The sequence below is a fragment of the Hemibagrus wyckioides genome, linkage group LG07 (genome assembly GCF_019097595.1).
Source record: "Hemibagrus wyckioides isolate EC202008001 linkage group LG07, SWU_Hwy_1.0, whole genome shotgun sequence".
Lineage (NCBI taxonomy): Eukaryota > Metazoa > Chordata > Actinopteri > Siluriformes > Bagridae > Hemibagrus > Hemibagrus wyckioides.
The window spans coordinates 30025924-30170102 of NC_080716.1; the positions used below are offsets into that span (position 1 = coordinate 30025924).

Below are 144179 nucleotides of genomic sequence, written 5' to 3' on the forward strand. Positions count from 1 at the left end.
AGCAAAACCCAAACTGACTGTGGGAGTGAATCCTCAGAGCTCCGTCTACACTGGAGACACCGTCACTCTGAGCTGTGAGCTGCAGCAGGGGACTGGATGGGAGTTTCACTGGTACAAAAATAATCAGTTACAGAATCTGAACAGTGAACAAGAGAACACACTTAAAGTGACAGTGGATAATGCAGGAGAAACAGAGTACCGGTGTCGGGCAAACAGGATAAACAACAACTACTACTACTTCACAGAGTTCAGTGATCCTGTCAAGATTACAGTGAGAGGTATGTCATGACTTTTTCCTCTCCTTTGATTACGTTTGTTAGAGGTGTTATAATATTGCTTAATTATATTGTAATACTTGTAAATATTGCTTTATAATATATAGATATTTCCTGCTATTGTTATGTTCACAATAATCGTAAAACACATATATTTCAAAGTATTTATCTTTTGTGGCTGGTGACATCCACTGCAACATTTTAAAAACATTTTATTTAATAAACAAAAACAAACAAACAACAAATATATTGATGATGAAAAATAGGTTGTTGATGATATGACTGTTTAAAGCTGCTATAATGTAAATGAGAACAAGAACTGCTTTGGCAGACATTCCTCAACAATAACCAAGGTTAAGTTGTGATCACATAACCCAGTGATCAAATTATAACTCTTGATTATCCTTTCAGGTTTGTTTGTGAATATTAGGTCTATCTGTGTCCTAGAGGTTTTAGCAATTCTTGTGGGTCCTTTAATTATCTGATTTAAAAAATGCTTCTCTACAATAATTTTCAGTTTTTTCCTCTTTAGTTTATCCTCCCAGTTAAAATTAAAATCACCCATAAGGATTATTTCTTTGTTATGGATACATTCCTTTAAAATATCTGCAAGTTGTTTATAAAATATATAATTTGCAGCGGGAGGTCTATACACACCTATGATATTAAATGACATTTGAGGAGATAAAATTATTTTTAGCTCTACGAGCTCCAAGTCATTGACGGAGTTAAACACAAGACGTTCACAATTATTATCACTTGTATTACACTTGTATCAGCCTCCAGCACCATAATGTGACAAGAACAGGAACTAACTTGTTTTGCAGGCATTTCACAACAGTAACTGTTAATATAAATGGTTGAAAATTACACTGTGTCATTCAATAAATAATTAAACTGTAATCATTGGCACATGCTGTTAAAAATAATCGGGAAACAGTAAGTCTATAACTGTGTTAGACAGAGTGTTTTATTACTTAAACTATGTTAAAAGAAGAAAAAAATACACAATATACAGTACATCAAAAACCAGAAGTGAATGTGTGAGACATGTAAGAAAATATTTTCACAAATTGTTATAAAGTGTTAAGGATTAAATACAACTCTACTGTAATGAAAAAAACCTGCCCTATGCTGTAATTATAATTAGAAACTTTTCATTTCAGCTGGAAACTCTTGGAAATTTGTACAGTTTTTTTGATAGATGTTTATTTTCTGTCCAAATAATTTTTCATTTCATACCAACAGGAAAACCCAAACTGACTGTGAGAGTGAATCCTCAGAGCTCCGTCTACACTGGAGACACCGTCACTCTGAGCTGTGAGCTGCAGGAGGGGACTGGATGGGAGTTTCACTGGTACAAAAATAATCAGTTACAGAATCTGAACAGTGAACAAGAGAACACACTTAAAGTGACAGTCGATAATGCAGGAGAAACAGAGTACCGGTGTCGGGCAAACAGGATAAACAACAACTACTACTACTTCACAGAGTTCAGTGATCCTGTCAAGATTACAGTGAGAGGTATGTCATGATTTTTTCCTCTACTCTGATTACATTGTAATCATAATAATAATTTTTAAATTCAGCTGGAAACTCCTGGAAATTTGTACAAATTATTTTGATAGATGTTTATTTTCTGTACAAATAATTTTTCATTTCGGATCAACAGCAAAACCCAAACTGACTGTGAGAGTGAATCCTCAGAGCTCCGTCTACACTGGAGACACCGTCACTCTGAGCTGTGAGCTGCAGCAGGAGACTGGATGGGAGTTTCTCTGGTACAGAAATAATCAGCTGTTACAGAATCTTAGCAGAAAACAAGCAAACACACTTAAAGTGACAGTCGATAATGCAGGAGAAACAGAGTACCGGTGTCGGGCAAACAGGATAAACAACAACTACTACAACTTCACAGAGTTCAGTGATCCTGTCAAGATTACAGTGAGAGGTATGTTCAGATTTGATTACATTGTAATCATAATTATAATTTTTAATTTCAGCTGGAAACTCCTGGAAATTTGCACAAATTATTTTGATAGGTGTTTATTTTTTGTACAAATAATTGTTCATTTGGGATCAACAGCAAAACCCAAACCGACTGTGAGAGTGAATCCTCAGAGCTCCGTCTACACTGGAGACACCGTCACTCTGAGCTGTGAGCTGCAGCAGGAGACTGGATGGGAGTTTCACTGGTACAAAAATAATCAGCTGTTACAGAATCTGAGCAGTGAACAAGAGAACACACTTAAAGTGACAGTGGATAATGCAGGAGAAACAGAGTACCGGTGTCGGGCAAACAGGAGAAACAACAACTACTACTACTTCACAGAGTTCAGTGATCCTGTCAAGATTACAGTGAGAGGTATGTCATGACTTTTTTCTCTCCTTTGTTTACATGTTTGTTAGAGGTGTTATAATATTGCTTAATTATATTGTAATAATTGTAAATATTGCATTATAATATATAGTTATTTCCTGTTTTTGTTATGTTCACATTAATTGTAAAACACATATATTTCAAAGTATTTATCTTTTGTGGCTGGTGACATCCACTGCAACATTTTAAAAACATTTTATTTAATAAACAAAAACAAACAAACAACAAATATATTTATGCATTAAAGGAGTGAGAAAAATAGGTTGTTGATGATATGACTGTTTATAGCTGCTATAATGTAAGTGAGAACAAGAACTGCTTTTGCAGACATTCCTCAACAATAAATGTAACAATAAATGGATTGAAAGTACAGTAACTCAGCATAATTAGTATTTGCAATTATTACTGAGTTCTTAGTTAGTCTTTGGTAGTGATACAGGGCTGTGTAAAATTGTAAAATGTTTCTGTAAGATATCATGACTGCTGACAGATGATAGTTACACTGACTGTATCAGGTGAGTGTGTGAGGATTTCTGGAGACACATGAAAATTAGAGTCAGTTAGACATTAATGAAAAGCTTTATATTGTGAATTAAATAATTCTAGAAAATAAATAGTTTGTATTTCCTGTGTAACAGAGAGACCACCGGCAGTACTGAGTGTATCTCCACAGAGCTGGCTGACTGAAGGAGACTCAGTGACTCTAAGCTGTGAGGTTACAGACTCCTCTACAGACTGGACATTCAGCTGGTACACAGTTGTTCCCTACAGAGACGGCTTAACTGGAATAAATAATAATGGTGGCTATAGCGTGTATGTGGAGCTCCTCTCAGACAGCAGCAGAGGATCTGGAGGCAAATACACTCTCAGTCCTGCTGCTCTTAATCACACAGGAGTTTATATGTGCAGAGGAGAGAGAGGAGAACCAGCCCTTCACTCACAGTACAGCAATCCACAGCCACTATGGATCACTGGTGAGGAAAATTAACTGTTGTGTTGAAGTGTAGAATAAAAAAATGCAAACGTAAGATCAGATTAATGCAGTTTTTAGATCCTAATATGTATACAGCAGTGAAAGAGTCCAAAGAGCTGGTGGAGGATTATTGTCATGATTTTCCTTGTGTTCTCCTGTATGTTGTGATGTCTCCACCCCTTGCTATTGGGTCATTTTTCTGGGTAACATACAGGACTCAGGAGATGATTGAGGATCTTTGTGCAGGAGGATTCTACGTTCTATGTTTTTCAGAGTGAAAAGAAAATGTCTTCCAAACAGATACAAAAGATTTTTTTTAGTGTTTTTTTTTCTTAATTTACATGACTCTTTTCTGTGTTTAAGGTGAATCTCCTCCAGTCTCTCTGATTATCAATCCCAGTAGAACTCAACACTTTACTAATGACTCTCTCTCACTGAGCTGTGAGGACCAGAGTAACTCTACTGGATGGACAGTGAGACGATACACACACAGTGAGAGAGTGTTAGATTGTTCACACTGGGGATCAGTTACAGGATCTACATGTAACATCAGCTTCCTCTCCACATCCTACACTGGAGTTTACTGGTGTGAGTCTGAATCTGGAGAAAACAGTAATCCTGTCCACATCACAGTGCATGGTGAGTCTTCATGTAGTGTGTTTAATGTTTCATTACAGATTATTTAGAATTCCAAGTGGGAAGAATTGTTCAATCTGACAAAGACAGTAGTTTTTCCCCTTTAATACATTTCCTACGATTTCTATAATTCTGAGTAAGGATATGTGTTTCTTTCCAGACTGAATACAAATTCACAGTTACCAATAAATAATCAATAAGAGATGTGACTGAACATTATGAATAGCTCTGATTATGTTGATTACTGTTGTGTTTTAATCAGGCTCATATATATAAACATACAAACAGTTCAGCATGAACAAAACATTATAATAATTATTATTTATTCTGCTTCTGGTCCATCAGGTGTAGAAGCTCCATTCTCAGTGCTCATGCTGATCTGTAGTGTGGTGACGGTCTCTCCGTATCTGCTGGTGACCATCATTCTGCTGCTCATATGTTACAGAGCTCGAGGTAAGAACTCTTTCAGTACGTCTCTACACTTCACATAACGAGCATCATGACTTTAATTATTGTGAGAAAAACATCTTCACCTGAGGAAAAGTAGAAAGCTTTTGTCTCACTCTTCTTATTTTAAAAGCAAAAATCTACACTTCAAATACAATTCAAATTACAATCACCCTTTGTAATAAACTAACAAAACTGCCAGTGAACACGTCAACCACCACATGTGTTTCTGCTGACGCCTGCTGATGTCTTAAACTGTGTTTAGGACAATATTAAATGCAGTTTGGTTTCTTTTCTGCCATAATCACCTGGAATAAACTTTGAAATGAAAGAAATGACTTTTTAAATTTCTTTAACAGCTCACACTGATGAAGACAGAATTGAGAATGCAGTCATAGAGGAGTGAACAAAGTTCATCTATAAAAAAGAGGATATATTTACTGGAAAAATAATTTCAGAATTTCTTCTCCTTTATGGTTTTGTGTGGATTTTAAAATAATACTGATTTCTAATTTTAATATCCTGCTATTATTTTCTCAGCATCTTATAGACACCCTCACTGTTCTGAATGGATTTGTTTAGCTAAAGCCTGTAAACCTCCTCATGAGGTGAAAGTGATCATGTGTGTAGTGTTCAATAAGCCCTACATCCAGCTTTGTATGCAATATAAAAACAAGTTTATTGACTGTTATCTAAAATATGGTGCTGAACTAATATTGTGTTTTGAGTTTTCTCAGTACTGCTGTTTTATTTTATTTCTCTATCTGGTTAAATAACGAGTAGACGTAAAATCCCAGTTAGATTTTGATGTTAGATTTGTGTGACTTTTCAGCTGTGTGAACTTTAATTGTAGTTGTTTGAGGAGATTTATGGATGAAATGTTTGATCAATTAAATAAATACATCATTATCAGTTCACTGCTGCTATATTGTTGTCTTTTCATTGTCTCATAATGTTTCTTGTCTCCTGCTGTAACACTGGAATTTCCCACATAGGATTAATAAAGTTTTATCTTAAAGGCAGATAACTCGATCCTGCAGTATTATTCAGTGTCAGTAGAGGATCTCAGTGCAGTAAAGGTCAGGAGTAAATGAGGAATCAAACAGAAGTGTTATTACTCTTTCTGCATGTCTACACACTGGTACACTGATGTACAGGACTAACACAACACTGAAAACCAATCAGGAAATCAACATTACAGCCAATCAAAAGCTACTTATGAAGTGAAGTACATGGTTTCAGTGTAAAACTCTGCTAGACAACATCATCATAAGTGCATTTCTTCCCAGTCCTGGCAGAGGGAGTAAGACAGTCAGGGTTAGAGGTTTGTAAATCAAGCTTAGACCTAAATCAGTGTTGTATATGAGCACTAACACGGTCTACAGAATTGGGGTGAATTGTTGCTAGGTGTCTGCAGTGTAGAACATCACACACTTCTTCTAATGAAAAACTGTAACATGAAAATAATTCTTGTATATTTTACTGTATTAATTAACATTAAATCCTGTTTGTTACTCTGAGACCATGCTACACCGACAGCAGCCAGCAGAGGGCAGCAGTGGTGCACACAGTGATAGCAGGAGAACAAATTACAGACTTCTCCAGGATGATGAACCTGGATTTCCTGAACCTGTCCAGCAGTATACTTAAGACCAGACTTTGACACAGCCCTTTGCTACACCTTTGTAGAGGAGTGACAGATATGTTATGTTGGTGAAGACTCTCTGTACAAGAATGATGACTCAGCTGTAATAAAATATCAGAGTAAGGATGTTTATTTACAGTGTCTGTGATGTACAAATAGTCCAAAAGTGAACCACAATATCTTAATATATAATAAAAAAGAGAATAATATACACCTTCCAAACAGAGAAACTACAAGCAGTACAAGCAGGAACAAGCCTGTAACTAGTACTTCCGGACATCTTTCAAAATAAAAGTTCTGCAGTTCTGGGGTTTCACTCTGTAATTGAGTCCACAATGAAACAGTATGTAGTAGTTACAGTATCATTTGTGTACGAGATTTTATAATTCATTTCTCATGGAAAAGAAAAAAACATCTGGCTGTTAGACATCATTAGTGTGTGTTATGAAGGAAAATGTGATATTCAGAGAGAAAACTATTTGTGGGCTCAACTAAAGCTCCTCATGTTTTGTTCCCTATATCAGCTTACATTTAAAACTATTCTACAACAAATCACATGATAGATATCAGGTCTAATAAAATATTACAGGGATTTAAGGAAACTCTCACATGTAGTGATGTTTCATCCATGATCCAATCATTCTCCTTCACTTCCATGTACTGATTCATATTATTTTATTCTCTTAAGTCTCGACTGTGTAAAACACATGACTGCTTCAGCAGATTGTTCCTGCTTTTTAAAGACTGCATTATTGTGCAGGATGTGAAGGAGCAAATCATTGGTTGGATGTATTGAAGAATCCACCCCTTCCTAGTCAGGATTAAAACCATACAGCAGTTACCACTAGAGGGAGTCAAAGACATTTTAGTTTCACTTTTCAATCACTGACCACCACATACTGAGTTACTGTAGCCTTCCTGTCAGCTCCAAGCAGTCTGACCATTCTCCTCTGACCTCTCTCACCAACAAGGCTTACTTTTTGTTTGTGTAATCTATATAGACTGGTGTGTGTGTGTGTGTGTATATATGTCTGCATGAGTGTATTTTCATTTCATTTTTCATTTCATTTCATTTCGTATGCATTGTGCTGCTGCTACATGAATAAGCAAGTATATAAAAATAAATAACCTAGACAGTGAAAAAATTAATGTACATTTAGATATTTCGCTTATTTACAAGTGTCTTCATAAGTGTATTAACATGAAATTATACATAAATATAATACAAGAAGAATATAGAGTATGAATGTGTTCAGTTATGTGAAATATACTTGCTGTAAGTTTTTATTTGATCGTCCAATAGGAAGTTTCTTCTGTTATGATGGATCTGTTATGAGCCAATCAGAAAAGATTTGTGTAGTGAAGAGACTGGTGTGAGAATAATGTGCTCCAGAACTGTGTAGAATGTTGAAAAGTGCTGAAATGAGTTAAAATAAGGATTTCTTTGAGAATATTTCCATGTATCCAGTTACTAAACCATAAGTAAAGACTTTAGACTCGTTGTTACGAGCGGACGTCATTAACTGGGACTCCAGGTCACTGGTGTTTAGTCAAGTAGCTTTTATTGTCATTTGAAGCACATACAGCTGGTACAGTACACAGTAACATGAAACAACGTTCCTCCAGGACCATGGTGCTACATAAAACACACAACTACAGGAGACAACACAGAACTAAGTTCACTACACAGACCTACACAGTACTACATAAAGTGCATGTGTGTAAACAGTGCAAGACAGTACAGTACAGTACAATAACTGACCAGGGACAGTGCAGCACTGACCACTACACAGTTTTGTAATGAATAAAGTGCAATAGTAAAATGCTGTGGATGTAAACACAATACACAGTTAACAGAAAAACAGATCATTGTGTTTTATTGTTGTTGCAGCAGTCTACAAATAGAATTACAGTATCTCACAAAAGTGAGTACACCCCTCACATTTTTGTAAATATTTTATTATATCTTTTCATGTGACAACACTGAAGAAATGACCCTCTGCTACAATGTAAAGTAGTGAGTGTACAGCCTGTATAACAGTGTAAATTTGCTGTCCCCTCAAAATAACTCAACACACAGCCATTAATGTCTAAACCGTTGGCAACAAAAGTGACTACACCCCTAAGTGGAAATGTCCAAATTGGGCCCAAAGTGTCAATATTTTGTGTGGCCACCATTATTTTCCAGCACTGCCTTAACCCTCTTGGGCATGGAGTTCACCAGAGCTTCACAGGTTGCCACTGGAGTCCTCTTCCACACCTCCATGATAACATCACAGAGCTGGTGGATGTTAGAGACCTTGTGCTCCCCCACCTTCCGTTTGAGGATGCCCCACAGATGCTCAATAGGGTTTAGGTCTGGAGACATACTTGGCCAGTCCATCACCTTTACCCTCAGCTTCTTTAGCAAGGCAGTGGTCATCTTGGAGGTGTGTTTGGGGTCGTTATCATGTTGGACTACTGCCCTGCGGCCCAGTCTCTGAAGGGAGGGGATCATGCTCTGCTTCAGTATGTCACAGTACATGTTGGCATTCATGATTCCCTCAATGAACTGTAGCTCCTCAGTGCCGGCAGCACTCATGCAGGCCCAGACCATGACACTCCCACCACCATGCTTGACTGTAGGCCAGACACACTTGTCTTTGTACTCCTCACCTGGTTGCTGCCACACACGCTTGACACCATCTGAACAAAATACTTTTATCTTGGTCTCATCGGACCACAGGACATGGTTCCAGTAATCCATGTCCTTAGTCTACTTATCTTCAGCAAACTGTAGGCTTTCTTGTGCATCATCTTTAGTAGAGGCTTCCTTCTGGGATGACAGCCATGCAGACCAATTTGATGCAGTGTGTGGCGTATGGTCTGAGCACTGACAGGCTGACCCCCCACCCCTTCAACCTCCGCAGCAATGCTGGCAGCACTCATACGTCTATTTCCCAAAGACAACCTCTGGATATGACACTGAACACATGCACTCAACTTCTTTGGTGGACCATGGCGAGGCCTGTTCTGAGTGGAACCTGTCCTGTAAAACCGCTGTATGGTCTTGCCCACCATGCTGCAGCTCAGTTTCAGGGTCTTGGCAATCTTCTTATAGCCTAGGCCATCTTTATGTAGAGCAACAATTCTTCCAGTGACCAGTATGAGAGGGTGTGAGAGTGATAACACCAAATTTAACACACCTGCTCCCCATTCACACCTGAGACCTTGTAACACTAACAAGTCACATGACACCGGGGAGGGTAAATGGCTAATTGGGCCCAATTTGGACATTTCCACTTAGGGGTGTAGTCACTTTAGTTGCCAACAGTTTAGACATTAATGGCTGTGTGTTGAGTTACACTATATTGCCAAAAGTATTCGCTCACCCATCCAAATAATCAGAATCAGGTGTTCCAATCACTTCCATGGCCACAGGTGTATAAAATCAAGCACCTAGGCATGCAGACTGTTTTTACAAACATTTGTGAAAGAATGGGTCGCTCTCAGGAGCTCAGTGAATTCCAGCGTGGAACTGTGATAGGATGCCACCTGTGCAACAAATCCAGTCGTGAAATTTCCTCGCTCCTAAATATTCCACAGTCAACTGTCAGCTGTATTATAAGAACGTGGAAGTGTTTGGGAACGACAGCAACTCAGCCATGAAGTGGTAGGCCACGTAAACTGACGGAGCGGGGTCAGCGGATGCTGAGGCGCATAGTGCGAAGAGGTCGCCAACTTTCTGCAGAGTCAATTGCTACAGACCTCCAAACTTCATGTGGCCTTCAGATTAGCTCAAGAACAGTGCGCAGAGAGCTTCATGGAATGGGTTTCCATGGCCGAGCAGCTGCATCCAAGCCATACATCACCAAGTGCAATGCAAAGCGTCGGATGCAGTGGTGTAAAGCACGCCGCCACTGGACTCTAGAGCAGTGGAGACGCGTTCTCTGGAGTGACGAATCGCGCTTCTCCATCTGGCAATCTGATGGACGAGTCTGGGTTTGGCGGTTGCCAGGAGAACGGTACTTGTCTGACTGCATTGTGCCAAGTGTAAAGTTTGGTGGAGGGGGGATTATGGTGTGGGGTTGTTTTTCAGGAGCTGGGCTTGGCCCCTTAGTTCCAGTGAAAGGAACTCTGAATGCTTCAGCATACCAAGACATTTTGGACAATTCCATGCTCCCAACTTTGTGGGAACAGTTTGGAGCTGGCCCCTTCCTCTTCCAACAAGACTGTGAACCAGTGACCAAAGCAAGGTCCATAAAGACATGGATGACAGAGTCTGGTGTGGATGAACTTGACTGGCCTGCACAGAGTCCTGACCTCAACCCCATAGAACACCTTTGGGATGAATTAGAGCAGAGACTGAGAGGCAGGCCTTCTCGTCCAACATCAGTGTGTGACCTCACAAATGCGCTTCTGGAAGAACGGTCAAAAATTCCCATAAACACACTCCTAAACCTTGTGGACAGCCTTCCCAGAAGAGTTGAAGCTGTTATAGCTGCAAAGGGTGGACCGACATCATATTGAACCCTATGGATTAGGAATGGGATGTCACTTAAGTTCATATGCGAGTCAAGGCAGGTGAGCGAATACTTTTGGCAATATAGTGTATATTGAGGGGACAGTAAATTTACACTGTTATACAGGCTGTACACTCACTACTTTACATTGGAGCAGAGTGTCATTTCTTCAGTGTTGTCACATGAAAAGATATAATAAAATATTTACAAAAATGTGAGGGGTGTAGTCACTTTTGTGAGATACTGTATTTGCAAAAATTGTAGAGGGAGTGTAATGATGTACAGTTCAGCAAGTGTGTGTGTGTGTGAAAACTGAAAATTAACTCGCACTACAGTCGATAACAATTAATAAATAAACACCAATCCCTCTCTCTCTCACTGCTGCATGATTAAGGAGATCTGAAGCATGTTGTTTGATCGTCTCCTCGGCTGTGTCTTTGCTCCATTTCATTACTGCAGCTGCAAGAGAGGAAAAAGAAACAATTATATATAGACCATTTCATAAATGTAAACAATAACAAACACAATAATGGCACATTCACCTATTTCAAACGTAATTATTTTCTGTGTTCAGAAATGTCTCTGAAGGTGAGGTGAAGTTTGTTGCCATGTTGCTGTGAACTCTATGGGGCTATTAGCGATCTGCAGAATGCTGACCCCGACGGTCTGTTTATTATCGCTGGACAAGTCTCAAATCAGTATTCTCTAAATTCTATGGACATGTGGACTTAACACGCTGGATCTTGTTTACACAAACATTCCTGGCACGTCCCATGTGGAGCCCCGCCCCCACCTCGGCTACTCAGACCACATCTCTGTTATGTTACTTCCAGCATACAGACCGCTGGTCAGACGCTCTAAACCGGTTCTGAAACAGTAGAAAACCTGGTCAGCAGGAGACACCTCTGCTCTTCAGGACTGTTTTGAGTACACTGACTGGAATATGTTCAGGGAGGCTGCAACAAATGGAGACTCTATCAACTTGGAGGAGAACACGGGATCAGTGACCGGCTACATCGACAAGTGTATTGATGACATGACCGTCTCCAAGACCATCACCACACACTCCAACCAGAAGCCATGGATGACCGCAAAGGTGCTGCTGAAGTCTACAGGCTCAGCCTTCAGATCAGGGGACAAGACGGCCTTAAAAATTGCAAGGGCCAAACTGTCCCGAGTCACAAAAGAGACAAAGAGCACATGTCCAGAGAATCCATGACCACTATAAGGACAGTGGAGATACCCAGCACATGTGGCAGGACATACAGGTGATCACCAACTACAAGACAACATCACCTGTCTGTGACTCCTCAACACCCACAACTGAACTGTACTGAACACACACACACACACACACAACTGTGTAACAAGTGGTTCTCCTGTTACTGGTTTATTTGAAGACTTTTCCTCAAATCCGCCGTGAAAACTAAACACAGTAACAACAAAACACAACAAACACATTATCTTGACACACAATGAAAGCGTGAGGAACAGAAGCAATGGCAGTTTACAGACAGAAAATACAGACAAATAAACAAATACCTCGTTGGCTGCATGCTGTGAGAAAGGGAAATAGTCTTTAAATATTCTTTATGATAATTTAAGTTCTTTTTATGACTAGAATAAACTTTTATCAGAGCATCCATAATGTCCGTGCTTACCGCTAACTTTCTTCACTAAAAACCCTCCCGCTAAATCAGCATCTGCACGAGACCGGGAACCGAGGCTTCAAAATAAAAGTCCCGCAACATACAACAAAAAAAACAATCTATAAAGGTACAAATAACAAACACAACTTAACTTCAATTACAAAATTGATTTTTATAAAAATGTAAACAAAATACATAAACTGAATAAACAATATTAAAGACAGCAGATGCACATCTATCCAACAGCTAGCTTTGTCCCATCATGGTAACTAGCTACCGTTAGCTAAACGCTGGTTTCAGTCAGAGTTAGCGTTAGGAGCTAACCGGGCATTACTTTAGAAAACTGCCATAGCAGAAGAAAATATTCCCAACTGTAACGGTGCCGTTAGCTCGTTTCTGCTTGATTTAACATGACCGTCATGTAGGACGGCTAACGTGCTAGCTAGCTAACGTGCTAGCTAGCTAACCTGGCACCAACATTTCTAGCTAGCTAACATTAGCCCTAATGCTAGCTCGACGTGTTAGTTGCCTAGCGCTTAGTTATTTAGACAAAGCTTGTTCAGTCTCTTCTGCTAACGTTACAGTTGTGAGGATTTTCTTCTGCTGTGGCAGTTTTCAAAAGTAATGCCGGTGTTGTGTCCAACTCTGTTTGGGGATCTGTTTCCCCCTAGCCCCGCCCCCGGACATACTTTCTTCCAGAAGTCTACAATATAAAGCTAACACTAAGTACATTTATAATCGGAACTTAGTTGATCTTACCTTAAGTGTCTTCAACTATCTGGATGAGTTGTGACTTTTGTCTTGCTGTAACACGGTCCTGACAAGAGCAGAACATCACATGGACTACAAGCAGGAGACTCGAGCATGGAGGCTGTCTGATCTGAACTGCGCATGCGCGAGCATTTTTGGTCAGCTAGGTACAGCAACCCCTCTTGGACAAACTCGTTGACCTGCAGAAAAACGTTTTTTCCCTAGTTATGAGCACATTTGCTTAAGCGAAACAGCGATTTTTAGTTCAGTTTATGAAAGTTTCAAAAATAATTGCCAAAGCATCAAATTTGTCCAAAAAGATTAGAGAATTTGAACATTCATTGAACGTTCAGATATCAAATTCCTGCACCTGTCTTACACATCCCCAGACATCCAAAACTCCTATCCAGATGTTTGAATATTGAACTGCATATCTACATAGAAGTCATAGTGGGTCATAATGGGTCATAGTCAGACATTGTGGTCGCACACTCTCTCTCTCTGTGTCTCTACTAGATCACAGGAAGTGGTAAAGTGGTAAGGCTTTAACACACACCTCTGCTCTGTCAGTCAGTCAGTCATTATAGGGACAGGATGGAGCTCAGTCCACTCTCTGTGATGCTCTGTGAGTAAATGTTCTCTTTGTGTCTTCATTAGAGTGAGTGGTGGGGTATAAAGTTGTTCATCTGCAGTCTGAATGTCCTGAGTGATGATCTTATTGTGTGATTAGGACATTGTGTGTACTTCAGCATGACTGCTCAGGGGGATCAGTGTCTCCGTATCTGTTATGAGAAGGGTTTAGTTTCATGTGTAACTACTCTCAGTAACTATGATAGTTCAACAGGTAAGAGTACAGGCAGAGCGAGTTTAAAACACAGGGTTTAAATCATCTAATGAGAGTAAATTGTTGGAATCTGTACCTGATGATCATCTTCTGTTGTTTCCTGTATACAGAAACATGATTTGTGTTAAAAACAATATTAAATGTAACATGATTTTAACAAAACTATTATCTAGATTTTCTGAGAAAATACCTCATAACCTATATTTCCAGTTTAGTTATTATTGTAGGAAAAATGTTCACTTTAATACACACTAATAACAAATGAATACACTGCATTTATAAAATAATCACAAATCATTATGTACTAATTTTCACTCATTATTATTTCATGTTATACAAATAAGAGCATTTTTTTGTGCAGAAACAAACACTTCTCATTAGTCCTGTACACACAGAGCAGTGACCGTGTTAGAGGCCTAAGGACAGAGAGCATGTCACGGATGTGGTTTATTTTCTATTTTCATTTAGTGATGCAAGTTGAGCTGCAAAAAAGAGGAGGAGGTTTGAAGATGGATGTGTGAAACAAACAGCTAACTTTTAACTGTTGATAACAGATAAATTTAACTCAGCTGATATTATTGAACTCTTTTTAATTTAAAAGTTGTCCAAACTGAAGACAATCATTTGAAGCTATTCAGATTGATAAGATTTCAGAATATACCCTCACTGGCCACTTTATCAGGAACACTATACCATCACTATTACTGGGTATATTATATATGGACAAAATAACATCACTAAATGTATAATTATTCTTAGAACTTTCATAATTTTTGATATTCATGATCTTCAGAAGGTTTTTTTCTGGTCAGAAGATTCAGTTGTCATCTATGCTAAGAATATTGTCCATAAGAGGCATAATTAATTGTTATGAATTTACAAGTGGGGATGCTGGTGCAGCAGGTTGTTATCTCTAGTAAACATCGTGACAAGAATATATTGGGGTGCTTAGGCTTGCTCAAGACCACTATTGATATTGATTACATTAGAAGAACCTAAAAACAAAGGAACTCTGCTGTGGTCAACTCACAGAATCATTAACACATCTTGAGGAAACGCCGTTTATACACTTTAACACGTTATGGTTGCAGTGAATCTGAAGCTTATCCTGGAGACACCCAAAAACTTCCTGGACATCCACATTCAGGAAGAAAATGTGAAACTTCAGACAAGGAAAATACACCAAATTATTGTCTAGTTTTATTTACTTATTGTGTCAAATCTGTCAAAAACTTATGCAGAAATAAACACTTCTCATTAGCCTTGTACACTGACACACACAGGGCAGTGACTCTTTTAGAGGCGTGAGAACAGAGACAAGTTGGCAGTTGTGGTTTATCTTCTTCTTTTTTTAATTCAGTGCTGTGTGTTCAGCAGTGAAGAAGGGGAGGAGGTGTGAAGTTGAAAATATTTGCCACATGCATCATGCAGTAAAAATCAAGATGCGTTAGACCAGATCTCCCGTTTTCAAATGGTCAGCTTCCTTTTCTTGTCTGACAGGAGTGATCTTCTGCTGTTCTGGTCTGTTTTGACATATTCCAAGAAAAAATTGGCAAAAATACATGAGGTAAATCTAAAATTTTGAAATAGCAGAAGAAAAGTAATAAGGTATAGTGAAGTGTGGCCCAGAAGATTAATTCATAAGAATGTAACTGAATTTTTTTGTAGCATGTTCATTGTACAGGCTGTGCTTACTGATGTCACATGTCAGTTTTTCTGCATATCTCTTTTCCACACCCACAAAACTCCCATCCAGACCTCTGAATATTGAGCTGCATGTCTGAGTGTGGTCATAGTCAGACGTCCAGATACTGAACCTGATTTGGATGTTGTTCAGATATATGGATATGGTCCTGGACCTCCTGGACCGACTCAATATAGACATGATCTACACATTTACATAATTTGTCCTGTTTTCTGGAATGGAGGCCTGATCTCACAGCATACAGGACAGGATACCACATCACACCTTCAGAGGCCTTGTAGAGTTCATGCCTTGTCCGTCACAGCTGTTTTGGCGGAAAAAGGGGGACATGATATGGCTGATTAGTGTACATGTATCTATCCTCTCTCTCTCTATCTATCTCTCTCTCTCTCTCTCTCCATGAGCAAACAGGAAGTGGTAAGGCTTTATCCCACACCACTGCTCTGTCAGTCACTCAATAATACAGCAAAATCACTCAAATACACACTAATACCTAACTAATGCTAAATCTAATCACTAAATAATTATCACTAACATTTTGTTATGGGAATTTCAGCAGAGTGCTCCTATTTTGCTTGGTCATCTAGTTATCAAACTCTTCTCATTAGTCCTGTACACACACAGAGCAGGGACCGTGTTCAAGGCCTGAGAACAGACAGCAGGTAACAGATGTGGTTTATTTTCTATTTTTATTTAGTGATGCAATTTCAGCTGTGAAGAAGAGGAGGAGCTGTGAAGATGAAGGCTTGAAAGCAATAACTAACTTTTAACTAACTTTTGATAATGTGGGTAAATTTAAATCCACGGACATCATTCACAGACTTTCAACTCGTTTAAAGTCAAAAGCAGTCAGATGAAGACAAAAGAACTATTCAAAGTGAGAAGGTGTCACTAAATGCCCTCACTGGCCACTTTATTAGGAAACTATTTACTCCTGTGCAGGACTCCATATGTACGGAGAGAAGATTCCTGTCAGAGAAATCAAGCCCCTGGTGTCTCTGTCCAGTTTTCCTGGAGCAGGTAACACCTGGCTGAGACCGCTGATTGAGCTCGATACTGAATATTACACAGGAAGCTACTACTTTGATGGTACACTTTATAATAGAGACTTCAAGGGCGAGTATTTAGTTTTCCTTCCTAATTTCAATTTAAGGGCTTCATTCCAGAGAGATGTTGCTTCTCTTCTCTATCATGCTTAATGTTGCAATGAAGATTATTTAAAGTTTCACTTTCTTGACCTTCTGATTAATGTTACACGAAAAAAAAAGTTTTTTTTGACCAAGTGGAAACTGATATCTATAATGTGTATGACATTTTCTTAAAATTTTATTTGATAAACTTTGCTTAGTCTCCAGAAAAATAAATAAATTAATTAATTAAAACAAATAGAGGGAAAAAAAGGCTGTCAGAAGCAGTGGACCAATGGACACATTTATCCTGCCTCTAATCTGAATAAAACTCTACTTGATTTCTGGATATTTGGAATCGCAAACTTGGAGAGAAGAGCTCAGAAATCGGAAGCCTGAATAACGAGAAAATTACGAGCAAAAATAGCAGAATGAACAAGTGAGTAAAGGAAATTAAAGTAAAGTAAAGAAAGTAAGCAAGGAAAATAAAATTTACTATTTTGTGTTCTTTCCTTTGTTTAGTTTATTATATTTGTCAGGAACAGGTGGACAGTGAATCTCAGAAGCCTGCTTCTTCGTGTGTATTTTGTGTCATGCCTTTCCTATTGTTCTCCTTCCTGTTGTATCACCTGTTCCCCATTTAACTTAATGTCTAGCCCTATAAATAGGGACCCTTGCGTTCTTGTCCTTGTCTGTAATTGTTCATCTGCTCTGTGGCTTTGTCCTGCATCTGGTTATGGCATGTTCTTGTTTTTGATGTCAGTAATGTCATGTGTAGTGTTAGGTTAGTCTGCCCCATGTCTTGTGTTTTTGTTAATAAAGCAGTACTTCATTAAATCCCGCACCTGGGTCTTTCTCCATGGCATGTCAGTGCATGCCACCACCATGGAGGTCTGGGTTCACGCCCTGCACAGAAGAGTAGGTTCCATATCTTTTGTAGCAATAGCATCTCTGTGCAAAAAACAATGTGTAATGGCTTTTATCTGCTGGACCACTCTGGAGTGCTTGCCCATCATCACTGCAACTCTGTCTGTACAGACGGCAATGCAGTTAGCCCAGTTTATTTCATTCAGTGTCATCAAACAATCCATCAATCCGAAAATATCCTTTGCCATTGCAGTAGTGCGTAGCTCCTTACAAAACAAAAAGTCCTCATGTACTTCCTTTTCTATTCATAGCGAGCATATGCAAGCAGCTGTGACATTTTTCACACGTCCGTTGACTCATCTATCTGTATAGTGAAGTCATTGCTGTAAAGCCGTGCTGCACACTGTTCTTTGATGTCTTTGGACATGCAGGAGATGTGTTTTTATTTCAGTCTGTGCGCTAGCCAGTTGTTTTGCTTTTTGTTTAAATAATGACCTGTTTTTGTCTTTGTATTGCACGTGATTTACATGCAAATGTCTGATCAATTTAGATGGTCTCATACACTCATTTGATAACACTTTAGAGCAGACAACGCATTGTGGCTGAGGTAAATCCTTGCTTTTCAAAAAACAGCACAAACCCATAGTTAAGGTAACTGTTGTCGTATTGATGTCACTTTTTATCTGAGTAGGAGTCTGTTTATGGACTGACAGTTGAACTATAAATTTGTTCATTATGTTTGCTGTGGTGAAATGCCTGACTGAGCGCTCTGTGCATGTTAACTACATTTTCAGGTTTCAGTCAGAAAATTAAATTAATTATTAATTTCTTATTTTTAAAAAATAGTTTTAGCGTGTTATTTTTTTAATTTAATGTATTAATAATAAAATTAATTACATGTAGGAATATATTTAAATTAATTAGTATTTTTTTCATGGCCCACCTGGAAGATCACTGAGGCCCTCTAGTGGGCCATGGCTCCCCAGTTGAGAACCCCTGGTTCAATTGGGACATTAGAATTGATTATCTTATATACAATTTGAGAGTTAATTCAGGTGGACAGGACTGTACCAACAGAGGATAGAAATAGGCCACTTCTAAATGAGACAATGGACCAGAATTTCTTACTCTAAAACAAGTGTACAGACCTTTAATAAAATTAAACATTTTGCCTGGGCAATGAACAATAAAAACCAAAAAAAAACGTAAAGAAATAAATCCCTGCCTCTTTTAAATTCTATGAAGCAGAGCATCAACTTCATCAAAATAAAACAGATGTGTACAGATTGTTCTCAGTGTATTGGAGCAGACTAAAATGTGATGAGAGGAATATAAACAGTTCTGTTTAAAACTACTACAATGTATTTAAGCAGTGTTGTATAAAGTACCCAAAAGCCATACTTGAGTAAAAGTACAGGTATTTTGTTAGAAAATGACTCAAGTAAAAGTTAAAGTCAACCATTATAATTCTACTTGAGTAAAAGTCTTAAAGTATCTTAAATAAACTGTACGTAACCATCAAAAGTAGTATTTTCATGAATGTATTTAAGTATGGAAAGTAAAAGTAGAAGTAAATGAATAAAAAAGCAAGAGTCTAATAATTTGGAGAATTATTAATTTTATTCTGTATTGCTTTCTTTCTTAAACTTCTCAATAGGTGCACCACCAAAAAAAAAATAAGACTTGCATGAAAGAAAGAAGAGGCCTTTAGAACTGTATTATAATGAAGTTTACAGTATCAGTGTTTCCATACATGTGCACTTGTAACTAAGGCCATGTTTTTATTATTACTAAGGCATATTATTATTTCATGTAAAAAATAAGTCTCTAAATTGTCCATAGTGTGTGATTACATGAGTGAATGAGTGTGTGTGTGCCCTGCGATGGGTTGGCACTCCAGCCAGGGTGTATCCTGCCTTGATGCCCGGTGATGCCTGAGATACCACAGGCTCCCCATGACCTGAGGATAGATCGGATAAGCGATTAAATTTAACTTTAAATTTAAGTTAAATTTAACTCCACTGACATCACTGAAATCTTTTAAAGCCACACTGAAAATCACCATTTAAAGTCAGAGACACAGCAGAGTCAGAGTCATTACTCCATCTTCAGGAAACACTTTATGCTATTTAGGGTTAATGAATCTGGAGCCTTTCCTGGGGACACCCAGAAGCACATCCAGGACATTAACATGTGAAGCATCTCAGTGCCATAAGTTCATGTTAATACACACCAACACCAATCTATTGTCTAATTTCATTTACTTATTTGGGTGAAATCTATCAAAGAAGTTTGCAGAAATAAAGACTTCTCATTAGCCTTGACACACACAGGGCAATGACAGTTTAATAGGCCAGAGGAAAGACTCAGGTTAGCAGTTGCTTCTTTTTTTAACTCAGTGTTGTGTGTTCAGTGGTGATAAAGGGGACAAGGTGTGAAGATGGTTGTGTTAAAGCAATAACTGACTTTACAAGATGAAAATATTTGCATGTTGCATGCATTTAAGTTGTTGATGTGATGCTGATATCTGAGCCTACCACCTGCACCATGCAGTAAAAATTAAGATGCATTAGACCCGATGTCCAGTTTTCAGATTGTCAGTTTGGGTGAGGCTGTGTCCAGTTCAAGAGTATCTGTTTGAGATATGCTGCATTCAGGAGGCTGGGTGAAGTGCAAAGAGTGTTCTTTTATTCAGGGTACTGGGTAAAGGGCAGTGGAGGGATAGTTGGTGTATGGAGGAGCAGAGGTACTAGCATGCGTTAGTGAAGCTGGAGGTTTCAGAAGGACAAAACTGAACTTAACTTACTGCCCTGAACATGCCCCATGATACTCTACCTAAAGCTCCATGAGGATGAGGAGCTCTTGCTGTCACCTGACTGGCTGCCTGTTTGGCTCTCTTCTGCCGCCCAGCCCTGAAGCCTCACTAACTCCTGCTTTCCTCAGTGAGGTTGTTGAAATTGCTCCGTTCACTCAGCACCCATGGGGTAGTTGAGAGAGAGCGTTTTTCTGCTGCTTGTGGGCAGCAGTGTGGGCACCACCATCACAATATAGTAAGGTTTTAATAAAACCATGTGAACATTAACTAGAAATTCAGAGAAAATGTCATATAACCTACATTTCCATTTTTGTTACTATTATGGTCTGTTATGGTATGTTGTGGTGCAAATTCAGCTGTGAAGAAACAGAGGAGGTGTGAAGATGGACGTGTGAAAGCAATCAATAACTTTTAACTTTTTAGCTGTTGATAATATAGGTAAATTTAATACCACTGACATAGACATTGAGGATAAAATACACTATATGAATTATTATTCACCCATTCAGTTTACTGGTTACTCGAGGACCATGTGTAGGATCATGTGTAAATTCAGTGGAGGCTTGAGGTGTCTCTCAGACAGCAAAAAGGATGTAGGGAAGGAGGAGGTCCCAGTTCCTCCCTTCTTGTCTACGACCCACTTGAGCAACTGTTTTAGTGTCTGGTTGAAGTGCTCCACCAAGCTGTCCATCTGGCGGTTGTAGACACATGTGGTCAGATTTTTATCCACCATTAGTCTAGAGACAAAAGGCATACCTTGGTCTGTGAGGATGTCCTTGGGGATGCATACTCGACTAAAGAGCATGAAGAGTTCCTTGGCAATGTTGCGGGAGTTGGCTTTCTGATGTAAGACCGCATTTCATGTCTAAAATGCATTTTAAATGAAACAAGTTAATAGTCTGAGGTAGCTTCCAATATTTTCTATATTTTTTCTGAAAGTTAGAATGAGATCAAGAGTGTGACCTTCATTATGAGTGGGTCCAATTACATTCTGATTAACATCTACTGAATCTAATATGGACACAACTGCTGTTCTCAGAGGGTCTTCTAATTTATCAAAATAAATATTATACTTTCCCACAATTAATTCTTTGTCTAAAGAAACAATTAGGTTTGAAATGAAATCTGAAAATTCAGGGAGGAATTCAGAATATGGCCCTGGAGGTCTGTAAATAACAATTAGTGGAATCAACTCATAGACTGAGTAGACTTAATGTCCAGATAAGGTATAATTTATTAGAATGAATTTATATTTGGGGAATGCTGGAGCAGCAGGTTGTGTTATGTTTAGAAAAAATGTAACAAGAATATATCAGGGTGCTCACATTTTCTTAGGACCACTAGTGATATTCCTCACATGAAAAGAACCTAAAAACATAGGAGCTGTGCTGCGATCGACTCACAGAATCATTAATCCATCTTCAGGAAATATTTCATGCTGGTTATGGTTGCAGTGAATCTGAAGCTTATCCTAGAGACACCCTGAAGATCATACAGGACATCAACATTCAGGAATAGAGTGCGAAATTTCAAACAGAGAAAATCCTGTATAAAAGTTCCACGTTTTGTGCATTCTGAGATGTGTTTCAGCCTAAAGCAGGCTGTTTGAGATATGCTGCATTTTACTATGGGTTGTAACATACAGCATATTTATGCTTTTACGCTGTATGTCCACAGTCCACAGAAACCCCCAATCCAGTAGTTCACAGACCTCTTATTATGACTGAATTCCTGTATGTGTAGTACAATAAAGCACACTCAATGAAACAGAATTTTAGCAAAATCATGCAACACTGATGAAATAAGTTGTAATTTCCAAACCAATAACCCCTCTTCCAAAACTGGATTAGTCCACTGTCCATGATTTGTGTGATGAACCTAGTTGAATTGGCAAAAATATCTAAACAAAATCATAAATTATATGATAACAGAAGAAAAGAAGAGATAAATCAGGAGAAGTGAAGTGCAGCAGAGGAGATTAATTCATAACTACATTCGTGAAATATTTAGCCCCATGTTCATTGCACAGGCCGTGCTTACTTATACCATATGTCAATTTTCTGCATATCTCCTCTCCATATCCACAAAGTTCCTTTCCAGACATTTTAATATTGAACTGCATATCTATGAGCATAGTCAAACGTCCAGATACTGAACCATGATATACAAGTTGTCTCATGTTTTCTGGGATGGAGGCTGGATCCTCTGCAAATGTCTAGATGCCAGACACCACAGCATACCTCCAGAGGCCTTGTGGAGTTCATGCCTCGACAGCTATTTTGGTGGCACAAGGGGGACATACACAGTATTAGACAGGTTATTTAATGTTATGGCTGATTAGAGTACATGTATCTATCCCCTCTCTCTCTCTCTCTCTCTCTCTCTATGAGCAAACAGGAAGCGGTAAGGCTTTTACCCTAACCACTGCTCTGTTAATCAGTCAGTCATTAACACAGAAAATTCATTCTAATATGCACTAATACCAAACTAATGCAGAGCACTAATCTTTATTTAGTATCACCAAGTAACTGTCACAAAAATTTTGAAGATTGCCACACATGGCAATTACAGCAGAATGCTCCTATTTTGCTTGGGCATGTAGTTGTCTTTTGTGTATAAGATAAGATAAGATAAGATAAGATAAGATAAGATAAGATAAGATAAGATAAGATAAGATAAGATAAGATAAGATAAGATAAGATAAGATAAAAATTAATTAAATAATCTAAATATAAAACTGTATTCAGAAGTACAAAATGTATTCCATAAGAGAAATTGTTTGTGTGGAAACAAGTTCTTCTATTTAGTCCTGTACACAGAACAGTGACAGTATTTTTATTTATTTATTATTTAGAAAATATTTTAATTTAAATATTTTAAATGTTATTTAAAATGTATTTTTTACAGATGGTAGTTTAGATTTCCTGAATAAGATTTAATCTTATATGTGTTCTGTGTGTCTAAATTCTGCTGTTTTCATTAATAGACTGAATGTTTATGTTAATTTATGTCTGTTTCTGTTTCCTTTTTAGTGCTGATTTCACTTATACCAGTGGCTCAGGCTGAAGGTGATTAAATATATAGTTTATCCTTTATATTGTCTGCAGATTTGATTTATTTTGGGGCTGAGAAGGTTGTGCACAATTTGGTAATTTGAATAAATAGTTTTACACTCGAACAAATAGTTTATGCTTTATGCTATATATGAATGACTTAACACTCAAATAGTTTTATACTGCTTAAATGTCTTAACATATTAAATATAAAAGAGCACAAGTTTATTGACAGCAGCACAAGAGAGCAACTGACATAACTAGTACTAAATAAAATGCTCCATGATGCCCCTGGTTTCTTAATATTAAGCAGGTTACAGATATCAGTATCAACAAGTAACAAAAACATGTACTCATACTCACTCTAAACATGATATTAGTAGTGTAGACTTGGGAATGACTTTATGTAAGGTTTATTAACAACAGAATGTTTTATAGGGAGTCCTAAAGCTGTGGTGTCCATAAACCCTGATACACATGTGTTCACTGGAGAGAGTGTTACTCTCAGATGTAACATCCAGGGAGGAGGAGACACTCAGTGGACTTACAGATGGGAAAAAAAAAATAACGGTTTTACAGGAGAAAGACAGAAATTATACAAAGACAACACAATGCAAGAGTTCATAATCTGGTCTGTTAAAGACTCTGACAGTGGTACCTACACCTGCAGAGGACATGGGAGAGACTCTCAGAGTTCAGAGATCAGTGATGCTGTTACACTGACTGTATCAGGTGAGTCTGTGGGTGTTTTTGAGCTGTCAGTAACTGAGTCCCTGTTTCTTTAATGTTGATTTTCACTTCCCTGTCCAGTAGACACCAATTTCTTTCAAAAGAATCATCATGATGTCTTTTTCAGTAACATCTGGGTATTATATAAGTTTTTTTTTTTTTCTTAAATAAATCTTGTACTTTCACTCTTGAAAATGCTCAGTTATCATGTGGTGTCGCTCTTTGAGCATCTTTCTCTGTGGGCAGCTTCTTTAATAGACTCCTTTAAAACTTTAGCTTCTGATTAGTCCCTTTAATAGCCGATTATTATTATTATTATTATTATTATTAGTAGTAGTAGTAGTAGTAGTAGTAGTTTTTATTCAGCTGAAAAAAAAAATCAATTTTGTTGTTAATAAGTGTGCTCTGTAAATAAAGGATGATTTATATTTGGTTATTATATTATATATTAGTTAAAATGAATATTTGGTTCTAGAATTGAATTGACATCTATATAAATCACATTTTGTCTTCACTAAAACCCCAGACTTTTACTACTTTGATGGTTAGACTGACAAATGATGATTAATGTTTCTCAGCTAGATGATTATGTTCAGCTGCAGAATGCCTGTAGATTTTTGAAAAAAGTCCTCTGTCATTTACTGTAAGAAGTCATGTTTTTGCTCATTTTTAGGAATATGCAGATACATATATAGATAGTAATGAGGATTTATGCAGGATCCATAAATTAACAAATACAGCAAATACAGTTTTTTAACACTTCAATCCAATCATGAATTTTATTAAATTGAATTCCAGCCATGTAAGAAAACATACAACTGTAACATCTTGTATCAAATGTTAAAAATAAACATTTTAGACAAAAAGCATTTCAAATAAAGTCAAGAAGCTTTTATTGTATTTTGAACTATATAATTGACACAGTACATAGTAAAATGAAACAATGTTTCTCCAGGACCCTGGTGCTGTTTCCAAGATGGCGCCGGTGAGGTCGGCTGTCATCACGACTGCTCCGACCCCTTTTTCTGTGTTTTTGTTTTTTAAGTTAACTTTCAGTACAGTAGGACTGGCAAATTCTACACAATAGAGTGCATTAGATATGATAAAGATACCCTTATTTCTACTGGTATACAATGTACTCACAATTCCACGTTTTTAACCCCGAATCCAAGCTGGCCGAGTGAGATCCTGAGGGAGAACAAAGGACGAGACCTGAAGCGGCAGCCCCGGGGGAAACGAGCTGGCATCAGGAACAGGCTGAGAGCCCGTGCACACCGCACACCTCTGCCTAGCATCCTGCTCGCCAACATCCAGTCGCTGGAGAACAAGCTCGATGACCTCAGGGCCAGGGTAAAGTTCCAGAGAGACATTCAGGACTGCAATCTCCTCTGCTTCACCGAGACATGGCTGAACCCAGCGGTACCGGACCATGCCATCCAGCTGGGCCGAGTTCTTCTCGGTTCACCACATGGACAGAACACTGGAATCCGGGAAGTCAAGGGTAGGCGGTGTGTGTTTAATGGTGAACAGTAGCTGGTGCAACAGCGCAAGCATTGTTCCTCTCACACGATCCTGCACACCCAACCTGGAACTATTGACCATCAAATGTCGTCCTTTTTATCTTCCTCTGGAGTTTCCATCAGTCATAGTCAGCGCCGTTTATATTCCACCTCTGGCGGACACGGACACTGCTTTATGCGAGCTGCATGAAGCTCTCACTCAGCACCTGACACAACACCGGGACGCTGTGCTTATTGTGGCAGGGGACTTTATCAGTGCCAACCTCAAACGTGCAGCGCCAAACTTTTATCAGCACATCAGCTGCCCCACCAGGAGTGAAAGGACACTGGACCACTGTTACACAACAGTCAGAGACGGCTACAAGGCACAATCTCACCAACCGTTTGGGAAATCCGACCACGCCACCATCTTCCTCATGCCAAAATATAAACAAAGGCTCAAACAGGAAGTTCCGGCTCACAGGGAGGTCGCCTGCTGGATGGACCAATCGGTGGCCGCTCTACATGATGCAGACTGGGACACATTCCAGTGCAGCTCTGATGACATGAATGTGTTTACGGAAGTGGTTGTGGGATTCATCAGGAAACTAGCAGATGATACTGTGCAGAAAACCACCATCAGAACGTTTCCCAATCAGCAGCCGTGGGTGGATAAGACCATCCACGATGCTCTGAGATCTCGCACCGCTGCCTACAATGCGGAACTTGTGTCGGGTGACATGGACTCATACAGGGCTGCGTCATACAACGTGTGGAAAGCAGTGAATGAGGCAAAGCAACGCTGTGGGAGGAAACTAAAATCACAGCTCCAACAGAGTGACTCTAGGATCCTGTGGCAGGGATTAAGGACAATAACAGACTATAAAGCACCAACATCCGGTATGATGAATGCAGAAGAGTCTCTGGCAGATGAGCTGAACACCTTCTACGCTCGCTTTGAGGCTGCAGCTAACGATGCTAATGCTACAGCTAATGCTAATAGCTGCAGACAGGAAGAGGATGCCAACACCGGAAGTGTGTTCATCATCTCCGAGCATGACGTGAGGAGACCCTTCAGGAGAGTGAACACCAGGAAAGCAGCAGGACCAGACGGAATCTCAGGTCAAGTCCCCAGAGCCTGCACTGACCAGCTAGCACCAGTGTTCACAGACAAATTCAACCTCTCCTTAACTCAGTCGGCAAGCCCCATGTGCTTCAAAGAGTCCATCATTGTTCCTGTCCCGAAGAAGCCCCATCCTGTTTCCCTCTATGACTACCACCCTGTAGCCATGACCTCAGTAGTGATGAAGTGCTTTGAGCGGCTGGTCAGAGACTTCATCATCACTTCACTACCAGATACCCTGGATCCACTACAGTTCGCCTACCGTCTGAACCGCTCAACCGATGATGCCATCTCCCACCTCCTTCACACATCACTCACTCACCTGGACCCTAGAAAGGGGAATTATGTTAGACTGCTGTTTGTCGGATCCCCAATTTCCTAACTGGCAGACCACAGTCAGTAAGGATGGGCATACATGTCTTAGCCTCACTCACCCTCAGCACTGGAGCCCCTCAGGGTTGTGTTCTGCTGTACTCTTTGTATACGTATGACTGCATGGCCACTACCAACTCCACCTACATCATCAAGTTTGCTGACGACACCATTGTGGTCGGTTTGATCTCTGACAACAATGAGATGGCCTACCTGGAGGAGATAGATGGCCTACTCTGGAGAACTGGTGCCAGAGGAACAACCTCGACCTTAATGTCAGCAAGACTAAGGAGCTGATAGTCATGGTCCTTTCACATCAACACTGTGGTGAAGAAGGCCCGGCAGCATCTCTTCCACCTCAGACGCTTGAGAGATTTTAGACTGCCTGCTAAGGTGCTTAGGAACTTTTACTCCTGCACCACAGAGAGCATCCAGATGGGAAACATCACCACCTGGTTCGGGAACAGCACCATGCAGGACAGATGAGGTCTCTCAACCAGAACTCCACACAGGACTCAACTGATTGGACTTGCAATGCTTCCTACACACATTTTGGAACACACCAAACTGTACCGTACATTTGCACATTACAGGATTGTGACACACAATACATAAAACATAAACATATATGGCAAATATATAGGACGTTCTGGTCCCGTTTATACACAAAGAGGACTTGTGCACATCTGCACTTTAAGATGGACCATACCACTGCTCTCATCATCTCATCACCTTATTTCACTAAATGACCATCCAGTACTGCTGCTGTCTGCACCTTGCACATTATCACACACATTCACTTTATATAGTTCTGTATAATACAGTTATTTACATTTTACATTTTTATATAGTTCTGTATAATACAGTTGTTTACATTTTACATTTTTATATAGTTCTGTATAATACAGTGTAATACAGTTTACATTTTACATATCTTACATTTCTTATATATATTCTATATTTTATATACATATTCTGTATACACAGATACCCTACCTTACTTTATTTATATTTATATTTTTATTTTATTTATATTATATTCTAGTTTTATTTACCTACTGTGAATTGTAGTTTTCTATATTTTATAATTGTAGTTTTTTTATATTTTATATTACGTATTTTATATTTTACATTTTTAGTGCTTATTCCTTTTCCTTTTCAAAGGTCAAAGCAAATAGTCATGTAACCATTTCACTGCATATCATAATGTGTACAGTTATGTATGTGACAAATGTGACAGATAAAATTTGAATTTGAATTTTGAATTTGAACATAAAACAACATAACATATATTTACAAAACAAAACAATAACACTACACTAAAGACAGAGTAGATGTAGTTGTCCTAGCTATAGTACATAAAGTGCAACGTGTGAAACCTGGTGCAAACAGTGCAAGACAAACAACACAAAACAGGATAAAAATGTGTAAAATAGAAGAAGAACTGTAAACAAGTGTGTTCTTATAAGCATATATGCTTGTAAACATATACGTATAGCAGCGGTTGGTGACATTTTGAAATGTGCAAAAATAGCAACAGCAGCAACTAAATAGTGTTTTGTCAATGTTCAGAGACAGGTTGTTGGTTTTACACCAGGCTGTTAGTTGTTGCACCTCCTCTCTGTATGCTGACTTTTCATTTTTGCTGATGAGACCCACTACGGCTATGTCATCAGTATAGTTGATGATGTGGTTGGAGCTGTGCATTGCTGCACAGTCTTGAGTAAGCAGAGTGAACAGAGCAGAGTGAGCAGAGTGAAGGGGCCCCACTGCTCAGTGTGGTGGTGCTGGAGATGCTGTTCCCAATCTCGACTGACTGAGGTCTCCCAGTCAGAAAGTCCAGGATCAAGTTACAGAGGGAAGTGTTCAGGCCCAGCAGGCTCAGCTTCCCAATTAGGTGCTGAGGGATGATTGTACTGAATGCTGAACTAAAATCTATGAACATCATTTGTACGTATGTGTTCTTATTGTCCAGGTAGGTAAGGGGCAGATGGAGGGTTGTGGTGATAGTATTGTCCGTGGAGCAGTTCGGGCTATATGCAAACTGCATGGGGTCCAGTGAGGGTAGTAGCTAGGTCTTAATGTGCCTCATGATGAGCCTCTCAAAGCATTTCATTCTTCTTCTTCAGCACGGGGATGATGATTGTTGTCCTGAGGCACATAGGCACTCTACCAGAAATGTTGTCTGGTCTTGCAGACTTCCATGGTTTAATTCTGCACAGAGTTCTCCCATCATCCGTGGATAGGCGGAGCACCTGGTCATTGGGAGGAGGGATGGTCTTCCTCATGGCTACATTGTTGTGTACCTCAAACCCAGCATAGAAGTCATTCAGCGCTCCTGGGAGGGAGGCGTCACTGTCATGTAGTTCGTCATCGCCTGCGTGCCCTGCCACATGTGCCTGGAAGTGGCCATGGATTCTCTGGGTGTGTGCGCACTTCAACTCTCTGATGGCTTGGGGCAGTTTGGCCCAGGCTGTTTTTAATGCCATCTTTTCCCCTGCTCTGAAGGCGGAGTCTCTAGAGTTCAGTAGCGCACACACCTTTGTGGTCATTTACAGCTTCTGGTTAGAGCGTGTGGTGATGGTCTTGGAGCTGGTCATATCATTACTGCACTTGCCAATGTAGCTGGTCACTGATGCCATGTACTCCTTCAAGTTGATAGACTCACCATTGGTTGCAGCCTCCCCGAACATATGCTAGTCAGAGCACTCAAAACAGTCCGGAAGAGCAGAGGTGTCTCCTGCTGGCCAGGTTTTCACCTGTTTCAGAACTGGTTTAGAGCATCCGATGAGCGATGTGTATGCTGGAATTAACATTACAGAGATGTGGTCTAAGTAGCTGAGGTGGGGCGGGGCTCTGCACAAAGAGCGCCAGGGATTTTAAACAAAAAAAAGATCCAAGGCATACAACAAGGAATAGCAAACCACCTGCTAGCATCCCCTCTGGTGGTCTGGCAGTGAATTGTCCCAGTAGTTCCTTACACATCTGTTGTAAAGTGAAAAGCAGCTCTGACTCCTTCATCATTTTATACCAACAGCAAAACCCAAACTGACTGTGAGAGTGAATCCTCAGAGCTCCGTCTACACTGGAGACACCGTCACTCTGAGCTGTGAGCTGCAGCAGGAGACTGGATGGAAGTTTCAATGGTACAAAAATAACACACAGTTGGAGAATCTAAACAGTGAATACAGGAAAACACTTAAAGTGACCGTTGATAATGTAGGAGAAACAGAGTACAAGTGTTGGGCAAACAGGAGAAATTACCACAACAGCTATGACACAGAGCTCAGTGATCCTGTCAAGATTACAGTGAGAGGTATGTCATGACTTTTTGTCTTTTCATCATAGTTTTGTTTAGAAAAAATATTACTTAATTATTGTAATTCCTTGCTATTCCAGTTTGTTTACAATAATCTTGAAAAACATATGTTTAAAAGTATTTCTCATTTGAGATCTGCTGTAATGTAAGTGAGAACAGTTTTAAGTGTTAAACATGAATTTACTGTAATTGAAAATATAAAATATTACACAAACCAAAAATTAAAGTTGTTCATTTCAGTTAACATTTGAAAATTTGTCCATTTTGGAATGGGTGGAGAAAGGTGTTGGGAGTTCTGTGTGATAGAAAAATATCAGCAAGAATCAAGGGGAAGATGTACAAGACAGTGGTGAGACTGGTCTTTTGTATGGTTTAGAGACAGTGTCACTGAGGAAGAGACAGGAGTCAGATCTGGAGGAAGTAGAGCTGAAGATGTTGAGGTTCTCTTTGGGAGTGACACGGTTGGACAGGATTAGGAACGAGTACATCAGAGGGACAGCTCATGCTGGATGTTTGAGGGACAAAGTTAGGGAGGCCAGATTAAGATGGTTTGGACATGTCCAGAGGAGGGAGAGTGAGTATATTGGTAGGGGAATGTTGGACATGGAGCTTCCAGGCAGGAGGCAAAGAGGAAGGCCAAAGAGGAGGTATATGGATGTAATAAATGAGGATATGATGCTAGTGGGTGCAAGTGTTGAGGATGGAGAATATAGGAATAGGTAGAGAGAGATGATTCACTGTGGCCACCCCTGAAAGGAAAAGCCGAAAGAAGAAGAAGATTATTATTAGTATTAACCAATGTTAACATTATTAACTACTGAATTCATATACTCTATAACTAGTTTCTACTCTCAACCACACATATTATTACTATTATTACTATTGTTATGTGTTATTACAAAAAGAAGAAAATAAATGTTCTTGTGTAAAAAATACAACCACAAAAACCTTCAAAGAATAACAATTACACTGATTGCTATGTCATCTTTTACAATAATGCCAACAATCAATTTTTTATTTTTTATTTTTTTGCAAAAGCACAGAGATTTCTAAATTTATGAAATAACCAGTAATGTGAATCTTCTCAAAGTGTACAGGCAAATCTACATCATAATAAATCATCCGTTGTTTCAAAAAGTATATAGCTCTTTGACATAGGCCTTCATAATTATGGTATTGTGAAAATTTGGGCTAGTGAGATCAGGTTCATTCACCAAAAGCTCTGGAAGATGAGGAACATTACTATGACGTAAATTGTATGGCATTTGAAAACTAGATTGTGGGATATATTCATAAGATATTTCCAGTTTTATCTAAAAAGTGCATTTACTTTGGTAAAATAAATATTTGTTCTTATTTAATGCATATCTACAATTCCATAACTGGGTGTTATGGGGAGAGAAATTACTGATATTATCCATGTGTGTTTATTCTTCCACATCCATGATCTAGTGTTTGTTTTTGCTTTGTTTCTGTCACATTTTTATAGTTTATTTTTTCTCTGTAAATAAATGAACTTTTACACTTGTACCTGCCTCCAGCCCCATAATGTGACAAAAACAGGAACTAACTTGTTTTGCAGGCATTTCACAACAGTAACTGTAAATATAAATGTATGAAAATTACACTGTGTCATTCAATAAATAATTAAACTGTAATCATTGGCACATGCTGTTAAAAATAATCGGGAAACAGGAAGTCTATAACAGTGTTAGACAGAGTGTTTTATTACTTAAACTATGTTAAAAGAAGAAAAAATACACAATATAGAGTTCCTCCAAAACCAGAAGTGAATGCGTGAGACATGTAAGAAAATATTTTCACAAATTGTTATAAAGTGTTAAGGGTTAAATACAACTTCACTGTAATTCAAAAAACCTGCCCTATGCTGTGATTATAATTATAATTTTTCTTTTCAGCTGGAAACTCTTGGAAATTTGTACAATTTTTTTTGATAGTTGTTTATTTTCTGTACAAATAATTTTTCATTTGGGATCAACAGCAAAACCCAAACCGACTGTGAGAGTGAATCCTCAGAGCTCCGTCTACACTGGAGACACCGTCACTCTGAGCTGTGAGCTGCAGCAGGAGACTGGATGGGAGTTTCACTGGTACAGAAATAATCAGTTACAGAATCTGAACAGTGAACAAGAGAACACACTTAAAGTGACAGTCGATAATGCAGGAGAAACAGAGTACCGGTGTCGGGCAAACAGGATAAACAACAACTACTACTACTTCACAGAGTTCAGTGATCCTGTCAAGATTACAGTGAGAGGTATGTCATGATTTTTTCCTCTATGTTGATTACATGATTGTTAGAGGTGTAATGCTTTTACATATTGCTTAATGATATTGTCATAATTGAAAATATTGCTTTATAATATATATTTATTATATAATATATATTTACATCCACTGCAGCATTTTAAAAACATTTTATTTTATAAACAAAAACAAACAACGAATATATTGATGCATTAAAGGAGTGAGAAAAATAGGTTGTTGATGATATGACTGTTTATAGCTGCTATAATGTAAGTGAGAACAAGAACTGATTTTGCAGACATTCCTCAACAATAAATGTAACTTTAAATGGATAGAAAGTACAGTAACTCAGCATAATTAGTATTGATAATTATTACTCAGTTCTTAGTTGGTCTTTTGTAGTGATACAGGTCTGTGTAAAATTGTAAAGTGTTTCTGTAAGATATCGTGACTGCTGACAGATTCTAGTTACACTGACTGTATCAGGTGAGTGTGTGAGGATTTCTGGAAACACTTGAAAATATGCAGTTAGACATTCATGGAAAGCTTCTTACTGTGTATTAAATAACTCTAGAAAAGAAATATTTTGTTTTTCCTGCATATCAGAAAGACCACGGGCAGTACTGAATGTATCTCTACAGAGCTGGCTGACTGAAGGAGACTCAGTGACTCTAAGCTGTGAGGTTACAGACTCCTCTACAGACTGGACATTCAGCTGGTACACAGTTGTTCCCTACAGAGACGGCTTAACTGGAATAAATAATAATGGTGGCTATAGCGTGTATGTGGAGCTCCTCTCAGACAGCAGCAGAGGATCTGGAGGCAAATACACTCTCAGTCCTGCTGCTCTTAATCACACAGGAGTTTATATGTGCAGAGGAGAGAGAGGAGAACCAGCCCTTCACTCACAGTACAGCAATCCACAGCCACTATGGATCACTGGTGAGGAAAATTAACTGTTGTGTTGAAGTGTAGAATAGAAAAGTGTGAATGTAAGATCAGATTAATGCAACATTTGTTTATTCATATGTATAAGGCAGTTAAAGAGTCCTAAGTGCTAGTAGAGGATTATTGTCATGATTTTCCTTGTGTTCTCCTGTATTTTGTGATTTCTCCACTCCTTGTCACTGGTTAAATATTTTTGGTAATAAATAGGAAAATAAAAGAAATTAAGTTCTTCGTGTTTTGCCTCATTATATTGCATGTTTCCTCTTTCGTCTTGTATTACATGGCTCTTTTTTGTGTTTAAGGTGAATCTCCTCCAGTCTCTCTGATCATCAATCCCAGCAGAATTCAACACTTTACTAATGACTCTCTCTCACTGAGCTGTGAGGACCAGAGTAACTCTACTGGATGGACAGTGAGACGATACACACACAGTGAGAGAGTGTTAGATTGTTCACACTGGGGATCAGTTACAGGATCTACATGTAACATCAGCTTCCTCTCCACATCCTACACTGGAGTTTACTGGTGTGAGTCTGAATCTGGAGAAAACAGTAATCCTGTCCACATCACAGTGCATGGTGAGTCTTCATGTAGTGTGTTTAATGTTAAAGGAAAAGAAAAATGTTCTGAGTATGAATACATGTGTGTTAGTAGTAGATACTAGTTTTACTAGGATCAGTAGATGAGCATGAAATCAAATCAATATTCTATATTAGTATATATCTGTACTGATGAATCCATAATTCAGTTGAATGTTTTCTCATGAGCTAGTGTAGGCAGTTTTCTGCAGACTTGAATTAAATATCTGCAGACTCCACAGGTTTAGAGAGTTTTACGTTATATACAGATAAATTAGAGCACTTTTATTTATTATCTACAGACACATCATAGTGTGTGGATTTCCTTGTTTGTGATTTTCTGTGTTCTAGATGGTGATGTGATCCTGGAGAGTCCTGTCCATCCTGTGACTGAGGGACATCCTCTGACTCTACGCTGTTTATATCGCAACCCAAATCCCTCAAACGTCCGAGCTGATTTCTATAAAGATGGATCAGTTCTCCAGAACCAGAGTACAGGAGAGATGATCATCCAAACTGTCTCAAAGTCAGATGAAGGTTTCTACCACTGTAAACACCCAGAGAGAGGAGAGTCACCCCAAAGCTGGATCTCAGTCAGATGTGAAAAAACTTTATTGATTTATTTTTATTTGAATTCACTTTTTAATATCAGAGTTTCTGTGTTTAATTGCTGCCTTTTCTCTCCTCTGTTTCAGTTTCAGGTTCCAGTGGTTTAACAGTAGGACTGGTTGTGGGTTTGGGATTTTTGTTCATCGCTATTCTGATCTTAATGATCCTGCTGTGGTTCTGCAAAAGAAAAAAAGGTCTCATAACTGATTTAGCTATGTTATGTAGAGTATAACCAGAATTTCTAAAGGATTAAAGCACATTTTGATGTATCACATAATTATGGACAATAACTAAAGTTTATTTGAATGAATTCATAACTAAAAGTGTTGATGAAAAGATCTTATTTGGAATATTTCATTATTATAAAGGAATAAAGTCAATATTATTCTGTGAGATATCATCCTGATTACAGTGCAAGAAACAGTTTAAATACAGTGTAGACTCTGAAGTAAATTAAAAGTATTTACACATACTAAATATAGAAATATTAACTGTAATGTAACAAATACTATCTAGTCATATTACACATCAATATTATTATAAACCCATAACATGCTATAAAGTCATATTTAGAGCAAAATTCTATCTTAAGAAAAAGCAGAATAATATGACAGAAGTGCTAATGCAAGTTAAGAGCAAATTCAGTGTAATGAAAATATAAATTTCTAATAAAATAAAGAATACTATTTGAATCCAAAGACTATATATAATGTTATACATATTGTTATTACATTCATAATTAATATTTGTTTTTTTATTTCTATTGTACAAGTGACCTTTTGTACACACTCTGTTTATTATGCTGTAATCAGGCCTGTGTAAAATAGAAATATAAAATGTTTTGGTCACTATTTACACAATGTTCAGATGTAGAATCTCTCTCTCTGTAGAAAAGCAGCAGAAAACCAATCAGACATCAGATCAGAATCAGATCCGGTCAGGAGCTGAAGACTCTCAGTCAGGACACACACCACTTCAGGCTGGTCAGACACTGTCTCAATGACTGTTTATATCTACATTTGTTCTTCGAAGATCTTTTTTGAGTTTTTTTTTTGTATTTTTCTGAGGCCTTGTTCTGTTTTCTGTAGAAAGTGCTATCTATGCCAATATGGATGATGTGACTATCTATGACAATGAGATGTGCATGAGTGGAACAGGTAGCTTTATTTCATTCCAGACATTTCCTCTTACATTAGGAGATTTAACTATAGATTAACTCTATACAGTAAAGTACAGAAGTGTCTTGTAGAGACTAAAACAGGTCTCAAACAAAAAGAAGGCAAAAAACAGGAACAATGGTATAGTGTTTTAATGCTGGGACATTTCATGGCTTTATTTAAGAACAAAATAAGCAAATAACACTTGCAGTCTTCAGCACATTTAATCATTTGTTATATTAACAATCTGCATCCAAGTATCTGATAAGCTACAATTTAGATCAGAGGAGTCAGTTCTATCACAGACCCTATTAAAAAGTCAGTGATGTATTCTAGCACTAATCATTAAAAACTTATCACACACTGTTAAGATGCCACATGCTGAATAATAAATGAAGCAAAAAAAATGCCAGAATTTAAAGATCTAAAAAGCAGCTAGGGGTCAGTGTAGTTTTGGCAAGGGACTGATAATGACTGATGTATATGTTGATTAGTTATGGAAATTTAGATCCTGTTATCATTTGTGTTACAGCACATACAGTATAAACAGTCATTCCCTCACCAGACTTTTTTCTCATAAAGTGAATAATACAAAATCTGTTATCTCTCCTGTTACCGAGCATAAAGTCCTCTGTCATGAAAATTTTCCCATGTCAGAAAATGTCACAGTGCTAACACTGGAGACTCCTTCCATAAATGTTAAATTAATGTATTTTAGTTATGTATTATTTCATATCTAGATCATTTTCTGTGTAATAATTTAAATTGAACTGAAGTTCAGGAGATTAATTCATGATATCTGATTTCTACTTCGAAAGGCCAGTGTGACTGATGATTCCATCAACTCAGTAAAGAAGGACAACATGGAGGTAAGTGTCATGACATATACTGCATTAATAAAACAAACCAAACACCATGAAGTAAGAAAGATTTTAAAATGGTGCCTTAAGTAGATTTTGTTCTCTAGCAGTTACAGTATCCATGTACACAAAACCCAGCTCACAGAATCTGTAAGAGTTCATCCATGTTTGTTTGGAAGCTGTCTAGATAATTTTCCATCACTTCAGTCTACTTGAACAGTTATGACAGAGTTAACTATGGACATGCAAAATACTGACATTAATAGTGACACCAATGTCAGAAAAAATATTTATGAACTTGTTTATTATAATCTTTTTCTTTTCTTTTTGCAGTGAGCCATGTGTCTGTTCTGTTGAAGCTACAGTTATCAAACAGATAGAAGGAAAGTCTTTGGAAAAATGATGAAAAATGTGTCAGTTATAGATAGATAGATAGATAGACAGACAGACAGACAGACAGACAGACAGACAGACAGACAGACAGATAGATAGATAGATAGATAGATAGATAGATAGATAGATAGATAGATAGATAGATAGATAGATAGATAGATAGATAGATAGATAGATAGATAGATAGATTCACACATTACAGCAGCAGCAAAAGAATAGCATATGCAGTAAGAAATTATCAAGAGTAATATAACAATGTAATCTGTAATATTATAAATATTAATAAAAATAGAATAAATATAACAGTGTATACCAGTGCAACTATTAACAAGAGATATGCAGCAAAGTAGATATGATCATCCACAATAATCTGCATCAGTGTAATTATATAGTGATTAACAGCAGTGCAGTAAACAGAATCCCACCAACAGAAGCCCAATGCACTTATTTAAGGAACAGACACAATAACATCCTGGTACAGTGATGAACTATTCTCCTGTACCGGTCCTTGCTGCAGCTGTTTGACCAATAAGTCATGGAGGGGATGTGATGCATTGTCCAGGATGGACATTAGTTTGTTTAGTGTCTTCTTTTCCACGATCAAATCAAAACAGTTAAGGGAGCATCCCAGTACAGAGCCAGTCTTCTTTATCAGTGTGTTCAGCTTCCTTGCTTCTCCGGCTCTAATGCTGCCTCCCCAGCATAATGCTGCAAAGAAGACAGCACTCACAACATCAGACTGGTAGAAGATCTCCAACATCTTACTGCAAACATTAAAGCATCTGATCTTCCTCAGAAAGTACAGTCTACTCATCCCCTTCCTGTACACAGCAGTAGAGTCTACTCATCCCCTTCCTGTACACAGCAGTAGAGTCTACTCATCCCCTTCCTGTACACAGCAGTAGAGTCTACTCATCCCCTTCCTGTACACAGCAGTAGAGTCTACTCATCCCCTTCCTGTACACAGCAGTAGAGTCTACTCATCCCCTTCCTGTACACAGCAGTAGAGTCTACTCATCCCCTTCCTGTACACAGCAGTACAGCCTATATGCAATTTTTTACTCTTTTTATACTCATTCTGTATATATACATGTGGCATATTTTAAAACATTTAAAAATATATAATTCATAGTAAATATAATTGTATTAATGCACTTTCACCTGGATACATGCTATACAAGTACAAGAAAAATAAGGTCAGAAACGAGAGTCTAAAATACAGATTTTTCTGTTACTCATATACTAATTCCACTGAAAGTACATTAATTTATGTTTGTGGCTCATTTACATATTTTAACAATAATGTTTATTTTTATTTTTCTCATATACTTACACTTCAGTGCTTTTGGTTGGTTTTTGGAAACGTGAGTGAAGTCTGTAAGGCCGTCACTGTTTTCTAACAGAAAGTAAGTTAATCTTGTTGATGTACAAAACTTCACTGATGAAGTTGTTAAGATGAAAGTAAAGTTAGCTGAGTTATTGAAATATGAATTATTTCCTTTTTTTGTCTTTTTAAATTTCATGTTGCTTTTGCAAATTTTCTCTTTATATATTTTATATATATGACCTGATGCTTTGTAACTCATCTCACTGTGTTCATAAATGTCCTGATACGACTTTGTTTGTAGATTAAATAATGTTTGTATTAAAGTTTCATGCATGCACAATACCTATTTTAATAAAGCATTGGAAGTGGAATAGAGATATTATGCATTCACAAAATCTCTGAAAGTAAATCGATGTACATGAGCTGGAAGAACATTATTCTTGTAACACATACACTGAGACAGGCATCGAAGACTCCATGTGTAGATTTTAATGGAGAACATTAGCAAATAATCCAATATGGGAGGCAGAGGCAGAAACCAGAAACAGGCAGGGTTCAAATGAGCAGAAAACAGCAATTAACGTAGCAGACAGAAATCCAATACAGAAATCCAAAAAGCACAAAACCAGGAAACAGAAAAACTAGGTCATAACCATGGAAAGCAAACAAGAACAATGAAACAAGGCTTGATAACACAGGAGAACTTCACACTTAGCATATGCATGGCTTAAATGACTTAAAACCAGGAAGTGAACTGAGTGACCTGGAAGTGTCAGTATTTGGGTGAGGTTTCCCTCTGATGGTGAAGAGGGGGAGGTGTGACTGAGGGTGTTACAATTCTATCAACATATGTTTGAAGACACGCCCACATTTCTTTTTAACTTGTGGTTGTTGCAGTTTACAGGGAAATTCTTCAGAGCTCCTCTAAGGCCATTGCTCTCATAAGCATAGATTTTAGTGGGACAAGGCAACATTAATAATGACATAACCTCTCAACTTTTTGGTTTGATGCTTTACCACTTGATTGGTGCTTTAATCTACTATTTAGTGATTTACTGCATAAAGAACAATTGAAAGTCAATAACATAAATCTAGCAGCTCGTTTAGAACAGCTTTACACCCTCTCCACCTTTTATCATTAGATAAGGATCACAAATGTACATGTGTACTCATCCATATTCATCACAGTCTTGTCCTCTCTGCATCAGGACAATATTTTAACTGAAATTAGTTACACTTGGGTTTTCTGTAGAATTGCTAATGAATCATAAATGATCATACAGCTCAAACATTTTCAGAATGAAGAAAAAACTCAATAGAGAGTAATTATAATTTAAGCATTAATAAAGCAGCCACAGATTTGACCTAGTAACATTAGTCACTAGGCTTAGGAGATGTATATTTTATTGTGATAAATCGTACAAAATTGTTCAAATAAATCGCTGCCTGAGAAAAGTCTGCATTAAATGTACATTTGTGCTTAAAGGCTTTTAGCAGAATAATAACCACAATAATGGTAGTGACCAGTAAGAGAGCAGGAAAGCATGACCATGGGATTACATTAACACTAAAGCTCTGACTGATTAAGACTGACTTTATAAGAGTGTCACGGTGCTGTCTCACAGTTCCAGCATGTGGAGAAAGCACACAGCTCTTTGTCTCCAATACGGATGATACAGATGTTTGTTTGTTTTTTATCTTAAAGATGAGATCAGTGAATCTCCTCTACTGTCACTTTCCTATTTTGTATGTTTGCATATTTAGATTTTCTGGAAAGAGGAAGAAAGAGTAGGAGTTAACCAAAGGAATAGGAATAGGAATAGGAGTTAAACCACACAGTATCTAGACTTTAACTCACACCTCTGCTCTGTCAGTCAGTCAGTCATTAGAGGGACAGGATGGAGCTCAGTCCACTCTCTGTGATGCTCTGTGAGTAAATGTTCTCTTTGTGTCTTCATTAGAGTGAGTGGTGGGGTATAAAGTTGTTCATCTGCAGTCTGAATGTCCTGAGTGATGATCTTATTGTGTGATTAGGACATTGTGTGTACTTCAGCATGACTGCTCAGGTGGATCAGTGTCTCCATATCTGTTATGAGAAGGGTTTAGTTTGATGTGTATCTACTCTCAGTAACTATGATAGTTCAACAGGTAAGAGTACAAGTAGAGCGAGTTTAAAACACAGGTCTGTTTTAGTGGAATCTGCGTTTGATCGTCATCTTCTGGTGGTGTTTCCTGTATACAGAAAGGTTTTAAAAACTCTGACTACTCTGAAGCAACTCAGCGCAATAAGTTCATTCTAATACTCACTAACACCAAACTATTGTTTAGTATTATTTATTTATTTTGGTCAAATCTTCCTCATGAATTATGCAGAAATAAACACTTCTCATTAGCCTTGTACACTGACACACAGGGCAGTGACAGTTTTAGAGGCGTGAGAACAGAGACATTTTGGGAGTTGTGGTTTCACTTCTTTTTTTAATTCAGTGCTGTGTGTTCGGCAGTGAAGAAGGGGAGGAAGTGTGAATGTGCTGCCCACTAAATGTTGAAGCAATACCACATAATGTGGCTGTATAGACAATGTGGTGTTTTTCAGTTTTGTGTTTTGTTCTGTTGGGTTGCTGTAGTTTTTGGTCAGAGGTCGGCCATGCCAAAGGAGTAGCACTTTGTTTCCTCAGTGAATGCCAAGTACACTGGTACACTTGTACAGAGCAGAGAAATTATATGCCTGTAAGTACGAATATTGGGTTGTACACAGTTTAAGGACTTGTTTAGTAGTTTGAATAGCGATAGATGTTATATTATTTTAATGTAGTTTGGTCGCGATCGCAATGTTAATTACTGTTAGCGGGTTAATGGGACATTCCTTTGTGTATTAGCATTGAGCTAACAGGCTAGGTTTCAGCATATCATGGCATGTTTTCAATACCATTTGACCGTGATTAGAAACATGTCATACTCTTGTAGGTATTTAAATGTGCTGTTAACTTGTCAATTTTGATACGTTTGATTCATATATCCTTTTCTTCTGTGTGTTTAAGTTTTACAGTGTTTTCTGTGGAAGTCAAATAAACAGCCTGAACCAGCTACGTTTGTCTCTCATTGGGAATCTGTTTAGCTATCAGCCAAACTGGACACCCACATTCAGGGAGGACAGAACTGTGAAGCTGAAAATATTTGCACGTTGTATGCATTTAATTTGTTGATGCCAAATTCTAAGCCTACAACCTGCATCATGCAGAAAAAAATCAAGATGCAAATGGTCAGTTTGCATAAACCTGTGTCCACTCTGGGCTTGAATTCCTTTTCATGTTTGACAGGAGTGATCTTCTGCTGTTGTGGTCTGTCTGCTTCAAAGTTCCATGTTTTGTGCATTCTGAAATGTGTTTCTGCTTAAAGTGTGTCTGTTTCAGATACACTGCATTTAACTATAGGTTGTAAAGTCCAGCGTCTTACAAGGAAAAGTAATAGAAACCCCTAATCCAGTAGTTTATCTTGTTATTACTGAACACCTAAATGAAACAGAATATTAGCAAAATCAGGCAAGATTAATGAAATGAGTTCATTTCCAAACCAATAACCCTCATTCTAAAAATGAATTATTCCACTGTCCATGATTTAAGTCTCACTAAATAATTATCACTAACATTTAAACAATTCAAGATTTTGCTGCACATGGCAATTCCAGCAGTGCTCCTATTTTACTTGGCTCATCTAGTTGTCTTTTACGTATCGTGTCTTGTATTAGTCCATGTCATGTCTCAAAATCCAGCACTGATGTGCACTGCCTGTATGTTAAATGTGCACTGTTTGGCTGCTTATTATTCCGTATTAAATAATAAATCTTATTTTTAAATAAAAAAAATAAGAGCAATTGTTTGTCTGGAAACAAGCACTTCTCCTTTCTTTCTTCTCTTTGTTTTCTCTTTTTTCCTCCTTCCCCATTTTTTTCCTTTCTTCCTCCCCCGAAACAGACTATTCTTCCCCAGTTGGTTTCAGTGTAAAACTCTGCTAGAAAACATCATCATAAGTGCATTTCTTCCCAGTCCTGTCAGAGGGAGTAAGACAGTCAGGGTTAGAGGTTTGTAAATCAAGCTTAGACCTAAATCAGTGTTGTATATGAGCACTAACACGGTCTACAGAATTGAGGTGAATTGTTGCTTGATGTCTGCAGTGAAGAACATCACACACTTCTTCTATGGAAAACTGTAACATGAAAATAGTTTCTTGTATATTTTACTGTATTAATTAACATTAAATCCTGTTTGTTACTCTGAGACCATGCTACACCGACAGCAGCCAGCAGAGGGCAGCAGTGGTGCACACAGTGATAGCAGGAGAACAAATTACAGACTTCTCCAGGATGATTAACCTGGATTTCCTGAACCTGTCCAGCAGTATACTTAAGACCAGACTTTGACACAACCCTTTGCTGCAGGATGTGAAGGAGCAAATCACTGGTTGGATGTATTGAATGAATCCGCCCCTTACTAGTCAGGATTAAAACCATACAGCAGTTACCACTAGAGGGAGTCAAAGACATTTTAATAATGAGTATGAATATGTTCAGTTTTGTGAAGCCTGTCCAGCAGTATACTTAAGACCAGACTTTGACACAGCCCTTTGCTACACCATTGTAGAGGAGTGACAGATATGTTATGTTGGTGAAGACTCTCTGTACAAGAATGATGAATCAGCTGTAAGTACAGTCTCTGTACAGTGTCTGTGATGTACAAATAGTCCAAAAGTGAACCACAATATATTAATATATAATAAAAAAAAGAGAATAATATACACCTTCCAGAGAAACCACAAGCAGTACAAGTACTAGTAACTAGTACTTCCGGAAAACTTTCAAAATAAAAGTTCTGCAGTTCTGGGGTTTCACTCTGTAACTGAGTCCACAATGAAACAGTATGTAGTAGTTACAGTATCATTTGTGTACAAAAAGAAAAAAAAAACATCTGGCTGTTAGACATCATTAGTGTGTGTTATGAAGGAAAATGTGATATTCAGAGAGAAAACTATTTGTGGGCTCAACTAAAGCTCCTCATGTTTTATTCCCTATATCAGCTTACATTTAAAACTATTCTACAACAAATCACATGATAGATATCAGGTCTAATAAAATATTACAGGGATTTAAGGAAACTCTCACATGTAGTGATGTTTCATCCATGATCCAATCATTCTCCTTCACTTCCATGTACTGACTCATTATTTTATTCTCTTAAGTCTCGACTGTGTAAAACACATGACTGCTTCAGCAGATTGTTCCTGCTTTTTAAAGACTGCATTAGCGTGCAGGATGTGAAGGAGCAAATCATTGGTTGGATGTATTGAAGAATCCGCCCCTTACTAGTCAGGATTAAAACCATACAGCAGTTACCACTAGAGGGAGTCAAAGACATTTTAATATTGAGTATGAACGTGTTCAGTTATGTGAAATGTAATTGCTGTAACAGTTTTTATTTGATTGTCCAATAGGAAGTTTCTCCTGTTATGATGGATCTGTTATGAGCCAATCAGAAAAGATTTGTGTAGGGAAGAGACTGGTGTGAGAATAATGTGCTCCAGAACTGTGTAGAGTGTTGAAAAGTGCTGAAATGAGTTAAAATAAGGATTTCTTTGAGAATATTTCCATGTATCCAGTTACTAAACCATAAGTAAAGACTTTAGACTCGTTGTTACGAGCGGACGTCATTAACTGGGACTCCAGGTCACTGGTGTTTAGTCAAGTAGCTTTTATTGTCATTTGAAGCACATACAGCTGGTACAGTACACAGTAACATGAAACAACGTTCCTCCAGGACCATGGTGCTACATAAAACACACAACTACAGGAGACAACACAGAACTAAGTTCACTACACAGACCTACACAGTACTACATAAAGTGCATGTGTGTACACAGTGCAAGACAGTACAGTACAGTACAATAACTGACCAGGGACAGTGCAGCACTGACCACTACACAGTTTTGTAATGAATAAAGTGCAATAGTAAAATGCTGTGGATGTAAACACAATACACAGTTAACAGAAAAAACAGATCATTGTGTTTTATTGTTGTTGCAGCAGTCTACAAATAGAATCTCAGTATCTCACAAAAGTGAGTACACCCCTCACATTTTTGTAAATATTTTATTATATCTTTTCATGTGACAACACTGAAGAAATGACCCTCTGCTCCAATGTAAAGTAGTGAGTGTACAGCCTGTATAACAGTGTAAATTTGCTGCCCCCTCAAAATAACTCAACACACAGCCATTAATGTCTAAACCGTTGGCAACAAAAGTGACTACACCCCTAAGTGGAAATGTCCAAATTGGGCCCAAAGTGTCAATATTTTGTGTGGCCACCATTATTTTCCAGCACTGCCTTAACCCTCTTGGGCATGGAGTTCACCAGAGCTTCACAGGTTGCCACTGGAGTCCTCTTCCACACCTCCATGATGACATCACAGAGCTGGTGGATGTTAGAGACCTTGTGCTCCCCCACCTTCCGTTTGAGGATGCCCCACAGATGCTCAATAGGGTTTCGGTCTGGAGACATGCTTGGCCAGTCCATCACCTTTACCCTCAGCTTCTTTAGCAAGGCAGTGGTCATCTTGGAGGTGTGTTTGGGGTCGTTATCATGTTGGAATATGTGCCAGCAGCACTCATGCAGGCCCAGACCATGACACTCCCACCACCATGTTTGACTGTAGACAAGACACACTTGTCTTTGTACTCCTCACCTGGTTGCTGCCACACACGCTTGACACCATCTGAACCAAATAAGTTTATCTTGGTCTCATCGGACCACAGGACATGGTTCCAGTAATCCATGTCCTTAGTCTGCTTATCTTCAGCAAACTGTAGGCGGGCTTTCTTGAGCATCATCTTTAGTAGAGGCTTCCTTTTGGGACGACATCAATGCAGACCAATTTGATGCAGTGTGCGGCGTATGATAATAATAATTTTATAATTTTTTATAATTTGCCTGAACTGTACTGAACACACACACGGCTCTCCTATTACTGGTTTATTTGAAGACTTTTCCTCAAATCCGCCGTGAAAACGAAACACAGTAACAACAAAACACAACAAACACATTATCTTGACACACAGTGAAAGCGTGAGGAACAGAAGCAATGGCAGTTTACAGACAGAAAATACAGACAAATAAACAAATACCTCGTTGGCTGCATGCTGTGAGAAAGGGAAATAGTCTTTAAATCTTCTTTATGATACTTTAAGTTCTTTTTATGACTAGAATAAACTTTTATCAGAGCATCCATAATGTCCGTGCTTACCGCTAACTTTCTTCACTAAAAACCCTCCCGCTAAATCAGCATCTGCACGAGACCCGGAACCGAGGCTTCAAAATAAAAGTCCCGCAACATACAACAAAAAAAACAATCTATAAAGATACAAATAACAAACACAACTTAACTTCAATTACAAAAGTGGTTTTACAAAAATATAAACAAAATATATAAACTGTATAAACAATATAAAGGCAGCAGATACACATCTATCCAACAGCTAGCTTTGTCCCATCATAGTAACTAGCTACCGTTAGCTAAACGCTGGTTTCAGTCAGAGTTAGCGTTAGGAGCTAACCGGGCATTACTTTAGAAAACTGCCATAGCAGAAGAAAATATTCCCAACTGTAACGGTGCCGTTAGCTCGTTTCTGCTTGATTTAACATGACCGTCATGTAGGACGGCTAACGTGCTAGCTAGCTAACCTGGCACCAACATTTGTAGCTAGCTAACAATAGCCCTAATGCTAGCTCGACGTGTTAGTTGAGAGCAGAGAGCATGTCAAGGATGTGGTTTATTTTCTATTTTCATTTAGTTATGCAAGTTGAGCTGTGAAAAAGGGGAGGAGGTGTGAAGTTGGACTAAATCTAACTCCACTGAAATCATTGAACTCTTTTTAATTCAAAAGTTGTCGAATCTGAAGACAGTCATTTGAAGCCAGAGTCTCCATAGCAGAGTCATTTGGAGACAAAACAACTATTCAGGTTGATTATATTTCAGAACATACCCTTTATTAGGAACACTATACCATCACTATTACTGGGTATATTCTATATGGACATTGTAGATATTAATAATTATTCTATTTCAAAATTAAAGTTACATATTTTTTGCTATTCATCATCCTCAGAGGTTTTTTCTGGTCAGAAGCTTCAGTGGTCACCTATGTTAGGAATACTGTTCATATGATGCATAATTAAATGTTATGAATTTATAAGTCGGAATGCTGCTGCAGCAGGTTGTGTTATCTTTAGAAAAATTGTAACAAGAATATATTGGGGTGCTCAGGTTTGCTCAAGACCACTAGTGATCCTCCTCACATAAGAACCTAAAAACATTGGAGCTGTGCTGTGATCGACTCATAAAATCATGAATCCATCTTCAGGAAACAATTTATGCCGGTTATGGTTGCAGTGAATCTGAAGCTTATCCTGGAGACACCCAAAAACATCCTGGATATCCACATTCAGGAAGAAAATGTGAAACTTCAGACAAGGAAAATATGCCAAATTATTGTCTAGTTTTATTTACTTATTGTGTCAAATTTATCAAAAACTTATGCAGAAAATAAACTTGAAAATATTTGCCACATGCATCATGCCGTAAAATCAAGATGCATTAGACCAGATCTCCCGTTTTCAAACGGTCAGCTTGGGTGAGCCTGTTGTCCACTCTGTGATTGGATTCCTTTTCTTGTCTGACAGGAGTGATCTTCTGCTGTTCTGGTCTGTTTTGACATATTCCAGGGAAAATTTGGCAAAATATATGAAGAAAATCTAAAATTTTAAAATAGCAGATGAAATGTAATAAGGTATAGTGAAGTGTGGTCCAGAAGATTAATTCATTAGAATGTAACTGAATTTTTTTGTAGCATGTTCATTGTACAGGCTGTGCTTACTGATGTCACATGTCAGTTTTTCTGCATATCTCTTTTCCACATCCAGAAAACTCCCATCCAGACCTTTGAATATTGAGCTGCATGTCTGAGTGGGGTCGTAGTCAGACGTCCAGACACTGAACCTGATTTGGATGTTGTGCAGACATATGGATATGGTCCTGGACCGACACAATATAGACATGATCTACACATTTAATAAATGTCTTCTGTTTTCTGTAATGGAGGCCTGAGCTCACAGTTTACAGGACTTAAAAGATCTGCTGCAAATGTGTAGGTGCCAGATACCACATCACACCTTCAGAGGCCTTGTATAGTCTTCTCTACAGCCTTCTCTAGAGCCTTGTCCATCACAGCTGTTTTGGCGGAAAAAAGGGGACATGTTACGGCTGATTAGTGTACATGTATCTATCCTGTCTCTCTCTCTCTCTCTCTCTCTCTCTCTCTCTCTCTCTGGAGCAGGTAACACATGGCTGAGACTGCTGATTGAGCTCGATACTGAATATTACACAGGGAGCTACTACTTCGATGGTACACTTTATAATAGAGGCTTCAAGGGCGAGTCTTTAGTTTTCCTTCTAAATTTTAATTTAAGGCCTTCATTCCAGAGAAATGTTGCTTCTTTTCTTTTTTCATCAAGATTTGACGTTTCTATTCCAGTTTAAAGCTTTCGACGCTCAGCAGAACTCTATCATGTTGCGGTGAAAATTATTTAAAGTTTCAGTTTCTTGACATTCTGTTTAACATTGCACAAAAAATACATTGAGTGTTTGACCAAGTGGAGACTGATATCTATAATGTGTATGACATTTTGATTTGATAAACTTTGCTTAGTCTCCATAAAAATAAATAAATTAATTAATTTAAAAAAAAGACTAAGAGAAAAAAGGCTGTCAGAAGCACTGGACCAATGGACCATTTATCCTGTCTCTAATCTGAATAAAACTCCGGATATTTGGAATCGCAAACTAGCAACTTAGAGAGAAGAGCACAGAAAATGGAAGCGTGAATAAAGAGAAAATTACGAGCAAAAATAGCAGAAAGAAGTAAGTAAGTAAAGGAAATTAAAGTAAAGTAAAGAAAGTAAGCAAGGAAAATAAAATAAAATTTTTAATTCCCACTATTTTGTGTTCTTTTCTTTTAGATTACTTTGTTTAGTTTATTATATATATATCAGGAACAGCTGGACAGTTCCCTACCAGGCCTGGAGAGGGCGATTTTTTTTCCAGAGTTAAGAAGCTGCTTGATCCTCAGGCAGTGCAGGAAAATAAGTCACATTTCTCTGACATCTTTGAAAGGTGCACTGTAACATGGGGTTTGATGATTTCAAAATCTAGTTCCCTCTTTGCTAGAAAGGCATTCATTTGTTCAAACATGTCAAAGGTTCCTGAAAGTGCAGTTTTTCTACAGTTTTAGCTTTCTTTTGAAAGCCTCAACTCGTTCATGCTGGATAATGCAGTTTAAAGATGCATAGTCAGCTTTAGTTTAGCTTTAGTCAGCATTCGTCCCCGGGATAACTATCTCACCTCTGTGTGCATGAGCAGCAATTGGTTTTCAGCACCCACCTCTGCGCAGAAGGCTGTGAACAATCTGGAGATTGTTGCTCTCCAATCATTGTAGTCTGTTGTAGAACATGATGAAGAGTAGGTTCCTTTTGTAGCAAGAGCATCTCTGTGAAAAAAGCAATGTGTAACAGCTTTTTATCTGCTGGACCACTCCGGAGTGCTTGTCCATCATCACTGCAACTCCGTCTGTGCAGACGCCGATGCAGTTAGCCCAGTTTATTTCATTCGATGTCATCAAACAATCCATCACTCTGAAAATATCCTTTGCCGTTGTAGTAGTGCGTAGCTTCTTACAAAACAAAAAGTCCTCATGTACTTCCTTTTTCCATTCATAGCAAGCATATGCAAGCAGCTGTGACATTTTTCACACGACTCATCTATCTGTATAGTGAAGTCATTGCTGTGAAGCCGTGCTGCACACTGTTCTGTGATGTCTTTGGACATGCAGGAGATGTGGAGCTTGACTGTGTCTTTTAAAAGCAGTATTTCAGCTGCTTTCTTGGACTCTCCTCTCCAAATTCTCTCACAATTGCAGTAACACATCTCAAAACTAAAGTTTCCTTGACAGTGTGTGCTGTTTTCTGTTTGACAATTTTATCGGCTACAACATATGATCATTTGAGGAGCTTTTTATTCACACGTTTTATTTCAGTCTGTGCGCTAGCCAGTTGTTCTGCTTTTTGCTCAAAAAATGACCTGTTTTTGACTTTGTATTGCACGTGATTTGCATGCAAATGTCTGATCAATTTAGATGGTCTCATACACTCATTGGATAACACTTTAGAGCAGACAACACATTGTGGCTGAGGTAAATCCTTGTTTTTCGAAAACAGCACAAACCCATAGTTAAGGTAACTGTTGTCGTATTGATGTCACTGTTTTTTCTGAGTAGGAGTCTGTTTATCGCCTGACAGTTGAACTACAAATTTGTCCATTATGTTTGCTGTGGTGAAATGCCTGACTGAGCGCTCGGTGCATGTTAACTACATTTTCGGGTTTCAGTCAGAAAATGAAATTATTAATTTTTTATTTTTAAAAAATAGTTTTAGTGTGTTATTTTTCAATTCAATGTATTATTAATAAAATTAATTACATGTAAGAATATATTTAAATTAGTTCGTATTTTTTTTTCATGGCTCCCTGGTTGAGAACCCTGGGTTTAACTGGGACATTAGAATTGATTATCTTATATAAAATTTGAGAGTTAATTCAGGTGGACAGGACTGTACCAACAGAGGATAGAAATTGTTGGTGGGGGAGGGTGAGCCACTTCTAAATGAGACAATGGACCAGAATTTCTTACTCTTAAACGAGTCTACAGACCTTGGGCCTGAGCAATGAATAATAAAAAAAGTAAAGAAATAAATCCCTGCCTCTTTTAAATTCTATGAAGCAGACCATCACTGCTTTAACTTCATCAAAATAAAACAGATGTGTACAGATTGTTCTCAGTGTATGGGAGCAGACTGATAGGTGATGAGAGGAATTTAAACAGTTCTGTTTAAAACTACTTTAGGGCGCTGATGGCTCAGTCATGGGGGTGGGTTTCTCACCTACCATGTGGAAGGCCTGGATTCGATTCCCAGGATGCAGTGCCGATCCAAAGCCCGAATAAAAAATGGGAGGGTTGCTTCAGGAAGGGCATCCGGCGTAAAACCTGTGCCAGGTTGTTGTGCAGACCAGTTGGTCCTCTGTGGCGACCCCTCACGCATGTAGGGAGCAGCTGAAAGATCAACAACAACTGTTTAAAACTACTACAATGTATTTAAGATCAGGATTAAAATGTCTTGTAGCTCTCTCTCTCTCTCTCTCTCTCTCTCTTTGTAAGAACATAACAGTGTGATAGTCCTTTGGTTTTATGTCCCAGCTAAAAGATTTTCAGACTTCAATTATAATAATATCTGCTGCATACTTGGTTACTTTTTGCAATAAAGTGAAACAAATGCATTCATGAGCAGAATACTGACCTTTGTCTAGATTATTGTATTTTTAATTTATTTTTCATTTAGAAAGTTTCAAATGTATTTTCTTACAGATGGCAGTTTAGATTTAATCTTGAGGGTTCTCTTTTTCTAATATGTACAGTTAACAGAATGAATAATTTCCATATTTATGTCATGTTCTGTTTCTGTTCCCTTTTTAGTGCTGATTTCACTTATACCAGTGTCCCAGGCTCAAGGTGATTTATATATAGTTTATCCTTTATATTGTCTGCATATTTAATTTGCTTTGATGCTGAAAAGTTTCTGCACAATTTATTAATTTGTTCCTTGTTTATTAATGCAGTTTTTATAACTCTAATCAAAAGATGGCTGCAACATCAGATCTGAATAAATAGTTTTACACACAAATAGTTTTACACTGCTTAAATGTCTTAACATATTAAATATAAAACAGCACAAGTTTAATGACAGCAGCACAAGAGAGCAACTGACATCACTAGTGCTAAATAAAATGCTCCATGATGCCCCTGATTTCTTAATATTAAGCAGGTTACACATATCAGTATCAACAAGTAACAAAAACATGTACTCACACTCACTCTAAACATGATATTAGTAGTGTAGACTTACATACAGGGAGGAGGAGACACTCAGGGGACTTACAGCTGGAAGATAAATAATAATGAACCCTATATAGATGAAAGGGAGAGAGACTACACAGACAGCACAAGTCAGGAGTTCAGAATCTGGTCTGTTGAAGACTCTGGAGAGACTCTCAGAGCTCAGAGATCAGTTATGCTGTTGATCTGATTTTGAGCTGTCAGTAACTGAGTCCTCAAACCCAGACTTAACTGTTTTGGCTGAATGTATGGGAACATAAACATCTTAAAAAATGGCATAATTGTTTGAAACAACATTTGGATCATAGCATGCACCTGATCACTTAGAATTTCCAAATACTTGGTGGCAGTAACATGACCATGTAGACTAATGATGTCACCAGCAGAATAACAAGATTATGGCTGCCCAAATCTTCACAGATCCACCTCCCATGTTTGACAGTTGGAACCAGACAGTCCAAGTTGTTCACTTCCTTGGTGGTTCTTCGTACATAAACTCGACCTGCTGTTAGGAGTAATATAAATGATGATTCATCAGATCATATCACTCATTTCCTGTCTTCAGCTGTCCAGGTTTTATGATCATGACACCATCTTTTTTCGCATTTTTGCATTGGTGTCTGTGATTAAGGCTTTGTGAATTTCTCTGCAGAATGTTTTTGTGGAAACAGGGTCTTTAAGGTGGATATTAAGTTCTACTCTCACTTTTGTTGCTGTAGTTCTGTGTTGTTTGGACGCAATGTGTTCAACGGTCACTATCAGTAATTTTTAAATTCCAGCCACTATTCTTCTTCTCTGATAAAGTCCTGCCATGCTTTGTATTACAGTCATAATCATGGACATTGTTGCTCTTGAAACACCAAAGAGTTCGGCTGTAAAGGTTACAGATGTTCCTGATAAATGTGCTCCCAACATCTGTCCACTTTAGAAGTCTGAAAAGTTAACCATTTCAACAATGTCTTAAATTAACCACTGCTGACCACAGCTGTTTTTATACTGATATAAAAACTAGACAATGTCCAATGTCTAGTAATTAAAAATAAATGAATGATAATCACAACATTTTATTTTTTCATAGCAGCATACACAAATAATACAGGGTGGGGCGCAAAAACTTCCCTTTTTTTTCAAGGCGAATGAAAGAATAATTGTGGCTGATAAACAAAATTTATTTTTTGATAATGAAAGAACATAATTTCAAATTTCAAATCATGCTGTTTTAAATAAAATATCTTGAAGGTGGTGGTCACCGTTCTCTATGCACTGATGCAACCGATTTCTGACGTTTCCCTTTCCACGTTCCAACATGTCCACCGGAATTCGGGCTATTTCCTGCCAAATAACATTCTTATATAACATTCCGGACGGCTCATCTCGATTCGAGGTGACATCCCGTGGGCAGCGCGCTCGCCCGATCTAACGCCCTGTGATTTTTTTTATGGGGATACCTCAAGGCAGAGGTTTTTAAACATCGCCCCACAAACCTGCTTCAGCTGAAGAATGTTATTCGGCAGGAAATAGCCCGAATTCCGAAATTATGTTCTTTCATTATCAAAAAATAAATTTTGTTTATCAGCCACAATTTTTCTTTCATTCGCCTTCAAAAAAAGGAAGTTTTTGTGCCCCACCCTATATTAATCCCTATAACAATGGGTGTTCACATTATTTTGTCCAATATTTGTAAATTAGCTGATAGTGTTAATAAAAGCAAACTGTTGCATTAACTATTGCACTATTACTCTATTACACTATTATTATATCATTATAGACCATGGCAACAAATTCATCATGGCAATTTATGTGCTCTATTATTATTCTACAACAAGACCTAAACCAGTGGCAACCGTAGATCCTGATAATCAGGTGTTGAGTGGAGAGACCGTCACTCTGAGATGTGACATACAGGATGAAAGTGTCTCTAGCTGGCAGTACAGCTGGTATAAAGATGCTTCACACAGTCCTGTCAGTAGTGGACAGGTGTACAGAATCAGTGGTGTTGAAGTGACCCACACAGGTAAATACACCTGTAGAGGAGCAGAGAGAGGAGGTTCACGCTCCTCACACTCCAGTGATGCTGTTACACTGACTGTATCAGGTGAGTGTGGGGGTGTTTTTATTTCTTATGTAATATGTTAACATGATTTTTAGGGATCAGATTTTAAGCTGTCAGTAACTGAGTCCCTGTTTCTAGTAGACACCAAGATCCTTCATCATGCCTTTTTCAGTAGCATCTGGGTTTTATATATTATGTTTGCCCACTAACACTGTGGGGAAATAATCCCTGATTTACTCCTGTTCTGTTGGCTATATTTCTAGTTATTAATATCTATGGTCATTTGAATTCTTTATAATATTTTAGCATATAGTTTATAATATTATGTAATACCTGTCTGCAGTGGCTTTACTGTATGAAGTCATATGTTCAGATGGTGGCGCAGGATTAGTGCAGGATCCATAAAATAACAATCTAAAATCAGTAAATACAGTGTTTCTACACTTCAATCCAATCATGAATTTTGTTTCATAGAAAATAAACTGAATACCAGCCGTGTAAGAAAACATACAACTGTAACATCTTGTATCAAATGTCAAATATAAATGTTTGTTTTAGACACAAAGCATCTGTTAGACACAGTGAATCTACTGCTTATGTTGTAAAGTGAAAAGCAGCTCTGACTCCATCATTTCATACCAACAGCAAAACCCAAACCGACTGTGAGAGTGAATCCTCAGAGCTCCGTCTACACTGGAGACACCGTCACTCTGAGCTGTGAGCTGCAGCAGGGGACTGGATGGGAGTTTCACTGGCACAAAAATAATCAGTTACAGAATCGGAACAGGGAACAAGAGAACACACTTAAAGTGACAGTCGATAATGCAGGAGAAACAGAGTACCGGTGTTGGGCATTCAGGATAAACTACTACACAGAGTTCAGTGATGCTGTCAAGATTACAGTGAGAGGTATGTCATGATTTTTTCCTCTTTTCATCATGTGTTAGAAGGGGAAAGAAAAAATATTGCTTAATTAATGTAATTGTAAGGACTTGCTGGACACGTAAGTGTCTGAATCCATAAGCAGATATTTATTGAAGATGGCAGGCAGAATCGTAAACAGGTAAGCAGGCAAAGAGTCAAAACCGTAAAAGCAAAACACTAGACGATCAAAACAGAAACAAAAACTGAAACTCGTAATCAAGACAAACAGGCAAGGATCATACACAACAAAGATTAATCAGGCAGAAATCAAGGCTTGGTACATAACACTCGGAAACGATACTTCGCGTCCAATAGAGGGAGCACGCTGCTTAAAAGCCCTAGAAACCGGAAACCAGGTGTACACAGTCAATATTCGGGCGAGGGCTCCCTCTGGTGGTCTGGACCTGTATGCACAGTGACAGTAATTTCTTGTTATTCCAGAATGTGTAAAATAATTGTGAAATACTTATGTTTAAAAGTATTTGTCATTTGTTGCTGGTGAGATCCAATGCAAAACATATTATTTGACAAAAAAAAAAAAAAACTGGTGAAGCTTTAACTTTCTGTTTTCTGACACAAGAACTGAACTGTGCTGGACACGGACACACACATACATAACACACACGCACAAAAAAGAACTGAACTGTGCTGGACACGGACACACACATACATAACACACACGCACAAAAAAGAACTGAACTGTGCTGGACATAGTCAGACACACACACGCACACACACTAAATTGTCCTGTTTGCATGCACATGCCATTTTACATTTATATATATTTATATTAATCCTGTTTACATGTGTCACTTTAATATCTGCAATCACTGTATACACATTGTATACACAAAGTCGGCCTATATGTTGTTTGTCTGCACTGTCTTGTCTTGTCTTGTCTTCCTGTGCACTTCTGTTGTATGTCTAGTTCTTAAAGACTGCACCTTAAGTATAGTTTAATTTTTTAGTTTAATTTTAATTTTTAAAATATAGTTTTTTATCTCTATGTTTAGTTCTATGTTTGTCTGCGTCACTGTACTTTGTCTGTGTTATGTGTAGCACCTCTGGTCTAGGAGGAACCTTGTTTCACTTCACTGTGTACTGCATCTGCTAATATATGGTTGAATTGACAATAAAGCTTGTAAGAGTGTGTAAAAAGGTAGCTTAGTGGGAAAAAGACTTATAATGTGAGAACTGTCACAGGAATTTGTGACACATCCCCACCAGACTCTACACATACATTTAGAAATGTTTTAGTGGTGTTTTTGTTATTATTATTACAGTCTAAACCCAACGTATTATATTGAATTGAATAATAACTCTTTATCTCCACAAACTGTTGTACAGTCTTTATGGTTAAGCACAAATTTTCTAATTAACAAAATAAAATTTTACACAAAACCTGCCCCATGCTGTATTCTTAATTATAATTTTTCATTTCAATTAACTTTTTGAAGCCTACACTGTCCAGTAGTGTTTAATTGGATCTAGATGTTGTGTTGTGTGGTATTATACACCATGATGACACATTCATCATGTCAACATTAGATGCTCTATTATTTTACAGCAAGACCTAAACCAGTGGCATCCATAGATCCTGATAATCAGGTGTTCAGTGGAGAGACCGTCACTCTGAGATGTGACATACAGGATGAAAGTGTCTCTAGCTGGCAGTACAGCTGGTATAAAGATGCTTCACACAGTCCTGTCAGTAGTGGACAGGTGTACAGAATCAGTGGTGTTGAAGTGACCCACACAGGTAAATACACCTGTAGAGGAGCAGAGAGAGGAGGTTCACGCTCCTCACACTCCAGTGATGCTGTTACACTGACTGTATCAGGTGAGTGTGTGAGGATTTCTGGAGACAAATGAAAATGTTCAAATAGATATTCATAAAAAGATTCTTAATGTGTATTAAATAAATCTTGAAAGAAAATTGTTTTGGATTTCCTGTGTAACAGAGAGACCACAGGCAGTACTGAATGTATCTCTACAGAGCTGGCTGACTGAAGGAGACTCAGTGACTCTAAGCTGTGAGGTTACAGACTCCTCTACAGACTGGACATTCAGCTGGTACACAGTTGTTCCCTACAGAGACGGCTTAACTGGAATAAATAATAATGGTGGCTATAGCGTGTATGTGGAGCTCCTCTCAGACAGCAGCAGAGGATCTGGAGGCAAATACACTCTCAGTCCTGCTGCTCTTAAACACACAGGAGTTTATATGTGCAGAGGAGAGAGAGGAGAACCAGCCCTTCACTCACAGTACAGCAATCCACAGCCACTATGGATCACTGGTGAGGAAAATTAACTGTTGTGTTGAAGTGTAGAATAGAAAAGTGTGAATATAGGATTAGATCAATGCAGCATTTATTTATTCATATGTATAAGGCAGCTAAAGAGTCGTAAGTGCTGGTAGAGGATTATTGTCATGATTTGCATTGTGTTCCACTGTATTTTGTGATGTCTCCACCCCTTTTCTTAGTGTAATTATTCTATCACAGATGATGTAATGATGTCTTTGTAACCCACTATGCATTGCATTTTTTGGTATTAAGTCAATGCACTGCCCTGATTGCCTAATCATTTACAGTACAATCCCATGGAATAATAAAACAATATTTGCTCTAAATTATATATTTATTTTGCATTTAAGGTGAATCTCCTCCAGTCTCTCTGATCATCAATCCCAGTAGAACTCAACACTTTACTAAAGACTCTCTCTCACTGAGCTGTGAGGACCAGAGTAACTCTACTGGATGGACAGTGAGACGATACACACACAGTGAGAGAGTGTTAGATTGTTCACACTGGGGATCAGTTACAGGATCTACATGTAACATCAGCTTCCTCTCCACATCCTACACTGGAGTTTACTGGTGTGAGTCTGAATCTGGAGAAAACAGTAATCCTGTCAACATCACAGTGCATGGTGAGTCTTCATGTAGTGTGTTTAATGTTAAAGGAAATGGAAATTGTTTAATTACAGATGAATCAGAATTCCATCTTAGAAAAATTGACAATAGTTGTTTGCCCCTCAATACATTACCTGCAATTTCTATAAATTTCCAGTTTCGAATAGATAATCAATAAGAGATGTAAAGGAACATTTTTAAATAGCTCTGTGTAATGGAGAGATTTAACAGAGTATTCAAATCCAAATCATGAAGCAGAAGAATAATATATTAATATTAAAATATTAATAATATTTGGGGGAGGGCACCCTCAAGTGGAAAAGGGTGGAGGTAAGCCAGATGGTGTTACACTTTGTTTATTCTGATTAATGTTGTGTGCTGCTTGGGCTCATATAAATATAAACATTCAAATAATTCAGCATTAATAAAACATGATCATTATTTTATTCTGCTTCTGGTCCATCAGGTGTAGAAGCTCCATTCTCAGTGCTCATGCTGATCTGTAGTGTGGTGACGGTCTCTCCGTATCTGCTGGTGACCATCATTCTGCTGCTCATATGTTACAGAGCTCGAGGTAAGAACTCTTTCAGTACGTCTCGACACTTCACATAACGAGTATCCTGACTTTAATTACAAAACATTTTCACTTTAGGGAATGTAGAAAGTTGTTGTCTTTTTAATAGCAAAAGTCAACACTTGAGTGTTAAAGCACATGAAATACACTAGACATGACTTTTTAAATTTCTTTAACAGCTCACACTGATGAAGACAGAATTGAGAATGCCGCCATAGAGGAGTGAGCAAAGTTCATCTATAAAAATTGGATGCATTTATGGAAAAATAATATCTGATAATATTTATAATAATATAATTTCTTGTTCTTTATGGTTTTGTGTTGATTTTAAAATAATTCTGATTTCTCATTTTCATGTCCTGCTGTTATTTGCTCAGCATCTTATAGACACCCTCACTGTTCTGAATGGATTTGTTTAGCTAAAGCCTGTAAACCTCCTCATGAGGTGAAAGTGATCATGTGTGTAGTGTTCAATAAGCCCTACATCCAGCTTTGTATGCAATATAAAAACAAGTTCATTGACTGTTATCTGAAATATGGTGCTGAACAAATATTGTGTTTTGTGTTTTCTCAGTATTAGTTCTACCTCTACTGTATTTCTACTGCTGTAGTTTTATTTTATTTCTTTATGAGATATTCTCTAGTTAAATAAGGAGGAGTAGACTTAAAATCTGAGTTAGAATCTGATGTTAGATTTGTGTGACTTTTCAGCTGTGTGAACTTTAATTGTAGTTGTTTGAGGAGATTTATGAATGAAATGTTTTATCAGTTAAATAAATACATCATTATCAGTTCACTGCTGCTATATTGTTGTCTTTTCATTGTTTCATAATGTTTCTTGTCTCCTGCTGTAACATTGGAATTTCCCACATAGGATTAATAAAGTTTTATCTTAAAGACAGATAACTCGATCCTGCAGTATTATTCAGTGTCTGTAGAGGATCTCAGTGCAGTAAAGGTCAGGAGTAAATGAGGAATCAAACAGAAGTGTTATTACTCTTTCTGCATGTCTACACACTGGTACACTGATGTACAGGACTAACACAACACTGAAAACCAATCAGGAAATCAACTTTACAGCCAATCAAAAGCTACTTATGAAGTGAAGTACATGGTTTCAGTGTAAAACTCTGCTAGACAACATCATCATAAGTGCATTTCTTCCCAGTCCTGGCAGAGGGAGTAAGACAGTCAGGGTTAGAGGTTTGTAAATCAAGCTTAGACCTAAATCAGTGTTGTATATGAGCACTAACACGGTCTACAGAATTGGGGTGAATTGTTGCTAGGTGTCTGCAGTGAAGAACATCACACACTTCTTCAATGGGAAAACTGTAACATGAAAATAGTTTCTTGTATATTTTACTGTATTAATTAACATTAAATCCTGTTTGTTACTCTGAGACCATGCTACACCGACAGCAGCCAGCAGAGGGCAGCAGTGGTGCACACAGTGATAGCAGGAGAACAAATTACAGACTTCTCCAGGATGATTAACCTGGATTTCCTGAACCTGTCCAGCAGTATACTTAAGACCAGACTTTGACACAGCCCTTTGCTACACCTTTGTAGAGGAGTGACAGATATGTTATGTTGGTGAAGACTCTCTGTACAAGAATGATGACTCAGCTGTAATAAAATATCAGAGTAAGGATGTTTATTTACAGTGTCTGTGATGTACAAATAGTCCAAACGTGAACCACAATATCTTAATATATAATAAAAAAGAGAATAATATACACCTTCCAAACAGAGAAACCACAAGCAGTACAAGCAGGAACAAGCCTGTAACTAGTACTTCCGGACAACTTTCAAAATAAAAGTTCTGCAGTTCTGGGGTTTCACTCTGTAATTGAGTCCACAATGAAACAGTATGTAGTAGTTACAGTATCATTTGTGTACGAGATTTTAAAATTCATTTCTCATGGAAAAGAAAAAAAACATCTGGCTGTTAGACATCATTAGTGTGTGTTATGAAGGAAAATGTGATATTCAGAGAGAAAACTATTTGTGGGCTCAACTAAAGCTCCTCATGTTTTGTTCCCTATATCAGCTTACATTTAAAACTATTCTACAACAAATCACATGACAGATATCAGGTCTAATAAAATATTACAGGGATTTAAGGAAACTCTCACATGTAGTGATGTTTCATCCATGATCCAATCATTCTCCTTCACGTCCATGTACTGACTCATTATTTTATTCTCTTAAGTCTCGACTGTGTAAAACACATGACCGCTTCAGCAGATTGTTCCTGCTTTTTAAAGACTGCATTAGCGTGCAGGATGTGAAGGAGCAAATCACTGGTTGGATGTATTGAAGAATCCACCCCTTACTAGTCAGGATTAAAACCATACAGCAGTTACCACTAGAGGGAGTCAAAGACATTTTAATATTGAGTATGAACGTGTTCAGTTATGTGAAATGTAATTGCTGTAACAGTTTTTATTTGATCGTCCAATAGGAAGTTTCTCCTGTTATGATGGATCTGTTATGAGCCAATCAGAAAAGATTTGTGTAGGGAAGAGACTGGTGTGAGAATAATGTGCTCCAGAACTGTGTAGAGTGTTGAAAAGTGCTGAAATGAGTTAAAATAAGGATTTCTTTGAGAATATTTCCATGTATCCAGTTACTAAACCATAAGTAAAGACTTTAGACTCGTTGTTACGAGCGGACGTCATTAACTGGGACTCCAGGTCACTGGTGTTTAGTCAAGTAGCTTTTATTGTCATTTGAAGCACATACAGCTGGTACAGTACACAGTAACATGAAACAACGTTCCTCCAGGACCATGGTGCTACATAAAACACACAACTACAGGAGACAACACAGAACTAAGTTCACTACACAGACCTACACAGTACTACATAAAGTGCATGTGTGTAAACAGTGCAAGACAGTACAGTACAGTACAATAACTGACCAGAGACAGTGCAGCACTGACCACTACACAGTTTTGTAGGGCTGGGTATCATTTAAAAATTTCCGATACCGGTTCCTGAATGATACTTTTTTCAATACCAATTTTATGAAATCCATTTTAACATTACCTCAGAGAAACTTGGTTTTATTTTAATTTCAGGTTGTTGACTTTTTTTTAAAACAGATTCAAAGACTCTCCTGAGCCACTGCACAAGGAAACAAAAAAGCACAAATGAACAAAATGTACCCAACACAATACATCAGTGCAAATCTTTAGCAGAGTTTAAGCAGTTTTAAGTCAATACATGTTGCTTACTACTGCTTAAGATCTTTAAATAACTCAGCAGTTCTTCTTCAATAAAATTAACATATCTGCTTTTTTAGGAGACAGACAAGCTCACTCTTGACTAATAATGTCCTCAGCAGTAGAAAATGTATGCTCTGATGGTGTGGATGATGCTTGCACACAGAGATACCTTGTTTCCAAATCATAAAGTACTGGCAGAGTGCGTCCTTCATGTCCCACCACCAGGTTACTGGACTCACTGAGGACAGCGTAGATGGAAGTAATCTGTAGTGCTTTATCTCTGTCTTAATCTTCTCTGAAGTGCTGCTGACAGTGGTTGGTGTTCTTGATTCAATTGCCATGTCCTCCACTTAAATCTTAATTCTTGACCTATGATTTTAAAAAAGTTATATATTCTTAGTTAAATTACCATGGTTACTTATCAGATAAGATATGATTGTAAGTTCAGCTGTTTCTGTAATACAGGCCCTGGGACAATAACCTTAATGGTAAAGTAACAACACGTACATGGTAAACAACACAACCACTTACAGCTTACTTACCTCCACCATGGAGACTTCAGTGTAGAAAAAGGCAGCAAACCTTTAACAATAAAGTTTGTGACTGCCCTGTGGTATTCATCTTGCTTTTCCTTCTTCATTTTTCCTTTTTCTGTCAGTGTGAACGGATTAACACTTAATGGTCTCCTAATTCCAGGGTCAGCAGGAGCAGAGGCTATAACATTAATGTATGGGGAGAGAGGCAGTCAACCTTAAGGATAAGCACGCTTTAACAACTTTAATGTGATTTAAACATGACCAGTTTCTGTTAACCTTAAAACATTTTTAGCATAGATTTAGCTATCTATCTATAGCCATCCAAACAAAATCTAACGTTACGTTGGTCACAATATATAACGTTAGTACAAAGTCACCGTGCACAGAAAGAAAAGCTAACGTAAATAGATCACAAGCATGTAGCACTACAAGTTAGCCGATTTTGTTTGCTTGTTTGCTGAAAGTTAAGCTTACCTGTCGGAGTCCCAGTCATAACACCGCTGTCTTCATCGGTAGCTTTGGAGGAGGGCTCGTGTGGTGGACATGTCAAAGCAGGCTCTGGGGCAGAAAAACACCGAGAGGATGACCACATCGGCTCGGTCTTGCTGCAGCTGAAGATGGAGCAACTTTCTGCTCTTATGTTTATTCCGTGCACGATTAAGTACTTCATCAGATTTGACGTGTTGCCGGTCTTGGCAGCAATTATTTTGTTGTAAATGTTGCATCGCACGCTGTTGTCATCGAGCTTGGTGAAATACAGCCACACTTTCGACCTTTTCCACATTGTTTTAAACACGTCGGGGTTAGGATGATCACCACAGTGCCTTGCTACAACCAATCACCAGCATTTGATTTAGGCATGTCAAGCATGCTGCATGCTTTTTGGCTCACTGACAGGATTAAACTGACAAGATTAAACCCTTAGGTATCGAAATTTGGTACCGAATGAAAAGACATTTTTCGATACTCTATAGTATCGAGGCAATTCGGTCGGTGCTTAAAAAGTATCGAATTCGATACCCAGCCCTACAGTTTCGTAATGAATAAAGTGTAATAGTAAAGTGCTGTGGATGTAAACACAATACACAGTTCACAGCAAAAACAGATCATTGTGTTTTATTGTTGTAGCAGCAGTCTAAAAAGAAATGTGGGAAAATTATAAAGGGAGTGTATTGATGTACAGTTCAGCAAGAGTGTGTGTGTGTGTGTGTGAAAACTGAAAGTTTACTCACACTGCAGTGAATAACAATTAATAAATAAACACCAATCCCTCTCTCTCTCACTGCTGCATGATTAAGGAGATCTGAAGCATGTTGTTTGATCGTCTCCTCGGCTGTGTCTTTGCTCCATTTCATTACTGCAGCTGCAAGAGAGGAAAAAGAAACAATTCTATATAGACCATTTCATAAATGTAAACAATAACAAACACATAATAACGGCACATTCACCTATTTCAAACGTAATTATTTTCTGTGTTCAGAAATGTCTCTGAAGGTGAGGTGAAGTTTGTTGCCATGTTGCTGTGAACTCTATGGGGCTATTAGCGATCTGCAGAATGCTGACCCCGACGGTCTGTTTATTATCGCCGGAGAAGTCTCAAATCAGTACTCTCTCTAAATTCTATGGACATGTGGACTTAACACACTGGATCTTGTTTACACAAACATTCCTGGCACGTCCCATGTGGAGCCCCGCCCCCACCTCGGCTACTCAGACCACATCCCTGTTATGTTAATTCCAGCATACAGACCGCTGGTCAGACGCTCTAAACCGGTTCTGAAACAATAGAAAACCTGGTCAGCAGGAGACACCTCTGCTCTTCAGGACTGTTTTGAGTTCACTGACTGGAATATGTTCAGGGAGGCTGCAACCAACGGCTACTCTATCAACTTGGAGGAGAACACGGCATCAGTGACCGGCTACATCGACAAGTGTATTGATGACATGACCGTCTCCAAGACCATCACCACACACTCCAACCAGAAGCCGTGGATGACCGCAAAGGTGCTGCTGAAGTCTAGAGACTCCACCTTCAGATCAGGGGACAATCCTTAAAAACAACAAGGGCCAAACTGTCCCGAGTCACAAAAGAGGCAAAGAGCGCATGTATAGAGAATCCATGACCACTATAAGGACAGTGGAGATACCCAGCACATGTGGCAGGACATACAGGTGATCACCAACTACAAGACAACATCACCTGTCTGTGACTCCTCAACACCCACAACTGAACTGTACTGAACTGAACTGAACACACACTCACACACACACACACACACACACACACACACACTCACACACCTCCTGCTACTCCTGTTACTGGTTTATTTGAAGACTTTTCCTCAAATCCACCGTGAAAACTAAACACAGTAACAACAAAACACAACAAACACATTATCTTGACACACAGTGAAAGCGTGAGGAACAGAAGCAATGGCAGTTTACAGACAGAAAATACAGACAAATAAACAAATACCTCGTTGGCTGCATGCTGTGAGAAAGGGAAATAATCTTTAAATCTTCTTTATGATAGTTTAAGTTCTTTTTATGACTAGAATAAACTTTTATCAGAGCATCCATAATGTCCGTGCTTACCGCTAACTTTCTTCACTAAAAACCCTCCCGCTAAATCAGCATCTGCACGAGACCGGGAACCGAGGCTTCAAAATAAAAGTCCCGCAACATACAACAAAAAAAACAATCTATAAAGGTACAAATAACAAACACAGCTTAACTTCAATTACAAAATTGATTTTTATAAAAAATGTAAACAAAATACATAAACTGAATAAACAATATTAAAGGCAGCAGATGCACATCTATCCAACAGCTAGCTTTGTCCCATCATGGTAACTAGCTACCGTTAGCTAAACGCTGGTTTCAGTCAGAGTTAGCGTTAGGAGCTAACCGGGCATTACTTTAGAAAACTGCCATAGCAGAAGAAAATATTCCCAACTGTAACGGTGCCGTTAGCTCGTTTCTGCTTGATTTAACATGACCGTCATGTAAGACGGCTAACGTGCTAGCTAGCTAACCTGGCACCAACATTTGTAGCTAGCTAACATTAGCCCTAATGCTAGCTCGACGTGTTAGTTGCCTAGCGCTTAGCTATTTAGACAAAGCTTGTTCAGTCTCTTCTGCTAACGTTACAGTTGTGAGGATTTTCTTCTGCTGTGGCAGTTTTCAAAAGTAATGCCGGTGTTGTGTCCAACTCTGTTTGGGGATCTGTTTCCCCCTAGCCCCGCCCCCGGACATACTTTCTTCCAGAAGTCTACAATATAAAGCTAACACTAAGTACATTTATAATCGGAACTTAGTTGATCTTACCTTAAGTGTCTTCAACTATCTGGATGAGTTGTGACTTTTGTCTTGCTGTAACACGGTCCTGACAAGAGCAGAACATCACATGGACTACAAGCAGGAGACTCGAGCATGGAGGGAAACCGCTGTCTGATCTCAGCTGCGCATGCGCGAGAAATTTTTCAGTCAGATAGGTATGGCAACTTCACTTGGACAAATTCTCTAGTTACGATTACATTTTCATAGGAGAATGGTATTGCCTGGTAATTTTTTTTTTTCGATGCGTTGACCTGCAGAATTTTTTTCCTAGTTATGATTACATTTGCTTAGGGAAACAGCATTTATTTATTTATTTGTTTGTTTGTTTGTTTGTTTGTTTGTTTTTTAGTTCAGTTTATAAAAGTTTCAAAAACAATTGCCAAATCATCAAACCATTTGTCCAATAATTCACAGCATAATAACATTATGCTACAACAGGTAACCACACACAACAACTAACATTGATAACTTTTAAACTGAATTGAACGTTCATATATCAAATTCCTGCCCCTGTCTTACACGTCCCCAGACATCCAAAAAAACTTCTATCCAGATGTTTGAATATTGAACTGCATATCTACATACAAGAGGGGTCATAGTGAGACAATGTGGTGGGTCTCTCTCTCTCTCTCTCCCACTCACACATTCTGTTAGAACACAGGAAGTGGTAAAGTGGTAAGCCTTTAACACACACCACTGCTCTGTCAGTCAGTCAGTCATTAGAGGGACAGGATGGAGCTCAGTCCACTCTCTGTGATGCTCTGTGAGTAAATGTTCTCTTTGTGTCTTCATTAGAGTGAGTGGTGGGGTATAAAGTTGTTCATCTGCAGTCTGAATGTCCTGAGTGATGATCTTATTGTGTGATTAGGACATTGTGTGTACTTCAGCATGACTGCTCAGGTGGATCAGTGTCTCCATATCTGTTATGAGAAGGGTTTAGTTTGATGTGTAACTACTCTCAGTAACTATGATAGTTCAACAGGTAAGAGTACAAGTAGAGCAAGTGTAAAACACAGGGTTTAAATTATCTAATGAGAGTAAATATGTCTTTATTGTTGGAATTTGTATATGATGGTCTCCTTCTGGTGGTGTTTCCTGTATAGTCTACATTTCAGTTTTTGTTACTATTATGGACTGTACAGGGAATCGTTCACTCTAATACACACTAATACCAAACTAATGTACAGCAAGTTTTTAAAGTACACTTCTCACACTCATCATTCTTCAAACACTTCTCATTAGTCCTGTACACACACCGAGCAGTGACTGTGTTAGCGGCCTGAGAACAGAGAGCAGTCTGCGGATGTGTTTTTTTTTTTTTTTTTTCCCTTTTGCTACCAAAACAGCCCTGACCTGTCGAAGCATTTACTCCACTAGATCACAGTGGTGGAACCAGACTCTTTTGGTTGTGTTAAAAGTTTTAAGAAATTTTGAGAAAATGCCCAATAAAGTTTCCATTTTTGTTACAATTATGGTCTGTGCATGGAAATTTGTTCCCGCTAATACAGATTAATACCAAACTAATGCACAAAATGTCTTTAATATAGATCACAAATTATTATTTATTAATAATCACTAATTATTATTTCTGTGTTAAAATAATAGCAATGCATGTGCAGAAACAAACACCACATTATTCCTGTACACACAGAGCAGTGACAGTGTTACAGACCTGAGAACAGAGAGCAGCTCGCTGGTAAACATTCAGGTGTGAAGAAATGAAGGTGTGAAAAAAATGTGCAGGGGTGAAAATGTGCATGTGAAAGCAATAGGTCTCTTATGTAAACTTCTTAATGTTTTAATGTGGATAAATTTAGCTCCACTGACACTTATTGAACTATGTTAAAACCAGGACATCTATATTTAGGAATAAAATGTGAACCTTCAAAAAGATTAAATACTTTATAACCTACAGTAACATTTTTGTTACTATTATGGTCTGTACTGTTAAGCATCGTAGTGCGATGTTCAATGTAATACACACTAACTAGTCTAGTTTCTTTCTTTTTTTTTTACTTACTTGTGTCAAATCTATCAAAGAATTATGCAATAAGAAACACTTCTTGTTAGCCTTGTACACTGACACACAGAGTGCAGTGACAGTTTTAGAGGTGTGAGAACAGAGAAGTGTCTGCCAGTTGTGGTTTAGCTTCTTTTTTTAAATTCAGGGTTGTTTGTTCAGCAGTGAAGAAGGGGAGGAGGTGTGAAGCTTGATGTGGCAAAGCAATAAGTGACTTAAAACCTTTCAGTTGTAAACTCTAGGTGTATAAATGTAACCAAACTGACACTTATTGTGTTGTTTTAAAGCCAAAAGTTGATCAAGCTGAAAATATTTGCTTGTTGCTTGAATTCAAGGTTTTGATTCCAAATTCTGAGCCTCACACCTGAATCATGCACAAAAAAATCGAGATGCATTAGATTAGAATCAGCTTTGTCATTGTGCATAGTACACATACAAAGCCAGTAAAATGCAGTTAGAATCTAATCAGAAGTGCTTAAATAGTATACAATAAATTCAGTGGCAGGCTGAATCATCATGGTGGCGTCATCATTATGACGCCACCATGGGTGTTGCTAGGCCATTTTCTACTTAGCCCCCCTAAAATTCGGCAATTCTCCATAAACTGTACACAAATTGGTGATCGCCTCAGTCCCCTTTAAATTTCATATGAAAACGGTGGCAGACTTTCAAGTCTTTCAGCTTGTTCTTCAATCAGTAGACTGCGGCATCGCAGAGCGAGGATCAGAGGACAAGTGTGTGTGTGTGTGTGTGTGAGATCAGGAAGACTCGTATTTGGCTTGCTCAGTACTGAAATGTTATACACATCTATGCAATACAGTGGAATCCTGCAATAAGTTTACCGTCCTACCCTGTTAGTCAAACCTTTATTTTATTTTATTTTTTTATTCATTACTACTATACCCTCATTGGGGGCTGAGCCCCCCTTAAATGAAAATTCTACAATTGCCCCTGGACCCCACGGCAATAGATACTAATCAACCATTAAATAACAAAGTAAGAAAGAAATTAGGCTACAGTATTTCACACCTCACGAGGAATAGTCAATTTTATTACGGTTATTTTTCTCAAAAAGACATTCTTGATGCCGTATGCAGCAAACTGCAATCTCCAGAGGACGCAGCATCCGAAATGAGACGCAGCGAATGTAGAAACAATGTATATGGGCGGTTCGCTGCCTCTGAATACTCCAATTATCCAATCAAAGGACGGGAAATTACTGACGTAATTGTATGCCTGCTAGATGGCCCCAGTGACGCCAACTCGAAATCTGATTAGTTAATGTAACAATTTCATTGTCACTTATTTTAAGCTACGGGCGCCTGCACTATTGATTCTGAAGGCCTTAAGGCAGATTTTCACCCTGGCAACACATGATGTCAGCCACTAGCTGAAATATTATTGGATAAATACTCTTATCATAAATATACACTATTGGAAGCAGCACAACCAAGAGAAAAGCTATGAAATGTAGAGAATAGACTATTGGGAATAATTTAATACACATGCATGGAAAAATATATTAAATATATTAAAATGCAAGTCAATGATTCAGATCACTGCTGTTTAGGCCAGTAGAGAAGGCCTTGCTGGCCCTGACGGCCCACCATTGAATAAAATACAAGTAAATATTTACAGCTATGGGGAGGTAATATGTACAGAGGAATGGATATCTTATGTAGAGGAGGTGCAGTGGGTATTATAAATAGTGATATATGTGGTCTAAATATGTATTTGAAAACAGTGGGCAGTGGTGAAGACATATTTAGAATATAACATGTTGAAGTGGATATACTTATGTATATACACCGATCAGGCATAACATAATGACCACTTAGTGATCATTATCATTAGTGACCATAGGTGAAGTGAATTACACTGATTCCAGTGACTTCTGTGCCAGTCCCAAGCCTGGATAAATAGACAGAGTTGCATCAGGAAGGGCATCCAGTGTAAAACATTGAAAAATTTAACCATGCGAATCGTCAGTACTCTGTATTTCATACTGGGTTGGTTGAGGCCCAAGTTAACAATGACTGCCACTGGTGCCATTGACCTACAGAGCACTGGTGAAAATTGGGCTAATATTGGTCGAAGAAGTAGAGGAGGGTGAAGAGTGTGTAGACAGAGAGAGAAGAGGAAAGCTAAGAGTATAGGACTGAGAATAGGAGCTCTGAATGTTTGTACTATGACAGGGAAAGGTAGAGAGCTGGCTGATAAGTGGAAAGAAGGAAGGTGGATATACTGTGTGTACAGGAGACCAGGTGGAAGGGTAGCAAGGGTCATAGTATAGGAGCAGGATTCAAGCTGTTTTATTATGGTGTGGATAATAGATAGTAGTAGTGGTGTGTAGGATGACTTTGATGATTTGTAAGAAGAAGAGGTCAAAGACAGAGAGAAAACCAAGTGGTGGAAGCTAAAAAAGGAGGAATGCTGTAAGGAATTTAGACAGAAGTTGAGGCAGGCTCTTAGTGGTCAGGTAGTGCTGCCAGATGACTGGAAAACTACAGAAGAAGTGATCAGGGAGACAGGAAGAAAGGTGCTGGGTGTGTCATCTGGAAGGAGGAAAGAAGATAAGGAGACTTGGTGGTGGAATGAGGAAGTTCAGGATAGTATTCAGAGGAAGAGGTTAGCCAAGAAGAAGTGGGACATGGACAGGACTGAAGAAAATAGACAGGAATACAAGGAGTTACAGCGCAGAGTGAAGAGGGAGGTGTCTAAGGCCAAGCAGAAGGCGTATGATGAGTTGTACACTAGGTTAGACACTAGAGAAGGAGAGAAGGACTTGTACAGGTTAGCTAGGCAGAGGGATCGAGATGGGAAGGATGTGCAGCAAGTTAGAGTTATTAAGGATAGAGATGGAAAGGTGCTCATAAGTGAGGAGAGTGTACAGAGGAGATGGAAGGAGTACTTTGAAGAGCTGATGAACGAGGAAAATGAGAGGGAAAAAAGAGTAGAAGGGGTGGAACTCCATGGAACAGAAAGTAGAAAAGATTAGAAAGGATGAAGTCAGGAAGGCTTTTGAAGAGGATGAAAAGTGAATAGGCAGTTGGTCCTGACGACATCCTGGTGGAGGTCTGGAAGTGTCTAGGAGAGGCAGCAGTGGAATTTTTAAATATTTTTTTAACAGGGTTTTAGAGAGTGAGAAGATGCCTGAGGAATAGAGAAGAAGTGTATTAGTGCTGATCTTTAAGAATAAGGGTGACGTGCAGAGTTGCAGTAACTATAGGGGGATAAAGTTGATGAGTCATACAGTGAAGTTATGGGAAAGAGTAGTGGAAGCTAGGTTAAGGAAGGTAGTGGAAATTTGTGAGCAGCAGTATGGCTTCATGCCCAGAAAGAGCACAACAGATGCAATTTTTGCTCTGAGAATTTTGACAGAGAAGTATAGGGATAGTCAGAGAGAGTTGCACTGTGTGTTCGTAAACTTGTAGAAAGCGTATGACAGGGTGCCAAGAGAAGAGCTGTGGTACTGTATGAGGAAGTCAGGAGTAGCAGAGAAGTATGTCAGAGTGGTGCAGGACATGTATGAGAGGAGCAGGACAGTGGTGAGTTGTGCTGTAGGGCAGACAGAGGAGTTCAAAGTGGAGATGCGACTGCATCAGGGATCGGCTTTGAGCCCCTTCCTGTTTGCTATGGTGATGGACCAGTTGTCAGAGGAGGTCAGACAGGAGTCTTCTTGGACAATGATGTTTGCAGATGACATTGTGATCTGTAGTGAGAGCAGGGAGCAGGTGGAGGAAAATCTGGAGAGGTGGAGGTTTGCACTGGAGAGAAGAGGAATGAAAGTCAGTCGTAGTAAGACTGAGTACATGTGTGTGAATGAAAGGGAGGGAAGTGGAACAGTAAGATTACAGGATGAAGAGGTGAAGAAGGTACAGGAGTTTAAGTACTTGAGGTCAACAGCCTAGAGTAATGGAAAGTGTGGGAAAGAGGTAACAAAGTGAATGCAGGCAGGTTGGAATGGGTGGAGAAAGGTGTCGGGAGTTCTGTGTGATAGAAAAATTTCAGCGAGAATCAAGGGGAAGGCGTACAGGACAGTGGTGAGACCAGCCATGCTGTATGGTTGAGACAGTGTCACTGAGACAGAGACAGGAGTCAGAGCTGGACGTAGCAGAGCTGAAGATGTTGAGGTTCTCTTTGGGAGGGACACGGTTGGACAGGATTAGGAACAAGTACATCAGAGGGACAGCTCTGTTGGACGTTTGGGGGACAAAGTTAGGGAGGCCAGATTAAGATGGTTTGGACATGTCCAGAGGAGCGAGAGTGAGTATATTGGTAAGAGAATGTTGGACATGGAGCTGCCAGGAAGGAGGCAAAGGGGAAGGCCAAAGAGGAGGTATATGGATGTAATAAATGAGGATATGAAGCTAGAGGGTGCAAGTGTTGAGGATGCAGAAGACAGGGATAGGTGGAGAGAGATGATTAGCTGTGGCGACCCCTGAAGGGAAAAGCCGAAAGAAGATGTTTTGTGATAAAAAAAAAAATCAAAGGGGGGATTGAAAGATTATGGGTATCATTAATGAAATACAATTGCCTTGTCATAAATCATTATTTACCTTCAATAAATTCTTCTCCCCACAAGAATTCTGGTCCAGCTTACTTATTTTATGTATCAGAGAACTCTAATACATTGGATAATATCTACACACAATACATAAATACATTACCTTAGCCTATTCCACATAAACGATATATTTGTGTAACATATCACACATAGAGCAGAATATGCACTCAAACATATTTTATATGCAACATTTAATGATAAATCAAAATAAAAACTCATGTAACAAATGTGTCATGTCTCAAACTAACAATAAACAAACACAGATGTGTTACAAACACGCATAATCATTTGCTCATTTGCACTCATTGCATTTACTATAATCATTTGCTCATTTGCACTCATTGCATTTACTCATTGCATTTACCTCCCACTGTATACTGTTTATATACTGTTATATATGCAAATTATTTATTGTTATATACTTATTATATATGCTAATTATTTGCAGTGCGAAATGCACTTCTGGTTAGATGCTAACTGTATTTCGTTGCCTTGTACCCACATGTGCAGTGACAATAAAGTTGAATCTAATCTAATCTAATCTAATCTAATCTAATCTAATCTAATCTAATCTAATCTAATCTAATCTAATCTAATCTAATCTAATCTAATCTAATCTAATAACAAGAGAAATACATAAACCACTGCTGCATTTAGAACGGATATTGTTTATTGTCACAGGCACAAACACCTCAGCCGCACCCCCGCGCTCCCAATCACCGGACTTTTAATCGCGCCACCTGCACTCAATCACACGGCGCCTACTTAAAGCCCTAACCCACGGAGCCCAGCGGCTAGTATTAAAACTGTTGAAGCTAGAGCACCGAGTTACTGCTCCAGTATTTTCGAGTTGGATATTTCCTTTCGTCGTATTGCCTTTTTTCCCTGCCTTAGTTATTAAAGCCGTGTTGGACCTGCTTTCTGTCTCCGTGTGTTGTGACATTTATTGAAGCTCATATTGAAATTTAAGCTTCAAGTCTTTTAACAGGAACTCCATGGCTCTTTAAGCTGGACAATGGCAGGCCTCATTCTGCACAAGCTACAACAGCTTCATAGGCATAGAGTGTGTCTGTTTAACTGGCCTGCTTGAAGTCCAGATCGGTTTCCTATTGAAAATGTATGGCAAAAATAAGGCAGAGATTCCAGTTTCAAAACTGCAATAATTAGTATCTTCAATTCTCAAAAAGTTAAAATGTGTAATTTAAAGAAAAGGTGATGTGACCCAGTGGTGAACATGCATCTGTCCCAACTTTATTTCACTGTGTTGCAGGCATCACTTTCTAAATTTTATATTTAGCAAATAGAATTAAGTATGTCAGTGAAGACACTGAAAATTACAAATTTTAGATTTTATTGCATTTTTAGAAAGTGTCACGTTTCTGGAAATAAGGTATGTAGGCCAAACCTGTTCTAGGAATTCAGTAACCAGTGTCTCATGAGCATAAGGTTATGCTCAAAAGCGCTCAAATTTTGGTTTGAGGCTATAACACTTGACTTGTGCTTTAATGTATTATCTAGTGTGTTTTTTTTTAGGAGTTACTGCATAATAGACAATTGAGAGTCAACAACATAAAGCCATCCAGCCTACAGGAGAGCAGATAGTTTAGAACAGCTTTACACACCTTTGCTTAACTCCATTGGAATTTACAGGCTTATGTAAAATTTTCAACCCAACTAAATCTCAAAAAACACACAAATGCCCGGAAACTAAAACAAGTGAGAAAAAGGGAAATAGTTCATCTGACTCCACCTTTGCTGTGGCAATAATAACAACAACAACAACAATAATAATAATAATAATAATAATAATAATAACAACAATAATAATAAAAATAATAATAATAATAATAATAATGCTGTACATTGGTTGCCAGTCAGACAGATCTAATATCACATTTCATTAATGATAAAATCTGCTTTATGCAATAAAATGAAACAAATACCTTCATGAGCAGAATTGTGACCTTTATATAGATCATTGGAGTTTTTGTTTATTTATTATTTAGAGTGGTGAATCTTACAGATGGTAGTTTAGATTTCCTGAATATGATTTAATCTTGTGGGCTTGATGTGTCTAAAATGTGCTTTTTCATTAACAGACTGAATATTTTCAATATTTTCATCATTTTCCATTTCTGTTCCCTTTGTAGTGCTGATTTCACTTTTACCAGTTACCCAGGCTCAAGGTGATTTATAGTTTAGCCTTTATAATAATTACATATTTGATTTGTTTTGGTTCTGAGAAGTTTGTGCACAATTTGTTATTGTTTTTCCCTTGTTTATTAATGCATTTATTTATAGCTCTATTCAAAGGATGATTGCAACTTTATATTTGAATATATAGGTTTACACTGCTTAAATGTTTCAACATATTAAACATAAAACAGCACAAGTTTAATGATAGCAGCACAAGAGAGCAACTGATAACATGATTTCTTAATATTAAGCAGGTTACACACATCAGTATCAACAATTAACAAAAACATGTACTCACTCTACAAATGATTAGAAGTATAGATTTGGGAATTACTTTATGTAAAGTTTATTAACAACAGAATGTTTAATAGGGAGTCCTAAAGCTGTGGTGTCCATAACACCTGATACACATGTGTTCATTGGAGAGATTGTTACCATCAGATGTGGCATACAGGGAGGAGGAGACACTCAGTGGACTTACAGCTGGAAGAAAATGCATTACGGACTCTCCATAGATGGAAGCAAGAGAGTCTACAGAGACAGCACAAGGCAGGAGTACAGAATCTTGTATGTTGAAGACTCTGACAGTGGTACCTACACCTGCAGTGGAAATGGGAGTGACTCTCAGAGCTCAGAGATCAGTGATGCTATTACACTGACTGTATCAGGTGAGTCTGTGGGTGTTTTTATTTCTTATTTAATATGTTATTATTTTTTAGGGTTCAGATTTTGAGCCATCAGTAACTGAGGTCCTGTTTCTTTAATGTTGATTTTCACTTCCCTGTCTAGTAGACACCAATTTCTTTCACAAGAATCATCATCGTGTCTTTTTCAGTAGCATCTGGGTTTTATATTAAGTTTGCAGTATAACTGTGTTTGGTGAGTCAGTCTGATTAATAGAACACAGTACAAAAAGGTCACAGTAGACAGAACATTAAGAAAGAAGGCAGTAAATCTCATCTTGTGTTGTCTCTGATATAATCTGATTTATTGGAAGATAATTTGAGGCATTGGGATTGTAAGGTTTTATCTGAGAATTTTGTACTTTTGATTATCAGCATCATCCACATCACTCTGTCTCATCTCCTGAGGTAGAAAACCCTGATGTCTGTTCACACTAACACTGCTGGGGAAATAATCCCTGATTCAGTTCTGTTAATTACATTTCTAGTTATTAATGTATTTGGTCATTTAATTATTTTATAACTTTGGCTGCTGTCATCTGTATAAAATGTGTGAGCACGTTTCTCTGTTTTAATGAAGTGATGCACAGGATCACCACAGACATTTTGACTGTCACTCTCTGATTACAAACTGAATTGATTAGGCTTATGTCTGTTTCTATGTAACTGTCCAAAATTTGTATCAAATCTTTAGAAAAGCAGTGAGGTTTTAGGTGTCTTCAGACGTGCTTTTACTCCTGTGTTTGATAGAGTGGCTTGGTACACAACAAGGCAAGATTAGAAATTAAAAATGTTATAGCAAATTACTCACAGAAAAAAATTATTTCTTTTTCCAAAATCCAAAAAGATTTTATCATGTTTGGTTGTTTTCTGGAATCCAACTCTAGCATTTACTGATGATTGTTTCCAGTCTGCCTCACATAAAGTTGAAGACAAAATTATTAGCCCCCTATAAAACTTTTTATTATTTTTCAAATAATTCCCAAGTGCTGTTTAACGGACTGAAGATTTTTTCAACACAGCATTTTTAAACATAATAGTGTATTTAGGAAGCTCGAAGTGTTTGTAATACAAACAGAAACAAAATTATAACCAAGAATAAAAGTATACAGCTCAAAATTATTAGCCCTCTGATGTTAATAGTCAATAGTGTATCCTTTTTTTTTTGATAACAGCCTTTAGTCACAGTCCATTCCTTTGCAAGACTCTAGTGACTGTTGATACATCAATCCCAGACTTTACCAAGTCACTCACTAGTGTCCTGGCAGTTGTTCTTGGGTCTTTGGAAACCTCTCTCACTAGTTTTCTTTCCATAGTTTTTGAAATCTTTCGCTTCCTGCCTCTGCCAGTCTTGTTCTCAACTGTGTGGGACTCTTTAAACTTATTGATAATACTTCTCACAGCAGTTCTTGACACTTATCCTTCTCCTCCTTTGTGAGCATGAACAATTCTTTTTCTCAAGTCTAAACTAATTTCTTTTGTCTTTGCCATGATGATGGTACATATTTTGCTAGTTGTTTTGCAAGATACTAATCCTCAGCTTAAAGTGCAATTTAAAGGCTAAACTAGGTTAACTGGGTTTATTAGGCAAGGTAGGTTAATTAGGCCAGTAATTGGACAACAGTGGTTTGTTCTGTAGCCAATCAAACAGATAAGTCCTTAAGGGGGCTAATAAACTTCACCTTAGCAGTTTTTTCATTTTTAAAAATAATTATTTTATTTCAGCCAAACTAAAAGAAATCAGACTTTCTCTAGAAGAAAAATATAACAGGAAATACTGTGAAAAAAAATCCCTTGCTGTTAAACCTTACTTGGGAAATATTTGAAAAAGAATTACAATTTCACAGGGGGGGGCTAATAATTTTGTCTTCAACTGTATATATATATATATATATATATATATATATATATATATATATATATATATATATATATATATATATACACTAGTCTCAAATAGTTATTTGGATATTTGGCTTTCGGGTGAAATTTCAGGATGCACCTAAAATGCACTATAAAAAATCCCTTCACAACTCTGCATTGTCAGTGTCTTGAGATCATATTAGCCTGGGTTTGGTGGTGATTGTATCAATGTCTTGAGATCATATTAGCCTGGGTTTGGTGGTGATTGTATCAATGTCTTGAGATCATATTAGCCTGGGTTTGGTGGTGATTGTATCAATGTCTTGAGATCATATTAGCCTGGGTTTGGTGGGGGTTGTATCAATGTCTTGAGATCATATTAGCCTGGGTTTGGTGGTGGTTGTATCAATGTCTTGAGATCATATTAGCCTGGGTTTGGTGGTGGTTGTATCAATGTCTTGAGATCATATTAGCCTGGGTTTGGTGGTGGTTGTATCAATGTCTTGAGATCATATTAGCCTGGGTTTGGTGGGGGTTGTATCAATGTCTTGAGATCATATTAGCCTGGGTTTGGTGGTGGTTGTATCAATGTCTTGAGATCATATTAGCCTGGGTTTGGTGGTGATTGTATCAATGTCTTGAGATCATATTAGCCTGGGTTTGGTGGTGGTTGTATCAATGTCTTGAGATCATATTAGCCTGGGTTTGGTGGTGGTTGTATCAATTCCCTAGGAGGAGTATTTCAAATTCCAACTCAAAATAACTGACTTCCTGTAGATTAGAATTAATGACATGCAATGAGAAAGTTGTTCAGCTCAATGAGATCTAAGTGTGTACCAAGTTTTACATGGACACGTGCAAGTGTGTATCAGCTATGCAGCAAGATATTCCAGGGGGCGCTGTGACGGGTGTGTGCCACGCCCAGGGCTGAGCCACAGTGATCTCCTAATGGCTGCAGATTCCAACCTGTCTGCTGATTTTCATGAATTTTTGAGCATGTTAACCACCCCCCCAAAAAAAAGAAAAAATAATCCTTAGAAGAACAAGAAGGCCCTTCGCACTGCTAGTGCTTGGGCCTTAAATATTAGACTTATATTTACATTTATTTGTATTTATCCCTAACGAGCAAGCCTGAGGAAACTATGGCAAGGAAAAATTCCCTAAGACGATATGTCTAGGGGAGTTCATTATAGATTTAACACCAACTCCTCCATGCCAGAGCCTTGAAATGTCAACAATTGAGACACAGCATATGTAGTATGTAGATACATACAGTTGAAACCAGATATTTACATACACTTCAGAAAAAAACACAAAAACTTTTTTTTCTTGACTGTCAAACATTAAATCAGAGTAAACTTTCTGTTTTAGATCAATAAATATTAACGTATTTTTTGCATTTGTTAAATGTCAGAATCGAGCGAGGGAGAATTTTATGGTATTTTTTTTATTACTTTCATCATTCAAAAATTTACATACACTTCCTTAGTATTTGGTAGAATTGCCCCGAAATTGTTTCACTTGGGCCAAACGTTTCAGGTATCCTTCCACAAGCTTTCTACAATAGTTTGCTGGAATTTTGGCCCACTCCTCTTGACAGAACTGGTGTAACTGGGTCAGGTTTGTAGGCCTCCTTGCTTGCACTCACCTTTTCAGTGCCGGCAACAAATTTTCTATGGGATTGAGATCAGGGCTTTGTGATGGCCACTCCTATACCTTGACTTTGTTGTCCTTAAGCCACTCCAAACTAATTTGGAGGTATGCTTGGGGTCATTGTCCATTTGGAAGACCCATTTGCGCCCAAGCTTTAACTTCCTAGCTGATGTCTTCAGATGTTGCTTCAATATATCCACTTAATTTTCTTTTCTCATGATGCCATCTATTTTGTGAAGTGCACCAGTCCCTTCTGCAGCAAAGCAGCCCCACAACATTATACTACCACCCCCATACTTCACAGTTGGGATGGTGTTCTGAGGCTTCAAAGCTTCACCCTTTTCCTCCAAATATACTGTTTATCATTATGGCCTAACAGTTAAATTTTTGTTTCGTCAGACCACAGGACATGTCTCCAGAAATTAAGATTTTTGTCCCCATGTGTAGTTGCAAACTGTAGTCTGGCTTTTTTATGGTGGTTTTGAAGTAATGGCTTTCTCCTCCCAGAGTAACCGTTCAGCTCATGGTGGTACAGGACTCGTTTTACTGTGGATAATGACACTGTCTTACCAGTTTCAGCCAGCATCTTCACAAGGTCTTTTGCTGTTGTCCTGGGGTTGATTCGCACATTTCTCACCAAAACACATTCCTCTCTGGGACTCAGAATCCATCTCCTTCCTGAGCGGTATGATGGTTGTACATTCCCATGTTTTTTATACTTGCATATTATTGTCTGAACAGATGAACATGGGACCTTCAGGCATCTGGAAATTGCACCTAAGGATGATCCACACTTGTGGAGGTCCACAATTCTTTTCCTGATGTCTTGGTTGATTTCTCTTGATTTTTCCATGATGCCAAAGAAAGAGGTTCTGTGTTTGAGGTGTGCCTTTATATGCATCCACAGGTGTGCCACCAATTAACTCAAATGGAATCAATTAACCTATCAGAAGCTTCTTAAGCTCAGAATGGAATCATCTGGAGTTTTCTTTTTGTTTAAAGACACAATAAACTTAGTGTATGTATACTTCTGACTTTGATGAAAGTGATAAAAAAAATACATAAAAATTCTCCCTCGCTCGATTCTGACATTTAACAAATGCAAAAAATACGTTAATATTTATTGATCTAAAACAGAAAAAGGTTACTCTGATTTAATGTTTGACAGTAAAGAAAAAAAAGTTTTTTTGTTTTTTTCTGAAGTGTATGTAAATATCTGGTTTCAACTGTACATGCTCTACCACTTTTACTGGACTTTGGTATCCTGGGAACTGCCAGAAATCAAGAGTTTTGTGATCTTAAAGAGTGTGATGGATCGTAGCACTTCAGAAGATTAGTTAGATACATGGGAGGTAAACCATTTTGAGCCTTGTAAGTAAATAACAAGTTGGTAATCTATTTTAAACTTAACAGGTAGCCAGTGCAGGGATGATAAAATTTGGATTATATCATCATATTTTCCTGACCTGGTGAGAAAATGCTGCTGAATTTTGGATGAACTGTAGCTTGTTTATTGAAGATGCAGGACAACCACCTTTTAATGCATTACTTTAGTCCTGTCTGGAGGTCATGAATGAATGAACTAGCTTTTCTGTCACATAGATAAGATGTTTCTTAGCTTGGCAGCATTTCTAAAGGTGGAAGAAGAATGATTTTGTAATACAGAAGATAAGATTTTCGAAAGACAAGTTTCTGTCTAAACACCCAGGTCTTTCACTGTCAAGCTAAACATCACAGCATTCTGCTGCTTCAGTCTATTCATTGTGAGACTGATTAAGTGTACTGACCTCAGCTAAACTGCAGACAATCTTATGTGGAAAGGTAAATTTGAAAATGTCCTGCAATGAGTGACCTTCCAGCCTATTGGCCTCGTGCATGAGAGTGGTGTATAATTCCATAAATGACCCCTCGTTGCCTGGTTTTGCAAGGAGCACATCCTCTCACATCCACACCCTCTCACTCTCTCGGAACCAGTGGTTGATGGCTGGTACTTCGGATGATTCGCCGGACCACGGGAACAGAGGTGGTTGATAGGCGAGTATGCATTGGAAGGGAGTGAGCCCGGTGGTTTCTTGACGGAGGGAGTTTTGCATATACTCGGCCCAGGGCAGGTATTGGTTCCAGTCATGCTGGCGTTTGCGGCAGTACGCACAGAGATAGTGTCCGATTTCCTGGATTTTTCTCTCCGTTTGGCCATTAGACTGAGGGTGGTAGCCCAAGGATAAGCTAACGGATACCCCCTAGCTGTTTCAGGAACCCTTGCCACACCCTGGAGATGAACTGTGGCCCTCTGTCCAATATGATGTCCTCAGGAATGCCAAAGTGCCTGAAGACCTGTTGAGGCCCTTGAGGGAAATGAGCTTGCATGGAGATGACGGCACAAACGGAGCATCCCTTCACAAACTGATTCATGTCCTTGATCATGTTTGGCCACCAATACCTGCCTCGAACGAGTGAGAGGGTACGCTGTCTGCCCGGATGGCCGGAGCCCGGTGAGGAGTGCACAGCGTCCAGGAGGGATGCTGGGACGTACGTCTTACCCTCTGGACCTCCTGGCAGAGCGGGTTCATTCTCTGTAGCAGCACGAATTTCTTCGTCCAGTGTCCAGATGATGGGACAAACGAATAGGTCTGTGGGAAGGACTGTCTCGTTTTCTTCTGGAAGGGGGTCTGGTGAGTACACCCGGGAAAGTGCGTCGGCTTTGGTGTTCTTACTGCCGGGGTGATAGGAGACCATAAACCAGAACCTGGTAAAGAAGAGCGCCCAGCGCACTTGCCGCAGATTAAGGCGTTTGGCTTCTTTGAGGTACTGGAGATTTTTATGGTTTGTGATTACCTCAAAGGGATGGAAAGCCCCCTCCAACCAGTGTCTCCATTCTTCTAATGCCAGCTTAATCGGTAATAGTTTGTGATTACCAATGTCATAATTCTGCTCCGCCGGAGTTAGTTTTTTTGAATAAAAGGTGCATGGACGGAGTGCAAGGGGTTTACCTCCTCGCTGGGACAACACAGCTCCTACCCCCAGCGCCAAGGCGTTTACTTCCACCATGAAGGGTTTATCATGATCGGGGTGTAGTAGAGTCGGAGCAGAGCAGAAGGCAGCTTTCAGCTTCTGGAAGGCTTCGACTGCTGAGCTTGTCCATGTGAGTGTTTTGGGCTGTCCACCTAACAGTGCGGTGAGAGGGGCAGTGTGCATGCTGTAATTCTTGATGAAACGACGGTAGAAATTCACAAACCCTAGGCAGCGCTGTAGCTCTTTAATGGTCCGCAGCTGTGGCCAGTCCCTCACCACCGCTACTTTTGACTGATCCATTCTGATACCCGCCGGGGAGATAATATAGCCCAAAAACTGAACGACGGTCTGGTGGAACTCACACTTCTCTAGTTTGGGAAAGAGGTGGTGATGCCGGAGACGCTCGAGTACCTGTTTGGGGAGTAAATCAGAATATCATCGATATACACGATGACAAACCAGTGGAGCATGTTGCAGAAGATTTCATTCATGAAATTCTGGAACACGGCAGGCGGGTTGGTGAGTCCATAGGGCATGACCAGGTAGTGCCCGGATGGTGTTATAAATGCTGTCTTCCACTCATCTCCATGTCGGATTCGTATCAGATGGACGTGCTCCGTAAATCCAACCTAGGGAAGATGCGAGCTCCCCGTAGTTCTTCCAGTGCGGCTGGTACCATAGGTAAGGGGTAGGTGAATTTCACCGTCTGGGCATTCAAGTTCCAGTAATTGATACACGGTCAAAGCCTGCAATCCTTTTTCGCAACAAAGAAGAAACTGGACGCCGCTGGGGAGGTAGAAGGACGGATGAACCCCTGGTGAAGTGCCTCTTTAATGTATTCATCAGACAGAGGGTAAATGTGCCCCTTGGGCATCTTGGCATCAGGCAGAAGATCGATTGCGCAATCCCAGGACCGGTGTGGTGGAAGCTTAGGGCTTTGCTGAACACATCCATGTAATCCCGGTATTCAGCTGGCAGGTTCACTTTGGCGCATGTAGGGGGGCTCTCAACATTTGTCGACCCCAGGAGGATAGGTTTGGGTGTTGGGGTCGGGAGCTCGCAGAGGCAAGAGGTGATGCAGTAATTGCTCCATTGCTCGATTTGCCCATTGCTCCAACGGATGGTGGGTTGGTGTTGTGCGAGCCATGGGCGACCTAGGACAATGTCCACTCTTGCCTCCGCTAACACTAACAGGGAGAGCGTCTCCTCATGCATGCAGACGATACACAGTTTTAGCTCCAGGGTTATCCACTGCACCAATCCATGACCCAGCGGTTTTCCCTGAATGGTGGTAATGTGGTAGTGCATCGGACTTCTTCGTCTAGGAATGCAGCAGTGGGCAAGGACGTGCGAGGAGACGAAGTTCCTGGATGTGACTAAATCATGGGATAATTATAATTTTTGGGTGAACTATCCCTTTTAAGAACAGATGCGCTTACTAAACATGACTTGAAGAAGGCAGAGTCATCATCTCCGAGCATGATAGGCAGTCCTCAAAGCACGAGGGTTCGGACTTCAATTGACTGGGCTGACTTTAAAGGGAAACATGAAATTCCATTAATGCCAGAACAAATAACTATAGTTCAATATATTTGAAGCACTGTTATGAGAATGGTTTAAATTAAGATTATCTATCATGCATAACAGATTACTGATATGAAAATAAGAAATATATGAAATGTTGACAAAATGAAATACTTTTAAAGGGATAGTTCACCCAAAAATAAATATTCTGTCATGTCTCCAGTCATGTCCACTATGTTTCTTATTTATGTGTGAATTAAAAGTTGCATAAACGCTGCTTTGAAACTTGCAGTGTTTGTAGGGACACTGTATCTTTTGATTTTTACTCAAAATGTCTACAGCACAAATGCTTCAGAAAATCTACTACTGTGCCAGGCTCAGAAAATTCACAATTCTGACAAGTAAATGTAAGTGGTGCTATTTCCTGATCATGTCCCAATTGTGTTTTTGTATGAATTTTTGACAGATGAACTTTTAAACTACTAATGGAGTTGAATGTACAACTCAAGACAGTCACTGTGTAGGCATGGAAAAGGTACAGTTTTCACCATGTTTCAAACAATAATGTCTGAGAAGTTCCCCTCTTTTTGCAGAGTTAAAAATGCAATACTTACATTTCCACATGTCCTTGTCTAACGTTCACCTGTAACAGAAAAAGTTGAAAATAGTAAGTTTAACAGTCCGTGTAAAATAAAAAATATAATATAAAAATATACATATAAAAAAGTAAATCACTTTGTAGCTAATACTGGTGACCAATGTGAAGATGGACTGTAATTTCACCATCTACAAAACATCACTAGCCTAATTCGCCTCAGCTAAAGTAGCAATGTTCTGTTCATGATTGGCCTAGAATTAATATGAAGCCAATCAGCCTTGAGAACATTATCATGAAAATCTTGTTAATTAATGGCAACACTGACAACGTTTCCCAGGGAAAAAAAACCCACATGGTGTAACGTTAAGCAGTAGCTGTTATGTTGTCTCTCGCACAGAAAAACGATTAGGCGACTTCATCAGATATGTATATCTTATAGGTAAAATAAGAAACAAGTTGACCGGACAGAAATTAACTAGTCTCGGAAGTGGCTGCCATGTTCTTTCCCGCCGAAATACACGATTGCACGATGATTAAGTGTATTAACTAATATGTTTCAGTATTATGAATCAAATACAGAATCATTTGATATCTCAGTTATCATACCATCACAAAACCATCAATAAAATATCGTTACTTGATAGCTACGCTGTAAAAGTTTGACCGGGAAATATTTTAATTATGGCTGCATTGTCATTTATTATAGAAGCGTACCACAGGGATTTAAATAAACATATTTCACTCTTCACCCTCATATTTCAATAATCACACAAAATAACTTTATATCTACATAATTTCACTTACCAAACATAGGACACGAAGAAAAACTTGCGTCTTGAACTGTGGTGTCAGCAACAGTAGAGGCCAAAACCAATTTTGAAATCCACCAATCAGAGCATTAGTTGTCTTTTGTTGCTATTTATAACTCTTTGCATGGCAATCACGTTACAGGAAGAACAGAGTGAGCGGTTGTAAGTAAACCTGTAAAACTGAAAGTGTGGTCATTGACCCATACAAACAAGCTGTAGTTTATTCAGCGGTTGCTCTGAAATAATTAAAATTGCCCCTGATAGTAGACATTACACGCTTGTTGGCAATACACAATATATGTATTAAAAATCCATTTATTATCAACTTTGAAAAGTTTATCCCCAGTGAATTTATTCTCATTATAGTCAATAACTGTACACACTAAAAAATACTGGGTTATTTTGAGTTGGGTTACTGAGCTGCTGGGTAAATATTGGACCAACTACATGCTGGGTTAATTTAACACAGCAAAATGGGTTATTTGTTTAACCCAGCAAGATGGGTTAAATATTCAATCCAAATGCTAGGTCATATTTAACTATAATGCTGGGTTAATTCTACCACATAAATTTGTCAAATGTTCGATCCAGATGTTGATCCATATTAACTGGAATGCTGGGTTAATTCTACCTCACAAATAGGTTGTTATTATTTTCATGTTTAACAGTAAATCTGTACAAAACTACCTATCTTTCACTACCCTTGTCTATTAAACAGTTAAATTACTTTGATATACTGGTCTATTTTTTGCACACCATACATATATGCAATAAACAACACCCTATTAATTGTACAAATCATAGAAAAAATATTTATTTTTCAAAAGCACAAGAGCAGATAATTCAAAACAAGTTCAACAGCGATATCATTACTATACTATTACTCACAAGCACTAAGGATTATCTGCACCAATTTATGAGTGTAAATCCAGGCGCAGATTATGGCTTGGAGGAGCAAGCACACAGTACAATGTCCATGGATCTATGGACATCACGACATGTGAAGGTGGTCTGGTCGTGGGCTCGCGCTGACTGACTGTCACTGGCACTACAGCCATGTGTAAATGCAATGTGAACAGTCAACTCATATTTGTGGGAATTTATCCTTCCACAATAGATTACAATTGCTTTTGACGTCAGGTGCCATTGGTCCTACTTAATTGAGATCTGATCACAATTCAGGCAGACATAAAACAAATTAACAGACAGGACATAATTAGACATTGGACAATGCCACTACATAAAAATCACATTTTAACAAAGCACCTTGTTGAGTCTTTCTGGAGTCTATCTCTCCAAGATATACTGTGTATTATTAAATTTCACTTTCATGCCTTATTCTTGATAAATTGATGGGATTTAATGCTAACAACATGAAAAAACGGTCAAGCTGACATGTAAACAGTGAGGAATAGCTACTCCCACTGTTCTATGCATGACCTCAAACAATTTTTTTATGCCCACTTGAAGGCAACAACACTGTACTGAACCCCTTAAATTTAGTGATGTATGATCATGATGTATTTACTGAACTATTTTGAAGCCCAGGAATACCATGTTAAGTCTTAAAATGAATAACATTTGCTTTTAAATATCCAGCATCTTACTTACAGGCCTATGGTCAATGAAGGCCAACCAGGACTCCTCAATGCTGTGCCGGAAAACTTTTCGGCCAACTTTGTAAACTGTAGGTGGAAGCAACTCAGGTAGCAGTTTCAGTGCAAGATCCCCCTTGGCATCTGTAGGAACACAAGTTATCAACATGATGTGGATTGGCATATCTGAGTTTTGGCATTTAGTAGCCAAATATAAAATATATTCTAAAAGTGATATTTGCAAAGTGTGATGTATAAAAAAGAAAAAAAAACAAAAAACAATTTTACCCAGTGTCATTTCTTGTACAGGAAATTGCAGTTTCTTTTCCCATCTCAACAGGTGAAGGATCTTGTCTGCATATATAGGCAGTCATGTTTCAAAAGGTTTTGGTGCAGCCTCTCCATGCAAAGCAAGAAAGTCCTGTGCAATCTAAAATGGATGGAAAACAAAGTCAATTGCTGCCATACTAATATAAGATTGTTATAAATGATTAATTTCCATTATATACACATAAACATTTTTAGTTTGCATCAATTCCTCTATAAAGTTTTTCAAAACGTACTCACACAACCACTGCCTGATGTGTCTTTCAAGCAGGGAAAAGCCTGAACCAAAGATGAAGCCAAGGCCTTTTTTGTTTCGGAGGTAGGTCTGTAAACATATATAGAAAAACACAAGATGAGTCAAAGACAGCGCTGTTGGAAGTCATGCGAGAAGTGGTTTCAAGACCTACACAATTATGTTATAATGAACCTGTGGGAATACAAAAGTAGTAGTTTGCATGAAAAAAAAAATGAAAAGACATTCAGGTTGATTTTTATTTTCCAACTCTGTTGTTCTGCAAAACAAATGTCTGTTTTCATTGGCTGTTAACAAAGAGTCTGATAATTGTAAACCACATAATCCTTCAAAGATCATGGTTTATCATGATTTATGGCCATGATTTATCAAACCTGTTTGAGCAAATTATGACGTTGCTGATATGGATCTTTGAGAGAGGTACGAGTCCTTCATCTCCACATACAACATCTGTGACTAAACAATATGACTACTGCAGACTTCTTCCCATCTGTGGTTATTTTCCATTCACTCTGGTTCCACTGTGACTTGGAATTTAAGAGTATCAGCATGCATTTTCTCCTATTTTAAATAAGGCATAAAATAAATGATCTAGTTTCATGACACATCTTTAATATGTCTTTAAAAGTAAGGTAAATGTGACAACCAGAAGGTAGCCTATATGCAAATTCAATCTTATTTATAAATGGGTTGTCACTATCAAATTCTGGCAGTGTTCAGGTAGCCAATATGTTGCTATGTAGACTCAACATGCTGTGAATGAAGGGTACATTACAAAAAGACAAAGGGTACACTACTTGACTGAAAAATAAAAAACACTTGCTTACCTGTAAAGCTATCTATCAGGTCAGGAAGTTGCCATTCTGTTAATTTCCCTCTGACAAAGCTGTCCATTAAGACAGGGTATAGGTAACCTGAAACAAAAACATGGAGACAGCTATACATACCAAAAATAAAATATCAAGATACGCATGGCTTTTAGGAAAATTTTTTAAAAAGTCAGACTAGTTGATCTTGTGGTCTGCGTTGATTTTAAGCTAATTACCAAGGAAATGCATCGTCATAGCTGGTGTCATACTGGCACATTACAATCACCCAAATATCAATCCTTCCATCTAGTAGTTATCTGTACAATGAAAACGTCTGCGGTACTTTTTCCTGGCGTGTTGACAGATAGTTAATTTAGCCTGAGTCACAAGCAACTTTGATTAAAGAGGGCTATCTGGTTAGCTTAGATGCAGCAGTTACTGGCAACATATTTGCATACTTGCCAAAGGGGGAAAGGTGTGAAATATTGTCATAACTCGGGAGAAATGCGGGAGAATTTTGACCACGGAGTAAATGGGGAGAGGGTAACGTTAATAGCTATTGTCAGCTAGGGTCAGCTAAACTATCAAGCTATATAGCTCAGACCAGGCTGAAAGGTCGAGTGTAACGTTAACACGGTAATAGTAATAAATGTTACAAACACAATGATAATTTTTCAGTCATATGTGACTTAAGTGGTTGAAAATGTGTATACAGACCTTGTATTTAACGTTATTTTCGCTTAAATGCACGAGGGGGATGAACAGTCATCAGCAGTGTGGGACCCCAAAAGAGAAGACACGAAGTTGACACAGCCGTTGAATACACCGCTGAACTTTGGGGCGGTCTTGTCTGTGATGTGTCAGCAGTCACTAGCTAACCCAACCCAAACCCAGCGGCTGGGTTACACAAAAAGTACCCAATTCTCTGTAAATAACCCAGAAAAATGACCCAGCAGAGGCAACTCAGCGTTTGGGTAGAAAAAATAACCCAGCATTTTTTAGTGTGTAATGGAAGCCATTTGTTTTCTGCTAAAAAAAAAAAAAGTTTTTGCACTTAAAGACTTCACAAGTATTAGAATTTTACAGTCAAGAAGACAACACTTCTGAAAATGACCTATTTTTTTCAAATGAGTAATCATAATCTTGAGCTCACAACACTTGGAATCTTAAGTTTATGCATTTTGAAGGTAAATAAGTTACATTAACTCATATTTTTGAGTGACCGGGGCAAAATGCAAAATTTTAAGTAATGTTTAGTCATTATCACTTGATTGTTTAAGTAAAGACAACATTAGGTGTAGGTGATTTACAGTGAAGGAATTAGCAATGCACAGGATCGAATCGCTGATATTGGTCAGAGATATTGGCCACAATTCAACAATAAGTTGTTTATTGACAATTCTTTAATAAAACAGCATTAAATAAATACGATTACATTCATTTCTTCATCAGTAGAACACAAAGGGTCACAATTGTCATAATAATAAGTGAAGTGAAGGATAAGGCTGGCAATAGCAATCGAAACTGAAAGCACACTCGGACCTCACAGTCTCTAAAACATACATTAAAAACGGTATTAATGATGCACATCTTATAACTGAAAATATATATACTTGTACGAAACAAGCATTGCTTTTATCTTACCGACACCGGTATCCACATTCGGTTCCTACGACAACAGCGTGTTAACGACGTAACGTCTAGTACAAATGACGTATCCCAGGTGGCCCGCATGCTTCCGTTTTTCTATATGCTACCAAGCACCGCTGATTGGCTAAAACACCAAACAATTAACCATAGGGGAAATTGCCCCTCCTGCCACATATGTAATGTTGATGGGACATTCTAAAACGCTTAACATGAAAAACGCTTAACGTGGCTTAATGCATTAACACAGTGTTGTAAACACACCAAACTTGGTGAACACATTATTAATAAACTATACTATGTACATACAAACATATGAGCCCAGAATAAGAACCCAATGCATTTAATTACGCATTAAGTGTTTTGCTCCCATAGAAAACTGTTATATGGAATAGGCTTAACGTGGCTTAATGCTTTAAAACAGTGTTGTAAACACACCAAACTCGGTGAACACATTATTAATAAACTATACTATGTACAGACAAGCACATGAGCCCAGAATAAGAACCCAATGCATTTAATTACGCATTAAGTGTTTTCCTCCCATAGAAAACCGTTATAAGGAAAACGCTTATGAGTCCAGAATAACTAATAACTAATAACTAAGTACTGTAATTACTGTCATTTTTACTTGAGAAAAAAATGGATTGCTCTTAATGTTTCTAAAGGAAACCCTGAAATGTGGGAAACTCTGGGTTTTCCGTTTCAGAAATGGAAGTATATTAAACCCGAGTCAGTTGCCACATTAAGCCTTTTCCATATAACAGAAATATAATCTGGGCTCATATGCTTGTCTGTACATAGTATAGTTTATTAGTAATGTGTTCACCGAGTTTGGTGTGTTTACAACACTGTTTTAATGCATTAAGCCACGTTAAGCGTTTTAGAATGTCCCATGTTGGACGTTTTAATTATATGTTTCAGTTTAGCCAGTAAGGTTCAGGAGAGTCGTTGCTGTAATCGTTGTACTCGTTAAGCCGATATCACAAAGTTATTAACTGTTATAACTGTTTGTTATTGTATTAGTGATAACAGTGTACATTCTGGGCTGGTATTTTTTGAAATGGGCAGGTTTTAAGCTGTAGTTGGGCTGGAAATCTTCAGTCCAATCTGGCAACCCTGTTCACAAGCCAAAAATCTCTGGTTTTGCTGTCTACATGATAACGCTGAAACTGGAGTTTTTGAAAAACTTCACCCTACCAGGAGTTTTCAGAAATGTTCGGTTTCAGTGACCTGATGGCCGATCCGCATAAAAAAGCTGTGGTTTTAAAAATACCCGCGTTCGAGTGGACAGGACCTAAGAAAGAAGGCAGTAAATCTCACCATGTGTTAGTTCTGTCATTATCTGATTTATTAGAAGATAATTTGAGGCATCAGAATTATATGCACTGTAAAAACAAATCTCGTAAAAAAATGGTCAAATCACTGGCAGCAGCGGCTGCCAAACAAAAACCGTAAAATTAAAGTAAAATACGTTCATTCAAATAAATTGCAAAAACCATCATTTTACATACATTTTTATTAAATATTTTACAGAAAAACACTGTAATTTTACAGATGTTTCCTTTATTATTATGATCCACTACCTTCAGTAAAGTGACAGTATTAAATATTTTACAGAAAAACACTGTAATTTTATGGATGTTTCCTTTATTATTATGAACCACTACCTTCAATAAAGTGACAGTATTAAATATTTTGCAGAGAAACACTGTAATTTTAATAATTTTTTTCTTTTATTATTAAGAATCAACATCTTCAATAAAACTTCAATAAAATGTCAAGACATGCTCAAAATTGTAAATTAAACAGTTTTATTTTTAAAGACAAATAAATTCAGTTTAAAAATTACAGTACCAATGAACATGAAATTTATTTAACATTTATTATTCACTGTACTGATTAAAAAAAATATCATAAAATATAAGCTTTAGGATATCTGTGAAACATTTTCAGCTAAAACATAATACATGATGCATGTACAAGATACAAGAAATCTCGATACAAGATCTTCAAGAATTTTTCACAAACAGTTCTTCAAAGCCCCCAGGATGAATTGAAAAACTAATAATGGCAGTTTTCATTCAAATGGTATCCATAAACAGTGACTGACCATCGCACAACTGAATTTTGAAATTCAATTATGTCAAGGTTGTAATGTAATTGGTTATCAAGGCACACAATCCAAGTTGACGTTATGTTTTCGCCAATGTTTAGTACAGAACCTTGTATCTCCCAGTAACAAGAGGAATTTTTTTTTATATTTTCTGAATAAACTGAACTGAATGTGTCAGATAAGAGAAGGTGTTGATTTCACTGGTTAGAAGGTGTCTTTTATACAGGTAAGGATCTGAGATTACAGTAGGAGCACTCTCTTAATTTTAGGAGTGCTCTTAATTTTAGCTTGTTAACTGTATGAAAGACACCTGTCCACAGAAGGAAGCAATCAATCAGATTCCAAACTCTCCATCATGGCCAAAACCAAAGAGCTGTCCATGAATGTCAGGGACAAGATTGTAGACCTACACAAGGCTGGAATGAGCTACAAGACCATCGCCAAGCAGCTTGGTGAGAAGGTGACAACAGTTGGTGCGATTATTCCCAAATGGAAGAAACACAAAAGGACTGTCAATCTTCCTCGGTCTGGGGCTCCATGCATCTCACCTCATGGAAACATGGAGGTGGAAACATTATGCTTTGGGGGTGTTTTTCTGCTAAGGGGACAGGACAACCGCACCGCATCAAAGGGACGATGGATGGAGCCATGTACCGTCAAATCTTGAGTGAGAACCTCCTTCCCTCAGCCAGGGCATTGAAAATGGGTCGTGGATGCAAAGAGGAGTGGGCCCAAATTCCTTGACATGTGAGATGTGTGCAAACCTGGTGGCCAACTACAAGAATTGTCTGACGTCTGTGATTGCCAACAAGGGTTTGCCACCAAGTACTAAGTCATGTTTTGCAAAGGGGTCAAATACTTATTTCACTCAATAAAATGCAAATCAATGTAGAACTTTTTTGAAATGTGTTTTTCTGGATTTTCTTTGTTATTCTGTTTCTCACTGTTCAGATAAACCTACCATTACAATTGCAGACTGATCATTTCTTTCATTCAAACGTACAAAATCAGCAGAGAATCAAATAATTTTTTCCCTCACTGTATTCATTTTTCTGCAAATGTAGAGGGGTTTGAATGACTGCCATTCAAGTGGTTGCCTCAAACTCAGTGGTACCTGGAGCTTTGCTTGGCATTTTAGAGCCTGAAATAGAATTCTGATTGAACTGTGAAAATTGAATTACTGATGTGTGTGGAAGTTTATATAAAGACCAGGTGAAGGCAATTATTTCAGTTGTCCACTACTTATTGTTACTGTTGGGCCAGTTACAATTAATGTTCATCTACATGGAGTGACTAAAAAGAAATTAGAGAAATTGGAGAACATGGAGAAAACTCAAGATTGGTTGAGTATAGAATCATCTTACTGTGAGTGGAACACTTTCAGGCATAACCACTATTAAATCATGTATTGGAATTGATAAAATGGTGAAAAATACTTGAAAATAACTCCAGTTTATGTGGAGGCAAGAAATCACATTTCAAAAATTCATTTTCAAAATACATTTGAAGAATCATTGTCTTCTTTCTTGTACTCCTTATAGATACCTGTTGTTTGAAAGATTTCAGAAGAGAGTATCCCTTGAGCCTTCTCAAGTCCCTGTGTGACATGTATTGTACATGTTATGGACAGTAGGTGCGTTTACATGGACACTTGTAATCCGATCGTAACAGGACTAGAAGCACAATCAGATTAAAAAAGTGTCATGTAAACACGTCAATCGGATGGAATTTGCCACCTCCGATTAAAATTTCAATCGGATGGTAAGGGGTGGTTTAAACTATTTTTAGTCCGATCGAGAGGACATGTCAACACTTAATCAGATGGAATATGTTCTTGGAAAGTTCTGCGCATGTGCAATGACGTATGACGTACGGACGTTGATACGAATGACGTATGACGTACGGATGTTTTCGTGGACTGTGCGCATGTCAAAAGATCTAATCCGATTCTGATCATGTGTCACGTAAATGCGCATAACAATCTGATTACTTTATACCGCGTTCATGTAAACACTGCGATCGGATTCGTCAGTCTGATTGAATTCAGTCCGATCTGATTAAAGTGTCCATGTAAACGCACCTAGTGAGAGCTGTTTTTGTTTTGATGTTTTGTTTTGTTTGCTTTCTATCATGGTTTTGATATAAAAACTTTATTTTGCAATTTACCCTTTTCTATTAAAGAAAAGAAAAACCCATTTGTTTCTATCATTTGTGTTGTACTGTATTCTAATAAGGAAATAAAAAATTTGCTCTAATCTCTGGCGTTACCTATACCTATTTTACTTTTGTCAGATTCATTAGTGTGTATATGCATTTACTTATTGTGACATCACTAAATAGGTGTGGCCAGAGGAACAACATGCCTGGGAGTGTCAGTCTGGAGATCATTGCAGTTTTTAAAAAAAACATGCGTTGGTGGAATGACAAAAGTTAACTAAATTTCTTTTTAGAATTACAGAGTTTGAATGTAGAAATACACATACCACACATACACATACAAATGAGTTTTACTGTAAAATGAAGGCAGGAAATGTTAAAATGTTATTATGGGCATAAACATTTAATATAATAAGCTACCTGTTTAATTACAATTTATTACTGTAATTTTACGTAAATTGCTATGTAATTTAAGATAACAGAAAAAATACAGTTAAAATAATACAGTATTTTTTTGTAAAAAAAAAATGAGCATTACTGTTTTATTTTTATTTTTCATTAATGGTATAATCCTTAAAATTGCAGTCAATTTGTTAATTTAAAGATAATATTGGTCATTTTACTGGTTTTTAAATATAATTTTAAATAACGGGAAACTATTGTAAAAAAATTAGTTATATTCTGTAAAATTAGGATTTTTTTTTACAGTGTGGTTTTATCTGAGAATTCTGTAACTTTGAGAGATTTTGATTTTGATCATCATCCACATCGGTCTCTGTCTCATCACCTCAGTTAGAAATCCCTCACAGCATTTAAATACAAGCCACATTATATTCTCTTCACTTGACTGATGTCTGTTCACACTAACACTGCTGGGGAGATAATCCATGATTCACCTCTGTTCTCTTGGCTATATTTCTAGTTAGTAATGTCTTTGTATCCAGTCATTTAAATATTTTATAACCGAATATGCTGTCATCTGTATAAAATGTGTGAGCACTCCTTCCTTTTTTAATGAGGAAGTGATGCACAGGAACATCGCAAACATTTTGATCACCGTTATCTGACAGCTGTAACATCTTGTATCAAATGTTAAATATAAATGTTTGTTTTAGACACAAAGCATCTGTTAGACACAGTGAATCTACTGTAAGTGAAAAGCAGCTCTGACTCCTTCATCATTTCATACCAACAGGAAAACCCAAACCGACTGTGAGAGTGAATCCTCAGAGCTCCGTCTACACTGGAGACACCGTCACTCTGAGCTGTGAGCTGCAGCAGGAGACTGGATGGGGGTTTCACTGGTACAAAAATAATCAGCTGTTACAGAATCTGAACAGTGAACAAGAGAACACACTTAAAGTGACAGTCGATAATGCAGGAGAAACAGAGTACCTGTGTGAAGCACACAGGAGAAACTACTACTACTATAATGGTAACTACTACAACTATGCCTACTACACAGAGCTCAGTGATCCTGTCAAGATTACAGTGAGAGGTATGTCATGATTTTCTCCTCTTTTCATCACGGGTTTGTTAGAAGGGGTAAGAAAAAATTGTTGCTTAACTATGTAGTAATTTATTGGTATTCTGAAATGTACAAAATAATTTTGAAATTATTAAAATACAACAACACACATACACTATAACGTGTTCTGACATGTACAAATCTTCGGGACAGGTGGTTCAGGTAGTTTTAATGTAAAATAACAAGCTACATTTTTTATATTTATTAATTAAAAGGGCGATTAAAAATAGGGCTTGGTGAGAAAACATCAGTAAAAAGAGTGACTGGTGTGAAAATGACTTTTAATGTAAGTAACAACAGTCACACATATTCGGGACACGTCCCCACCAGACCACCAGAAGACAACACGGCACATATATTATGAACTGTTTCTGTTGTGTTTTCTTTACGTTACCATGAGGGGTTTTGTTCTGATTCATATCTTGTCTCTGCCCCTGTCCTGTCATTGGTTGTTGCACTAATGCGTCTGGGTTATACTCACGCTTGATTTGTCTGTGTATTTAAGCCCCTTTGTTTCACCATGTCTTTGTCTTGCAACTCTTGCAATTGTTACCCCTGTGTGTTTATTCTGCTTCAGCCCTGATCTAGTGTTTGTTTTTGATTCATTTCTGTGTCACAGTTTAATAGTTTCTTTCTGCTGCCTCCAGCCCCATAATCTGACAAGAGCAGGAGCTAACTTATTTTTCAGACATTCCACAGCAGTAAATGTAACTAAATGGATGAGAAAATACAGTGTGTGAGTCATTAGTAAAAGAAATTGTAATCATCGACACATGCTGTTATAGGAAAATAATCTGTACTTCAGGCTGAAAACAGTAATTCAGCTTTTTAACACCACCACATCACTCAGTATTTTATTACACAGTGACTGTCTAACAGTTTTAGTCTGAGAATTTTATTACTTAAACTTTGTTAAAAGAAGGGAAAAAACACAGTATCCAGTACATTCAAAATCAGAAGTCTCCAGTGTGTGAGAAATGTAAGAACTTTTCTTCACTTCACAATAGTCACAACATAAACCCAACATACTACATAGAATAGAACAATAACTTCTTTATCTCCAGTATCTATTATAAAGTTTATAGGGTTTGACAAATTTACTGTAATTAAAAACATAAAACCTCATGCAAAAAAACCTGCCCCATGCTTTAATCTTAATTATAATTTTTCATTTCAGTTAATTGTAAAAACTGTGTACAATTATATTGTGCATTTTAATAACGGAGACTGGAAAAAATATGTCTATGGTATTGATATGTAATGATATTCTCCAGTCCTATAAAGATTATAGCCCACAGTGGATGTGGTGTTTACATTAAAAACAAACTTTTAAGGATTACTATTAATTTGAGGCATTGAAATCTATTCTAATCTTTTCTATCTGAGAATTCTGTAATTTTGAGAGATTTTGATGATCAGCATCATCCACATCAGTCTCTGTCTCATCACCTGAGGTAGAAATCCCTCACAGCATTTAAATACGAGTCTCATTATCTTCTCCTCACTTGACTGATGTCTGTTCACACTAACACTGCTGGGGAAATAATCCCTGAATAAAAAAGATTTTTCCTCTTTTCACCACGGCTTTGCTAGATGGAGAAAGAAATAAATTTTGCTTAATTATTTTGTAATTTCTTGTTATTCTGCAGTGTTCAAAATGATCTTCAAATACATATGTTTAAAAATATTGGTCATTTGAGACTGATCACATACACACACTCTATAACGTTATGTATTCTGACACGTAAAAGTCTTCAGGACAGAGGAGTTTATATTTTGTGGTTTTACTGTAACATGACAAACTACATGATTTTTATTTACTTATTCAAAAAGTGATTAAGAATTGAGCTTGGTGAGAAAACTGTGACCGAGAAATGTCACAGACATTAGGGACGCATATTATATTTGAACAGTTCCTGTTGTGTTATTCGTTACTTTTTTTTTTCTTTTTGTTCTCAGAATCAGAATCAGAAAAAGTTTTATTGCCAGGTACAGCAAAGGGTCAGCAAGGAACACTTTACAGTATTAGGAATTTGTCTTGGTGTCAGGTGCAAACATATACACAGGTAAATAATTTAAATAAATACTGTATAAGGTGACTTGTATGAAAATTAGTGCAACAGAAAAATGTAAAAAGTGAAAGTGACATATAACATATATACAGATGTGAGGTATGTACACAATGTAGAATGAGATAAATATTGTGTACAAAAGTGTGAGTTTGAATGAACAGTAGTGCAATTTAGAATGAGTGTCCGGGTTGGGGGGGGGGTCATCTGGGGGTAAGTGAGGCACTGTTCAGCAGGCTGACTGCAGTGGGGAAGAAACTGTTCTTGTGGCGTGAGGTCCTGGTCCTGATGGACTAGAGCCTCTTGCCAGAGAGGAGGGACTGAAAAAGTTCGTTTCCGGGATGAGAGGGGTCGGCTGCAATCTTGGCTGCACATCTCTGGGACCTGGAGAGGTACAGCTCCTGGAGAGATGGAAGACTGCAGCCGATCACCTTCTCAGCAGAGACACGCTGCAGCTTGGCCTTGTCCCTGGCTGTAGCTGCAGCAAACCAGACTGTGATGGAGGATATGAGGATAGATTTGATGATGGCAGTGTAGAAGTTCACCAGCATCTTCTCAGGGAGGAGAAACTTCTTCAGCTGCTGCAGGAAATACATCCTCTGCTGAGCCTTCTTAGTGAGGGAGCTGATGTTCTTCTCCCACTTGAGCTCCTGGTTGATGGTGGTGCCCAGAAAGCGGAAAGGACTCGGCAGATGTCACCAGAGAGTCATAAAGGATGAGGGGGGGAGGGGGGCTGGGTCCTTCCTAAAATCCACTATCATCTCCACTGTCTTGAGAGAGTTGAGCTCCAGGTTGTTCATGCTGCACCATGACACCAGATGATCCATCTCACTCCTGTAGGCAGACTCATCCCCATCAGTTATGAGGCAGATGAGGGTGGTGTCATCAGCAAACGTCAGGAGTTTGACAGACTGGTGACCAGATGTGCAGCCGTTGGTATACAGGGAGAATAGCAGAGGAGAAAGGACACAGCCTTGAGGGGATCCAGTGCTGATGTTCCAGCAGTCAGAGACATGCTTTCCCAGCCTCACATACTGCTGTCTCTCTGTCAGGAAGTCCATGCTCCAACTGCACATGGAGTCAGGCACATTCAGCTGGGAGAGCTTGTCTCTAAGTAGAGCTGGGACAATCGTATTAAAGGCAGAGCTGAAGTCCACAAACAGTGTCCTGGCGTAGGATCCTGGGGAGTCTTAAGCCCTGATTCATGTCTTGTCTCCGTCTCTGTCCTGTCATTGGTGTTCTAATGTGTCTGGATTATACTCACATGTTTTCAGTTTTGCTCTTGATTTGTCTGTGTATTTAAGCCCATTTGTTTCACAATGTCTTTGTGTTGCAACTGTTGTTGTCCCTGTGTGTTTATTCTGTCTCAGCCTTGAGCTAGAGTTTGTTTTTTATTCATTTCTGTGTCACAGTTTTATAGTTTCTTTTTTTCTGTGTAAATAAATGAACTTCTACACTTGTATCTGCCTCTAGCCCCATAATGTGACAAGAACAGGAACTAACTTGTTTTGTAGACATTCTATACACTTCTTGTCATTTCTTAATGAATTGTATTGTAATCATTGGCACATGCTGTTATAGGAAAATAATCTGTACTTCAGGGTGGAAACAGTAACTCAGCTTTTTAACACAGGCACATCACTCAGTATTTTTCTACAACAGTATTAGTGTTTTATTACTTAATCTTTGTTAAAAGAATACAAAAATACACAGTATACAGTAAATCTGAAACCAGAGACATGCAAGAGATTATCTTCACTTCATTACAGTCTAAACATAATATATTGAATAGAATCTCCACAAATTGTTATAAAGTGTTAAAGGTTAAAAACAAAGTGTCTAATTTAGTGTAATTAAAAAACATGAAATGGTACAAAACCTGCCTCATGCTGTGATCTTAATAATAATTTTTCATTTCATTTAGAAACTGTTGGAAATTTGTGCAAATTATTTTCAGAGCTGTTTATTTTCTGTACAAATAAGTTTTCATTTCATACCAAATTTTGGAATACATGAATTTATTTGTACTGCAGATTGAGCAAAAACATACAGTTCAGCATGAATAAAACGTGATTATCATTTTATTCTGCTTCAGGTCCATCAGGTGTAGAAGCTCCATTCTCAGTGCTCATGCTGATCTGTAGTGTGGTGACGGTCTCTCCGTATCTGCTGGTGACCATCATTCTGCTGCTCATCTGTTACAGAGCTCGAAGTAAGAACTCTTTCAGTACGTCTCGACACTTCACTTAATGAGCATCATGACTTTAGTGTGAAAAAAAAAAAAAAAAACATTTTAGAAAGCTTTTGTCTCAATATTGTCATTTTAATTACAAAAATCCACACTTGTTCTAAAATAATAATTATAAAAAAATCATTAAAACTGTGTTTAGGACAATATGAAACGCAGTTTGGTTTCTTTTCTGGTATAAAAACCTGGAATAAACTTGGAAATGAAAGAAATGACTTTTTAAATTTCTTTAACAGCTCACACTGATGAAGACAGAATTGAGAATGCAGTCATAGAGGAGTGAACAAAGTTCGTCTATAAAAAGAGGATATATTTACTGAAAATATTATTTTATAATTCTTTTTTTTAATTTTTTTATGGTTTTGTGTGGATTTTAAAATAATATTGATTTCATTTCATTTTAATGTCCTGTTCAGCATCTTGTAGACACCCTCACTGTTCTGAATGGTTTTGTTTAGTTAAAGCCTGTAAACCTCCTCATGAGGTGAAATGTGTGTAATGTCCAATAAAGCTTACATCCTGTTAATGCAGAACATTATTAAAAATGTAAAAATGAAGAAATATATTTTTTAAAGAATGGTCTAATGGTTCAAACAGGATAAGATGCAAGATGAAACTAGCATTATTGAGAGGAAGTAAAGACTAGTATGTTTGTTTAGTGCTAGGACATGCACCAAGGAAGTTAAGCTTAGTTTGTATGCAATATAAAAACAAGTTTATTGACTGTTATACTGTTTATGGTCATGTATGTGAGAAATAAAATTTGAATTTGAGAAGAAAAAAGAAAACATGATCTGTAAATACACACACACACACACAATATATATATATATATATATATATATATATATATATATATATATATATATATATATATATATATATATGAAAGTGAAGACCCTTTGAATGAGTTGTGAAAGTTTATTGCCATTTTAATATATTAATAAATAATCAGAGTTCTATCTGGACCTGCAGCACCTGTAGTGCACCTAACCCTGCCCTTAACCTTGTGTGGGTGTATAATAAAGACCCCTGATACCAGTGTACAAACTCAACCTTGGCTTGTTTATTGACCTGTACAGGTGTATCAGAAAGGCGGATGTAAATAAATAGACTGTTCCATTAGATTACTCCTATTGTAGGATAGAAAAGTTATAACGTGCTGCACACACGAGACACACACTGCGAGCATGTGAACTACAAAATAAAGAATTATCAGAGCTCCCTAACCTAGCTCAATGAAAACCAACAATTTCAGGAAAAATACTTCACACACACACACACACACACACACTGTCTGAACCTTATATTAATCACATAAGAACCATTTTTGATAAACACAAAGGAAAAGATGCAAATATAATTTCAAAACAAAAAACATCAACACAATAAATCTATGTACAGAGCTCAGCTCCAACTGAAAGCAAGTACACTAAAGTAACTTATAGAAGTGAAGCCTGCAACTAGCACTTACGGACCTCTTTCAAAATAAAAGTCCTGCAGTTCTGGGGTTTCACTCTGCAATTGAGTCCACAATGAAACAGTACATAGTAGTTACCGTATCATTTGTGTATGGAAAAGAAAAAACAGCTGGCTGTTAAACATCATTAGTGTGTGTTATGAAGGGATGTCATTAACTGGGACTCCAGGTCACTGGTGTTTAGTCAAGTAGCTTTTATTGTCATTTGAAGCACATACAGCTGGTGCAGTACACAGTAACATGAAACAACGTTCCTCCAGGACCATGGTGCTACATAAAACACACAACTACAGGAGACAACACAGAACTAAGTTCACTACACAGACCTACACAGTACTACATAAAGTGCATGTGTGTAAACAGTGCAAGACAGTACAGTACAGTACAATAACTGACCAGGGACAGCGCAGCACTGACCACTACACAGTTTTGTAATGAATAAAGTGATGTGGATGTAAACACAATACACAGTTAACAGAAAAAACAGATCATTGTGTTTTATTGTTGTAGCAGCAGTCTAAAAAGAAATGTGGGAAAATTGTAAAGGGAGTGTATTGATGAACAGTTCAGCAAGTGTGTGTGTGTGTGTGTGTGTGTGAGAAAACTGAAAGTTACCTCACACTGCAGTGAATAACAATTAATAAATAAACACCAATCCCTCTCTCTCTCACTGCTGCATGATTAAGGAGATCTGAAGCATGTTGTTTGATCGTCTCCTCGGCTGTGTCTTTGCTGCATTTCATTACTGCAGCTGCAAGAGAGGAAAAAGAAACAATTATATATAGACCATTTCATAAATGTAAACAATAACAAACACATAATAACGGCACATTCACCTATTTCAAACGTAATTATTTTCTGTGTTCAGAAATGTCTCTGAAGGTGAGGTGAAGTTTGTTGCCATGTTGCTGTGAACTCTATGGGGCTATTAGCGATCTGCAGAATGCTGACCCCGACGGTCTGTTTATTATCGCCGGAGAAGTCTCAAATCAGTACTCTCTAAATTCTATGGACATGTGGACTTAACACGCTGGATCTTGTTTACACAAACATTCCTGGCACGTCCCATGTGGAGCCCCGCCCCCACCTCGGCTACTCGGACCACATCTCTGTGATGTTAATTCCAGCATACAGACCGCTGGTCAGACGCTCTAAACCGGTTCTGAAACAGTAGAAAACCTGGTCAGCAGGAGACACCTCTGCTCTTCAGGACTGTTTTGAGTTCACTGACTGGAATATGTTCAGGGAGGCTGCAACCAATGGAGACTATCAACTTGGAGGAGAACACGGCATCAGTGACCGGCTACATCGACAAGTGTATTGATGACATAACCGTCTCCAAGACCATCAACACACATTCCAACCAGAAACCGTGGATGACCGCAAAGGTGCTGCTGAAGTCTAGAGACTCCACCTTCAGAGCAGGGGACAATCCTTAAACAGGGTAACTGCAGGTTTCTAAGAGTTAGATTTAAGACTTTTTAAGATCTTTTTAATACCATGCAGAATGAAATTTAAGACCAAGATGGTCTTTTTCAGCAGCTTCAAGAGTGTCATAAGATTCCGTTCCTGGATTTGCTATCTTCTTTTTCTTAACTGCATCCATGTACATGGCCAGACCGCCAAAGCTCTCTACAAGACTGGTAGATTTTCAAGCCACCTGTGTCCACAGAACGGAAGTGGAAATTTTGTGCATTCGGTTAAAGCAGTGAAATCCTCCCTCCTAGCTGGTGCATTGGAAAGAGTATGTGCCAGGCCCTCAGAACCTTCTCCAGGTGCCAAATGGAGAAGCCATGTTTGCAGGCATTGTGTAGGGCGTGGAGGCCACAGCTCCCCACCACAATTAGCTGTGTGCCACCAAACTTCTCATGATGCTCCTGTTGCAGGACTTCTAAAAACCTCCAATTGACATTTGGTACATCCATAGAAACAGAACGTAACTTTTTTAAATTCGAACTGCAGTGCACATTCCTAGAAAAAAAAGTAAATAAATGAGAGAAAAAAATAAAAAAGTGTTGCGATGAAGCCAAGTGTTACTCTGATGTCTGCCGGAGCGGAAGTCGCGGCATGGGCATCGCTAGGCCATTTTTAGGGGAGCTTTAGCCTCCCTAACATTTCTACTCAGCCCCCCTAAAATTCGGCGATTCTCGATAAACTGTACACAAATTGGTGATCGCCTCAGTCCCCTTTAAATTGCATCTGAAAACGGCGGCTCTTCGGCTCCTCCCCGTCTTTCAGCATGTTCTTCAATCCACAGACCGTGGCGTCGAAGAGCGAGGATCAGAGGATGTGTGTGTGTGTGTGTGTGTGTGTGTGTGTGAGAGAGAGAGAGACTCATATGTTCAGTATTCAAATGTTATACACATCTATGCAATACAGTGGAATGCTGCAATAAGTTTACCATCCTACCCTGTTAGTCAAACCTTTATTTATTCATTCATTCATTCATTCATTCATTTTTGACTATTATACCCTCATTGGGGTATAATAGTAAACCCCCCTTAAATGAAAATCCTAGAATCGTCCCTGAGTCGTGGTGCTTGAACTTGAAGCTGATGCAGACGCCGGTGTTTGGAATGTAGCAGCGCTCTGTAATAGGCTTAATGATGTGGGCACGACGGAGCAGAACTGACAAATGTCAGGTTCCGACAGGTTTCTGCAGCCGCTTTGTGTTTTTCACACTGCATGTGGGTCTCCAAAGCTTTCATCCCCATTGTTCCGAGTTAAAAAAAACTGTTTTGCACAGCCTACACTGGACCTCAAACACATGAAAATTTGATTTACATTTCCCCAAGGCTAAAGCTCAAACTTTTCCACAGTTCACACAGCTACCGTAAAGCCTGTGTTAAACGAACTCCCCACGAACGTGTATTTTAGTCGGTTCCGCCTGTTTTGTTCTGTGTAACAAAAATATTTCAAATTGATTTCAAAACGATAAAAATGAAATCTTCTTTATGGGGTCGGTTAGATTTTAAGACCTTTGAAACGCAGATATAAAACATTTTAATGCTAATTAAGCCCTTATTTTCATGTTATGTAATTTAAGACTTAAGACTTTTTAAGGATCCGCAGACACCCTGTTAAAAACAGCAAGGGCCAAACTGTCCCGAGCCACAAAAGAGGCAAAAAGCACACGTCCAGAGAATCCACGGCCAATATAAGGACAGTGGAGATACCCAGCACATGTGGCAGGACATACAGGTTGTTATGTATGGGGTTTTGACATGTTCCCTCAGGTGCCTGTGGGTGGCACAGGTAATAAAATGTATGTTGTCAATAAATAAAAGGAGAGTAGAAGTTAGGTATCCGTGAGTGTACGTTGTGTTATTAATTGTCCCTAAATTGTTTTCCCAAAGGTTATGGTATAGACAAACATAACATTTTGGCGACGAGGTGGATATAAAAAAAAAATAAATAAATTACGGCGGTTCTACCACAAGTAGTAGTGAGTAGTTAGGCGCACTTGAAAATTATTATTTTCCTTCTTTCGTAGCTAAAGTGTGACAGGTTAGCTACAATGGCTTTTGCTTTCGGCCATATGGAAGCTTTTGATGAAAGCATCAAGCCGTGGACCATGTACATCGAAAGATTTGAGCACTTCGTAGAGGCTAACAGCATCGCTGCTGACAAGAAAATACCTGTGTTTCTCAGCGTGATAGGTGGAGAAACATATGGACTACTCCGTAGACTCATCGCTCCAGAGAAACCGGGAGAGAAGAGCTTTAAGCACATCACAGACATGCTACAGCAACACTTCTCTCCGAAGCCCTTAATCATCGCGGAGCGATTTCGTTTTCACAGGAGGAATCAGGTAGAGAGTGAGTCTGTAACACAATATGTTGCTGTAATAAGAGGACTATCAGAACAATGTGAATTTGCGGGACATTTAGATGATGCACTTCGTGATAGATTTGTGTACGGTTTGAAGAGTGAAGCCACGCAAAAGCGCCTGCCGACGGAGACTTTGTTAACGTTTCAAAGAGCGGTGGAACTGGCGGTCTCCATGGAAACAGCAGCTCAAGAAGCACACCAACTCAGCGGATCGGTGACGGTACATGCACTTTCGTTAGCAAAACGTAAAACCGCTAACAAATGCAAACGATGTGGAAAAACTAACCACAATGATGATGACTGTTGGTTTAAGGACAAAAACTGTAACACGTGTGGAAAGAAAGGCCATATCAGTCGTGTGTGCAGGAAAAGCGACAAGGGCAGAAAGACAAAGAGTGAAAGTACATCAAAAGTTACATGGACAACGCGGAGAGGCAATGTAAAAAAGGGAAGTGTACACCGTGTGGATGCAGAGGAAATGTCCAATGATGACGACACAGACACTGAATTAGCCCTGTATAAATTGTCACAGCCAGGGGAAAAGTCCAGTATCATTGTGAAACTAAAAGTTGAGGGTATTCCATTTGAAATGGAACTAGACACGGGTGCAGCAGTCTCACTGATTTCGACACAAACCTATGACATGATGCTACAACACCTGCCCCTACATGCAACTGACATTATCCTTCGCACTCACACTGGTCAAGCATTACATCCTGAAGGTTTAATTAATGTGAATGTAAAAATGGGTAAGCAGACAGCTATTCTTCCATTATATGTTGTGCAGGGGGACTACCCTCCACTGTTTGGCAGAGAGCGGTTGTGTCAGATCAAACTGAATTGGAAAGAAATAAGAACAGTAAAATTGAAAACACTAGAAACAGTGTTGCAGAAACATGCCGCCATTTTTTCACATCAATTGGGAGAAATGAAAAATATAAAAGCGAAAATAACAGTGAAATCTGAACACAAACCCAAATTTTGCCAGCCCAGGGTTGTTCCGTATGCACTCTGCCCCAAGGTCGAGGCCGAACTGAACCGTCTCACAGAAATTGGGGTATTGTCCCCTATACAGTACAGCGATTGGGCTACCCCTATAGTCCCAGTTGTAAAGAAAGATGGATCTGTACGCATCTGTGGTGACTTTAAAGTGACTGTTAAGTCACTTTAGTGGCCAGACTGGGTATAAACCATAGTAGTTTTTTCCTGTGTAAAGGGAAATGTTGGCAGTGGTCAGTCAAGTGCGACACTGCATTCAGAAAGGCAAAAGAGCAACTAGTGTCACAAAATGTCTTAATACATTATGGCCCCCAGAATGTCATCTGCCTTGCATGTGATGCATCACCTTATGGTATTGGGGCTGTTATTTCACACATGTTGCCCAATGGTGAAGAAATTCCGGTAGCATTTGCATCGTGCACACTCAGCAAGGCAGAACAAAATTATGCACAAATTGAGCTCGAGGTTCTAGCAATAGTGTTCGGAGTTCGAAAATTCCATCAGTATCTCTATGAACGAAAGTTCACGCTTTTCACAGACCACCGCCCACTCACCACGATCTTTGGTGCACAGAAAGGAGTTCCGTCTATGGTAGCTGCCCGAATGCAAAGGTGGGCTTTGTTTTTGTCGGCACATAACTACACTATTGAGTATAAAAAGGCTGAACATCATGCGAATGCCGACGGCCTGTCCCGCTTACCGTTACGAGTGGAGCATAGAGAGAAAAAGGATGCGGTAGATTTATTCTACCTTGGACAGATGGAGAAACTTCCTGTCAGGGCCACTGATATTCGACGCGAGATGCTGACTGACCCAACCTTGTCAGCAGTCCTTGAAATGCTCACAAAAGGAGGTCAAAATGGAAATCTGCCCAGTAACAATGAACCTGCACCTTTCATTGCCAGACACGATGAACTGTCCGTGCAACATGGATGTTTAATGCGTGATATGAGAGTCATTGTTCCACAAAAGCTGCGCAACAGAGTACTTGAAGAATTGCATAGTGGTCACCCTGGAATTGTCGAATGAAAGCAATTGCTCGCAGCTACGTGTGGTGGCCGGGTCTCGATGTTGACATTAAGCTGCAGGTAAAAATGTGTCAGTCATGCCAACAGATACAGAAAATGCCATGTCACGCATCCCTCCACCCATGGGAGTGGCCAAGAAAGCCATGGGAGCGTATTCACGTAGACTTTGCAGGGCCATGCGAGGGCCATATGTATCTGGTTGTGGTTGACGCACATTCTAAGTGGCCTGAAGTGCAGTTAATGACATCAACAACTGCAGAAAAAACAAACAATCGAAGTCCTGCGAAACCTCTTCAGTCATTATGGAGTGCCTGAGGTCCTCGTGAGTGATAATGGACCACAGTTTGTTGCACAGGAGTTTGCAGCTTTCTTGAAGGGCAACAATGTAAAACACATCTGCTCAGCTCCATATCATCCAGCGACCAATGGACAGGCTGAAAGTTTTGTTCAGTCTCTGAAACAAGCATTGAAGGCCTCTAAGGGCTCATCTACTCTACAGAGACGGCATGATTCATTCTTGCTAATGTATCGCAACACACCACACCACACCCAACAACAAAGGAATCTCCCTCCATGTTGTTTGTGGGACGCCAGCTTCGCACACGTCTGGATGCTCTGAAACCCAGTGTATTAGCTTCTGTGCGATCTTCAGACTGCCCAGATCCTTCGTTGAGCTGGTCATTCACAGCCAAGATGAGGGAGAGAGAGAGATGGACATCAGGTGTGGTGACTGCTCGAAGTGGGCCAATATCTTACACTGTGGATGTAGGAGCTTCTGAGGAATGGAGATGCCATGCGGATCAACTCTTGTCCATTCCCAATAAAACAGTTCAAACGCAGGGGGCACAGCCATCTGATACTAGTGAGGTGCCTGCTCCTGTCCAGACATCTGGAAGTGTCATTCCTTCCACACCATCACAGAAGGAGCTACATGTTTCCAGTGACTCACCAGCAGAGAGCCAGTTAGCACGGGGCATATCTGATATTTCATCTGTGCCAGTCAGACGTTATCCACGTAGAGTAGTTAAGCCTCCAAACCGTCTGACGTTGTAGAAGTAAAAAAAAAGAAGAGACATGTGAACCTTGCTGAACTGTAATTAGTTGTTAGTGGGCCTGTTCTGTCATGGGGCAGAATAATCCCCGAATTGGCTCGAGGCAAGGGGCAGTCTACCCTCTACCTCTAGAATGTATTCATGAAAATTGTTAAGATTATATTGTTACTTCTGGAGTAAGAGGGGAGGAAATGTTATGTATGGGGTTTTGACACGTTCCCTCAGGTGCCTGTGGGTGGCACCGGTAATAAAATGTTGTATGTTGTCAATAAATAAAAGGAGAGTAGAAGTAAGGTATCCGCGAGTGTACGTTGTGTTATTAATTGTCCCTAAATTGTTTTCCCGAAGGTTATGGTATAGACAAACATAACACAGGTGATCACAAACTACAAGACAACATCACCTGTCTGTGACTCCTCAACACCCAGAACTGAACTGAACACGAACACACACACGGTTCTCCTGTTACTGGTTTATTTGAAGACTTTTCCTCAAATCCACCGTGAAAACTAAACACAGTAACAACAAAACACAACAAACACATTATCTAACTTTCCTGACTAAAAACACTCCCGCTAAATCAGCATCTTCACGCGAACCCGAACCGAGGCTTCAAAATAAAAGTCCCGCAACATACAACAAACAAAACAATCTATAAAGGTACAAATAACAAACACAACTTAACTTCAATTACAAAAGTGGTTTTACAAAAAATGTAAACAAAATATATAAACTGTATAAACAATATAAAGACAGCAGATCTATCCAACAGCTAGCTTTGTCCCATCATGGTAACTAGCTACCGTTAGCTAAACGCTGGTTTCAGTCAGAGTTAGCGTTAGGAGCTAACCGGGCATTACTTTAGAAAACTGCCATAGCAGAAGAAAATATTCCCAACTGTAACGGTGCCGTTAGCTCGTTTCTGCTTGATTTAACATGACCGTCATGTAGGACGGCTAACGTGCTAGCTAGCTAACCTGGCACCAACATTTGTAGCTAGCTAACATTAGCCCTAATGCTAGCTCGACGTGTTAGTTGACTAGCGCTTAGTTATTTAGACAAAGCTTGTTCAGTCTCTTCTGCTAACGTTACAGTTGTGAGGATTTTCTTCTGCTGTGGCAGTTTTCAAAAGTAATGCCGGTGTTGTGTCCAACTCTGTTTGGGGATCTGTTTCCCCCTAGCCCCGCCCCCGGACATACTTTCTTCCAGAAGTCTACAATATAAAGCTAACACTAAGTACATTTATAATCGGAACTTAGTTGATCTTACCTTAAGTGTCTTCAACTATCTGGGTGAGTTGTGACTTTTGTCTTGCTGTAACACGGTCCTGACAAGAGCAGAACATCACATGGACTACAAGCAGGAGACTCGAGCGTGAAGGTTGTCTGATCTGAACTGCGCATGCGCGAGCATTTTTGGTCATCTAGATACAGCAACTCCACTTGGACAAACTCGTTGACCTGCAGAAAAAAGTTTTTTCCCTAGTTATGAGCACATTTGCTTAAGCGAAACAGCGATTTTTTAGTTCAGTTTATGAAAGTTTCAAAAATAATTGCCAAAGCATCAAATTTGTCCAAAAAGATTAGAGAATTTGAACATTCATTGAACGTTCAGATATCAAATTCCTGCACCTGTCCTACACATCCCCAGACATCCAAAACTCCTATCCAGATGTTTGAATATTGAACTGCATATCTACATAGAAGTCATAGTGGGTCATAATGGGTCATAGTCAGACATTGTGGTCACACACGCTCTCTCTCTGTGTCTCTATTAGAACACAGGAAGTGGTAAAGTGGCACAGCTTTAACACACACCTCTGCTCTGTCAGTCAGTCAGTCAGTCATTAGAGGGACAGGATGGAGCTCAGTCCACTCTCTGTGATGCTCTGTGAGTAAATGTTCTCTTTGTGTCTTCATTAGAGTGAGTGGTGGGGTATAAAGTTGTTCATCTGCAGTCTGAATGTCCTGAGTGATGATCTTATTGTGTGATTAGGACATTGTGTGTACTTCAGCATGACTGCTCAGGTGGATCAGTGTCTCCATATCTGTTATGAGAAGGGTTTAGTTTCATGTGTAACTACTCTCAGTAACTATGATAGTTCAACAGGTAAGAGTACAAGTAGCACAAGTTTAAAAGTCTGTATTGTTGGAATTTGTATCTGATGGTCATCTTCTGGTGGTGTTTCCTGTGTACAGAAACATGTTTTGTATTAAACCATATTAAAGCAAACATCATTTTAACAAAAGCATGTGAAAATTAACTAGACTTTTTGAGAAAATGCTTCATAAAGCTTTATTTCCATTGTTGTTATTATTAAGGTCTGTGTAGGAAAACATGTTCACTCTAATACACACTAATACCAAACTAATGCACAGCACTTATAAAATAATCACAAATCATTATTTACTAATTATCACAAAGTATTATACCCTGTTATAAAAGTACGAGTAATATTGTACACACACAGAGCAGGGACTGTGTTAGAGGTCGCAGAACAGAGAGCGGGAAAACAGAGACAGGCATGAGAACAGAACAGTTGTGGTTTAGCTTCTTTTTTTGTGTGTTCAGCAGTGAATAAGGGGAGGAGGAGTGAAGCTGGATGTGTTAAAGCAATAACTGACTCTTCAAATTAAAAATATTTGCTTGTTACATGCATAAATATTGTTGATGACATTTTCTGAGTCTATCGCCTGCATCATGTAGTAAAAGTCAAGATGCATTAGGCCAAATGTCCAGTTTTCAAGTGGTCAGTTTGGGTGAGCTTGTACTCTGAGCTTGGATTCCTTTTCTTATCTGACCGCAGTGATCTTCTGCTGTTGTGGTCTATCTCCCTAAAAGTTCCACATTTTGTGAATTCTGAGATGCATTTTTGCTTGAAGAGTGGCTGTTTGATATATTCTGCATTCAACTATAACTTACAGGACTGAAAAGATCTGCTGGTCTTGTTGAGTTCGTGCTTTGACAGTCAGAGCTGTTTTGGTCGTTTTAATCTTATGACTGATTAATGTACATCCTCTCTCTCTCTTTCTCTCTCTCTCTCTCTCTCTCTCCCTCTCTCTCTCTCTGAGCAAACAGGAAGTGGTAAGGCTTTAACCGAGACCATTGCTCTGTCAGTCAGTCAGTCATTAGTACAGCAAAATCACGATAATACACACTAATACCAAACTAATGCACAACACTAATCATTATTTACCATCACTAAATAATTATCATTAACACTTTGGAGATCCAAGATGGTGCTGGCACATGGCAGTTTTGGCAGAGTGCTCTTATTTTAATTAGTCATCTAGTTGTCTTTTGCATATCATGTCTTGTGTTAGTCTATGTCTTTTTATATTCAGCACTGATGTGCACTGCCTGTATGTTAACTATGCTAGCCACATTCACTGACTGGTGTAGATCAATTAACCCTTGGATTCAATCATCAGGGAAACTAGCTGGCATCTTTGCAGTGCCTACAACCATTTCAGGCACATATTTATGTCTAGTATCCAGCCTTTGCAGTTTGGTCTGTAGTAGATTTATCTCATGTGGTAAAATCAGCTCGAGTCTGTTGTGCAGAGCATTTTACAATTGCTTACCATGAAGATTCATGGATGGCTTTTAATATCTGTTATGAGCTTCTCTTCAACCTTCACATTGAAGTTGACGGTTCAGAGTTTTTATCTTTCTTTTATTGTCTCTTGTTTGTATTTACTAAAATGTTGGATCATTCTTTAAATTCAGGCCATGGTTTCTTGTTCAGACCCACAACTTGGTTTAGTGGCTCCTGGAATTTTATGAGGAAGAGTCTTCATTAAGGATATTAAGAACAATGTTGTGCTGCTAAGGACTCACCTATCTTTTGTTTGAAAATCTAAGATGGATTACAGGACAAATACATTTTCTTCTAGCTTGCAGTGTTCCAATCTTGTGTGTGTTTGTCCCCTTATTATGGCCCACAATACATTCCGGTGCATATTGTAAGGTTTCTCATTGTGGTGGTTTGTATTAATAACTGCTGAAAGGCTGGATTCTGTGAAAACATAGTCATGTCTCTTCCTACTATGTGCATTAGCACGGCTTTGATGGCTCTCAGGGCCAGTCACTGCCCTTCAGTTTGTCCACTTAGCTATCCAGCCCTGTCCACTCACTTCCAGTTTTTGTAGGATGCTCACCATTCCTTTCATATCTACACAACCCCTTGGTACTTACTTAGGGATTGTTTTGGTGTTCAACATGGGAAACTGTGAAACTGGAGGCTCTATATAAAGATTATCATATATTGATATTGATATATTGTGATATTGATGATATTGTAAGGTAGAATGTCAGTGATGAGTTGGCTCACTGTCCTCATCCATTCTATTACCACAGTCTATATTTGATGCTGATATCCAGGCAGAAAGGTAAACTGTAATTAGCTCTAAACTCACTTTCGAGTAAAGTGTCTAAGATGTCAGTTAGGTTTCCTTCAGACCATTCTTCCCATAACTAAAAGTTCTGTTGTCCACAATTTACTGTTTATCTTGTCTGATGTCTGATATTCCTCCACTACATCCCTAAAACAAATTTCCTAACCTAAATCAACCAAAAACACTGGTTCTCTTTCCACTAATGTACTCTTTAAATTCAATTTTTCTTTGTGATGTTACTGACATTTCTTAATAACATAGACTTTCCATAATCAGCCAAAAAATATCACATACAGTCCATTAATTGCAATTAGCCAAAGGATAAGAGTACTGTAAGTATTAATTTGGTTTCTATTAATGCTTCAGTTATCTCCAGTTCAATGTCTGGGTCCTTTTTTCCCCATCACTAGTGTTACGTGTCCGTGCTGCTTTCTGTGTATTGTTCTGTTGTCTCAGGCTCCCTGTGCTCTGCTATAGGTGGATAAATGGACCAAAAAGAAACAGAAATCCAACCAGAAGTGGGTGGAGCTTACGGTTTATTAACAACACTCAGAAGCCCTGAAGGATACAGCTTTGATAGTCTGAGAAAACTTTGTTAGCTCTAGTTAATTTTGTTAGCCCTTGTTAGCTTTGCTAGCCTTGTTGGGCTTGCTAGATTGTGTTAGCTGTTGGCGCTGTTTGTTCACCTTGTTAGTCTGTTGTCCCTGTTGGCATTGTTAGCCGCTCCTGTTTACCCTGGCTCACTTGGTTTGAGAACAGGCAAGACTGTGCATGCACCTACATTGCACCACATAGGAATTTGATTGTATGGGCACTCTAGGTAAGGGGGCAGGTGTGACCCACTGTAGTTTTTGTTAATTTAGCCTAGGGTAGTCAGTTTCAGTGGTGAGCACATTTCTTGTACTTAAGTGAAAGTACAGATACTCTAGTTAAAATGTTTTACTCCAGTAAAAGTAGAAGTCCTCAATTTGAATTTCTGCTGAGATAAAGTACAAAAGTACCTGTATACAAATGTGCTTAATAAAAAATACTACATTTATCCTAGCTCTTATGTTGTCATTTTTTGTAATTAACTATTCATTTTATGTGAGAAGAATCTGTCACTCATACATGCCTGTTAATACAAGCTCTTAGAAATGATCATCAGTGGTCAATTAACTAGGGCTGCAGATAACGATTATTTTGATAATCGATTAATCAGACGATTATTTTTTTTCCTGATTAATCGGATAAAATCTTAACAGTTTTTTTTATTTGATGTTTTGCTTATTATAGCTATATAAAACCCTAAATCTGGGTATTTATTAGATTAGATTAGATTCAACTTTATTGTCACTGCACATGTGGGTACAAGGCAACAAAATACAGTTTGCATCTAACCAGAAGTGCATTTTCACAGTGCAAATAATTAGCATATATAATAAGTATATAAACAATAAATAATTTGCATATATAAACAATATATAAAAATATATAAATAATTTGCATATATAACAGTATATAAACAGTATACAGAGGGAGGTAAATGCAATGAGTAAATGCAATGAGTGCAAATGAGCAAATGATTATAGGTGGTGCAATAAAGAAGGTATTGTATACCATGATAATAATTAAATATGTAAACAGTATACAGAGAACGAGTTATGTACAATGAGTGCAATGATTTAGCAATGAGGAAGATATTGTATACTATGATAAATAATTTGCATATGTAAACTGTACTCATATGTAAACTGTACAAAGGGTTATATACAGAAAAAGGTTATATACACTGATAATAATGTGTTCAGTCAATGTGTGTGTGATCAGTTGAGGCAGAGTTCAGCAAAGAAACAGCTGTGGGGAAAAAGCTGTTCTTAAACCTGCTTGTCTTGGTCTGGAGGCTCCTGTAGCGCCTCCCAGAAGGCAGGGGGGCAAAGAATCTATTGGCAGGGTGATAAAAGTCCTTAATGATTTTGCATGCTCTGCCGAGACAACGCTTCCTGTAAATGTCCTCGATCTTAGGAAGTGGCACCCCTACTATGTGTTGTGCAGTTTTCACCACCCTCTGCAGCGCTTTCCGGGCTGACACAGTGCAGTTCCCATACCAGGCAGCGATACAGCTGGTCAGGATGCTCTCGATGGTTCAACAGTAGAAGTTCACCAGGGTGTCTGAAGAGAGATGGTTCTTCCTCAGAGCCCTCAGGAAGAAGAGATGCTGGTGAGCCTTCTTGACCAGACTGGAGCTGTTGGTAGTCCAGGAGAGATCCTCGGAGATGTGGATACCCAGGAATTTGAAGCTAGTGACACGGTCCACCACCTCTCCATTGATATGAATGGGTGTGTGTGTGTCACCTTTCTCCTTCCTGATGTCCACTATGAGCTCATTGGTCTTTAGTAGTGTTTAGCAGCAGGTTGTTGCCAGCGCACCACTCAGCTAGACGGTCCACCTCCTCTCTATAAGCTGACTCATCATTGTCTTGAGTCCAATCACCATGGTGTCATCTGCAAACTTGATAATTGTGTTGGAACTATGTACAGGCTTGCAGTCATAGGTGAAGAGAGAGCAGAGGAAGGGACTCAGAACACAGCCTTGTGGTACTCCGGTGCCAAGGATGAGGGTGGAAGAGCATTGGCGATCTATCCGAACATGCTGGGGCCTGTTGGCCAGAAAGTCCAGGAGCCAGTTGCATAGTGATGCATTGATGCCCAAGTCTCCAAGTTTGGTGACTAACTTGGAAGGGATGACAGTGTTAAACGCTGAACTAAAGTCCAGGAAAAACATTCTGGCATAGGTGTCTTTATTGTCCACGTGAGAGAGGACTGAGTGCAGCGCAGTGGAAACTGGAGTTTTTTGGTACAGGCATAATGGAGGTGGTCATAAAGCAGGTGGGCACAATAGCTTGGGCTAGAGACAGATTGAATAAGTCCGTTAGGACCCCCGCCAGCTCCCCAGCACATGCTCTGAGGACGCACCCTGGGATATGTGTAAAAGTGTACTTTAAAAAATGCAAAAGCCACATGTTGAGTTTAACTTTCTTTAATTTCGACATTTTAAACCTTAAATAAAACACAATATTTTGTTTTTGAACAGTAACACTTAACTTAAATATCCAAAATATAAATAAACAATTTTGTGAAGTGGGTCCTTGATGGAAGAATGTATCCTGGGCTGAGGATGCTAATCATTTTTTTAGTCCTTCATCGTCCACCATTGACATTAGCCGCATGCCAGTAACCAACATACTCAGGATGGCATTGGTTATAGTGGCTGCTTGTTTAGGAGGGCATGGGGGATTTCTCCTTTGAACAAATTCACTCATGCTGAGTTGTTTCGTTCTAAAAAAAAAAACAGCATGTGTATGCAAGATGAAGGTGTAAATCAATATTTTTTGTTTTTTTGTTTATTTATAGTTTTTCATGATAATTGCAGATTGACAACCATGCTTAAGAAATCAAAAATTTAATAACAGCAGCACAAAAAAGCAACTGACATCACTAGTGCTAAATAAAATGCTCCATGATGACCCTGATTCTTAATATTAAGTAGGTTACACATATCAGTATCAACAAGTTACAAAAACATGTTCTCATACTCACTCTATAAATGATATCAGTAATGTCTTTGGGGATGTGGTAGCTTCATGGTAAATGTGTTTGACTACTGATGGGAAGCTTGCCAGTTTGAATCCCAGGTCCACCTAGCTGCCACTGCTGGGCCCCGTGAGCAAGGCCCAGAACCCTCAATTGCTCAGTTGTATAAAATGTAGGTTGGATAAATTGTAAGTTGTTCTGGATTGTTTCTGCCAAATGCTGTTAATGTAGAATTATGAATGACTTAATGTAATATTTATTAACAACAAAATGTTTTATAGGGAGTCCTAAAGCTATGGTCTCCATAAAGCCTGATACACATCAGTATCACTGGAGAGGGTGTTATTTTCAGATGTGACATGCAGGGAGGAGGAGATACTCAGTGGACTTACATCTGGCAGAAAAATAATTACAGACTCACAGGGGAAGGAGAGAGATTCTACACAAACACTACAAGGCATGAGTTCATAATCCAGTTTGTTAAACACTCTGACAGTGGTACCTACACCTGCAGAGGAAATGGAAGTGACTCTCAGAGCTCAGAGATCAGTGATGCTGTTACACTGACTGCATCAGGTGAGTCTGTGGGTGTTTTTAGTTCTTATTTAATGTTATAATATTAACATTATTTTTTCTGGTTCAGATTTTGAGCTAGGGCAGCACGGTTGCTTAGTGGTTAGCACTGTTGCCTCACAGCAAGAAGGTCCTGGGTTTGAGTCCCAGGTTCGAACAGGCCGGGGCCTTTCTGTGTGGAGTTCATCATGTGTTTTTGCTATTATCTTTATATATAGTGTGGAAAAAAAATTCTGTTGAACACAAAAGCTATCTATCTATACTATTCTACTAACACTTTGTATCTGACTCCAACTCCACATTGACCCGACAGCTCAGTTTGAGCAAGACTCTAACTAAAGAAGGTGAATCATGCAGACTGTATGAATGCAGATACAAGGTTTTATTTGCAATCAGCACTGGTTACTATAATTGAGCTTCTCATGAATGAACATCCCAACAACCTCTAACACAACATCTCAAACACAGTCCTTTTATTCATTTTTCTTATCTTTTCATATGTTTCAAGCCAACACCTCTTTGCTGAGAAAGTCCCACCTATTTTCTTTTTGGAAGATCAGTGTCACACAACAGTCTGGGCCGGAACACCAGAGGGAGCCCTCGCCCGAATATTAACTATCTCTGGCCACTTCCAGTACTGAGGCATATTTAAGCAGCGCGCCACCTCAGCCTCATTGCGAAGCATTGTTTCCCATTGCGGTCCGTGCCAAGCCTTTCTTTCTGTGAATTCTAGTTCCTTCGTGTATGACCTTTCCCGTTTTCCCTTTCTGACTACGAGTTTTGGACTTTGTGTTTTTGGCTTTGGTTTTTCGAGTGTGTGCTTCCTGGTTTTTGACCCTCCGCCCTTGTTTTCCCGACCACGATTTCTGCCTACCGTCCTTTACTACTCTGCACATGGACTCTAACACTCCCACACCTGACGAGGCGTTACAATCAGGTTCTTTTTGGATACCATTATCTTTTACTTTATAACTTTTTTGAATACCATTTATAATTGGTAATAATTATTATATAAAAAATATGGGCATTTTCACCCTTATCAGTAGGACTTTGTCCAGCTCACTTTGATCAAGTAGCTTATTTGAACACAGAGGACAGCATGGGTAAGTTCTCAGGGCCGTGGCTCCATCTTTTGTTGCTTAATTTTAATTATCATTATTCTTCTTATTAGATTTTGTAATAGCTGTTCTCTTATGTATCTTTCTGCATATTAAATCCTAGCTATCTCCCCCGCAACTATCGCTTCCATTCGACGTGCTCTATTTGCGCTCAGGGACTAGCTCTATTCTTCTCGAGGTATCAACACGTCTGTAACTGGGCACGATGGCCTTGGGCAGAGCTCCAACCCTCTCTGCTCCAGGGGCTCTGTATCATGGCTGACCCTGCACTCTGACCCCAACCTCCAAGGCTGGGATATGCGAAGAAAGAACTTCACTGTGCTGTAATGTATATGTGACAAATAAAGGCTATTTCTATTTGCTTATCATTTAGAAGCATATGGATGTCTGCTTTGCTGACTGTAAGAAAAAAGGCTTCTGCACTTTCTCTATGGATATTGCTTCTCTCATGTTCCTGTACTCTCTGATGGCCATGTTTCCAGTCTGCATACATTCTTTTACAAATGCACTGTCACTGCCTAATGGCTTTGCAATTCAAGACATACTGGGCAGAATACGTGTGATTACTTTCATTGTAAAAAAAAAAAAAAAAGAACCTTCCAGCAATTTCAAATCAGAAAAATAAATTTGGACATGGCAATAAAAATTCTCAAAGCAAGACAAGGAAAATTGAGCTTGTCTGGATGCACTACCTAGACTGTTACAAACAGGTTAGAAGACCCAAAGGAGGTAGAACACAGGAAATTGTTGTCAAAAAAGAAGACACTGTGTCAAATGTTCTGGATATTGGAAAACAACTTTTTTTTCCTGAAGGTGAATCAACCAAAGGGAATGCTGGCGATTTCAAATTTATGCTGAGTATCTGTGGCTCTGAAGAACCACTTAAGGAAAATCAGACAATTGGCAGCCTGTACGAGTCAACACATTATAAAATCCTTAGACTCTACGTGTGCACAAGACTCAGAGATAAGGACTGTGAACAGAGTAAAGAAACTAACAGGCATCTGAAATTAAAAAGACCTAGGCTAATTTCCACCCCAGATGTAACACCAAGTACATCCGGTTCTGATAATAAAAGAAGTCAAACTCTGCACACTCCTCCTTCTACTTCTATGAACTTAAATGATGAAACATTCCTGTCTTCTGATGATGAGGTGGTGTTTCTGGATGCTGATGTAAACACATCCTTTGACACGGTCTCTGACACACTTGTATACTCACCTCTACATGTTGATTATGTGGTGACTGACACATTTGTTCCATGTGAGTCAGGTTCAGTCTTCATTCCAGAAGAGATAGTGCCAGTAACAGAAGATCCACCTCAGGCAACTGACCCCCAGGAACCAACAAACTATGACACATTTTTTGACAATCCTAGAAATGTGAGCGAAAGTGAAACAGTTGTAGTTCGTAGAGTTCACTGTGTAAATGATATGATTCAGCCTTTCTCAGACAATAACATACTAAATGCCAATATAACATTTAAACGTGTACTAGAAAATGGTGAGGAGGAAGCAGGCGTTGGAGATGGAGTGTTTACTGTATTACTGAATTTTGGGAGACATTTTTTGCAACAAGGACTTCTGGAACAACTTACAAGATACCAACTTTGCATCACACATATCAAGAGTGGGAAGCTGTTGCATGTATTTTTGCCATTGGATGGCTGCACTTTGGTTACTTGCCTAATCAGCTTGCACCTCTTTGAGAAAAAGAAGCACTGTCCCTTCCATCATCAGAGAGCAGTCTAATGGAGGTGTTTTTCAATTACATCAGCTCAACAGAGAAGGATGTTTTATGTGAAGTGCTTCAAGACTTTCAAAGTGCTGACATGGATGAGGTCCTAAGTGTACTTAACTGTGCTTCCAAATGAAAACAATCTCCAGAAAATAATTGAAGAAATTGCATACAAAGAGATGGTGCAACAACCAGCCTACATAATAAAGTGCTGGCAACCCATTCTGCAATCTGTTGGGGAGACCATGACTACAGAAAAACTGGACAAGATAACAGAAAATCTCCAACCAAAAGCAAGAAGTGTGGCAAAATCCATTAAATTCCCACAAACAATGCCTCCATCTGAAACAGCTGTCTCAAATCATCTCCTGCGATTCATTAGGGAAAGAGACCAGAGGGAGCTCGGTCTTTTTCTCAGATACTGCACAGGGTCAGATTTATTTCTTTCCAAGACAATTCAAGTAACATTTAAAGAAATGAATGAGTTTTCAAGAAGGCCTATTGCCCACACTTGCACCCAACACCTGGAACTGGCTTGTGAATACAGCACCTATGCAGAATTTATGGCAGAGTTTTCCTCAGTGTTAAACAGTGGAGTGTGGATAATGGATATATTATAGGTGCATAGATGAGTGTTAAAGCTGAAGTGCCAGCGCCAAACTAAAAAGATTTTAGTTGTAATGTTTTTTTTGTTCATGATGTTTCCGTGTTATTACCTTTTTAATGGAATAATGTGGTTTTATAGGGGTTTTCCAATTTTATACTATTTCTCATAGTATAATATAATGTTTACATACCACAGGTCTGTTACTGAGGCCATGGAGTTGCACAGTTGTTTTATTTGCAGCAACTGATTTATAGTTTTTGTACACAACCGTGAACCAATTCATACACTGAAAGCAATGTTTTTATGTTTATAAACATTATATTGAGTTCATAAATTTCTAAAAGGAGTAATTTTATTATGACTGGATTAGTATGTTTGTATAAGGAGATTGTTTCTCAGAAATCTGTTGTGCAGATTTGAAGACTGTTTTGTGTTTTCACATCAGATCCCTTCAGTCTTTCCATTTACACACAGCAGGTAGTCTGAATAATCTCAATCTGTTATTAAAGCAAGCAGTACAGTCATACTTGAATTGTTGTATTTGCGTCAGCTCATATTTTTGTACACATTTCTGTTCTAAATTTTCATAATAAGCTGCAAGTAACATTTTAATGTTTAAACATTACATCCTGTAGTATGGTTTTCAAAGGGTTTTTCGGTCATGTACATGTATACGTATGTGCCAGGTATATTATCTGTTTCTAAGCAATACATTTGCACCTGACTTGTTTAATTTGCATCAACTGATTCATATTTTTCTACAAAACTGTACGGATCTTTCAGTTGCTCTTATTAAAGTTCTTTAATTACACAAAAAATGCACTTTTATGATTACGGCATATGAGCATCATCTATATACCTAAAAGTCCTCTAATCAGAAGTCGAATATCTTTATAGAGTCTCAATGCCTCTGGGGCTGTTGCACTTGGTTGTAAATTATTCTCTTCTATAACAAGAACACAGAGGTCATACAAATCATGGTCACAGGGAATGTCTGATTTCCACAGGCAGACATTTTCATTGATGATCACAACCAATTTTTCAGGATCTACAGGATTCAAATAATCTTTTGATTGATAGAGTTCTGGTACGTTGTACGTGAGGAAGGGTCTCCCATGTTGCATGTCACAGCCATTGCTACGTCGGATTCGGTGGTTGTTCCACATGTTTACAACAGTGTCCAGTTCATCCTAAAAACAAAGCACATTAGGGATTAATAAAGTAGCCTATATATAAAGTATATATGGGTACATTTATACAAAGCATTATTTATTTTAGGCGTACTTTCATGAACAACAATTTGCAGCAGATACCATACATTCTTATATTGAAAATCATTCCAGGAACAATTATTACTCAGTAAATACAGATCAATATGTGATATATTATATAATATGTTATATTATATGTCAATCTATATGCCAGTTTATTTCTGTGTCTTCATGTCAATCCAGATTGGCATCTTGACCTCATCTGATCTCTGTACCGTCGGTTGTGGAGTTCCTTGAGCAAAAAAAAAGTCACTGGTACAAAGTAAAATGAATGTTTGATATAGAGTCTGACAGCAGTTTGTATACAAACACACATACATACATACGCACATACACAAACAAGCTCATAATCTTAAGAATTAGAGGAGCTGTCCTGTATGATGTCTGCCTACAAGAACATAATACATTATATATATTCCTAGTGAGTTTTTGAGAGTCCTGTCCGGTTTTATCAATAAATTAATTTACTAGCAGTTTGGAAATTGCGTCAAAAAATTTGAATAACCAATTAGTTTACCCGCCGAAAATATGGTGACAGAAACGTGATTCAGAACCACAGCAACCGATCAGTGACCGATCACAAAATTAACAAAGGTGTATAGTTATGCCATGGAGATTCATTTATTTAACAAATATCGATTGGTAAAACTCTCATATGGGTTACGCAAAAGCCTTTAGCCTTTATTCCCTAACCTTAAGCATTTCAGATACTTCTTAGACGTTATTATAAACATATTGCATGCTAAAATTGAATAACAGCATAGACGTGGCATATATATGTCCGAAAAAATATGCAGGGTATAATACCCAGCAATTAGTCTTGGATTGTTATCGGTGAAGTAGGCTTGCATCCATATGATGTGCCTTGAGAAATCATCAATGCAGCCATTAACTGCTATGCCATAAGGTTTCATCTTGTCGTATGAATCCATATGCCACAGATAGTTAGGTAGGCACTCTGTAATGTCACCTCTGCAACCTTCTACCTCTTCTTTCCTCCACACCTACTGGATCCAGACTTAACTGTACTTCTCTCACCATTTCTCTGGTCAGCTGCAAACCATTTAAACGGCACCTTTCATACAGCATTCTGTAACCGTGGAGACGTCCCGGTCCCTCAAGTTGCCTGGCAATGAACCTGACAACACGTTCAGGTTCGCTATATTGTCTTTGACGATAAAGTTATAAACTTGACAGCCTCCTTCTCAAGTGTTGAACACAAATGTGAAAGTTGTCAGTCACTGACAGACACAGAGCAATTTCAGCTTGAGTAAATCCCTGATCAAAATAAAAACAAATTCGTTCGTCCATGCTGATTTAGCTTTTGTCACCTTCCAGTAAACGCGTTATGTAAAGTACACAGTCGTGATCACATCACAAGATCATTATACGGAAGCCCAGGCTTCCATATCATTAAGTCGTGATCACGAGAAAACAACTTTTGTTATCTTGAGATCACGAGAAAATTAAGTTGTGATCACGAGAACACAAAAGCAAAAATATCACATGGCCTCTCTGGGCTTCCGTAGTTTATGTTGTCTGATGTCCAACATACCTCCAGACCAAACAAGATTCTTAACCTTAAACAACCTACAAATTGGTTCTCTATCCTAATGGACTCCTTTAATTCTTTGTGATGAATTATGAGGTATAATTTTTATTCTTTGGCAATTATGCAAATTTAGTTAGCACATAAAAAATAAATGAATAGAATTTTAATTGGCCCTAAAATGAATAATGCTGGTTTTATCTGTAATGATCAAGTGAATCTTAATCCACTGACTACAAGATGCATTAAATTTAAGAAAGGCACCTGAGCTAGCCTCTATTTGTCTCCACATTCACACACATCTTCTAAAAAGAAAAAGAACAGCACCGTCTGCTGGGTCTCCTGTAGCATCACAGATCAGGAAATGCAGAAGTCGATACACACACACAGCCATGCACAAACACACACAACCACACACACACACACACACACACACACACACCAGAAACACTCTGGCCATTCTACTCAGACCTCTCTCTGTCAAGGGGTGGCAGGTGAGGACCCAAATGCAGAACACAGTCCGAGTTCAAACTTAGAGTCTTTATTAAAAACGGCACAAAGAATGGCAGAGTTCTCAGTCAACTTCAATAGAGAACAGGTTAAACGTAGGACTGGCAGAGTCATAAGCAGCATACAGTCCAATAATCCAAATCCAGAGAACAGGTAAAACGTAGGACAGGCAGAGACATTAACAGCATACAGTCCAATAATCCAAATCCAGAGGACAGGTAAAACGTAGGACAGGCAGAGACATTACCAGGCAGACAGGAACAGAAGAAAAGGGCAGGATGCCGTCTCAGGAGCTCAAGGCTGACTGAAGAGACCATCTGGCAAGGAGCATGGACTGCTCGCTAGCTTATATAGGGCAGAGGAGCATAAAATGGCGGAAACCGGAAATGAGATCGCGAAACCGGAAGTTGCGTCCCGGAACCCGGAAATGCATGCCTGACAGTACCCCTCCCTCCACGGGGCGTCTCACGACGCCCCTCCTGGTTGATCAGGGTGCTCGCGGTGGAACCGGGAAACAAGGTCGGGATCAAGGATGTGACGAGCGGGCACCCAGGAGCGTTCTTCAGGGCCGTAGCCCTCCCAGTCGACAAGATACTGGAGACCTCTACCCCGACGTCTGGAGCGTAGAAGGCGGCGAACCGTATAAACGGGGCCTCCATCAATGACCCGGGCGGGAGGAGGGGGTCTGGTGGAGGGAACCAGCGAACAGGCTTGGACAGGCTTGAGTCTGGAGACGTGGAACGTAGGGTGGATGCGAAGGGCCCGGGGCAGCCTGAGTCGGACGGACACTGGATTGAGCACTTTAGAGATTGGGAACGGACCAACAAAGCGAGGAGCGAGCTTCCGACAGGCGATTTTCAGGGGCAGATCCCGAGTGGACAGCCAAACACGTTGACCAACATGGTAAGGGGGTGCCGGGTGGCGCTTACGATTAGCCCATCGAGCATAGCTTTTGGATGAGCGGAGAAGCACTAAGCGGGTCCTCCTCCAGACCCGACGACACCGTTTAACCAGGGCAAGGGCAGAGGGAACCGTGGCCTCTAATTCTTGGGAAGAGAACAGAGGTGGTTGATAGCCGTAAGCGGCCTGGAAAGGAGAGAGGCCTGTGGCAGCCGAGGGAAGAGAGTTGTGGGCATATTCGACCCAAATGAGGTTGGATGACCAGGATGTAGGGTCTTCAGAACAGAGGATTCTGAGTCCAGTCTCCAACTCTTGGTTCAATCGCTCCGTCTGGCCGTTGGTCTGCGGGTGGAAGCCAGATGAAAGGCTAATGGAGGTACCCAGGAGGTGACAGAACTCCTTCCAGAACCTCGAGGTGAACTGAGGCCCCCAGTCAGACACAATATTGCGAGGTAATCCGTGTAGGCGGAAGACATGAAGTAGTAGCATCTGGGCAGTCTCCTTGGCGGAGGGAAGCTTGGCCAAGGGCACGAAATGGACCATCTTCGAGAATCGGTCCACCACCGTGAGGATGGTAGTGTGGCCGGCCGAAGGAGGTAGTCCGCTGACAAAGTCCAGGGAGATGTGGGACCAAGGTCGTCTGGGGGTCGGAAGGGGGCGCAGGAGCCCGGCCTGTGGGGTCCTGGACGATTTCTGCTGAGCACAGGTGGGACAGGCTGCCACAAATCTCTGGACATCGTGCTTGAGTGATGGCCACCAGAAACGCTGTTGGAGAGTAGACAAGGTATGGGAAACCCCGGGATGACAAAAAAGGCGGTTGCTGTGACACCACTGGATGACCTGAGACCTAAGGTGATCAGGGACAAAGAGTCTGTTCCTGGGGCAGTTGCCTGGAATCTGTATCCCTGCGATGGCCTGCTGCACTTTCCTTTCGATCCCCAGATGAAGAGTACGGATGGTTACCGACGAAGGGAGGATGTGTTCGGGAGCTGGGTCATCCTCATCGGGGGTGAATAGTCGTGAAAGGGCGTCCGGTTTACCATTCTTAGAACCAGGGCGGAATGAGAGGGTGAAGTTAAAACGCCCAAAAAACAGCCCCCAACGAGCCTGTCGAGGATTGAGTCTTTTGGCTGTCTGAAGGTATTCAAGATTTCTGTGGTCAGTCCATACAATGAAAGGCTGCTCAGTGCCCTCCAACCAGTGGCGCCACTCCTCCAGGGCCAGTTTCACAGCCAGAAGCTCCCGTTCACTGATGGCGTATTTCTGTTCAGCTGGGGAAAGGCGGTGAGAGAAAAAGGCACAGGGGTGGAGTCGGTTGTCCTTAGAAGCCCTTTGAGACAGGACGGCCCCCACCCCACAGTCAGATGCATCCACCTCCACCACAAACTGGCGCGATGGGTCCGGAAGAATCAGGACGGGAGCAGTAGTGAAGAGCTTCTTGAGTTGGGCAAAGGCTAGCTCAGCCTCTGGAGTCCATGAGAAGGGGTGTAGCGAGGAAGTGAGTCGGTGCAGGGGTGCCGCAACGGCACTGTAACCTCTGATGAACTTCCGGTAGAAATTAGCGAACCCTAGGAAACGCTGGAGCTGCTTACGGCTTTCAGGGCGCTGCCAGTCCCTCACAGCCTCCACCCGCCTGGGATCCATCTGTATGCTACCGGCCGAGAGTATGAAACCCAAAAACGTGGTGCTGGAGGTGTGGAATTCACACTTCTCGGCTTTCACATACAGACGGTTCTGAAGCAGGCGACGGAGCACCGACCGGACATGGTGAACATGCTCCTCCAGGGAGTGGGAGAAGATGAGGATGTCATCCAAGTACACAAAGACAAACTGGTTTAGGAAGTCCCGGAGGATGTCGTTGACCAGGGCTTGAAAAACAGCAGGGGCATTCGTGAGCCCGAACGGCATAACCAGATATTCATAATGGCCTGTTGGGGTGTTGAAAGCAGTCTTCCATTCGTCACCCTCTCGAATACGCACCAGATGATAGGCGTTGCGGAGATCGAGTTTGGTGAAGACAGTGGCTCCCTGGAGGAGTTCGAAGGCAGTTGACATGAGGGGTAATGGGTAACGGTTCTTGGTAGTAATGGCATTAAGCCCACGGTAGTCGATGCATGGACGCAAGGACCCATCCTTCTTCCCTACAAAGAAGAACCCAGCCCCAGCAGGTGAGGAAGACGGACGAATGATCCCGGCCGCGAGGGAATCTTGAATATATTGGGTCATAGCCTCTCTTTCGGGTCCCGAAAGCTGGTAGAGCCGGCCCCGGGGAGGGGTAGTGCCAGGCAGGAGGTCAATAGCGCAGTCATATGGACGATGAGGGGGTAAAGAGGAGGCTCTGACCTTGCTGAATGCCATCCCCAGGTCATGATAATCGGAGGGTACTAAGCTGAGGTCAGGGGGTGGTTCGTCCATGTCAGACACCTTGGTCGGAGGTACAGATCCTAGGCAATGGGCTAGGCAGTAGGTGCCCCAATCCAGAATACGGCCGCTGGTCCAGTCCACGTGAGGATTGTGCTTCCGGAGCCATGGAAAACCCAACATAACAGGAGCAAATGGTGAAGGGATCAGAAGAAAGGACAACCACTCTTGGTGATGTTCAGAGATGGTGACAAGCAAGGGCTTAGTGCGTTGGGAGGCATGATGGAGGACGTGGCCGTCTAAGGCCCGAACTTGGAGGGGCGAGAACAGAGGCACCGTCTCAAGGCCTAGTTGTTTAGCCAGGTTTTGATCCATAAATTCAGAGTCGGCTCCGGAGTCCACAAAGGCAGATAGGTCGTAGCCTCGCTGGTCAGCTGAGATGTGGATCTTGAGCAGTGGCTTGGAAGGGACTGATGGTCGTAGGCTCGCCGCTGGCCCCTCTTTCAGCGACGAGCCCGGCCTTTTGCTGGACAGGAAGCGGCAAAATGTCCAGCCTCTCCACAGTACAGGCATAGTCCTGAGGCCCGACGCCTGTCCTTCTCGGCAGGGGATAAGTGACGACGACCGATCTCCATGGCATGGGAGAGAGGAAGGCTCCTGGATGCAGAGACAGGGAGGGTAGGAGAAGGCAGGGGGCGAGAGACAGTGGGTCGGTAGTTGGGTTGACCAAGACGTCGGGCTGACCTCTCAGTTTGGCGTTCCCGAATGCGTCGATCGATGCGGGTAGCCAGGGCGATCAAGCCGTCGAGGTCGGCTGGTAGCTCCCGGGCAGCGAGCTCATCCTTAACTTCAGAAACCAGCCCCCGATAGAAGGCATCGTAGAGTGCGGTGGCATTCCACCCGCTGTCGATGGCAAAAGTGCGAAAATCCACCGCATATTCCGCCACGGTTAGGCTCCCTTGTGAGGCTTCAAAGAGGGAGCGTGCTGCATCCTGCTGGGGAGCAGAGGTGTCAAAGACCTTGCGGAGTTCATTGGAAAAAGACTCAAAGGAGGAGCAGAGTACAGACTGACGTTCCCACTCGGCGGTTGCCCAGAGCTTGGCCTTGCCTGACAACAGGGAGATGACATATGCTACCTTGGAGCGGTCTGATGGGAAGGAAGAGGGTTGAAGTTCAAAGATCACTGAGCATTGCATCAGAAATGCACGGCATAGTCCTGGTTCACCGGAGAAGCGTTCGGGGTGAGGCAGATGTGGCTCTCGAAGATGATCTGGTGAACTCGTGGGTGTCGTTGTCGCCAAGGGAGCTGAAGAGGGTGGAGTGACAAAGCTGATTCATGCGACAGATCAGTTCGTGTGTAGCCGAGGCGAGATCCTGGAGACGACGTTCGTGAGAGGTGGAGGTCTCAGCTAAGGAGCTTAGAAGGGCTTGCATGTTCTGTGGCTCTGCTGGGTCCATGTTGGCCAGATGGTACTGTCAAGGGGTGGCAGGTGAGGACCCAAATGCAGAACACAGTCCGAGTTCAAACTTAGAGTCTTTATTAAAAACGGCACAAAGAATGGCAGAGTTCTCAGTCAACTTCAATAGAGAACAGGTTAAACGTAGGACTGGCAGAGTCATAAGCAGCATACAGTCCAATAATCCAAATCCAGAGAACAGGTAAAACGTAGGACAGGCAGAGACATTAACAGCATACAGTCCAATAATCCAAATCCAGAGAACAGGTTAAACGTAGGACAGGCAGAGACATTAACAGCATACAGTCCAATAATCCAAATCCAGAGGACAGGTAAAACGTAGGACAGGCAGAGACATTAACAGCATACAGTCCAATAATCCAAATCCAGAGAACAGGTTAAACGTAGTACAGGCAGAGACATTACCAGGCAGACAGGAACAGAAGAAAAGGGCAGGATGCCGTCTCAGGAGCTCAAGGCTGACTGAAGAGACCATCTGGCAAGGAGCATGGACTGCTCGCTAGCTTATATAGGGCAGAGGAGCATAAAATGGCGGAAACCGGAAATGAGATCGCGAAACCGGAAGTTGCGTCCCGGAACCGGAAGTGGCCACACGGAACCCGGAAATGCATGCCTGACACTCTCAGCAGGGCATTTATCTTTTCTTTGTGATCAGTGTATCCATATCTGTCATCAGAAGAGAATCTGTAATTAATGAACTAATGCATATCTATTATTCTTAACTTATTTTAAAATAATCACTTATTATTTTATCATTTACTAATTATCAATAATTATTATTGCTATATAAAAAAATAATTGTAATAATTGTTTCTGGGAGCCGTTCTCTGGTGCAAATTCAGCTGTGAAGAAGCGAGGTGTGAAGATGGGTGTGTGAAAGCAATAACTAATGTCTAACTTTACTGGTCACTTTATTAGGAACACTTTTACTGGAACACTATACTCTTACTATTACTGGGTATATTATACTATGACTATACTGTTATTGTACATTCTACCACATCCCAAAGGTTGTGATCAGATTCAGATCTGGTGACTGTAGAGGCCACTGAAATACACTGAACTCATTGTTTTAATCATGGCATGAGTTTGCAAGGACTTTGTGCTTTGTTATATGGTGCAGTATAACGCTGGAGTTAGCTGTAAATTTTGTTCATAAATGGATCAAACTCCAAACAATGTCTGACTGGTATTAAGGGATGAAAAGTGTATCAAGAAAACATTCCTAGACTGCCACGAGCAGCCTGAACTGTTCACATGCAGGTTGGTGTCATGGATTCATGCTGTAGACACTAAATCCTGATCATCTACATCATGGTACAGAAATCATGATTCATCAGACCAGACATTCTGTTTCTAATCTTCAATTCTACAATTTCCATCAGCCACTTAGACAAGCTCATACTGAACCATTACTATCACAGTGCAGGTGTAAGATAAATAGATAAGCCTGTAATTAACTGAGCTTTTAAGTACAGAAATGATGATATTAGTTAGAAATGCAGTGTATAGGTTTAAATACTACATTAAAATTAATTATCAAATATAAAATATTACAGTTCATTTATTAGGAATTTTCTCCTTCATGGTCCTGACTTTAGGTGGACAGGAGATAAACAGTAAAGTGGAACCACATCCGAATGAGAAAATGGACCAGAATCTCTTACTCCAACAAGAGTGTACAGACCTTTAATAAAATCCAACTTATTAACATATTTGTCATGTTCTGTTTCTGTTTCCTTTTTAGTGCTGATTTCACTTATACCAGTGGCCCAGGCTCAAAGTGATTTATATATACTTTATTCTTTATATTGTCTGAACATTTTCAGTTAAGTTTGTAAATGCAGTTTATAAATGCAATAAATAGTTTTATAGTCAAAAGATTTTATGCTGCTTATATGTCTAAACACATTAAATATAAAACAGCACAAGTTTAATGACAGCAGCACAAGAGAGTAACTGACATAACTAGTGCTAAATAAAATGCTCCATGATGCCCCTGATTTCTTAATATTAAGCAGGTTACACACATCAGTATCAACAAGTAACAAAAACATGTACTCACACTCACTCTAAACATGATATTAGTAGTGTAGACTTGGGAAGGACTTTATGTAAGGTTTATTAACAACAGAATGTTTTATAGGGAGTCCTAAAGCTGTGGTGTCCATAACACCTGATACACATGTGTTCATTGGAGAGATTGTTACTCTCAGATGTGACATACAGGGAGGAGGAGACACTCAGGGGACTTACAGCTGGAAGAAAAATAATAATGAAGTCTATACAGAGGGAAGAGAGAGATTCTCCACAGACAGCACAAAGCAGGAGTTCAGAATCCAGTCTGTTAAAGTCTCTGACAGTGGTACCTACACCTGCAGAGGAAATGGGAGTGACTCTCAGAGCTCAGAGATCAGTGATGCTGTTACACTGACTGTATCTGGTGAGTTTGTGTGTGTTTTTATTTCTTATTTAATATGTTAACATAATTTTTTAGGGTTCAGATTTTCCTAGAAGACAATTTGTTGCCTTGAAATTATAAGGTTTTATCTGAAAATTCAGTACTTTTGAGAGTTTTTGATGATCAGCATCATCCACATCAGTCTCTTTCTCATCACCTGAGGTAGAAATCCCTCACAGCATTTAAATACACGCCTCATTATCTTCTCCTCACTTGACTGATGTCTGTTCACACAAACACTGCTGTGGAAATGATCCCTGATTCACTTCTGTTCTGTTGGATATATTTCTATTAATGTCTTTAAATTAAGTCAATTAAATATTTTATAACTTGTAAAATATTATAAAATGTGTAAGCACTCCACCCTGTTTTAACGATGACCATCCAGTTGTAGAAATTTCTAATGAATTTTTCTAGTCTGCTTCATATACATTCATTAACTAGCATACTAATAGAATTACTTACATTTTTTTAAAAAAGCCAAAAGTCAGATAGAATAAACTTTCAAATATCTGAACTGTCATGTGAAGTGATCCTCTAAATGGAGATAAATAACAAACCCTCAGCTGTGTGTCTCTTCTGTGTCTTTAAGGTGAATGAAAAAGTCCTCTGTCATGGTTTTACTATATGAATCATGATTTTGATCATTTTATTCATTTTTAAGAAATTGCAGATATGTTCAGATGGTGGTGAGAATACATAAAATAAAATCTAAAAAACACAAAACACTTCAATTCAATCATGAATTTTGTTCCATAGAAAATATACTGAATACCAGCCGTGTAAGAAAACATACAACTGTAACATCTGGTATCAAATGTTAAATATAAATGTTTTAGACACAAAGCATCTGTTAGACACAGTGAATCTACTGCTTATGTTGTAAAGTGAAAAGCAGCTCTGACTCCTTCATCATTTCATACCAACAGCAAAACCCAAACCGACTGTGAGAGTGACTCCTCAGAGCTCCATCTACACTGGAGACACCTTCACTCTGAGCTGTGAGCTGCAGCAGGGGACTGGATGGGGGTTTCAGTGGTACAAAAATAATCAGTTACAGAATCTGAACAGTAAACAAGCAAAAACACTTAATGTGACAGTCGATAATGCAGGAGAAACAGAGTTCCAGTGTCGCACATATAGGATGTACTTCAACAACGACTACACTGACTTTTCCGTCTACTACACAGACCTCAGTGATCCTGTCAAGATTACAGTGAGAGGTATGTCATGATTTTTTCCTCTTTTTGTCACAGAAGGGGTAAGAAAAAATATTGCTTAATTATTGCACTTCCTTGTTATTCCAGAATGTTCAAGATTATCTTGAAATACATGTTCAAAAGTATTTAAAGTATTTCCATCATGTAAAATTATCAGGACAGTGGAGTTTATATTTTGCCTCTGTATTGTAACATAACAAGCTGCATTTTTATATTTATTCATTAAAAGAGTGAGTAAAAAAGAATCTGGTGACAAAACATATAATGTATAATGTAAGAGGGAATTGTTATCGATATTTGGGACATTTCTCCACCAGAGCAACTTACTCATCTCAACTCATCTCAATTTATACAAGTGAGCAGTTGAAGGGTGACCTACTCAGTGGCCCAACCAGGGGCATCTCTAGGGCCCAGCCAGGGGTGTGTCTAGGGCCCAGCCAGGGGCGTGTCTAGGGCCCAGCCAGGGGCGTGTCTAGGGCTCGAGTCCTGAATGAGTTTAATCTAGCCCTGAATGTTTTATCCTGAATTTTGCCACTGGAGTGTAGAGGAATTAAGTAAAGTTGATTGGTTTAGTTGAGCACTGTTGCCGTACGCGATTTTGACTGACATCTCTCTTCGCAAGCGCACACACACACACACTCACACACACACACACACACGCAACAGAGTGTGCGCTCGAATATTCTCTAGAACCGCTCTTGCAATACTTTAATCTCCTGCACCTATTGGTCAGTACAGCGCCGCTTTAAGTCGAACACACCTATACACACATTCACACACCACGTGACTAACATACACACCTATACACACACACTATGTGACTAACATACACACCTATACACACTCACACACCACGTGACTAACATACACACCTATACACACACTCACACACCACGTGACTAACATACACACCTATACACACACACTACGTGACTAACACACACCTATGCACACACTCACACACCACGTGACTAAAACACGTTACAGCCCTTGAGCACGACAGCAATAAAAAAAAAACTGTCACTAAACACAACAATCTTATTATTCAGATAAAATTCTAACTTTTAATTTTTAATGTTAACACAGTTGATAAAAGTCGGCTAATAAATGTATTTTGTGTTAAAAAGGAGGTCCGCTGTCTCTGATTCTGAAAACCCCTGACATATAGGACCTTTTTGAATATTATTCCATACCCAATATGTACAAATTCTTAAATTAAATCATCCTAAAGATAGATCTAAATAAAATCTAAACTGTTAAAGCACTAAGACATTACAGTCTGAACATCATGACTTTCTATTATTCAACTAATGCAGTATTTAAGTTAAAATACAGACATGACTTAGGGGAACAATGGACCAGAACAGACTCCATCATTCAGCTGTTCTGTCTATTAATAAAGGAATTCTCAGCACTAGAAATACTAGTATGGAAACTGACCGTTTTACTCAAGTCCAGTCTCGGAGATACTCTCTGATGATTCCACCCTCAAAGAAATAGGATAGAAAAGTCACCAAGAACATGAAGTAGACAAGATACAAGCAGCAAGACAGATGAAAGAATGAGAGATGAGAGAACAATAAGAGAAGAGAAGAGAAGAGAAGAGAAGAGAAGAGAAGAGAAGAGAAGAGAAGAGAAGAGAAGAGAGGCTGTTAAAAATAAATAAACAAAGAATAATCCATACAGTAGTGCAGCATAAATGAGGAATGAAATATGAGGTGCAGTATAATATAGATTATTGTAAAATAATAATAATAATAAAGGATCTGCATGACACTGCTCCACACACAAGCTGTAACAGAGATAATATTGCATGGTATACCTGTGAGAGAGAAAATGTAATGAATTTAATGAACTCCATTTTTAGTAGAAAGTCTCTGAAATGATGGGAGGAGTCAGAAAAAAGATTGAATGAAATTTTCTAAAGTTGCATACTGTTTGTGTTCATTATTAAACAATATTACATAAAAATACTCTTACAAAACGTGTTATTCTTGCTTAGCCCCTCTCCCTAATTAGCCCCTGATGTTTCAGGCTCCGCCCCTGATGTTTTCAAATCCTAGAAACGCCCCTGGGTCCAGCTGTAGCAGTCCAATCAGTAGTCCAACACCTTAACCACTAATGACCACATCCCACATGAAGTGACCACATTAAGAATCATACTTACAAAATGTAAAATAATATGAATAAATAAAAAATAACTAAATAAATAATGTAAAGTTTTAAGGACAAAATTAATTAATTGATGACAAAAACAAAAAGAACACATAGCTAAGATCTTAACCTGGTTAATCTCCTCCACCAGGTTACAAAGAATCAAGGGATTCCTCTTCTGCATTAATTTCAAAGATGAAAAGTATTTACATAATTCCTTTGAAAAATATAGAAGTTTTTCATTTTCAGAAATCTGTTCTGCACAACACACTGTACAACCTCTTTCTGCATTAATGTCTCCCTCGTTTTGTCAAACCATGTTTGTATACATGTGTATTTGTTTGTTTCTATGTGTTATTGTTCTAGTCCCCGTACATCACGTTTTTCTTTTTACACTGTGTTATGTGTTTCAACTACAGCACACACACATACACACACACACACACACACACACACACACATCAACCAATGTTTTTAAGCCCTTGTTTTCCTTATTCGCTACATTCCTCCTCCTTCTCTCCTTCTTTCCCACTATTCCCTTGGCTTCAGTACATGTATAAAACTCATAAATTTGTGTACAGTTTATGGAGAATCGCTGAATTTTTAGGCAGGATGAGTAGAAATGTTAAAGCCCCCCTAAAAATGGCCTAGTGACGCCCATGCATCTGTAATCATCTGTTCTGAAAGCATCATCTGTGAGTGTTTGGAACCTCATGCTATATGTTGTGGTATAATTTCAGTAGCCATGTCTCTGGAAAATGGTAAATCAGGCATCAATGTCCAAATCGGTATTCGACCAGACTTTAGGAGCGAATTAAGGTCGAAAACCGAGGTACCACTGTATTATCATTAATGCATCAATGAATAGCACAGTGCTTACATTTGTTAACATATATGGCCCAAACAATGAAGATCCATTTGTTTTTCATAATCTATTTTCTCTATTATGTGACTCAACAAACATCATCAATGCTCGTGACTTCAACACTGTTATAAACCCCAAAATCGACCACTCAGGTTCCTCTGATAACACAAGAAATTGGCACTCTTCTGAAATAATAAAAATAATATACACTATATTGCCAAAAGTATTCGCTCACCCATCCAAATAATCAGAATCAGGTGTTCCAATCACTTCCATGGCCACAGGTGTATAAAATCAAGCACCTAGGCATGCAGACTGTTTTTACAAACATTTGTGAAAGAATGGGTCGCTCTCAGGAGCTCAGTGAATTCCAGCGTGGAACTGTGATAGGATGCCACCTGTGCAACAAATCCAGTCGTGAAATTTCCTCGCTCCTAAATATTCCACAGTCAACTGTCAGCTGTATTATAAGAACGTGGAAGTGTTTGGGAACGACAGCAACTCAGCCACGAAGTGGTAGGCCACGTAAACTGACGGAGCGGGGTCAGCGGATGCTGAGGCGCATAGTGCGAAGAGGTCGTCAACTTTCTGCAGAGTCAATCGCTACAGACCTCCAAACTTAATGTGGCCTTCAGATTAGCTCAAGAACAGTGCGCAGAGAGCTTCATGGAATGGGTTTACATGGCTGAGCAGCTGCATCCAAGCCATATACCACCAAGTGCACTGCAAAGTGTCGGATGCAGTGGTGTAAAGCACGCCGCCACTGGACTCTAGAGCAGTGGAGACGCGTTCTCTGGAGTGACGAATCGCGCTTCTCCATCTGGCAATCTGATGGACGAGTCTGGGTTTGGCGGTTGCCAGGAGAACGGTACTTGTCTGACTGCATTGTGCCAAGTGTAAAGTTTGGTGGAGGGGGGATTATGGTGTGGGGTTGTTTTTCAGGAGCTGGGCTTGGCCCCTTAGTTCCAGTGAAAGGAACTCTGAATGCTTCAGCATACCAAGACATTTTGGACAATTCCATGCTCCCAACTTTGTGGGAACAGTTTGGAGCTGGCCCCTTCCTCTTCCAACATGACTGTGCACCAGTGCACAAAGCAAGGTCCATAAAGACATGGATGACAGAGTCTGGTGTGGATGAACTTGACTGGCCTGCACAGAGTCCTGACCTCAACCCGATAGAACACCTTTGGGATGAATTAGAGCGGAGACTGAGAGCCAGGCCTTCTCGTCCAACATCAGTGTGTGACCTCATAAATGCGGTTCTGGAAGAATGGTCAAAAATTCCCATAAACACACTCCTAAACCTTGTGGACAGCCTTCCCAGAAGAGTTGAAGCTGTTATAGCTGCAAAGGGTGGACCGACGTCATATTGAACCCTATGGATTAGGAATGGGATGTCACTTAAGTTCATATGTGAGTCAAGGCAGGTGAGCGAATACTTTTGGCAATATAGTGTATGTATCACCATGGACTCAATGACAGTTGGAGAATAAATAACCCCACGTCAAGAGAATACACTTACTGTTCCCCACTCCATCAGACTTTTTCCCAAATTGATCTTTTCCTCATTAGCAACTCATTCACCCAACATGAAACTGAAACCATAATTCACCCAATCATAATCAGTGACCATGCCCCCATATCCATCACACTAAACATCCACGCTCATATTAAACCCTGCACAATAAATAAACTTTTATAAAATGCAATATGAGAGTATTATACACAGAAAAACCCAATTGATCATTCAACAACTTAAATATGAACAGTTCCAGTATAGCAACAGAACAGGTAAATATCTAGCAAATCAACTACAACATAAAAAAGATAGCAATTATTCCATCCATAATAAACTCTACAGGTGAAATGGTCCACAATTCACAGGATATTAATGCTGTATTTCAAAACTTCTACAGTGACCTATACTCCTCTGATCAACATGTAAATCAGTCAGATATAGACCTCTTTCTAAACAACTTTAAACTGCCAACACTATCCCAAGAACATGAACTCCATAAAGCACTAAATAAAATGCCCAATAACAAATCACCTGGACCTGATGGATTTCCAGCAGAATTCTATAAACAGAATTTACAGTGGTGGGCTGTGCATTTCACACCTAGGCCTTCACTGGTGTCCTTCCTGAATTAATCCACCTCTATACCATCATTATGACGCCATGGCAATAGATACTAATCAATCATTAAATAGCAAAGTAAAAAAGAATTTAGGCTACAGTATTTCACACCTCACAAGGAATAGTCCATTTTATTACAGTCCACCTTAAAAATGCATTTGTAAGGATGTCTGCGACCAAATGGATTTCTTCTCTGTTAGCCATTGTGAGTTAAAATATATATATTTTATTTAGTTTGTGTGGTTCACTGCCTCTGACTATTCCAATGATCAAATCAAAGGACGGGAAATTACCCCACTGATGCCAACTCGAAATTTGATTGGTTAATGGAACAATTTCATTGCCACTTATTTTAAGCTCCGGGCGCCTGCACTATTGATTCTGAAGGCCTGAAGGCAGATTTATTTCACTCTGGCATCACATGATGTCAGCCACTGGCTGACATATGATTGGATAAATACTCTTATCATAAATATACACTACTGGAAGCAGCACAACCGAGAGAAAAGCTATGAAATGTAGATAATAGACTTGGGAATAATTTAATACACATTCATGGAAAAATATATTAATATGCAAGTCAGTGATTTAGATCACTGCTGTTTAGGCCAGCAGAGAAGGCCTTGCTGGCCCTGACGGCCCACCACTGAGTTTTTATCACTATTTCACAGAGTAGTTACAGAAATTAAAGCTACCTCAACAATACCAGCACTCATGAATACAGCCGTCATGACACTTCTACTAAAACCCAACAAAGGACCCAACCCACCCTTCCAAGCACACGTGCAAACACAACATAAACAAAAGCACATGGAACATAAAGAAACCCTGTCAAACCGCCCTCTGGTGTTCAGGCAGGGAACTGCCCAGCAGTCCATGACATACTTTGCCAAAGGTCACAATAATCACAAATGGAGTCACCTCACAGTTTCACACTTCACCGGGGAACCAGACAAGGATGCCCATTCTCCCTTCCTTATTTGCCATCTTTATAGAACCACTAGCAGCAGCCATACGAGAAAACATCAAAATTAAAGGAATTCAGGATACAAATTTACAACATAAAATAAGTCTTTATGCAGATGATATATTATTACATTTACAGGACCCCTACAATTCACTAAAGGAAACATTTAACATTTTATATCTGAGCAGGTTTGGGATTCTGCAGCTCAAGAATCCCCCCTCCCATTTCATATAGGCAACATTAAATATTTAGGTATTAATATTTCCCCCAGTCTGTCAGAGCTTTTTAATCTCAACTACACTCCTCTGTTAAAAAAGACAGAAGATGATCTCAGACATTGGACCAACCTTCCACTTTCACTCATTGGATGAGTCGCCACAGTTAAAATGAAGATTTTAGCACAAATAAACTACCTGTTTTCAATGATTCCCACAACTCCCACGAAAAACTGGTTTAAACCACCTGACTCACTAACATCTCTTTTTTACTGGAAAAACAAGAAACCTAAAATTTCTCCATCTACATTACAACAGAAAAAATCACAAGGTGGCCTTGAAGCACCAAATTTTCAACACTACTTTCTAGCAACACAACTACAATACTTAGTCAGATGGATTCAAAAGGATAATTTCAACAACTCATGGATAGACCGAGAACAAAATCAATGTAAATGTATTTCAGTCACTAATCTCGCTTTCATGCTGTAATCAATAAAAAATTGAATGAATGAAAAAAATGAATTTCAAGAATATTACTATTTCATCAACTCTGACAGCATGGTGGAAAGATCCCAAGATTACCAAATTAACATTAACACCATATAGATACACCCCCATCTGGCACAATCCTGACTTTCTACTACACAATACCCCAGTTCACTTTCCAACATGGCAGCATAAAGGAATCACCCACCTTCACCACCTATCTGAGAATAACCAATTTCTATCATTTAAGACACTAATGGAGAAGTATGGAGTTGGGGGAGAACAGTTCCTCCAATACCAACAACTCAAATCCATAATTAAATTAAAAATTAATATAACTAATATCCCACTACAGCCTTCCAAATTAACTGATGAGATTATGAACATTACAAGCTCAAAGAAACTACTATCTAAACTCTAAAATCATATCCAATAAAGGCACTATGACAACAATCCCAATGGCAAAATGGGAAAAAGATCTTACTTTCTCCCTCAACTCCGACTTTTGGACAGAAATGTCTAACAATATATTCTCTATGACCAGCAACACAAATTTACAACTCATACAATACAAGACTATCCACAGAATCCATGTCACCCAAAGTAAAATGTTTAAAATGGGTTTAACCGACACAGACACCTGTTCACAGTGCACCTCAGGTACCATAGACAATTACTTCCACTCCACTTGGGCATGTAAACCAGTTCACTCCCTCTGGGTAGAGGTAACAGAGAAACTCTCCACCATCCTGAGCTGCACAATCCCCACATCCCCATCTCTCTGTTTGCTCGGAAACATCTCAGAAGGCGACTATCTCCCAGTTAAATACAGAAACCCACTATCACAAAGAAAATCGTTCTTCTTAACTGGAAAACTAAGAACTTATCACATCAGTCACTAGATTAATCTTCTTACAGAACACATAACTACAGAGAAAATAACTGCTACATACCATACAAAAGCAATATATCAGCTTTTAATGAAACTTGGAACCAATTTTTAAAATATCTCAGTTTAAATGAGACATTTGGGGCTGAAGCCACGTACATCTCAATGCAAATCCCCATGCATATCCCCACACACATCCCTGCAAATTCCTAAAAAATAAAATTAGAACTTGGTAGTTATTATTATTAATAATAATAATAATAAATTATTATTATTATTATTATTATTATTATTATTATTATTATTATTAACCTATGTTAACATTATTAACTAGTGAATTCATATGTTCTATAACTAGTTCCTGCATACAACCACACATTAATAATAATAATAATAATAATAATAATAATAATAATAATAATAATAATAATAGTGTTATTACAAAAAGAAGAAGATAAATGTTCCTGTGTAAAAAAAAAAAAAAAAAAACTAAAAAAACTTTCAAAGAATAATAATTACACTGATTGCTATGTCATCTTTTACAATAATGCCAACAATCAAATTATTCTTTGGAAAAGCACAGAGATTTCTAACTTTAGGAAATAACCAGTAATGCTAATCTTCTCAAAGTGTACAGGCAAATCTACAGCAGAATAAATCTGTTGTTTTAAAAAGGATATTGCTCTTTGACATAGGCCTTCATAATTATGGTATTGTGAAAATTTGGGCTAGTGAGATCATGTCCATTCACCAAAAGTTCTGGAAGATGAGGAGGAACATTATTATGATATAAATTGTATGGCATTTGAACTAGATTGTGGGATTGTTTCGATAACAAAAATATTCATAAGATATTTCCAGTTTTATCTAAAAGGTGCATTTACTTTGGTAAAATAAATATTTGCTCTTATATAACACATATCTACAATTCCATAATTGGGTGTTATGGGTAGAGAAATTACTAATATTATCCATGTGTGTTTATTCTTCCACATCCCTGATCTAGTGTTTGTTTTTGCTTTGTTTCTGTGTCACATTTTTATAGTTTATTTTTTCTCTGTAAATAAATGAACTTCTACACTTATCTGCCTCCAGCCCCATAATGTGACAAAAACAGGAACTAACTTGTTTTGCAGGCATTTCACAACAGTAACTGTAAATATAAATGTATGAAAATTACACTGTGTCATTCAATAAATAATTAAACTGTAATCATTGGCACATGCTGTTAAAAATAATCTGGAAACAGTAAGTCTATAACAGTGTTAGACGGAGTGTTTTATTACTTAAACTATGTTAAAAGAAGGAAAAACTATACAATATACAGTACATCAAAAACCAGGAGTGAATGTGTGGGACATGTTAGAAATTATTTTCACAAATTTTTATAAAGTGTTAAGGATTAAATACAACTTCACTGTAATGAAAAAAACCTGCCCTATGCTGTGATTATAATTATAATTTTTAATTTCAGCTGGAAACTCTTGCAAATTTGTACAGTTTTTTTTATAGTTCTTTATATCCTGAGTACCGGTGTCGGGCAAACAGGATAAACAACAACTACTACTACTTCACAGAGTTCAGTGATCCTGTCAAGATTACAGTGAGAGGTATGTCATGAACATTTCCTCTACTTTGATTACATTTTAATTGTAATTATAATTTTTCATTTCAGCTGGAAACTCCTGGAAATTTGTACAAATTATTTTGATAGATGTTTATTTTCTGTACAAATAATTTTTCATTTGGGATCAACAGCAAAACCCAAACTGACTGTGAGAGTGAATCCTCAGAGCTCCGTCTACACTGGAGACACCGTCACTCTGAGCTGTGAGCTGCAGCAGGAGACTGGATGGAAGTTTCTCTGGTACAGAAATAATCAGTTACAGAATCTGAACAGTGAACAAGAGAACACACTTAAAGTGACAGAAGATAATGCAGGAGAAACAGAGTACCGGTGTCGGGCAAACAGGATAAACAACAACTACTACTACTTCACAGAGTTCAGTGATCCTGTCAAGATTACAGTGAGAGGTATGTCATGACTTTTTCCTCTACTCTGATTACGTTTGTTAGAGGTGTTATAATATTGCCTAATTATATTGTAATAATTGTAAATATTGCTTTATAATATATAGTTATTTCCTGTTATTGTTATGTTCACAATAATCTTAAAAGACATATGTTTAAAAGTATTTGTCATTTGTGGCTGGTGGCTACGGCAACATTTTAAAAACATTTTATTTAATAAACAAAAACAAACAAACTGAATATACTGATGCATTAAAGGAGTGAGAAATATAAGTGAGAACAATAACTGTTAACAACAATTAACAGTTAACAATAAATGTAACTATAAATGGATAGAAAGTACAGTAACTCAGCATAATTCATATTTATAATTATCACTCAATTCTTAGTTGGTCTTTGTAGTTAAACAGGGCTGTGTAGAATTGTACAGTGTTTCTGTAAGATATCATGACTGCTGACAGATTCTAGTTACACTGACTGTATCAGGTGAGTGTGTGAGGATTTCTGGAGACACATGATAATGCTCAGTTAGACATTCATGAAAAGCTTCTTACTGTGTATTAAATAAATCTAGAAAAGAAATATTTTGTATTTCCTGCATATCAGAGAGACCACATGCAGTACTGAGTGTATCTCCACAGAGCTGGCTGACTGAAGGAGACTCAGTGACTCTAAGCTGTGAGGTTACAGACTCCTCTACAGACTGGACATTCAGCTGGTACACAGTTGTTCCCTACAGAGACGGCTTAACTGGAATAAATAATAATGGTGGCTATAGCGTGTATGTGGAGCTCCTCTCAGACAGCAGCAGAGGATCTGGAGGCAAATACACTCTCAGTCCTGCTGCTCTTAAACACACAGGAGTTTATATGTGCAGAGGAGAGAGAGGAGAACCAGCCCTTCACTCACAGTACAGCAATCCACAGCCACTATGGATCACTGGTGAGGAAAATTAACTGTTGTGTTGAAGTGTAGAATAGAAAAGTGTGAATGTAAGATCAGATTGATGCACCATTTATTTATTCATATGAGGTTGTTAAAGAGTCCTCAGTGCTGGTAGAGGATTATTGTCATGATTTGCCTTGTGCTCCACTGCACAAGGGAGAAGAGTGCATAGAGAGAGAGAAAAGAGGAAAGGTAAGAGTGTTGGACTGAGAATAGGAATGTTGGTACTATGACAGGGAAAGGTAGAGAGCTGGCTGATATAATGGAGAGGAGGAAGGTGGATATACTGTATGTAAAGGAGACCAGGTGGTAGTATAGGAACAGGATTCAAGCTGTTTTATTATGGTGTGGATAGTAAGAGAAATGGGATAGGTGTGGTCTTGAAGGAGGAGTTTGTGAGGAATGTTCTGGGGGTGATGAGAGTGTCAGACAGGGTGATGAGTCTGAAGTTGGAGATTGAAGGGGTGATGTTGAATGTTGTTAGTGGTTATGCCCCACAGGTAGGTTGTGAGTTAGAGGAAAAAGAGAGATTCTGGAGTGAATTAGATGAGGTGATAGAGACTATTCCCATGGGTGAGAGAGTGGTGATAGGAGCAGATTTTAATGGACATGTTGGTGAGGGGAACACAGGTGATGAGGAGGTGATGGGCAAGTTTGGAGTTAAGGAAAGGAGCCTTGAAGGACAGATGGTAGTGGACTTAGAGGATGGACATGGCTGTGGTTAACACTTATTTTCAGAAGAGGTAGGAGCACACAGGTAGACTACATCCTATGTAGAAGAGGCAATCTGAAAGAGATTAGTGACTGTAAAGTGGTAGTGGGAGAGAGTGTAGCCAGACAGCATAGGATGGTGGTGTGTAAGATGACTTTGATGGTCTGTAAGAAGAAGAGGTCAAAGACAGAGATAGAGAAGAAAACCAAGTGGTGGAAGCTGAAAAAGGAGGAATGTTGTGAATAATTTAGACAGAAGTTGAGGCAGGCTCTGGGTGGTCAGGTAGTGCTGCCAGAGGACTGGGAAACTACAGCAGAAGTGATCAGGGAGACAGAAAGAAAGGTGCTGGGTGTGTCATCTGGAAGGAGGAAAGAAGATAAGGAGACTTGGTGGTGGAATGAGGAAGTTCAGGATCATATTCAGAGGAAGACGTTAGCCAAGAAGAAGTGGGACATGGACAGGACTGAAGAGGAATACAAGGAGAGTGAAGAGGGAGGTGTCTGAGGCCAAGCAGAAGGCGTATGATGAGTTGTACACTAGGTTAGACACTAAAGAAGGAGAGAAGCACTCCTTTTATTAGTTTGTTTAAGAGGGTTTTAAAGGGAGAAGTTGCCTGAGTAATGTTGGCAACAAAAATAAGGGTGGCATGCAGAGCTGCAGCAACTATAGGGGGATAAAGTTGATGAACCATACAATGAAGCTATGGGAAAGAGTAGTGGAAGGTAGGTTAAGGAAGGTAGTGGAAATTTGTGAGCAGCAGTATGGCTTCATGTCCAGAAAAAGCACAACAGATGCAATTTTTGTTCTGAGAATTCTGGTGAAGACATATAGGGATGGTCAGAGAGAGTTGCACTGTGTGTTTCTAGACTTGGAGAAAGCATATGACAGGGTGCCAAGAGAAGAGCTGTGGTACTGTATGAGGAGGTCAGGAGTAGCAGAGAAGTATGTCCAGAGTAAGGAGAGTGTGGGAAAGAGGTAAAGAAGCGAGTGCAGGCGGGTTGGAATGGGTGGAGAAAGGTGTTGGGAGTTCTGTGTGATAGAAATATATAAGCGAGAATCAAGGGGAAGGTGTACAAGACAGTGATGAGACCGGCCATGCTGTATGGTTTAGAGACAGTGTCACTGAGGAAGAGACAGGAGTCAGAGCTGGAGGTAGCAGAGCTGAAGATGTTGAGGTTCTCTTTGGGAGTGACACAGTTGGACAGGATTAGGAACGAGTACATCAGAGGGACAGCTCATGTTGGACATTTGGGGGACAAAGTTAGGGAGGCCAGATTAAGATGGTTTGGACATGTCCAGAGGAGGGAGAGTGAGTATATTGGTAAGAGAATGTTGGACATGGAGCTGCCAGGCAGGAGGAAAAGAGGAAGGCCAAAGAGGAGGTATATGGATGTAATAAATGAGGATATGAAGCTAGTGGGTGCAAGTGTTGAGGATGCAGAAAATAGGGATAGGTGGAGAGAGATGATTCGCTGTGGAGACCCCT

At 39.0% G+C, this 144179-nt stretch overlaps 4 protein-coding genes and 1 long non-coding RNA gene across 5 annotated transcripts in view; 4 read left to right on the forward strand and 1 right to left on the reverse strand.

Annotated features, from left to right (window-relative positions):
• LOC131356302 (pregnancy-specific beta-1-glycoprotein 4-like) overlaps positions 1-3149 on the forward strand; it is a 23600-nt gene extending 20451 nt beyond the window's left edge. Inside the window, exons 4-5 of the mRNA XM_058395203.1 lie at positions 1948-2226; positions 3127-3149. Coding sequence (XP_058251186.1) covers positions 1948-2226; positions 3127-3149 — 302 coding nt within the window. The remainder of the gene's footprint in view (positions 1-1947; positions 2227-3126) is intronic.
• A 23652-nt stretch (positions 3150-26801) lies between these two features.
• LOC131356303 (Fc receptor-like protein 5) lies at positions 26802-36116 on the forward strand. Its single transcript, XM_058395205.1, has 10 exons — positions 26802-26957; positions 27093-27194; positions 29638-29756; positions 29854-29918; positions 30615-30707; positions 33585-33920; positions 34229-34504; positions 34856-35113; positions 35197-35307; positions 36004-36116. Exons 1-10 carry the CDS (start codon positions 26802-26804, stop codon positions 36114-36116), a joined length of 1629 nt encoding a protein of 542 aa, XP_058251188.1.
• Positions 36117-54591: 18475 nt separating this feature from the next.
• LOC131356304 (B-cell receptor CD22-like) lies at positions 54592-56859 on the forward strand (the record flags this gene model as incomplete). The annotated part of the gene is made up of 3 exons (XM_058395206.1): positions 54592-54862; positions 56445-56710; positions 56839-56859. Coding segments are annotated over 3 exons (558 nt in total), but the record flags the coding sequence as incomplete, so codon positions are not given.
• Positions 56860-66196: 9337 nt separating this feature from the next.
• LOC131356743 (leukocyte immunoglobulin-like receptor subfamily B member 2) lies at positions 66197-99944 on the forward strand. Its single transcript, XM_058395933.1, has 6 exons — positions 66197-66233; positions 74208-74243; positions 74625-74921; positions 94495-94797; positions 98992-99108; positions 99381-99944. Exons 1-6 carry the CDS (start codon positions 66203-66205, stop codon positions 99425-99427), a joined length of 831 nt encoding a protein of 276 aa, XP_058251916.1. The 5' UTR covers positions 66197-66202; the 3' UTR covers positions 99428-99944.
• LOC131356749 (uncharacterized) lies at positions 98564-108930 on the reverse strand. Its single transcript, XR_009205073.1, has 3 exons — positions 108804-108930; positions 101240-101375; positions 98564-99158 (listed from the first exon to the last, which is right to left on the reverse strand). It is a non-coding gene; the product is annotated as an uncharacterized LOC131356749 (long non-coding RNA).
• Between the last annotated feature and the right edge of the window lie 35249 nt (positions 108931-144179).

Coding starts and splice junctions, on each gene's coding strand:
- LOC131356303 (XM_058395205.1), top strand. CDS start 26,802: ATGAATGCAGAAGAGTCTCTGGCAGATGAGCTGAACACCTTCTACGCT. Junction 33,921..34,228: donor ACAGCCACTATGGATCACTG/GTGAGGAAAATT, acceptor TTTGTGTTTAAG/GTGAATCTCCTCCAGTCTCT. Junction 35,114..35,196: donor CTCAGTCAGATGTGAAAAAA/CTTTATTGATTT, acceptor TCTCCTCTGTTT/CAGTTTCAGGTTCCAGTGGT.
- LOC131356743 (XM_058395933.1), top strand. CDS start 66,203: ATGGAGCTCAGTCCACTCTCTGTGATGCTCT. Junction 66,234..74,207: donor TCCACTCTCTGTGATGCTCT/GTGAGTAAATGT, acceptor TTCCCTTTGTAG/TGCTGATTTCACTTTTACCA. Junction 99,109..99,380: donor CATCTGTTACAGAGCTCGAA/GTAAGAACTCTT, acceptor TTTCTTTAACAG/CTCACACTGATGAAGACAGA.